This window comes from Periplaneta americana, chromosome 11, assembly GCF_040183065.1.
Source record: "Periplaneta americana isolate PAMFEO1 chromosome 11, P.americana_PAMFEO1_priV1, whole genome shotgun sequence".
In the NCBI taxonomy this organism is placed as follows: domain Eukaryota; kingdom Metazoa; phylum Arthropoda; class Insecta; order Blattodea; family Blattidae; genus Periplaneta; species Periplaneta americana.
The window spans coordinates 125,837,348-125,981,526 of NC_091127.1; the positions used below are offsets into that span (position 1 = coordinate 125,837,348).

The 144,179-nt window shown below is 35.2% G+C and overlaps 3 protein-coding genes across 4 annotated transcripts; 2 read left to right on the forward strand and 1 right to left on the reverse strand.

The window, feature by feature from the left end:
- Window positions 1–796: 796 nt before the first annotated feature.
- On the forward strand, window positions 797–62,885 carry LeuRS (Leucyl-tRNA synthetase). The gene is made up of 19 exons (XM_069840013.1): window positions 797–975; window positions 1,576–1,794; window positions 4,770–4,985; window positions 5,260–5,421; window positions 8,298–8,542; window positions 11,933–12,164; window positions 15,277–15,495; window positions 18,318–18,458; window positions 19,719–19,843; window positions 33,548–33,735; window positions 37,379–37,517; window positions 38,771–39,044; window positions 41,062–41,200; window positions 42,092–42,200; window positions 45,700–45,934; window positions 49,895–50,152; window positions 53,791–54,003; window positions 57,517–57,751; window positions 62,656–62,885. The coding sequence occupies exons 1-19, from the start codon at window positions 973–975 to the stop codon at window positions 62,859–62,861; spliced, it is 3,558 nt and encodes a 1,185-aa protein (XP_069696114.1). The 5' UTR covers window positions 797–972; the 3' UTR covers window positions 62,862–62,885.
- Window positions 62,886–69,204: 6,319 nt separating this feature from the next.
- On the reverse strand, window positions 69,205–85,842 carry Rep (Rab escort protein). Its single transcript, XM_069840017.1, has 11 exons — window positions 85,490–85,842; window positions 85,250–85,316; window positions 84,949–85,146; window positions 84,610–84,865; window positions 82,302–82,539; window positions 79,164–79,386; window positions 75,354–75,572; window positions 73,200–73,324; window positions 72,956–73,116; window positions 70,536–70,742; window positions 69,205–70,417 (listed from the first exon to the last, which is right to left on the reverse strand). The coding sequence occupies exons 1-11, from the start codon at window positions 85,536–85,538 to the stop codon at window positions 70,187–70,189; spliced, it is 1,974 nt and encodes a 657-aa protein (XP_069696118.1). The 5' UTR covers window positions 85,539–85,842; the 3' UTR covers window positions 69,205–70,186.
- Window positions 85,843–86,047: 205 nt separating this feature from the next.
- LOC138709325 (FAST kinase domain-containing protein 1, mitochondrial) lies at window positions 86,048–118,920 on the forward strand. 2 transcript variants are annotated; one of them, XM_069840015.1, is made up of 10 exons: window positions 86,343–87,352; window positions 91,494–91,780; window positions 95,081–95,448; window positions 100,827–101,315; window positions 104,178–104,417; window positions 106,980–107,130; window positions 108,712–108,835; window positions 112,754–112,867; window positions 115,427–115,499; window positions 118,619–118,920. In XM_069840015.1, exons 1-10 carry the CDS (start codon window positions 86,482–86,484, stop codon window positions 118,854–118,856), a joined length of 2,955 nt encoding a protein of 984 aa, XP_069696116.1. In that variant the 5' UTR covers window positions 86,343–86,481; the 3' UTR covers window positions 118,857–118,920. The 2 variants fall into 2 exon arrangements, with proteins under 2 accessions (XP_069696117.1, XP_069696116.1); XM_069840016.1 differs by lacking the exons at window positions 86,343–87,352; window positions 91,494–91,780 and adding an exon at window positions 86,048–86,164.
- Window positions 118,921–144,179: the final 25,259 nt, after the last annotated feature.

Genomic DNA, 144,179 nt, shown 5'->3' on the forward strand with positions numbered 1-144,179 from the left:
ATCCTCTGTATCTAACATTGTCACAAATTAAAGCGGTGCTTACTCGTACTCAAGTTTGATCCTCGAACTACAAATTGAAAACAATAATACTCTTTGGTTTATTGCGGTATTAGATAATTAGATGAGTATTCATTCCTCATTTCAGTGAATATTCAGACCTAACCTTAGTACTGTCGTACATTTTTTTTCCCCCATTTAATTTATTGTATTCCATAGATCTCACATCAGCATTGAAACTTTTAAGATGTGGAACAAGTCAAGAGTTACACAATTTCTTGGCGAGATCAGGTGAGGCCGAGGATTCGCCATAGATTACCTGACATTTCTCTTACGATTGGAGAAAATCTCGGTAAAAACCCAACTAGGTAGGCCTAATCAATCGTGAACGGGAATTTAACTCAAGCCCGCCCAGCTCCGAATCAACAGGCAGTTTAGTTAAAAACTATCGACAACTTACCTGTGTCATTTACAATAACGTGGTTTTAAAATTACTCTCCAGTATAAATTTAATTACGAGTCCTGTACTAACTAGCGCAAATGTATTTTTTTGCATTAATTTGACACACGAATTAGTAGATCTACATAGCACGCCAGACAGGTAATTGTGTAGACTGATTACAAATGTATGTAATAAATTACAATAATTTAGTAAGTGAATAAATGTGGACTATTATTAAAATACAAAGGCACAAAAATGCATCACAAACAATTTCAAACGTCAATTCCGAACATACACGTAACGTATACAATGTTGGCTAACCTGCACATATTATATGAACACGTTTTCGCCAACGAGTTTTCGCAGCCGGTTGTGGCTAATTGCATGGTGAACTATTCACGACGTGGTTTCGTGTTTAACGCGGTGAACACGTCAGCGAGGGGCTGTGTGCAGTTTGGTTCCAAGTATTACGTTTGAAAGTTTTATTTATTACATCTGTTAAATATATAACTGCAGTTAAATCGTAGAATTAAATGGTACGTAAATTTCAACGTCTATTTATGAAATACTTTAATTAGGTCGGTAGAGATCGTGGTAATGGATTCCATTATGTATTTGGGCATATGTTAAGGTAAAAATGAATAAAATAATTGATAATACAGCGATTAACTTATATGTCTTTACTCTTAGCTTTAATTTTACGTATAATATTAGAGAATCAAGAAGGTTAAAGAATTTTTCTCGAGCACATGGTTCATAAAGGTTAAAGCATGTGATGAACTTGCATCATTTTGTACCATAAGTACGGAAATAAATACGATGTGCACATTTTATTGTTATCTCACATATATAAAAGAGCTAGAACGAGAGAGGAAGCAAAACCTCGTAATGTTATAAATAAATTGTAATACTATGGTAAGGTTACATTGTATTGTCATGCTTGTATGACTCGCAGTGATGAAATACCTAACTTCACGATTGTGACTGCCAACATTTGAAATATGAACAGAGGCGGGAAGTAATAGAATGCAGTAGGCCTAATATAATTTTATGGGAGTTTCTATCATGATTTCAAACATCTGTGAGATGATGGATAGAATTCTTCTAAATCTGTTAACCTACTTCTTTTTTTCTAGACTACTGCCCTTGATAGAAAGGGTACCTTCAAAGTTGAGTACCTTCAGAAAATAGAACAAGATGTTCAAGCGAAGTGGGAAAAGGCAAAAATTTATGAAGAAGATGCTCCAATTGAACCAAAGAAGAGGCCTGACGAGAAGTTTTTGTGCACATTTCCATTTCCGTACATGAATGGCAGGCTTCATCTAGGCCACACATTTTCTATATCAAAATGTGAGGTAATGAAATGAATATTGAATATTAACAAGAATATTGTTTGAACCTGTAAATGTTTCATTTATTCATTTAATAGTTTTTTCTTAGATATACTGAAATAATATTTCCCTCGCCTCCCCCCTCCACTCCTTTTCTTTCTCCTTTTCCCTCACTCTCATTTTCTCTCTATCCTCTATTTAGGATTGCCATACATTCCGAAAAATCCTGAGAAAAAAAAAATGTTCCTCCAAAAATATATAAACATGACACATTTCTTGACCTCACGTCACTTACATATCCCCTCAACTAACCCATTGTCACATACCTCGGCCTCGTGTCACTTCACTATCCCCTCATTTAACCCATGTAACCCATAACGAAACACAAATCAGACGTCAGTCCAATGTGTGGTATGGGAAGATACCGAAGATTGGCCAAATCCTGATTTTAGAGTTCAATGTAAATAGCCAAGACAAGCACAATATTAAGATCAAAAGTGTTTTAAATAATTTGTCATACTGCGAAGTAAACTCTTTCAGGAAAGAAACCACGGCGTTTTATAATGTATGCTCTGCGTATGTTGAAAAATAGATGCCATATTTTGAAGATATAATTATTTTAAGTGGGTGACTTTTTGCCGAAATCTCTCAGTGGGAAAACACATTGAAAATTCTATCGAATTTATTTCTAATATAGGACGTCAGTTTAATGATTCTTTATTATTTGACCGGTCAGTATGCTTGTAACAATATGTGCAGGAAGAATTAAATGGGAAGGAAGTTGACGGTTACAAAAAAATTTAACAAAGTGAGTATCGTTTTTTGAATCATGCAAATATCCCGAACAGTTTTCAGAACTACTGAAATGAGCTGAATTTTATTTTTGCTCTGCTAGTCATAATGCTAACGTAGAGAAGATATTTTCTCTCATGAACACTTGGTGCTCGGTGAGCATAATAGATTAAAAGTATCATCGATTAAAGCATCTTGTTATTCCAGTATAACATGGAAAACTTCAGTTACAGCGAATTTTATGACAATATCAGGAAAAATAAGAGCCTCTTGAAATGTATAACAGAGTCAGAAAAATATGACTGGTATGCTTAATTGTGTAAAAAATAAACTCTTTCTTTATAATTGTATGCAGGCTATATCCAACACTAATCCCGAAAAGTTGTCCCGATTTCACTTGTATATGTGGAAACTCTATCTCTATTTCTCTCACACACACTCAATTTCTCTCTCTCTTCTCCTCCCCTCACCCTCTCATCCTTCCTCCCTACCTTCCTCCATCACTCCTTCCCTCTTACTATCTATCTCCCCCCTCAGTGTATTCTAAGTCTTCTTTTTTTTAAGATTTTAACTTGTTTTATTCACGTTTTAATTTATCCTTTTCAAGTTCATATATGACTGTAAGTTTATTTAACAGACTCTCGTAAGTCTTGACTTAGATCCGTTTGAAAAAAAAAAAACACACATGTAGACACTAGAGGTGTCAAATTTATTTTATCAGTTTTTGTAATTTTTCTCATAACTTGTCATTTGGCCTTAGTCCAGTTTGGAATTCACCTCGTTATAGAGGGACAGGAGCTGGCCACCCACCCCTTATTTACTGGCCTAGTTGCCTCATAAGTGGTGCCTTGCTGGTATCACTTGTAAGGTTCAAACCTGTCTTCGGACAGTTGACTAAACAACTATTGGCTTTTGCCCTTTGAAACCGAGAGGTAGAAGTAGGACATGCCAGAAATTTGAATGGATGGAGAGGTACTAATAGAACCTATCATCTTTTCCTGTACATTTCTGTTCTTCACTTTCTCATCCAATCAAACCTATTTTATGTATGACTTCAGGCTTTCTCAGCGTTGATTCGTAATGATGGATTCACTGGCTGTCAGCCGAGTTGAAGTTGTGGAATACTTCAAGCTTTCGGCTACTGACTCTGTAGCCATCGTCAGGGAACTGATGATGCTGTTGTATGAATGTCATTTATATATAAAATGGTTCAGTCAGATGATGCGGGATTGGCTAGCAGTAGGACCAATCCAGGGCTGGGAATTTTGTCTGTAGGAATATAGTATGGGAAATGACATTATGACATTACTGGGTGGCAAAGTAAATGGTCGTAAGAGAAAATGACGCATTGGAAATTGACAGAGTGATAGAGAATGCATAAGTGTAGAGGAAAATTTGATCTATACTGTCCCTCCAGCACTTCTGGCTACTTCTACTTTAATTGGAAAAATAAAAATTTAGTTTGAAATGTGAGTTTAAGAAAGAGAAATATGTTTGTATAATCGACAGTCCAAAAGACTGTTTAGAACCTCATAAGTGACATCAATAAGGCATCACTCATGAGGCAACTAAGCTAGGAGATAAGAGGATGAAATAAAATATTTCGTTGTTTGTGATAGGTCAAACCTTTCGGTTATTTAACAAGAGAACTTGAACATGCAGGAGTAGCTGATTTATTATTATTTTGAAGTCCTGTCTGCTCTTTATTTCCACATATAAGGTATCCCCGTAACATGCCATGAAGGCACTTGGGGGGGGGGCATGGAGGTAGAGCCCCATGCTTTCCATGACCTTGGCACTAGAATGAGGTGGTGTGATCAGCACCACCACACTCTGACCGCCTTTTACCCCTGGGAAAGACCCGGTACTCAATTTTATAGGAGGCTGAGTGAATCTCAGGGCCGTTCTGAAAGTTTGGCAACGAGAAAAAATCCTGTCGCCACCTGGGATCGAACCCCGGACCTTCCAGTCCATGGCCAGCTGCTGTACCAACTGAGCTACATTTCCACATATACTGCATCTTATTTGTTTGTTGTGCCCACCCTAATATTTTCTAGCTTGTTTCATTACTGTATTAAAGTCCTATTGCACCATACGAGATTTAAAAATATAAGATAGCTACAGCATGTTTTCTATTTGATACCTACAAAGTACACAAAAGTTTATAGACTTTTCGTTATGTAAATAATAGATTATGTAATTTATAGTTTGCAGTGCGATACCAGCGGCTGAAGGGAAAACGCGTACTGTTTCCTTTTGGCTTTCACTGTACAGGAATGCCCATCAAGGCATGTGCTGATAAACTTAAGAGAGAGCTGGAGGAGTTTGGGTTTCCACCCAAATTTCCTGAAACCACTACTGAAGTAGTACAAGAAGAGACTAAAGCTGATGCTGTCATCAAGGATAAAAGCAAAGGCAAAAAGGTAATGAATCTGCTAAGTGGGTAAATGCTTATTTATGTTTACTATTTATGGTATTTCCTTACAATTGCGCTACCAAAGAGAGGTAGGATGTACAGTATTTACATGTTTTTGAACATTTTATATAAATTATTATTATTATTATTATTATTATTATTATTATTATTTCTTTAAATTATACATCACGTGTATGTATATAATTGTTTAAATTTTACATTCATGTGATATTGTACATAGAATATTACACACCTTTGAAATAATTCTGTTCTCTTTTCAGAGCAAAGCAGTTGCGAAATCAGGAAGTGGCAAATATCAGTGGCAGATCATGCAGAGCCTGGGTCTCAGCGATGATGAAATAAGAAAATTTGCAGATGCCTCCCATTGGTTAGACCACTTTCCTCCGCTTGCTGTCAAAGACCTGCGCAGTATTGGACTTCATGTAAGATTTCCTACTGGACTTTGTTTCATCTCTGCATGTTCAAAAACTGCATTATATATGGGAGGGTGAAATATCTCCTCAGGGAATTCTTTTAATTGTGAAATAACGAGAAGAGTGCCCTCTTTGTTTTATACCTATCTTCAATCAGCTATGTCACACCATTTTATGTTAATGAGATTCTTTGTTTGGAAAGACACACTATTTTTTTAATTAGTGCTAAAGTTAGCTAATTTATTTTTCTGAGTGTTACTACTAAGTATTGATTTGCTCTTTTTGATGGTGATATTGTGATTATTGTAAAGCTTCAAATTACAAAGCAGTAAATATAAGATGATGTAGATCAATGTGTGTCTCGTAAGGGAGAAATTGTTCCATATATGGGAATTCCTTTGTTAGAAGCATATTATTTTATTTATTTATTTTTTTAATGTTTTATTTAACGACGCTCGCAACTGCAGAGGTTCTATCAGTGTCGCTGGATGTGCAGGAATTTTGTCCCGCAGGAGTTCTTTTACATGCCAGTAAATCTAAAATCTACTGACATGAGCCTGTCGCATTTAAGCACACTTAAATGCCATCAATCTGGCCCGGGATTGAACCTGCAACCTTGGGCATAGGTCGACATATTATTTTATGTTCCAAAGATTTAGATACATTACTAATTTACATAATTACTATTTTTTAGTTAATGTAAAAGTTAAATTATTTTTGTACAATTTTAGTAACTTTCTTAACAGTATAAATTGGCTTAAATACTACTAGATGTGAAACCAAGTGGTAAAAGAAGAGTTGGTAGGTCCAAATTACGATGGCTGGATGATGTCCAAGATGATCTTGTCAAGGCAGGAATTAGGAGATGGAGGCAGAAAGCGTTGGATAGAGAGGATTGGGCGAAGATTCTTAAGGAGGTCAAGGCTAAACTAAAAGGGCTGTAGGACCACAGATGATGATGATGATGATGATGATGATGATGATGATGATGATGATGATAAATTGGCTTCCATATTCAGTTTTCTGGATATTATTTGTTTCTATTACTTAAAGTCTTTTATTACTGGTATTTCTAAGTGTCTGATTTCGCATATTCTTCAGTAGTAAATCTCCTAATAAGATGTTGCTGCTGTTAACCAACACGATCACCAACATCACAGTCATCATTGTCATCATCATCACTGCTACCACCATGACCATCATCACATGACTACTGTGACTAGAATGACGACCATTAATACCAAAATAGCCACTCCAGCAACCAGAACCAAATTGACCACCCTGTCTCTGCCTCTGTGCCTGCTACTACCATTTTAATGAGTATAGCTTGAGAAAATGTCAATACTGTGCGTATCACCCCACAATATGCAAAATGGAGTTCTTAGATTATCTTTCATGTCTGCTCTAAAAGCATATTATTCCAAAGAAATCGAGCAATGACTAAGGTAAAAGGAAAGACACGTTAATCTTAGAATGTAGGCTTTCACGGCCGGTGTTGAAGGATGCGTATTTCCTGGGCTAGAGGGCTGTGGTCTATTGGTGTTACAACCAAACATTTCGTCCACTACTCCGGTGGACATCTTCAGTGGCCCTCAGAAGCACACACATCAAACCCTTTCTCAGACAAGTAGACACTATGACAAAACAGTCAGAACACCGAAGCCACTGGTGCAGACCGCGGCGACAGTGACAAGCAACAACAGTCCCACACCTTAAATATCGACATGTTGCCAGTCTCAATGCCAGTTCCTGATACAGCGGATCTCTCTGCACAAGTGTACAACGCCACTGAAGATGTCCACCGGAGTAATGGACGAAACGTTTGGTTGTAACACCGACAGACCACGGCCCTCTAGCCCAGGAAATACGAAAGACACGTTGTTACTATTTAGCAAACTGCGAAACTGTTTCAGAGAACATATAAGAAAGCAATACTTAATGGAAGAAAAACATTTTCACGAATCTGTTATACATGCATGCAGCCTTTGTTACAGAAACATTGTATATGTCTTCATTATGACTCTGTTTATGGTGTGCATAAACATACTGAATGCTATATAGCCTTTGTTTACATTTTCGGACAATTTTGTTTTAAGTTTATTAATGATGTATGTATATATGGAGAAAGTTACACAACGCAGAACTGCACGCATTGTATTCTTCACCAGACATAATTAGGAACATTAAATCCAGACGTTTGAGATGGGCAGGGCATGTAGCACGTATGGGCGAATCTAGAAATGCATATAGAGTGTTAGTTGGGAGACCGGAGGGAAAAAGACCTTTGGGGAGGCCGAGACGTAGATGGGAGGATAATATTAAAATGGATTTGAGGGAGGTGGGATATGATGATAGAGACTGGATTAATCTTGCACAGGATAGGGACCGATGGCGGGCTTATGTGAGGGCGGCAATGAACCTTCGGGTTCCTTAAAAGCCATTTGTAAGTAAGTAAGTAATGATATATGTATGTAAACAAACTTTCCCTAAAATAGGGGTTGCCCTGAATGACAAAGTATACCAAATACACAAGTATTAGTAAATGCGTACAATTTCAGGTGTCTTTACTGATTTAATAAAACAGGTTTTTCAGATGTTAAAATGCTTAATTGCAACTTATAATTGTGTTTTAAAAATAAGCATTTAATATAATTATTGCATAAATTTTGCTTAATTAGTCTGTTAATAGGCCTACATTTGAATGAGAATGTCTGAGATTTAATGCAGTGCTTGAATGCTGGCTGATTCTTATATGTCTTAGGTATATTATATTATCATACAATTCTCGTATTGTTTCTGTAAGTTTTAATCCATCCTTGCATGTTCTATTACTGACAACAATAATAGTATATTATATAATTTTTAATTTTATGTTATGTGGACAGGTTGACTGGCGACGTACATTTATGACAACAGACTCAAATCCATTTTTTGATCAATTTGTACGATGGCAATTCCTGCGGCTTAAAGCCAAAAACAAAGTAATGTTTGGAAAACGGTACACTGTGTTCTCGCCAAAGGACAATCAACCTTGTATGGACCATGACAGAAGCACAGGAGAGGGAGTGGGACCTCAGGAATACACCCTCATCAAGATGAGAGTCCTGGAACCTTTTCCTCCTTCACTGAGGTGTGTATGTATAGATCAAAGGGCTAAATGTTTTGGCTTTATATTTTGAAGGTCAAATGTGGTAGTCAAGCATGTTTATGGTAAAAAAAATCAGAGCTTTGATCCCCACTGGCAATTATTGTTACAGATCTTCCAGGATTTTTCCAGTTTCTTCAGGCAGACTTTCGTGAATTACTTTCTAAATAAAACGAAACGTAAACAGACTTTGCCCTCATGTCATTGCATTATATTTCTCATTTTCAGACATTCTTCTTTGTTAGCATCACTATTTTCGGGAGAATATACTTTTTTTTTGTGACACAGTAAATATGTAAAAAGTAATACAGTAAAATGCCAACCAAATAACTGGCAATACCAAAACAACGGCACTTTTGGTTGGGCGAAAAAAAAAGTTGAAATCTGCCACATTGCCACAGTCTGGGCTGTCAGTTTTGCCACATTAGGAAGTTCGCATGAACTTTCGTTTTCAGTGAATATTCGAACCTAAAATTAGTGTATTATTTGTGTTGTGTGATGTGTTGTAAAAAGGAAAATCCACACAGTTTTTATGTTTATTCAGTTATGAGCAAATGATAGAGAAATAAGCTTCACATGGCTGCAGTTTGAACATTTTGCACCATGAAATACAAACTTTTGTTTTTTATATGTACCAGTATTTGTGAATTTAAATACTATTATAGTCACAATCATGCCATGGTATGAAAGAAAAATTTCACAACCTCGAGCGGGAATCGAACTTGCCACTTCCTGTTCTCCGGTCAGGAGCTCTACCACTGAGCTATCGAGTTCGTCTCACGCCAAAAGCTTGGAATTATCCTCTCATACTGGCGACTCTGTTATAGAGTATTTAAATTCATTAATATGTCACATCAACGGATGTGTATACGTCACCAAACATCGTAAGATGAAGATTACATTTATACCAGTATTTGTTCAATTATCCAGCAAAATCTCGTATCTGGAACTAGGTTGGTCCCTTTGGATAAGAGGAATTCTACTGTAGTTGGTAGTCTGTTGAAATTTTGAGTTATACAAAAGAAAAAATAAGTTTTTCGTTTTCATTTTGCTTGTTCATTCCTCCATTTCTCTTTGTTCCTCTCTTTCTCCATGATTTCTCTTTCATTAGTTTTCTTTTCTATCCTCCCACCTTTTTTTATTTGCATTTTCTTTTAATTTTCATTTTTTTCTGTATCTTATTAATTGGATACTTTAAAGTAGAAAGGTGCAAAGTGCCAAAATCATAGAAAACGAAATTATTATGCAGAAAAGTGCAATGTACCTCGGACGATGATGTATGAAAGAGGCTACATCCACTTGTGTTTCTTAAGCGAGATATTTAGATGTTACGTTGCCAGCACCATGCAGTTTCAGCTGGTAAGCGCCCTGTTGAGCTGCATCATAGAATGCAATGGATCTTCAACAGGTCATGTTTGTGCCCAAACTTACACACAGCGAAATGTTTTACAGATGTCAGCTTTCACGTTATAACTTTGGAGTTTGTGTATGTGATACAATGCAGTCTTATATGTGTATGTGGGATGAAAGCATCGCGAGTAGAGGTCCCAATGAAATTGCCTCGTGTGTACTAAAACTGATGAATATGGATGTAACGAACAAGAAGACTCTGATAACTGTGCAGCTGAAAACAAAAATTGTGTAATGGTTTTCATGTGTCTCTTTTTAGTTGCCATTGGTTTATTTGAGCACATAGAACGTTTCCTTCTCAGCGGCCACAGTTTCTTGCAATGCGATTCTGATTTCGCTTTGATTGAAAAACGACAGAAAATGACAAAAGCCTTCATTCCTAGTGACCTGCTTAAAATCGTACAAGACTCTAAAGTTGTAAAACCATTTCAAACCGTTTCAATGCTAGAGTCATATTTCCTTAATAAGCAAGATGTTGCTGATCAACAAATTTCTATCAAGAACTTGAATATTTCTAAGGCATGTTGCATTCAGTATGATGATGTAAAGCAGGTAGTGTTTCTGTGAAATAGTCCCATGAAAATGAAGCAGTGCATACCATTAAAGTGCTTAAAAAAAATGAAAGATGTGCAGTCAGCATTGTTTCAAGTTAAAGCATAAAATAGGGAAATTACTGAAGAAAAGAAGGGGAATCTATTAGCAATGACTCCCTATCTTCCAAATGAGGAGCATAGGCAGTTCTACAGGCAGATCTGTGAGTAAAAATTGCTCCAGAATAGGAAAAAATAGGTATTGGACTTTGCACCATTCTACTGCAACTGTACCCATTACTTTACCCTTTTCACAATCTGTGTTGTATAATTAAATATGGAGAAATAATGTCTTTACATACCACTATTATTAATGAGTAAACACTGTACTATTGCTGTTTTCTATCAGTAAAAAAAACATGACACAAATATATGTACAATTATTCTTATAGCTACATTTTTTATCTTATCTCCAATGTTTCATTTTGGCACTTTGCACCCTTCTACTTTAAAGCATCCAATTCCTTTCTTTTTCCTTTCTTTTCTTGCTTATTTTCTTCTTTCTGTTCCTTCCTGTTTGTCTTCATTCCTTCCTTTCTTCCACAGATTAACACGTATATAACATAATTAAATTTAAGTTTTTAATTGTCTCTAATGAGTATGTAATGCCAACCATGAACTCAGTCTGCTACATAAAAATTGCGAACACATGTGACATAAGGAAACTTAAATTATTTTAACTTCTTTTCAGAAATATAAGAAGAATGTGGTTAAGGAAATGGAAGTGAGATAGGATTATAGGAAAAAAGAAGGCGAGTTTTAGACATTTACTTATGGCTTTTAGAGAACCTGAAGGTTCATTGTTGCCCTCACATAAGTCCGCCATTGGTCCCTGTCCTGAGCAAGATTAATCCAGTCTCTATCATCATATCCCACCTCCCTTAAATCTATTTTAATATTATTCTCCCATCTACATCTCGGCCTCCTCAAAGGCCTTTTTCCCCTCAGTCTTCCCAGCTAACACTATAAATATTCCTGGATTCACCCATATGTGCTACATGTCCTGCCCATCTCAGACGTTTGAATTTAATGTTCCTAATTATGTCAGGTGAAGAATAAAATGCATGCAGTTCTGCATTGTGAAACTTTCTCCATTCTCCTGTAACTTCATCCGTCTTAGCCCCAAATATTTTCCTAAGCATCTTATTCTCAACATACATTTTATGAAATGTAATATTGTATTTGTCTTCCAAAATAAATCTTAAAAAAAAAAAAAGTGACTTCTTACTTTTCAAAACTCAGGAATTTTAGTACTGTTCATTTCAAAATTGACTTGAAATTTCCGTTTGCATAAATTATCTCATTAGAAGTCAAAGGATGCAAACGTGTTCAAGTATGTTATAATACTTACAGTGTGTTGATTATTCTTCTGCAGCTCACTGAAAGGCCAGTCTGTCTTCCTGGTTGCTGCCACACTCCGTCCAGAAACGATGTATGGGCAGACAAACTGCTGGGTCCACCCTGACCTCAGATACATAGCTTTCAGGACGATTACTGGTAGTGGAGAGGTGTTCATATGTACAAGGCGCTCTGCACGTAACATGGCATACCAGAGTTTTACAAAAGAGGAAGGAAAACTGGACGTGGTGTTGGAACTCACAGGACAGGTAATCAGTGATTGTTCTCTGTTGGATGCACTTCTTTTTATCCTGATAATTTTATTGTTCTTAGTTGGTTGCATTCGTGTACATTCCCATAATTTTATCTGATGGACTCATTTACAAGATGGGAGCATCTGTGATAGAGGAATGTAATATACAGAAAACATGTACATTTATGAGTTAAACTTTATAATCTGAATCATTTGAGTACATACAGACATTTCTGAAGTGATAGTCTCTTTCCTTGTACATTCACAGAGTTGATAAAGAAGAAACAAAAAAAAGTTCGGATATTTGTTCCAAATTTTGTAGTCCAATGCACCACATCGCATAATGATAAAAGGCTGAAAGCATCAGTTCACATTAGTCTTTTTATGTGTGATTGTGTTACTTTTCGAGAATTGATGTTATATAAAGATTTACAGTAAAAACTTTTTATCCCAAAGTAGTTTTATTGAAAATAACTCGCTGCATATTCAGGTTCAAATCCCGATGATGGTGAATCGTATTTGTGGTGGACAAAGCCAAGCTTGATGATTTTTTTGGATGGTTTTCCTGTTTTCCTCCCTCATTTGACGTAAGTCTCCATTTCAGTATTTGTCACCATCATTGATAATAATAATAATAATAATAATAATAATAATAATAATACTGCTGCTGCTGCTGCTGCCGCCGCCGCTGCCGCCACAGTGGAATCCCTTGTATCTGGCACCCAAATAACTGGCAATTCCAAAACAGTGGAACTTTTGAATAAGATAAACAAAAATGAAAATATGAGGGGGAATCTGTAAGTAAGTTACAAAGAGAAGTAACGACCTACAGTTTTAAATGAGACATCTAAAACTATCACATCTATATAGGAGTATTATTGATGCACACAAGCCAAACAGAAACAGCCATGTAGATCACTAAGTAGGCAGCAGAAAGTGACGTCAGCCAAATGGAAGAACAGCTAATTCAGTCCCTAAAACTTCCGAAATAGCCAGTTAGCAACTAGATATGTTTGGGGCAGCACAGCTGCTCAAGTGTACCAATTTGTCTTTTAATAACCTGTGAAATTATTTTCCAATTACAACTATTTGTTTTTAGACACTGCGAAATTATTTGTTGCCAATGCAGATCAAAAACAATTTATATTCTAAATAATGTAATATCAAAGTTCATGGAGTCAACACTAAAATAAACTTTAATTACAGGTGTTCAAAAACAAACACAAATATGTTGAACTTTATCTTTTGCTTCACTGTAAACATTTTCATTGATTCTTATTAACGTAATAAGTTTCATTATTACATACTGACCTATGCAGTCCTATGACCAGGCTGATATATTTCGGTGGCGGACTGACACTGACATAAGACTCAGTAATAGTTAAGTACTTTCATATTTCGTACTATATACCCAGCCTCCTCTGATTGATGGCATCTGTTCGCAAATCGCGTACTACGTCCTGCTGCATTGCACTGTATATGTTGTGATTCACCATGGTGCCATCTGTCCAAGGGAACTATCAGACGGGTGGCCTGGTGTGCCATAGTCCACTGTGAAAGTGGAAGCTCCTATGCCTCTCTGGAATCTATGCAGCTCCCCCAGACAGATGACACCTGTTGGCAAATCATGACACTATGTGTGCTGGATCTCCTGGTCGATCTGAAATTATTGAAGATGATGCATGAAGTTGAAATTAATAAAGGAGAGTTGTCCATTGCTGTGGAGTAATGGTTAGCATGCCTGACCGTGAAAGTCCTGGTTGGGACGAGGTGACCTGGTTGAGGTTTTTCGGTGTTTTCCCTTAACTCATTAAGGGCAAATGCTGGGTAACGTTCAGTCCTGGACCCAGAACTCATTTCACTAGCATTATCACCATCTCACTCAGACGCTAGAGCAGTTGTTAAAACGTCGTAAAATAACTCGCTAAAAAATAAATAAATATAGGCGAAATGAGTCCAAGGTCCAACATGGAAGTTACCCAGCAATTCTGCTTCAATTGGTTGAGGTTGAAAACCTCGGAAAAAACGTCAACCAGTTAACTTGTCCCAACTAGGATTTGAAGCTGGGCGTGCTCGTGTCATGGTCTAGTATGTTAACTGTTATTCCACAGCAGTCAACCCCCACAATACTTAATCACAGATTTGACATACTGTATTTACTCGTATAATTTTCCCCCTCGCGTAATTTCCCCTCGCTAGATTTTTCATACATAATTTTTTTAATTATTTTTTTGCGAAATTTCCTCCTCTGATACAATGTGGATTACCTAGGCCTACAATTTTTCTGTTATAACTTTGGACACTCTTGTGAAGATTACAAATACAGCACAACGGAATTCATAGAAAATTCAAGGTCGAACCCATCACCTTCTATAAAGACTTAACGGTACCTGCAATCTCCATCACCTGCGTATCTGTTGATTTTTGGTCAGTCAGTCAGTCAGACTACGGTTAGATATCATTGTGCATAGGCTACTGTGTTATTATGTCACAGTGACAGTGTGTTAAACTCAACTATGGGGAGAAAGTTGGCAGGGATGAGTCTGAAGTCAGTCACAAGATCGGGCAATGTAACCAAGACACAGCATACAGGACGAAAAAAATCGGAAAACTTTAATAAATCTCTTAATTAATTACCAAAATTGTCACCGATTATAGTTATTTAGTACTAAAATTATTTAAGCTTATTACATTAGATTTTCAACAGTAACTATTTGTTTGATGTTATTTATGACCAGTTTACTCCTCATATTTTTATAGTCGTCACATAAGTTCCTCTCCTCAAATTTTCACTCCTAAATCTTGAAAGAAAAGAGGAGAAGTTACGCGAGTAAATGCGGTATGTCTTATAGTCTGTAGTTGTTGATGGTTTCCAATGAACATCCATATTTTTTTCCCTGCTAACCTTTTGAGGAAGGAGAGCTATTTCTCTTCTTTTCTGTTATCTAATTTATGTGATATTTCCACGTTAATTTATCATAGAAAATAATACTAAGATATTTTGCTTTGTTTGTGCTTAAAATTTTAACTCTCTCTTAACAATACCCCTCCTTTCTCTCCTTTTCCACATACTTATTGCTGTAATTGCATGACGATCCTATCACTGCCGTTTATTGCTTCTGTTGTAGGATATTCTGGGAGTTGCATTGAAGGCTCCTCTCACATCTTACAAAACGATCTATACCTTGCCCATGTTGACCATCAAGGAGGAAAAGGGCACAGGAGTGGTAACAAGTGTCCCATCAGATTCACCAGACGACTATGCAGCTCTCGTAGACCTCAAGAAAAAACAGCCTTTCAGGGAGAAGTATGGGATCCAGGATGAGATGGTCCTGCCCTTCGAGCCTGTAAGAGAAACCTCTGATTTTATCTGCATTTTGATCACAATTTCATTGGTTTGTTTACCAGAAAGAGAGAAGTTTCTCTTGTTCATTTATTCGATAATTATTACTCATTCAGGTATCAAATCTTGTGTTGCTACTGTCAAGATATATGCAGTGAGATCCTTCATGTATTGTCTTATGTAAGTTTTATTAATATCTGTAGATATTTGATCCTTCTTTTACACAGAAGTGTCCGCCAACAGTTTACTTGGAAGTATTTGTATTCTTATTTTTTTCTCTTTTAATGTGTAGTATAAAATCTTTATATTAAGAGCAAATCATAATTTGCAAAGAATACTGATATATCGATTAGGAAGAAGATATTTCAAGTAACTCAATTCAGAAGGTAGCATATGAAAAAACGTTAATAAGTAATGTAGGAATTGATTATAAATTAAAGTTAATAAATGAATAATATGATATGATTCACTTGAATAACTAGAGCATCAGTTTTTCTTGTCAGAGACATATCCAAATCCCAGTGTGTACAAAGTGGAATTTGTGGTATAGAAAAAATTATAAGGATGGATTTTTTAGAGTATATTGAATGAAGTATTATATTTTCGCGGTAATACATTATTTTTAATTAAAGAAATCTTTAGAAGTGTTCTGTTATGGCACACTTGTTTCGTATATTTGTTTAATCTCTATAATTTTTCATTGTTACTTTGTAATAACAAAATAAGCAAAGTCAGCAAAATTATTTTTTGAGATGAGTATATCTAGGGGTGTATTTCAGGTCTGGTAGGTACTATTTTTCGAGGACTGGCAGCGCCAGGGCACTTTTATGATTTTTATATACAGCTGGACATTTATTATTAATATTATTAGGTACTATAGGACTGTTTTTAAATTATATATGATATGATACATTTCATATCATCAATTACATTTATGTAAAGTGGACATCACAATTTTGTATCCAATGCCACTATTACCTATTATAGAGATCTCTCTCTCTCTTTTTTTTTTTTTTTTGTGATGCTCTTACAATAATGTAGATTCATACCTCATACTTACATTCTCTCATTACTGTATCCTTCTCATTCCCTTAAACTCATTCACTATGTACTATAATCTCTCGTTTCTGTTCCGATCTAAATTCTTTCATACTCTTCCTTTTACAGTGTAATGACTTCATTCAAAATTGACACTTCTACAATTTATTTCTTAATTTCCAGTTCGTTACTAAACCTTACTACGCCATTATCCAATATGTTCATTATTATGTCTAATGTGCATTCCATTTTCTGAGCTCACTTATTTCCTACATACTATGCTTTGCTATTCTAGCTAGTCTTCCCCACCATACTCCTCGCTTATTTTCATTATCTCTATAGTTTCACTTAAGTTCCTACTATATTCTTGTAATTTATTATTTATTTTACTTATTATATTCTTAACTATCTCTGGACCAGAAACATCCACTTCACCCTATTCTGTTATAAACTCGTCTTCCTTTTTCTTCTCTTCACTTCTCCCCATTTCAATCCTTGCACTCGCAGAAACACTTTCATTTCCCTCTTGACACTGACCTTCTTTCCCCCTAAGCTAATTAACTTCCTGAATCACTTGAATTTTTAGTCGTGACACACTAGACTACTTTACACTTGTTGCACTTAAGCTGCTCTTATCTGTTTTCTTCACATATGTTCACTTCTTATGGATTGTGGATCTCAGTATGTTCTTCATCTTGTTTTTCATTTCCTGGTTCTGTCTCGCTTTCTTGACCTCAGTTTAACTGGGCTGGTCAGTATTAATCTGTGCCAATGATCTTCAACCTTTTCCTTACTTTTATTTTATTTTCGTGTTGACCATTCTTTTTCCTCATGATTGTATTTTCATAATTTAATCTGTTTGTTTCTGGCACCTCATGTCCATTTCTTCAGATCTCGTCCTTCAAATTATATATTGTTACGACTATTAATTGGTACTCAAATTGCATTACTATCGTCAAATTTTGCGTTTATAAAAATAAATATTTTATTAATATTTAAACAATTTCATAGTGAGGTCTACTCCAAAGACCGAGCAACCTCTTTATCTGGATTCAAATCTATGTATTTTCGTCTGATATTCCATAAGTATTCCTGCGGAAATGCCGATGATGATGATGATGATGATGATGACGATGACGATGACGATGATGACGACGACGACGACGACGACAATGAAGGCAACTACTACCGAAATCCCAGAGCTAGGACACTTTTTTTGTTTGGAAATACACAACTGGGTATAATGGTAATAAAAGTTTTGCAGATGTCACTATTATCCACCTCTTGTTTCATAAGAACAGTGGATCTACAAGTACAATGTAAGGACCAAGCCAAAATCTTTGCCTGTCTGAATCAAGAAAAGCCTAAATGAACAATCGTGCTCTGTAGCAGTGGTGATGAAAATTACATTTGTAATGTCTTATTTATATATAAAAAACGGACGTCTTTCTTGGTAACAGTTTGCAGAAACTGCTGAAATTCACTAAAATTCGCGTTAAAAATATATCTGTAGATTACTTGTAATTCACATGAAAGGTGGACGCACTTCATGTCAAAACTGTAAATAATTTTTTACATTCATTGTTAAGACCCTAGATCTTGGCAAACTCTAAAATGGGAAAATAGTAATGTGGCAAGGAGGGGTGTACGTGAGTCATACAGACACATAATAATAGAGTGGAGTTAAGCTATAGGGAGCGAAAGTTTAGGAGAAGTATTGACTTTCGATTTCAGATATTGTTTCGTTCTCAATAGAACATGAAGATACATGTTTTCTACTTCCTGCAGGTTCCAATCATTGATGTGCCAGAATACGGAACTCTGACAGCAGTGACTCTTTACGATAAATTGAAAATTCAGAGTCAGAATGACAGGGATAAGTTGCAAGAAGCTAAAGATATGGCCTACTTGAAGGGATTCTATGATGGTGTAAGTATTATTATTCTAACTTTGTAAATCTAAGAAGTTGCAGTGCCATAGCCAGGAATTTAATATGGAGGAGGTCAAGTTTTGGGAATATCACTTGACAAATATTTGGCCATAACTTACATGCAAGATATTTAAAAGACAATAATAATTATTGTGTTCTTTGATTCTGAAAATGGAAACAACATGAGAATATTTGTAGTCAACAGCTTCTCATTACCATGTCACTAAGGCCCGGTTTCTTCAACCTTTGTTAAAATGCACCTAACATTTAACGTTAATTAACTGTAAGTTAAAAGTATGAATTGCTGTTAAAAATATTGCGTTTCTTCAACTTTACATTTCACATTTTAACATTCTGTTTGTTAACTCTCTGTTAGGACCAGAGATTCTGAAGTTTAACCGTAACCTATAACCAAGTATAGGCTCACTTCTGTTTTCTGAACTCTGACAGTTGCAATTCTCACTTGTTTCTGTTGTTTGATTCAGAGAGGATAGAATTATTTCTATTCTCTCAGATTTGATTTCTGCTTCTTTCTTCGTCTGTATCACAATAGCGTGGAGCGGCGTATTGGTATTGCTGTTATGAAATGGAAAACACTGCAACAAAAAGAAATCATGGGACTAATTATTTCTCTTCGTTCGAAAGAAACTTTCTGCTGGAAATTATTTCACAGTATAAACCAATTAATGAGAATAAACAAACAAACGGATCTAACTTGAAAGCAAAAAGTGAGGCTTGGCAGTAAATAGCATATACCTTTATATGAACTTTTGTTCTGTCAAATCTCAAAAATCAACCCCTCTGTTTATGTATTCATGGATATCATTTTCTAAATAATCCAGATATATAAGTTCAGCATCTAACGCACCAGCCATATTGGATAATTCTATGCTAACAGAGAGTTAAATGATTTAACTGCATGAAATTGGGCACTTAAATTAACATAGGTTTTAACAGCCTGTTAGTACTAACAGCAGTTGAAGAAATGCTTCAACTGTTAAGTTTACAGTTAAAATGGAATAACACACTGTTATAATTTAACAAAGGTTGAAGAAACCGGGCCTAAGGGTATTTAATTTTTCGTTTTATGTATGTCCCACCTCAGAAAATGAATTCATTGCTATAAGACTGAAAATCTAGCCGAGGCCTTTAACTGTCTGGAGTGTTTGGAAACTAACTAAATCATTTTAGGAAACTTTATTTTGTGATAGTTAAAATTTCTACCCTGAATTGTTTTAAGAATGTGTTGCGGTCTACAGGTCATGTTGGTTGGAGAATACAAGGGGAAAAAAGTTCAAGATGTGAAAAAAGGTCTGCAGAAACAACTAATAGATAAATCAGAAGCTGTGGTATATTACGAACCAGAGAAACAGATCATGTCCAGGTATGTATTTAAAAAAAATTGATACTGAACTTTGTTTTTTTCTGTAAAAAAAGAAGTAAAATATGTTTCAAATTTAGAGGTTTGCTCAATAAAAAGAAGTAAAATATGTTTCAAATTTAGAGGGTTGCTTAATTTTACTTTATTTCACAGTAATATTTTCACTTTCATCGTAGGACTGGCTACAGTAATTTATATATAACTACAAATATTTAAATTCTTAACATTTTCTGTCCAGTTGTGGTAATGTTACCATGGAATATGATCCCATTATGCAATGAGTTGTAGGAAATAAAAACAAAATTAGAGTGGCAGTTAATTGCTGTATAAAAACAAAGTGCATTATTGTCATGAACTCTTCACTAATCACTGGTTGTGGATTGCTACTATAAGACTACAAAATAGATGCATCTAGCTTATGATATTAAAAATGTAGTGTCTTCTAGAATGAGTACTGCAGCTCATCACTTCTTGGTCTTTGTCTTAGTTGTCTTTCATAACTGGAAATACACCAATTTAAAACTTCGTCCAAGAATATGGATAAATGCTTTGGGAAAGATCGATCTTCCAAATTACGGTAAGCTAGGTCAGATGTGAGCTTGAATCCCACTTGGGCATATTGTCTGGTTGGGGTTTTCTGAGATTTTTTCCCATCTGTAAGCCAAGTGTCAGATAGTCCCATGACATCCTCGGATTCATCTTACCAAATGTCATCTTGCTATCAATTCTGCTGATGGTAGATAACCATGTAGGTGATACACTGTTATTAAATAACCAGTTAATTAGTTGATAGCATAGCACAGTTGAAATAAATAAGTCCGGATAAGAGTATAAATATGTGCATTGTGAATAGTCTACATAAATAATGTAGAATTTTGTGAAATTGTAGATACAGATTATGAGCTTCATTTACATAAAAGTTGTGTGCAGACATAAAAATCCACACTGATAAGATTCGTACAGAAGTACATAACCATTTACTGCAGCTAATTCATAGCATTTACAATATTGTAATCTAGTCCTCGTCTGTGTGTGGAAAACAATATAAATTGATATAAGAAGGGTCTGTAACATGAATTTGTTATGTTTGTAGAAGCAGAAATTGAAAATAATGTGTCAAACTTTGTAATGGCTTTACTCCATTTAAATTATGTGTAAGAACCAATATTTCTCAACACAATAAAACAATCTGTATTTGTGGAAGGTAAATCTTAACACTTACCTTTTTAAACCAAAAATATGTTTTTTTCCTAACCCATTGAAACTCTCTGGCACTCGATAACGTAGATATTGAAATGACTCTGGGCTGAAAGTGGTAAAAGATAATATCAGTTAAAAATTATACTAACACATTGTTTTGTTGAATCTGTTCTTAAGTTTTGTGATCTCTAGTTAAGTTTGTATTGTTGATTTGTATTTGTCACAGAATATATTAGTTGCAATGATTATTGTGTTACAGTAACAAATTAAGAGATTCTGCTGAATAGAGAAGACAGTATGCTGTTAAATTTATACGCTCATCAGAAAATCTTAGGGATAAATAGTGAGGTTTTCTATCTCAGAAAAGTAAAGACAAACAGCATTCCAAAGGTACCACTCCATAAGAAATATGTTGTAGCTGTGGGGTATAGATTGTTGTTTGAATGTCCACTTCTCTCTGAACTCTTGCAGCATGCTATAATTAATATGGGGTGTAAACTGTGGATTAACTTAACGTGACAAGAAGGTTAATGGGTCTCGGCTATGAGGTTTGTTTTCATTGCAGCAAGATTTTTAAAATTCCAAATAAGCATAATATTGCTACAAGATTGCATGTAATCTTAAATTCTTGTCAGTGAATCAGATTTCTGGAGTAATAGCTCTATAATGACTATTTATACTAGATTCTGATTGCGGAATATTTCTTCATTTTATTTTTAGTCAGCTATCTTAACAAACACTATTTTAATCCTTTTTTTCCTCCAACAGATTAGTAATGACAACTTTATTTACAACTTCTTAAATATCTAAATGAATGATAATAGAAGGCGAAAATAGATTTATAGATGAACATTGAATCCTTTGTTCTTGTATCAATGTTACAAACTTTTCATGATTAATTATTCATTTACTTAAGAAAGGTGTTTTATTTTATGTATGTATGAAATATTGAATAAAGCAGAGGTGCCAACCTAAAAATATTGGGGGGAGGGACCAGGTGAGCTCGATTCTATTCATTTTCGTAGGCTTAGTTTTCATTCCCGAGCAGAGAGTCTTTGCCATCATCATTTTGTTAATAGGAAACACCCAATGAAATAAATAGATAAATACATTTTTCCATTTATTTTAATTGCTTGATAATTATTATACTACTGCAGGCCTATGTTGATATAATAAAGTATAGAAATGTTTAAAGTATAGGCATATTTGTCACAAATGAAATTAAGTTTACATTGTTATAGTGGGAGTTGAATTACATATGAGGTGAGATTGGAAAGTCTTAAGACTGGGCTTGTAATTTCAAAATGGCAGTACTTACAGGCTATTGTGATGGATCTCCTCCAAAGGTGTTTCCACTTTTGAAAGCATTCCTGAAAATTTTCTTCCTTGAGAGTTAAGAACCTTCTCTGTGTTTGCCTGGATATCTTCAATTCAGCGAAAATTTCAGGTAACGGGTAGTAATCGGCAGGAGCTATGTCGGGAATAGAGGGGTTGCAGAAGCACAGGAATTTGGCCAAAAATTCTCTGATTGAGAACGCAAAATGACCCAGTCCATTGTCGTGGTGGAGGACTCAATTCTTGTCTCGCCAGAGTGCAGGCCTTTTCTTCAGCACATTTTCGCACAAATGCTCAAGAACACTTCTATAGTATTCATGGTTGACTGTCTGCCTCCTAGAGGCATATTCATGATGCACAATACCCATAGAATCGAAAAAACCACATTTGACCAACTTTGTCACGCTTTTTTTGGTTGCGGCGAACCTGAACTCTTCCACTGCGATGATTGTGTCTTTGTTTCTAGGTCATATCCATAAACCCCATCATTCGTTATTCGTCACCTGTAATTACCCTACTTAACATATTTGGGTCATTTTCAGCTCGATTAATCAGTTTTGGAATGAATTTAGTGGATACTCTGTGCATATTCAAATCTTCAGTTAAAATTGACTGAACCACGTAGAAACTTAAATTTAACACGTTGACTGCCACTTGACGCGTATGTACGTCCCTATACGTGCTGTGAGACGTATATACGGTTCAAGCAGCAGTCAACGTGTTAATTCATCAGCCATTTCCCTATGGCCGGACCAGGAATCATCTTCGACTGATTTGTGGTCATCTTTGAATCTTGAACCAGATAAAAACATTTGACCGACTCAGACATTTATCTCTGAAAGCTGTTTTAAGAGTTCATAAGTCTCCAAAGCTGATTTCCTGGTTTTAAAATAAAATTTGACACAAATTCGTTCCGATTTTTCATCCATTTGCGAAAAATCTATAAATCTGCTGAGAATTGAAAACACATCTTCACTCACTAGGCGGCCACTTTCTACTGAACAAAAGAAATCGCGGTGATCTTTTCAGGAGTTTCGACAAAACAAGCTTTCTCTTTCACACCTGCGAACAAACCTACCCTCTCCTTTTGAGCAGTGGCAGCTCCTGCCTTAAAACTTTCCAATCACACATCTTATCTCTACCCTAAATATGAAGTAATTAGCTGCAGAGTCCATGTCAAGGAGTTGGTGTCCTTGTGATGAATGTTCAGGATTGCAAGGTGGTTTAGGCATTTCTCAGTCATTGTTGAATTTGTGTAGGTTGTCAGTCTTCTCAGATTAGAAAATGACCATTCTGCTGGATCATAATAGGAGTTGAACGAACTTCAGTAACTGGAATCATGAGTTGCGTTCAGCTGGAACAGAACTAAGGCAGCAAAAACATTGAATGCCTTGCTGACTGACAGCACTTCGGTAATGCTGTAACAAGATTCACCAATATTCGTAGCAAAATTTTTTTTTTTTTGCTGCACTTTCACTGCTCATTCAGCAAAGGAACAAGGGTGTAATTATTTGTAAACACAGCGGACATTTTGGAATCTGGTAGTTAAGCCCCTCATAGCTGCTGCCACTCATAAAAAATTAATAGCTGAGGTAGTGCTGTCCTGGCTGAACACAACCATGATCTTCATTTGTGGATTTTTCTGAAGAACATTAACCATAAATACCACACTGACAATGCTCTTATTCCTCGTTTTCAAGACGTCTAAAGGCATGTCTTGATGTAATATTACCCTTTCTTTATTAACATCATCTTTAATGGGTTCACTGAGCTTCTGAAACTCAGTTTTCGCTCTGATGAGAAATTGTTCTGCATTTATCACGTTAATGTTCGCATTATGACCAGATTCATAAAATTATGTTATTGTTTTCTAATGCCAGGCATTAGATCCACAGTCTCGTTTCCCAGGATTCCCATCCCAGCCTCGGCAGTTACGAGCATCGTTAAATAAAACATAATTTAAAATTTTCTGGTATGTATGCTACTTAGGGCTCCTGCCATGTCCTGAACTCTGTCGAAACATTGATCTCTGTGGTCAGTGACCAGTAAGTTGAAACTGCAAAGGACATCCATGGACAGAATAGTGTCTCAAACTTTGTATTTGTTGCCAAATGGAACCCAAGGAATAATTCTCTTATTTTTAAATCATCAACTACTATCCTGAAGCAGATATACACTTGCTTTCGGATGGAAAATCCAGTTTCGTCCACCATAATCTTATAGCATTTGGTTTGAACAATCTGAGAAATCAAAGAATGATGGTTCAGGATCTTCACTATCTCATTCCAAGTTTCATGGCAGTACTATTTAAATAATGTGGTCCTATTACTACTTCAAAATAGAGGAATCTTCATACCACAATAGGAAAGTTGCTTGACTTGCAAGTCCTTGGGTAACGAGAAATTTCAGAGGAGATAGTAGCTTCATCAAAGGTAACCTGTTCCCCTCTATCTCGATTTTTTTATAATTGGGAAATTGATGGAAATCATTTACATTAGTCTTCATTGATCCCAGTTTTAAGACTGCTTGTCTGTGGCATTCTGGTTTCTCATGTTATTTCAATTTTTAGTAGCTCTTTTCCAGTTTTGGAACCTGATTCAATTAAATTATTTTGTAATTTAGAATAGAACGTTATAGAATGCTTGTTTTGACAGAAAACTGCGTTTTTTAAAGAAAATTAATTGTTCATATTCCAGCCAGGGTTAATTTTCAACCAGTGGTGCTGGTAATTCCTCCACTTTCTTTTATGTATAATTTTTCTGTTGATTCTTGATCTTGGTTTCGTTTTCCTGGAGTTTGTCAACTCACAATATTGATGATGGTGATGAAGATTATAAGACAGTGAAAAGAATAATGAATAAATTATGTTGTTTATAAACAAAATTAAATTGTTCATGATTCTGTAATCCAGTTTCTTGGAGATATTACTGCAGAAATGAACCAATATTCCTAAGTATTTTTTGATGAGTGTACTTATTACGTTTTTCTTGTGCTTAAAATGTTCAGCTGTTTTTCTTTAAACAGTTTGAAGCAAGAAAAAAATTTAATGACTGCATTTGTCATATTCGGCTATTTGAAATTTGACATGTGAACCCACTTAACCCATGTCTTGCATCGTTGATCTGAATGAGGGGAAATCAATTATGCACTGTTTAGAAGAAGTATAGATTGAATTTTTTCCATTGCTCTTAATAACTAAGGAATCATCTTGAAGATTGGCTCTGTCTTCATCTTCAGGTGAAAAAGAAATGGGGTGTGAAGGATATTCTACTTGTTGGGATCATTAGGAACAGCTGAATCTGCTAGACTGACCATCAATACAGTGTGAGGTATGTAGGCAAAAGAACGAAGATCATATGAGACTTTCAGGACAGATAAAACAACGAACAAAAAAAAAGGGGAACAAAATAGATATATGGAATGAACATCAGTCTATATCAACAGTGAAATAGAGTAGGATAACGTAAGTCTCTTGAAAATATGTGTAAAAACAGGTACTTGGACCTAATTCTGCAAGATGCCATCTAGCTGTTAAAGAAGGAATCACAAAGCTAAAGAGTAGGAGAATTGGGGTAGGGGAGTTCTACTGTTTTCTGTTTAGCTCGAAGATTGAACACTTTCTCCTATAGAGGATTCCACGTATTACTCTGTGAAGAGATTTATTAAATCTACATGCTTAGACTTCAACAAACAAAATTTGATAACTCAATCCCAAGGGAAAAAATGGAACTCTCTGCATCAAAATCCACAGTTAATTCCCGATTTACCACGAAAATCGTCTGTAGGTACATTTAGATTGGCAACAGGCCATGATTGTTTGGCCAAACACCTGCATAGAATTGGAATAGGTATATCAGTCCCCTAACTGCCCATTGTGCAACTCAAACCAAGAAATGGATTCGGAACACCTCAAAATCTGTGCTTCAGTGGCTGGTCATGATAATATCTTTGAAAAATATTGGAGTGCAAGAGGTCAAATGACTTTATTGTCAAACGCCTGGCATTAGAAACAACAACTACTTTAAGAAAATAACATTGAACATGCGGAGGCTGTTCCAGCAACTATTGATAAGTATTTTTCTTGAGAACTGGGGATTAATTAGTTTCATTTAATTCATAAAACATAATTTCATTGAGAACTAGATCGATTTCATATGCTAAAATTGTGTTACACCTCTAAAATTATCATATATTTAATTTACGAATAACGGGGTAACAGCTAAATTGATGGAATAGTCTTCTGCTCTCTTTCCAAAGATCTCTGCAGAAAAACATAACAGACAAGTAGGGCTGGTACAGTTAAGACCAAGATTTCACACTGTTAAAACACGCTTATTTGAAGAAGTACACAAAATTTAACTGTGAGCAAAACAACAAAGGCATTAGGTATGTATCTTAGGTTCTTGTTTGATTATAGTGTGAAGTTAATAATAATCCTAAATTTGTATTATAAAGGTAAAGCATTCACTACATCGTATCGCACTCCCCGTACGAATCGCATGCAACGGATATTTTAAATGCAGTGCGTTCACTGCAACGGCTTCATCTCATCGCCTCATCGGATTCCCTTGTCACCTGTTTGAAACATGACGTCGTACGATATTGACATTGCTGAAAACAGAGGAGTTGAGGTTAGGTCTTTTAATTATGACTGTTAGCGAATAAGAATTTGTAATTACTTCATGTATCCTAATTGAAGAGGAAGAAACGAAAGAAATATTGGTTACATAATATATATGTAAGAAACGACTTGATTACTGTAATGGGAATGCCTCAAATTATATAATTCTTCGTAGTTTTCTACAAGCGAAATAAGTTTTCCATCTGCCATTTTGGCGCGGCACTGAATATGGCGCAACATAATAGTAACAGTTGAGCAATTAAAATTAATCGCACGCTTCGGAAAAGTTGCTCATCCGAGAAACGTGGACTGATTTGCCGAGAGCCAATGCGGGCGATACGATGTAGTTAACGCGGTTACATAACAATTACAGCAAAGATAGTCTTTTTCCGATCCGTGCAATACGATGATGTGAATGCTTACTTTAAGTGCTTCTTAACATTTAATAACAGTAAACGTGTGCTGCACATAATCTTAAGTCTGTATTAAGCACTTCTTAACCAAATAAAATAACAGTTTTATTATTATTATTATTATTATTATTATTATTATTATTATTATTATTATTATTATTATTATTATTATTATTCAAATACTTGGGATGTACTATAAGCAGTAACATGAGCTACTGTCAAGAAGTCAAAAGGAGAATAGAATAGCAATGGAGGCTTTTATTAGAAAAAGCACCTCTGGAAAAAAAAAACTAAGGAAGAGACTAGTGAAATGCTTTGTGTGGAGTGTAGCATTGTATGGGGCAGAAACATGGACATTATGACGAAGTGAAGAGAAGCGAATAGAAGCATTTGAAATGTAGATATGGAGAAGGATCGAGCGTGTGAAATGGACAAACAGAGTAAGAAATGAAGCTCTGTTGGAAAAAGTGGATGAAGAAAGAATGATGCTGAAACTGATCAGAAAGAGGAAAAGGAATTGGCTGGGTCACTGGCTGAGAAGAAAGTGGAAGGAATAGTGAATGGGAGAAGAGTTCAGGGCAGAAGAAGATATCAGATGATAGACGACATTAAGATATATGGATCATATGCGAAGACAAAGAGGAAGGCAGAAAATAGGAAAGACTGGAGAATGCTGGGTTTGCAGTGAAATACTTGCCCTTGGGCAGAACACTATGATTATTATTATTATTATTATTATTATTATTATTATTATTATTATTATTATTATTATTATTATTATTATTATTATTATTATTATTTGTAATTGCAGTAACTTTTTAGGTCCCTAAAACTGTATTTTAATGCGTACTTTCGATCATTATGGAGCCTAGTTGAAGTCTCTGAAAGTTGGTTAATGGCCTAAATATCCGAAGTCTAGTTATAATGTATATAAAATATAATGTATGTTTTTGCAGGCATCATTGTGGCATTAATAGGTCTTTTTTATCATTTCAACAGACTGAACGTACCTATCTTGTGTGATAAACTTGCCTGAACACTGTATGTATTAGTAAGAGAGTGAGATAGAGATACTATACCTCACTTGTTCTACAAACGGAAGCATCTTGTGGCAACAGTGTACTAGTCAAGACCTGTAAGACCAGTGCTTTTTTCTTAAGGTGGAATACTCTATAGTCACACAGCAAGGACATTTAATTTGGGTTGGCTGATAAGGTCATATGAGAAATTCATATGTATGGTTTCTGTGAATTTTCTGGTTTGATTTGTGAGACGGAAGTATTTTCCAGTTTATTTTCTTACTAGCCTTAAAACTCGAATCATTGGGGAGTCAGCAGATGTAACCATTTGTAACGATGCAAGTAGGATAATGTCATCCCAATTTTTCCTCCTATAGATGAAGGTAGAGTCAATCTTCGAAACGTGAATTCCTTACTAATTCCCAGCAGTGGAAAAAGTCCAATCTATACCATTTCTAAATACGTCTTGCATAATTTTGTTTAGGTTATAAGACTGGAGATAAGTGTTTGTTACTTTCAATTTACCTTCAATTGAAGCATGTCAGCATGGTATATATGTAAGACTTCATATTACTAATTGATTGTTTTAACTATGTGCCTTGTATATATTTTTAAAATGGAGTTAATGAAAACTGCAAAACTTTAGTTTACTTCTGTTTCTGTGACCTAAGTAGGTTACTATACACATTAAAATCGTCATCTAAGAATTAGGCCTTTTAACCCTTTTAGGCTGAAGTAAGCATTCATGCTATGTTTTGGTTCTTTCCAGGTATATAATAAAATTGACGGTTCATTTCAAAACGTGATCTTCATTAACTATCTATTCTTACATGTTTTTTTTTTTTTTTTTTCAATTTACTTTTTATTCCATTGTGAAGATTACTTTGAAAATGTTTTTCTTTTTTTTCCCTTGATATCTATAATTTTTTATCCAGAATTATGCATCCTACAATATTTCTAAAAAGAAAAGAATTTGATTTTTATTGTTTGAATTTTACTTAGGCCTTTTTGATTAGAATTCAAAATTCAGAGAAATATAGTAACATGGTTTTCCTGTAAAATAGTAGAAAATTTATACATGTAGAGGAGTTGAACATAGGAAGTTTCTTTGGGCAAAAAAATAAATAAATAAATAAATAAATAAATAAAAAACAAATAAAAACAATTTTATCTTTGAAAAACATGTCAGTAACATACAATGAAGCAAATTTTTGTTAAATGGAATGATGTGATTAATGTATGTTAAGTGCAAGCAGGTAAATGTGAGCTAAGATTAACTGCCTTTTATATTATTATTTTGGTACAGCATGCTTTCAGTATTGTGTGTCAGATAAATGTTTGGGAATTAAAACTGGGAGTTAATAAACTAATGTGAATTGCATAAAATAATACCGTTACAGTATGTGAGAGAAGGAAGTGTATGTAGTAATAACTCCAACAGTGATGTTGAAAGAATATCAGTGCAGTTTTAAGGGAAATTTTATATTCATGTATGTTAGCGTAAGTCTTTAAGAATACAACATAGTTTTTACTTTGTTTTACAAAGAATAGAGAAAGTATTCTGATGTTGTAAACATTTGTTTTGATCTTTTCACGGAATACATGTTGATGAAAAGTAGTTTTTTATAAGTTCTCTTTGTGTCTATGTACAATCTTCTCCTTGAGTAATGGACGTGTTTTGTTCATACATAACATGAATAAGTCAGTACGATTAATTGTGCACATGAAATGGAATTTTTTCCTGTAAATAACAATATTTGAAGCCTTTACATTAGAATTACACAGAATTATTGTGATTTATTTGAAACCAACACTAATCATTTTTTCTCCTATACTTAATGTCTCCAAAAATATTTGGTTAAAGGTAAAGTCTATATAAGTATGCCTCAGATCTCATACTTCCTTTCTTCTTAAACTACAACAAATTGTAACAAATAATTGTATGTATTAGGTAAGACTTGTATTGTGTAGAAGACATTGTTGTTTCTCTCAGAACTTTTGTTAACAAGATACAGTATGAAAATGTTACAAAGTACTCAGTCTGTTGAAGGAAGAATCGTGATGTTGATAGTTCAAACATTTTCACTGTTCTTTCTTTTTGTTTCTTTCCAATGGTGGGTACTTAGATTGTTCCTCCATTACCTCAGGTGTTTCCATCTAGCAATACACATTGTAACTATGGTTTACTTTGATGTCAGAGGCTATTCCCATAGTACACTAGGGTAGGTGGATCTGTGTTGTTCCAGTGTCACGAAGAGTAAGGAAGAAATGGTTGGAATGGGAGTACCTCATGAAAATATGGTTTTGAACACTTTTTCCACCACAAATTTCACTTGAACGTAGATTGAACCCACTTCACTGACTTTTCGGCTAATGATATGTCATTGTGCTATATATTTAATTTTAGTAACTACATTATGTTACTATAGTGTTTTTATAGGTTAGACATTTCAAATATGATACAAGATTAAGTTAAGTTTTCTTTGATCAAAAGTTAAAATAATTTTCTCCTTTTTCTTTGTACAGACTTGTTCATGAAATCTATTGCTCTAACATGCAAAGGAGAATTATACTTAAAATATCATCGCTGCACCTCCAAAATCCGATATGTGCATTTAAACAGATTTTTCAAAAGAAAGAAAAAAACATGATTACTTTTAATTCCCTTGATTTTCAAATCTACTTTCGCTGTAATTTCATCATTTTTCGTGTACTGATTGAAATTATACCGAAAGTAGCTTTGAAACTCAAGTGAATTATAAGTGATAGTGCTTTTTCTTTCTCAAAAAAAAATCTGTTTAAATGCACATATCGAATTTTGGAGGTACAGCAACGATATTTTATATTTGAGAACATAACACCTATTGTGATCAGTTTGACAGATACGGTTGTCTCAGTCTAACGTGGATTCCACTCCCCCCCCCCCCCCACTGAATGGTTCCTAACACATGAAGGTCAAACTACATGACCATGTGCTGCATGTTCTGTTCTCAGTCAGTTTGAGTTATTCAGCTGTTCTTGTAGCAAAGTGTGTGTGTATTCAGAGTGCAAATTGCAATATTTAATTGAAGAGTATGTAACAAGGCTGAGTTTAGGTTTTCTTATGTTTGTTCATATACGATTATTGCATTTATATACAGAGTCCAATTGTAAAAGTATGTAATATGGCTGAGTTTAAGTTTTCATATGTTTATATATGATTCTTACATTTGCACTGTGTCCAATTGTCAAGTTCGAAGACTATTTGCAGAAGATATGAAGGTTCCAGCTCATAAAACAATCTGTAAATAGTACAGTAGTAGCAAAAAACAACCAGACCGATCCTTGTAGCTGATTTCAGAGCCTTGTTCACTCCAGAGCATGATAGACTGGTAACTGAGACTTGTGGTTCGAATCCTGTCTTGGAAGGAAACTTTTTTTTGTTTCTTAATCAGATTTATTCCCAATACTTTTCGATTGCTGGTAAAATTCATGTTCTGGGAATAATAAGTTAAGTAGTAAAATATCTTTGCAATCGAAAAGTATTGGGAATAAATTTGAATAAGGAATAAAAAATAGTTTCCTTCCGAGGCAGGATTCGAACCACGAAAGTCTTAGTTACCAGTCTGTCGTGCTCTGGAGTGAACAAGGCTCTGAAATCAGCTACAAGGGTCGGTCCGGTTTTTTTTTTTTTTTTTTTTGGCACTACTGTACATATATTTCGGGAGACTAGAAGTTATTAGAGCTAAGAAGCACAGAAATAAAAAAGTGGTTTTAATGGAAGAAACATTAAATCATATTGGCTACAACTTAGAAAATTCCTCTAAAAAATCTGCTAGGTGACTTGCCGAACAAACTGGATTTTCTTGTTCTTTTACGCATGGAAATACAAAGACCGCACAAAAATTAGTGTATGTCATGAGCTGTGACTTTTATCTTTGAGGTTCATAGAAAGATAAAGTGTGCAGGACAAACCCACGCACCTTTGATAATCTCAAACATAATATTCATTAGGAAATTGCCTCTATTTCTCGATTGCAACTTGAACAAATGATGCAGAATATGTTAAGCAGGTGCTAGGAATGTATAGGAAAGGAATGTGGACAATTTCATCCTGTTCTTCGTTAAATTGGGTGAGAACATAACTATATTATGAGCATCAATTCAGCATGCATATGGTGTACTCTTTCTACATATGAAACCTACTTATAGGTGGACCATGTTAGACTGAAACACTAAAATTTCCAGACAAAAGATGACACTACACATATATTTCTATTGAAAAGAAATATTTTGTTATGACAGTGTAATTCATTTCAAATCACTTTAATACACATGTTAATAAGATTGCAAATGCAATAACGAAAGAAACTTTAAAATTAATACCAGTTGCAATGACATTTGAAACACTTAGCTCCACTATCAACAAACTACATAAAAAATTTCTGCAAACGTGAAGACAAATCTGAAAATTTCAGCTTCCAAATAAACATTATCGTGTAATAATAATAATAATAATAATAATAATAATAATAATAATAATAATAATGATAACAACACTAATAATAATAACACTAATAATAATAACACTAATAATAATAACACTAATAATAATAATAATAATAATAATAATAATAATACTGAAGTTCACAGATGTCATATATATGTCTGCTTTGCAGAGTTTTTAATCTGAAACTGAAACTATCGAAAATAAACTAAGTAACTGGAATAATTCCACTGAAGAAATGACTTCACCAAAATCTTAAAATGTAACTCAAAACTCTGAACATGAACAGGAAACAGAATATCGTAATTGATTTTATGAAACCTCCTATGTGACAGTACAAATCATAATTTTTTTCAGGAGGAAGAAAAAAGTAATTAAATATCAATAGGTCTACATAAGAATATTAGATATTTCGGTAGAAAACATTGGTGAATATGATGGACATTAATGACATCAGTGTAGGACTATTGATATTTAATTACTTTTTTCCTTCCTTATGTGAAATTGTTTTTGTGCTCAGAAATGGAAATAGCAAGACTGTTTCATTTGATAAATACAAGATAATTAGAGCAAAGTAAATTCTGAATCCTTTGATTGTGTAATGAACTAATGAGTTTTGTTGTTGTACTATAGGTCAGGAGATGAATGTGTAGTAGCACTGTGTGATCAGTGGTATCTCGATTATGGTGAAGAGAAGTGGAAGGCTAAGGCTGTCAAGGCTCTGGAGAACATGAATACCTACCATGACGAGGTGAAGAAGAACTTCATGGCAACTCTCAACTGGTTACATGAATATGCCTGCTCTCGAACGTATGGTCTCGGTAGGTGTTTTCTTGTTCACAGGTTGATGTTCAGATTACACTTCGATCCACTGGTAGGGTAGACCAGGGTAATTGTAAACACTTTTCACTGATTTCAAATATATTTCAACATTACACAACCCTCAGTAACAGTAGGCATGACAAAGAAACATTGTGTAATTTTTAGATCTTTCTTTTCCTTGAAAATGGGTTTAAAATAATAATGTTGACTTTTTTTTCATCTTTTAATTGCTAGTTTACATTTACCCCACCTGTTTACATTTACCCCTTTGAGAGAGGGGTAATTGTAAACACCAATTTTCGCACGGGCTATAAGACACTGAACATTTTTTGTTCTGTTTCAGAAGAAAGAGCTGTACTCCTTCCAACTCCAATTTTGGTCACTGGTACATTTCGTCCCTTTAACCTATGATATATGACGGATATAGAAACTCAGTATCTCTCCTGAACTTCACGATAATTGTAGTTACTATTTTTCACATCTGCAACAGCCCTCTCTAAATCCTCCACAGTGTAGTTGAGTGGGGTCTCTTTGATTACTGAAAAGTACGAAATGTAACCATAGTAAAACATATTTACAATTATAGTCCCGTCGCTCTAATTTCTGGCAGCCAATCGCGTTGCAAGTCGGCTACATTTAAATGTGTGCGTCTTGTGATTCACTAAGGAAGACGTTATTCATTTCTTAAGGCTCGATAAATACTTAATACAATCGCCCGCCATTTTGGCTCTTTCGTTGGCATTCACAGAAAGCACACGAGGACGTTATTTACCGCTCAATTACAGTGCGTTTGATTTATTATCATAGGAGCTACATGATAATGTTTAATGGTGTGGCAAATAGATTCCTCGTATGGTAGCTCGACAACGAAAGAACAAAAATGGCGAACGATACTACCTACCTAGACTTTATAGAGCCTTCACTTCCTAAGATGTAAGCAAAGAGGAGGAGTTATGCCAGGAATAACAGCATCGCGACTATACCTCCAAGCAATTAAAACTATGGGGCAAATGTAAACACGTCATAATTTAATGAACTGAGGTTATGGGAGATCTCAAAACCATTGTAATAAATGTTAACTACTATACATTACTCATAAAAACAACATGTTCTTAAAAAATAGTACTGTATGTTTACTTACAATGCCAAAAATGAAGGTGAAGCAAAATTATCTCTCAACTTTTTTTGTAAACTCTTACAAAACATTCGTTCACAACTAAACAGTTACTCCTATTTGGCACCAAACTGCTTTGTAGGTTAGCCAACATGTTAATTTAAATATTCCTCGAATTAAAATTTTTATATTGACAGTTTTGTATTTCTCACAGCATTTGTTTACAATTACCCTGGTCTACCCTACATCAGTAGAGAGTGAGTGAGGAGTTGTACTATTAAGTTCCAAGTTCTGTTTGCTCAGCTCTTTCGGAATATTGTGTCATATAATGTCGACAAGATCACTAAGACAGTTTTCACACTAATGTGACAAATTGGATGAAACCATTCACATGCAGCCAGTAGGATGTTAAACTTCATACCTTCATAACTGCTTATGTACAATAGTCGCTTTATATTTGTCTGAATGAGAGAATATTTTTCTCTTTTGGATTTATTTAAGGAGAAAACATCGCATTTTGAATACTTCTATTTCTTGTGAAATCATAAAACTGAAACAAAATTTGAACATGTCTAACGAGAAAGAAAATACAGTAGAACCCAAATTATGCGTCATCCTATTAACCGATTGTCGGATAATCCGACTTCTTTTTCTAACTCCTTTTCTTTTTTCTTCTTTTTTTTTTTTTCTTTTTTCCAGCAGAAAAAATATGAATGTTATGTTTCTGCGTAGTTTTTATATGTAGGGTTATTACAAGCCTTTACCCTTACAAGTATCACAGTATGTAATAGGAATGCTTTGCTGTCAGCACCACAAATAGTTAATCTACTTGTAAAATAGTCATAACCCGCTTTCAAAGAAATTATCCCAAGAACTTCCACAAACCCGTGTATTATTCTTTCTTTATCCTTAACTATTCGAGTGGCCATGTTGTATAACTTCTATGCAAACTGTCTTCTGCAATTGTCAAAAGAAAAGTATTGTGTTAATTACCCCCCTAAAAAAATACAAATAATTGAGAGGTTTGGGAAAAGTGAAACTGTACGCGATTTAATAAAAACACAAGGATAAAGTGCATAAAATGTGTAAATCTACAACATGAGACATACTATTCCTACCTTTCCGCAGACAATCATCAACCATCAACCCTCGGCCCTTAAGAGCCCGTCGTTGACAATAGAACTTTTAGTGAACTCCTAATCCACTACATAGCACGTTAAACACAAGAAACACGAAGTAAATTACGAAATTGTAGGCTAAAGTATTATGCACTTAATTTATGAAAATCTTTTATGGTAGACCTATAGATTATCCGATTTTTTCGATTAACCATTCAGTCCATCCCCTTCATTACCATGGGTAATAGAGGTTCTACTGTATGTTAGATCCTTATAACTCAAATAACATCTTAGTCCATTCCATGGGTTTGTTGGATTTACACATAACTGTTAACAAAAAAAAAAGTATAAGCACTGAGGAATTAAAGTAACTAACTAGGTCTATTACCCTATAAAGTCTTTACGGAAGATATCCGCAGAGTAATTGAATCACAGTTACTACGATGGCTCTCTTTAAAATCATGAAGGAAATGGTGATGCATCCAAATATCTTACTATAACAATATCAGACAGCTGTATATAGCAGCATTGACGTGAGTCGAAATGTCACGGAGCTGACAGGAGAGGTGTGGTATTACGATCAAAAATACAAATATTAACATAGCAGGAATCGGACTATTGTTTAAAACATGAGGTACTACTGTGGAATAATATACAAGACACTTAAGAAATGTTGAATAGTATTTAATGTAACATTATTATTTTGTATCAAAGCTGCATATTATGAGAAATATTGCATACTTCGTATTACTTTCCGTAATTAATTGTTACATATTTTTTCTCTGCTTTAGTGAGGCAAAATTAATTCTGACATTAAGAATGATTCTTTAACAGTCATAAGGAAAATTTTGTTTTGTTTTAATTTTGACTTCAGAACCTCTCTTCACTTGTGCCACTGCCACTACCATTAATACACATAATTACTTCAGATATAAGAAGAATCTCTTGTTCTGACTATAGCTTATCATCTTTGGCACAGACTGCCAGTGTTTCTTTTCTCGTACCATATAAAACAGCTTGTTTCCATTTCTTTCATTGTCCATTCTAATTAAGAAAGTTGACAATCGAGTTTTGTATTCCAAATTCTCTTTCTGAAAAGAAATATTTGTAATTTCTTTATTTCTAATTTTATCCATTGTTGTATAACCTGTGACTTTATTAAAACCCATTTTTAGTGCCTACCATATTTTTAAAAATCTCTCTCTATTTTTTTTCCCCCTCCCAGAATGAATGCTTCACATCCTTAAAGTAGCATACATACATAGCTAAAGTATTTTTTTTATTTTATCACAGATTTTAATTACTTTTATTTTATATATTTTTATTTATTTCAGTACAAATGAGAAAGAAGTAACAGGTAATTGAAAGCACTTAAAAATACCGGTAATTTACATTTCCTGTATGTTTCAGGAACAAAACTCCCATGGGATGAACAATGGTTGATCGAATCTCTGTCTGATTCAACTATTTATATGGCTTTCTATACTGTAGCCCATCTTCTACAAGGAGGAACTTTCACAGGAAGTAAAGCAAACACTCTCGGAATCAAGTAAGTGGAAACTGTACACTAAAACTATAAATGTCTAGAAGTACAACTGTGAGATTCCCCCCTCTCTCCCCTTCCAATGTCGCACATGTTGATGTATATGCCATTTGCGCCTCTGCCTGTTTTTTTGGCTATTACGATTAAGAATTCTGTTCTGAGGTTGGGGCACCCATTAGGTCGGTTCTGTTCAACCTATGTGATATAAATGGTATTATAACACACACTTTGATTAACATGTTGCAGCTCAGCTTAATGTTGACTATTATTGTAGTTCTACAATTCATCCAGTGTTCGTGGATTTGATTTATAGACTCTGTCTTTTAAACTGCTCTATAAATAAAAATCGCATGGTGTTAAGTCTGGAGATCAAACTAGCTACAACCCTATACTATTCGTAATCACCCTTTCATCAAACACATCAGCAATCACATACAATGAAGTTCGAGCTATATTGACTGTAACCCTGTCTTGCTGAAACACGCCATACATTCCTTCTATGATCGATATTGAAACAGTATTAACAAATAAAATCAAATTGGAAATTTATCCTTTGAAAATATGGAAAAATTCGAAATACCTTTCAACAACAGTAACAAATATAAATGGCACTCAGGGGGAAATTAAATGTAGAATAATTGTGGGAAATGCCTAATATTATTTTGTTAAGTTTTTGTCATCCAGTTTGCTTTGAAAAAACTGAAAGTTAGAATTTATTAAAACAGTTATATTACTGGTTGTTCAGTATTCAGTATGGTTGTGAAACTTGGACTCTCACTTCGAGAGAGGATCAGAGGTTAAGGATGTTCGAGAATAATATGCATAGGAAAATATTTGGGGCTAATAGGGATGAAGTTACAGGAGAATGGAGAAAGTTACACAATGCAGAACTGCACGCATTGTATTCTTCACCTAACATAATTAGGAACATTAAATCCAGATGTCTGAGATGGGTAGGATATGTAACATGTACGGATGAATCCAGAAATGCATAGTGTGTTAGTTGTAAGACCTGAGGAAAAAAGATCTGTCGGAAGGCCAAGACATAGATAATATTAAAATGTATTTGATGGAGGTGAGTATGATGCTACGGACTGGATTAATCTTGCTCAGGATGGGATTGATGGCGGGCTTATATGAGAGCAGCAATGAAACTCCGGATTCTCTAAAAGCCATTTGTAAGTAAATAATCATTTGACTAATGTTAATGAGTGAGGTGTTCTAGAGAGTTGTAAAATAAAGAACTGTTCAATTTACAGGGCTGAACAAATGACACCGGAAGTCTGGGATTACATATTCTATAAGACAGCCAAGTTCCCAGCAAATACGAAAATTCCGAAAGCATCTCTGGATGTGATGAAGCGAGAGTTCGAGTATTGGTATCCTGTGGATCTGCGATGTTCTGGGAAGGACCTCATACAGAACCATTTGACCTTCTTCATCTATAATCACTGTGCTTTATGGCCAGACAATGAAAGCATGTGGCCTCAAGGCATTCGTGCAAATGGTCACCTGCTTCTAAACTCTGCCAAGGTATGGAATAGGTTTAAGTGTGTTATGCATGTAACTCTATCAAATTTAGTTACCAACATGAACTTGGAATCCTTGAAATATTCTCTGTGCCCATGTGTCATAGTCATAGACACTGATTAGAAAACTAAATTTCAGGAGTAACATTACATTGATCTAGCTGAAAGTGTTAAGAGATTGAACTTGATTAAAATGGAATGGGAGGCTAATATTCAGCACTTTAATATTGCTAAGACATTACTCCAAGTTGATGATGAACATCTTCATATTAGTAAAAATTTAGTGTCCGAGATTGAAGAATGTTTACGAAATTTAGCAATCCAATATAATAACAATTCTGTTCCACAAACTCGACGTCAAATTAGAAAACATTTACACAAAAGGAAGCCTGTAGTGCTTGGGCTAGTCTTCAGCATAAAGGAAAAGGAGTATCAGTTTTCCAAGATGAACCGAAAGTAAATTTTTGGATGAGTGACAGAAAAGGATTATTGTCATCAGAATGGATCACTGCCATTAAAATGTCATGCAATACTACAGCAGTAAGATCAGTACCAGGGCTAACAACGACTTCACGACAGTGTAGAACTCCAGGATGTGAGGCGACTGAAACCCTTGGTCATGTGCTAGGATTATATCCTAAAAGAGATTTATTGCGCAATGTACGTCGTCATAGTGTTCGCTCTTATATTCCTCACATTTAAGGAAAAATAAAAATCTTGAAGTACATGGTATATCCAAGGATGGCAGTAACCGATGAGTGGATATAGTTGCTCTTAATAGACAAAAGAAGAAGGCAGTAATATTGGACCCAACTGTACGGTTCGAAAAGGATGTATCTCAAGCATTAGTGGTTGATCAAGAAAAACAAGTCATTTACCACCCATGTGTTTCTCACTTGAGTGAGAGATATGATGCAATTGATTACACATGGGAGGTGAGGGGTTTGCTTTTTGGTGCCCGTGGATCAGCGTATATACTACTGAGATTTTGAAACAATATGATATGACATCCCAAGATATTAAAAATATTTGTTTAAATATCTTAAAGAAATCCATAGGCATTTTACATAATCATTTATATAATGTTTAATCTTTTAAACTATGTACTATGATTGCTACCTATTGTATTGATTTTTCTCTCTATTCCATATATGCAGTTTTTAAATTGTTTTCCAGACCTATATGGTCACCTGTTATGACAGGCGGATTTTATTATTGTTATTACAATATGTAAGATGTAGACAAAGATTTGTATACCCAACTACTTTGACTCAATCTCCCCATCAGAGGTTGCAGATAAATTAATAATGTGAGAAAATAAAGCATGGCCTTTTATGTTAAGTAAAGCTAGGGATCTTATGTTATATCGAGTTCCTGGCATAACAATAAAACCTTACGAATTTTCTCAATTAATGTCATGCAAATTCCAAGCCAGTCATTGCAATGCCCACCTACAACTTGCGCTTTGCAGTGCAGATGGCTCTGTGGATGATCCTGATGGTGCCCTCTACTGTCTAATAGTAGAAACAGAGTAAAAATTTCCTAATGGTACTGTGGCAACATAGGGTCTCTTTCTTAATTGAGTGCTGAATCCATTGGACTACATCGGTAAATGCCTGTGATGAGTTGGCAATAACTGCTGACAAGGGAGCTGTTAAGAGTCATGTTGAAATCTTCCCTCAAACTGCGTAGAACTGCAAAGTTGCGAAATTAAAGCTTGAACAAAAGATTACCACAAAATTGAATAACCCTCGGCCACAATGTTATAATCAAATTGAAAATCAGTCATCTGCATACAGGGATATACCAGATATGTAACACACAAGTCTATGAGGAAAATCTGGTCTGTTAAGAAATGGTATGTGAGAGAAATACACGTATAATTTCTAATCAGAAATGCTGAGAAGAATATTTCAATCAAAATATAAAAATGGATCATTTTGTAGCAATACACTGCAGACAGGATACGACCTGACCTGATGAGAATTGATTATATATTCATGATTGTGTTATTTTTGCAGATGTCCAAGTCTGAGGGAAACTTCCTCACCCTAACAGAGGCTGTCGAGAAATTCAGTGCTGATGGGATGAGACTTTGCTTGGCAGACTCAGGAGATTCTATAGAAGATGCCAACTTTGTTGAAAGTATGGCAGATGCAGGTGAGTTGCTTGGGACTTGGAAGATTGCATAAAATATTATGTACAGAGTGGGCCATAAGTCACTGTACTCCTATGATTTGCATAGATATTATCATTAATGTAAATACTTGAAATACCATCTGGTTATATTTAGCATGTTATGGGTTATTTCCATTATGTACAAAATGCAACACAGAACAAGCCTCACCAAAACATATCCTGATTCCTCCAAACCACACACCACTTACAAGCAAAATGCATTAAGTCAAAAATATTCATCATCACCATCACCATTACCATGGCCTCCACGAAGTCCAGATTTGACCACATTGGACAACAGACTGTGGAGATACATCAAAAAGATGGTGGCTGCAAACATCAAAAAGATGGTGGCTGCAAATCGCTATGAAACTGATGATGAACTATGAGCAGCAGTATTACTCAAAGTGTCGATTTGAAAATGTATCTAACTCTGCAGTGATAATAATGGAGATAACACATACCTTTAGATCAATAAATGTGTAAGAGTTTAGTGACTTATGGCCCAGTCTGTAGACCTTGTTATGTGGTTAGTTATCTGCTTATTTGCAGAATTCTAGAGCTCTTCTGTTCGCCATTTTGTATCCGAGTAATAATTAATCAGGGCATTGCAGAGGAGTGGATATTTATTGATTATAGAATTAGTTTTGTTGTATAGTACATATTTTTGAGATGAATACATATTGGAGGATTAGAAGTAACAAACACAACACTGAAACGATGCTTGTCCGCAGACTTAAATTTAATTAAAAAATTAATTTTATTCTTCTTGTCACAAGAGAGAAACTTAACAATCCATTCCAGGATCCGGTAACAGTAATCATTGTCACTAACTTATGATGATGGATTCTTAATTGTTTTCTTTGTACACAGGCATTCTCCGTCTGTACACTTTCATTGAATGGGTAAAGGAAATCATGAGTGCACAGAATACACTTCGAGTGGGGCCAGCAGATACATTCAATGACAGAGTGTTCTCAAGGTAAGGAATTAACAATTGTTGAATGCAGTAACAATGTGGACGGATATTGCTTTGCAATATTTCAGGCAGTCTGTGACATGAGACTCAAAGCATGATAACCATACAATGACCGAAATTTCATGAAATTCCTTCCCCATGAGAACTAAACCAGCATTCATTCATAAAGCGACTTCAACCGTGATGTTTTAGTTCACGATGCTACTCTGCGAGACCAGTAAAAGTGGTAGTTTATTATAATTCTATTTTAAATAATCTATAGTAATGTCACAAGAGGTCTGAGATTTGCTGATAAATTTATGAGCGAAGCGAGTGGATTTATTTGGGAAATCTCAGACCACTTGTGACATTTATTAGGACTATTTCGTGAATAAAATAAAAATGTAAATAATATATCTCTAAAATTCGCTACAGAATGTTAATAATTGTGTATTTATGAATACTTAACCTATTCAGACATTGTGAAGTCGAAATAGATGAATAACGATTACTGCAATAAAGAAATTGAATGTTATTCAGTGACACCAATTGAGAAAAGCGAAATACAGGTTTAAAAATATGAATTACATATACTGCCCATCTCTTTTGTTATAACAGAAATACGTTTTCATTATCTGCTAAAATCATAATTTAATTTAAGCATTTTATACTATAATTACAAATAACCTAATGAATACATTAATCAAATGAACAATTGTTATGAAGGAGTGTTATTTTTTTAGATACAATGGACATGGAATTAGAAGATGTAGATGTGGAAGTAGGATTTCGCACATTATTTAGTACAATGGATTCATGCTCATCAATTTACATGGAAGCAGTTGGCGACACTATCTAAACAGAAGAACGATCATGCGATAAATTGATGGTGACAAATCGAGCTGCAGAAATTGTGACGTATGATTGTGATTGGTCGGAATTCAAAATTTAATTACACTTCATTGGCCGAAAATGAAATGACGTCATATAAACGAAATAATTAAAGTGAAGTATAAACATAGAGTCTTGAAAGAGTAATAATTCGTAAAAATTGCTGAAATTGGCGTAAAAATATAATCAGTAAGAGTAACAATTTGCAAAAATTGCTAATTCACGAAGAAAACTTTCTGCTTTGATTCTAAATAAATTAGCATTCATTCATAGTTTCATGATTTCTAATATAATGAACAGGATGTCTGCTGGTGACAAAAGTAATAAAGTAATAATAAGAAATTGGTAACGAATTTAAAAGATTCAAATTATTGTGGGTAGCTAAATTACGCATATTGTTCTGCTTCACTTATACTCTGTATTGCTGCTGGTTTTATATACCCTTTTTTCTAGCTTTGTAGTATTTCCTGACAGATGTTTCAGTCGTGGAAGTGAAATATAGTGTTGGCCAGGAATTCACAAAATCCTTCCACTTCTTTAAAAAAAAGTTTCTTTGTGACAGAAGTTTTTAAATTTCTCTCTCCAGTTCAATAATTCGTCCTTGTATATTTCATTATCTTGCATTATCTACACCATTTTAGTATAATTAGCTGGATTTTGAGTGGGAGGAATTGAATGTTTAGTTGCTTCAGTTGTAGGAGGTGTGGAAGGAGGAGGCTCTGAATTATTATGTTTAGTTTTCTTCCGACTTCTTTGTCTCTTTAATATATATGTCCTATGCTTTGAGGGTTGTGATATGCTGATATGTATTGCTAGACCATGCTTTCTTCTGTAATTCTTTCCACAAAACAGACAAGATATGAAATCACTATCCTGAGAATTTGTTGTTATTTTATCCTGAGTTGTGGGAGCATCACAGTGTTGTACATTTGCAGTACTTACACTTACTGTACATTGGCCTTGTTTTTGTTAACTATTATGTCGGTTTCATTGGAGCCATCATTTTGTGATATGAGAGGAGGTCGTAAATACCTTCCAAGAGATGATGGTATTCGTGTTTATTCAGTGGAAGTTGTGGGGACTGAAGACAAGATGTTTGTCATGGACATTGATTAGAGAGAAACACATATAAAACAGCGCTGATCAGAAAGAGGAAAAGGAATTGACTGGGTCACTGGTTGAGAAGAAACTGCGTTCTGAAGGATACACTGGAAGGAATGGTGAACAGGAAAACAATTCAGGGCAGAAAAAGATATCAGATGATAGACGACATTAACAAATATGGATCATATGAGGAGACAAAGAGAAAGGCAGAAAATGAGAATGCTGGGTTTGCAGTGAAACACCTGCCCTTGGGCAGAACACTATGAATGAATGAATGAATGAATGAATATAAAGCAATGAGAAATCATGAAAAAATTATGCTGCACTTCAAATTAAAATGGTAGATTGTGAACTAAGCTGAACTAACTGAATGATCAGAAGCAGAAAAGTATCAAAGATTACATCAGGGTCCACACCTGTGGAGTAACAGTCAGCACGTCTGGCCGCGAAACCAGGTGGCCCGGGTTCGAATCCCGGTCGGGGCAAGTTACCTGGTTGGGGTTTTTTCCGGGGTTTTCCCTGAACCTAATACAAGCAAATGCTGGGTAACTTTCGGTGCTGGACCCGGACTCATTTCACCGGCATTATCACCTTCATTTCATTCAGACGCTAAATAACCTAGATGTTGATACAGCATCGTAAAATAACCCAATAAAATAAAAAAAACTACATCAGGGCATAAATTATTATGTAAATAGATACTGTAAACAACAAATTTACTTTTATTTTCTACAATCTTAACTTGTAAGGGAATTTTAATCTTATGTGTAAAATGATATAGACCTACTGTGTGTATTACAGTTAAATATAGATTTAAGAGTATTTGTTCACCAAATAGACCTATATACTATATATCACATGCAAAATAATAAATTTTCATATCATCTGTTTCTTTGCATTATCTGAGTACCTCTTACTGTTCAGTAGTCCAGATAATCGAGAGTATACTGCAGTTGCTTTTACATTCGATTTCTATTCCTGCCTCTCCCCCCTCCCCCCACCACATCTGAATTGCCGTTTCAAGCCCTGTATGTGTTGGAACCCACTGTAAATGTATGTTTTCTTATATATAAAAATTATGTTTGTGTGCATATGAATATTTATGTATTGGCAAGAAACCAGACCGACCCTTGTAGCTGATTTCAGAGCCTTGTTCACTCCAGACCACGATAGACTGGTAACTAAGACTTTTGTGGTTCGAATCCTGCCTCGGAAGGAAACTTTTTTTTGTTCCTTATTCAGATTTATTCCCAATACTTTTCGATTGCTGGTAAAATTCATGTTCTGGGAATAATAAGTTAATTAAGTAGTAAAATATCACTGCAATCGAAAAGTATTGGAAATAAATTTGAATAAGGAACAAAAAAAAGTTTCCTTCCCAGGCAGGATTCGAACCACGAAGGTCTTAGTTACCAGTCTGTCGTGCTCTGGAGTGAACAAGATTCTGAAATCAGCTACAAGGGTTGGTCCGGTTTTTTTTGCCACTATTATATAATACAAAACTTTAATTATGATTTTTTACTTGAAGTGAAATCAACTTGAAGATTCGTGAGACAGATGAGCACTATCAGAAGATGTTATTCAAGGAAGCACTGCGGACGGGTTTCTTCGAACTCCAAGCCTCACGAGACAAGTACAGGGAGTTGACCCTAGTGGATGGCATGCACAGAGACTTGGTTATGAGGTTCATCGAGGTTCAGGCCCTGTTGCTTTCGCCATTCTGCCCCCATGTGGCAGAACATGTGTGGGAGTTATTGGGCAAGGTGAGCTCAACACTCGTGTTTATAAAGTAAGAGAAGTAGGATAACTATAAATTTAAGAAAAAAAAATGTTTCTTCTTATGATAGAGGATATCGTTGCTATGTGGAGTTCTGCAGCCAGATTTCTTAGTAATCTCAGTATTATCAAATGGTGCACTGATGACCAATAAACTGCAGGTTGTTTTTTTTTACAGACAAAAAATATACCTTAAATTGTCATAATTTTGAGTAGAACCTCGAAGTGATTACCCCCTTCTTAGATGCAGACCTTACATCTTGTGAAAATGTTCCAGCAACATGACTTTTTTTTTTCTCTCTCTTGATGTTGAGAATTTCTACATAAATGTTGTTGTTGTTGTTTTCTAATGCCAGGCGTTTGACAATAAAGTCATTTGACCTCTTGCACTCCAATATTTTTCAAAGATATTATCATGACCAGCCAATGAAGCTCAGATTTTGAGGTGTTCCGAATCCATTTCTTGGTTTGAGTTGCACAATGGGCAGTTAGGGGACTGATATATTCCAATTCTATGCAGATGCTTGGCCAAACAGTCATGGCCTGTTGCCAATCTAAATGCAGCTACAGACGATTTTCGTGGTAAATCGGGAATTAACTGTGGATTTTGATGCAGAGAGTTCCATTTTTTTCCCTCGGGATTGAGGTATCAAATTTTGTTTGTTGAAGTCTAAGTATGTAGATTTAATAAATCTCTTCACAGAGTAATACGTAGATTTAGTAACAGGTCTGTAAGTAGCAGTGCTGCCCTTCTTTGCTAAAGCATCCGCAGTCTTGTTTCCCAGATTCCACAATGGGATGGTATCCATTGGAATACAATTCTTTTATTGAGTGATATTAATTGAGAGAGCATTTTAGTTATTTCTGCTGTTTGAGATGAAGGTGTATGTTTAGAGACGATTGATAGAATAGCTGCTTTGGAGTCTGACAATATAACTGCATTCCTAAATTTATTGATGTGGCATAGAAGATTCCTGAGACATTCACTTATTGCAATGATTTCACCATCAAAACTTGTTGTTCCATATCCAAGAGATCTATAAAGTGAGAAGAGACAGCACGTAACACTTGCACCGGCACCTTGTTCTCTGGAGATCAAGGATCCGTCAGTGTATAAATGAAGCCAGTTTTGTGGAGGGTACCTAATATTAATTGTCTCTAAAGACAATTGTTTCAGTATTTCAGTGTTTACTTCTGATTTCAGTATTTCTTCTGTTAAATTTAGATTATATTCTATATTTAATAGAGTTAAAGGGTTTGGTTTAATTTGTAAGTTTTCTTTTAAATTCGGGATATTGATTTTCTGTTTTAATTCTTGAACAATGGATACGAAACTTTTTTGAGTTTTCAATCTACAGAGAATGCCAATTGTTTCCTGGTAATCTGATAAGTTTTTCATATTGGATCAGTGGTTTTTCTTCTATTGTCATTTTGATGCTGTTAATATTAGTGAGGAATCTCATAGAATCTATTGGCGTTGTTTTGATTCCACCAGTAATGAGTCTGAGAGCTTTGTTTTGAACATATTCTATGTCGTTTATGAAAGGTGAAGTAATTAAAATTTCTCCGCAGTATGTCAGCACTGGCTGTATAAACATTTTGTATGTAGTGTTCAAAGTATTCCTAGAGCATCCCCATTTCTTTCCTGCTAGTCTTTTTAGAAGGGAAAATCTTTTACGAGCTTTTTCAGAAATGTATTTCAAATGGTTGCTCCATGTTAACGTACTATCGAAAATAACTCCAAGATATTTGGATTCATAAGTCCTAGGAAGGTGTTGGCCATTGTATTGGATATTGAATTCTCTTTCTTGTTGTTGTCTTTTATTAATACAGAGGATTGTTTCACATATACTGTTGTCTTTCAGTTTGCCCGTAAGAATAGAAGTCACAAATTAAATCTGGAAATTGAAGTGACCACAAACCCCAATTGATCATACCAGTATCAAATGTCTTAATAATTTCGATCATTGAGAAATTTGAAGTGTAAGAAATTACATAGAGCTCAATGAAATATTCGAAATTTTTTCTGTAATTTTACTGAAGAATGGAATTGCTGTTATTGATGTATAATATTTTGCTGTCTTGTTAAGCAACATCATTCGGATTATTCTGCACACATTGGTGGTGCGAAGCTCATATTTTCACGATATTTAAGGGTACCTATTGCCACTAATTTTTAAATCATAGTTATTCTTTATATTATGGAATTTGGATGATTAGTAAAATTCTGCAATGCTTGGGAAAAGTGGCATAAGTCAGTTTCCACAAACATTTTTTATTAATTTATTGACAACTTACGGAACATCTGCTCACTTAGGAAAAGAGACGTAAGTATTTCTCTCATTACAATAATTCATACAGAAGAAAACCAAATAGACTTAAACCAGTGTGAAAACAGTTTTTTTCCTTCTCCTATAAAATTAACATTTTTGACTTGTGCCACTTTTCCCGAGCACTACAGAATTGTATGTGGTATTTTCTTAATTACATCATATCATCCATTGCTGTAGAGTAACTGTTAGCACTCCTGGCTATGAAACTTGTGGGTCCGAGTTCAAATCCTGGTTGGGACAAGTTACCTCATTGAGGTTTTTTCCAGTATTTTCCCTCAACCCAAAAAGAGCAAATGTTGGGTAACTTTCGACATTGGACTCTGGACTCATTTCGATGGCATTTTCCCTTCATCTCATTCAGATGCTAGATAACCATAACAGTTGAAAAAACGTCGTAAAAACCAATTAAAAATTCATGATATGATATATATTTATATAATTCCGAATATTACTTGCACTTTTTTGTGAAAATATTGGCTCTTCTGAAAATCGGGTGCGGGTCTTATTCATACCTTTCATATCATGGTCTCATATGTATATTGTTTCGAATTTTGTCACTAGAAATTTAGGGTGCGAGTAAGGATTTTATTATATTGTTTATTCCAAAATCCCATTAAGATTTAAAAATTAACTAATGAGTTATTCATATGTGACAATAATTGAGTTATAGATAGATAGATTTATTGATATAGTTCACAAAAGTACAAAACTTAATAATTTAACAAAAGATCTATGTACAAATGTAGTTCTACATAATAAATATACAATTTCCTAAATTAATTAATTTATCGCAAATCTCAATAATTTATTGGTTCAAACTTGCACTTACGTCTGGTTTTAGTGCATATGTGACAATAATTGAAGTAACTTAATACATATTTACACAAGTGTCAAGTAATAAATGTAACCTGTCGACCTGATTGGCAAGTTGGTATAGTGCTGGCCTTCTATGCTCAAGATTGCGGGTTCGATCACTGGCCAGGTCGATGGCATATAAGTGTGCTTAAATGCGATAGGCTCATGTCAGTAGATTTACTGGCATGTAAAAGAACTCCTGCGGGACAAAATTCCGACACATCTGGCGATGCTGATATAACCTCTGTAGTTGCGAGCATTGTTAAATAAAACATAACATTTAAATGTAACTATTAGAGACAAAAACATAAAAAATTACTGACATTTTTTTTGTCCACTGAACTTTATTCAAACATAAATATTTAAATATCGGTAAAAGTGATCATTTTATAATATAATAATTATTTATAGTCTTCATAAACTTTTCTCTCTTGCTTACATTTCTGCTATATTAACTTAACTTCAATTGCAGCATGGGAGATGAAGGGACCAAAGGGAATGCACATGATTATATCTTCGTTATATAAGATGCACCTTGATTTTAAGACCTATTTTGAGGGGAAAAAAGTCTATCTTATACATTGACAAATACCTCTTTTCTCTCTCTCTCTCTCAGTAGTATACTTGTTAACTTTGTTGCTGATAACTAAAAGAAACTGTTCCATTATTGATAATACCAACGAAATTTTTTATTTCCCATATATCGTGTATATTTGGAATTGTTATTGCTTACTATATTCCAACCATTTGATTTTTCAGAAAGGCAGTATCATTCATGAACGATGGCCTGTAGCTGGACCTGTTGACGAAGTTCTTGTTAAGTCGTCTGTGTATCTCATGGAAGCTGCTCATTCCTTTAGAATATTCCTAAAGAACCATATCCAGCCAAGGAAACCTGGTAAAGGAAATGCAAATGTCCCACCGCCAGAAAAACCGAACCAAGCAACTATCTGGATTGCAAAGACTTTCCCGCCGTGGCAGTCCACAGTACTGACAACAATGAAACAACTCCTTGATGTAAGATTTGTATTAAAAATCAGTGTCTATAAGATTGCAAATCATGTTACCATCTTATAAATTGCCACATGGTGAATCATGTGGAGATGATGTTGCAACAAAGAGAATCATAATTATAATTAAGAAGAGAATGGTATAATGATGGCTAGAGGATTATGAGTGCCCCTGAGAACCTGCCTAATACTGTCTTTGCCGGCATAGCTCAGTCACATAAAGATAAATTTTTGGTCCTACAGAATATATCTGTTACGGTAACAACGACTATATCATAATAATCATAGCTCAGTCAGCTAAAGTACTTGCCTGCCAATCTGGAGTTGCACTCGAGAGTGGGTTCGATTCCCACTTGTGCTGATTACCTGGTTGGGTCTTTTCTGAGGTTCTTCTCAACCATAAGGTGAACGTCAGGTAATCTGTGGCAAATCCTCGGCCTCATCTCGCCAAATACCATCTCGCTATCTCCAATTCCATCGACACTAAATAACCTAGTAGTTATACAGCATCGTTAAATAACCAATTAAAAAACCACTGTCTTTGTCCACCAAAATTTCCATTTGTATTTGTTAGGACTTATGAGGTGGTTGCTATTCGTGTTATTTCTCTTGTTTATTGGTATGTTAAGTTCTGGGCTGTTCTTGATTGCTCCTGCTACTATTCTTAATGTTTTATTCTGTGTAGTTTATAGATTATATAAAGTTTTGGAAGGTGATGTGATTATAGCTTCTCTTTCATGTTGTTATATTGGTTTGATTAAATGTTGTATGTTTTAGTAAGAGTTTCCATTAAGCTTCCCCACTTAATGATGGATGGGTGGAGCGGAGAAAAATTCTCTCCGACACCGGGACCCGAACCTGGGTTGTCAGCTCTATGTGCTGATGCTTTATCCACTAAGCCACACCGGATTCCAGTCCTGATGCCGGAAACCCTCATGCACTATGTGACAGAAGTGTGACAGTGGCACAATGTCCAACACACTTTGTGCAGAGGTGCACTCATTACGAGTGAAAGTGGCCAGGATCCGATGGAATGAGCGCAGTCTTAAATCACTATCATATTATAGCGATGTACCAAAGTACATATGATGATATGGAGTGGAGAAAAATTCTCTCCAGCATGGAGACCCGAACCCAGGTTTTCAGCTCTACATGCTGACACTTTATCCACTGAGCCACACCAGATTCCAGTCCTGATGCCGGATTGAATCCTCTCAGTTCCACTCGTAATGAGTGCACCTCTGCACAAAGTGTGTTGGACATTGTGCCACTGTCACACTTCTGTGACATGGTACATGAGGGTTGGCTCCACTCATCCTTCATCATATAACACAGAATTCCTGCACGGAAATATTATATGTACTTCAGTACATCACAATAATATTCTCACTTAATCCCTGCCAGTCACTTAAGTATGCTCGTGCTTTCGCTCACGGTTGCTCCAGTTTAGCTTATTATGTAGTAGTATGTCTAGATACTTAATTTATTTTATATTTTTACTATCTGACCTTCCAAGGCTTACCCATAGACACAGAGTAACGCACAATTTAATGGTTGTACATGAATGGGGACTCTCCTGTATTGTTGAGTTATTTACTTCAAATATAAGTTCTTCTGGGCTGTGTTGAAAGGACCATCTTGGAGAGGTTTATTGCCATGTTATTTTCTTCTGTTCATGATTTCAGTTCTTGTAATGCTGTTGTGATTGTTCAATTAATTGGAGGTAATTTTTCTTCTCGTTTTTCTCTGAAGTCCAGAAAAAAAGATAATTGGCGTACATTACCAACTTTAATTTTGGGATCGTTTATAAATCTGAGTGCCTAGCCATTGATATATGTTAAATAGAACAGTGCTTAATACTACGCCTTGTGGCAGCCCTATATTTGTTTGTTTGTAGCTGAATAATTTGCTATTGTAATCACACTGTGATTAATCTTGTGTTCTAGTAAAATAAATGTGTTATCCACTGTAAACATATGACCTCTGATGCCTGCTTGTAATTTTTGTACGAGTTTCCTTCTTCAACTTTGTCATAAGCATTTTTAAAGTCAGTGAATATCACTAATGTGCTTTCTCTTTTATTAAATGACTGTTTGATAGATTGTATGAGCTTTACTAGTTTATGTGCTGTGGAATGATTTGGTCGAAATCCATCCTGTCCTGGCGTGAGGATGTTATGTTTTTCAAGAAACCAGGAAAGTCTGTTCATCACCATTTTTTTCATTATTCAGATTAGTACGGGTAATGATGTTAGTGAGATTGGATGATAGTTCTCTATGCTGTGGTTTTTTGCTATAGTCGCGACGCTGTTATTCCTGGCATGACTCCTCCTCTTTGCTCACATCTTAGGAAGTGAAGGCTCTATAAAGTCTAGGTAGGTAGTATCATTCGCCATTTTTGTTCTTTCATTCCCGAGCTACCATACGAGGAATCTACTTGCCACACCGTTAAACATTATCATGTCATAGCTCCTATGATAATAAATCAAATGCACTGTAATTCAGCAAATAATTGAGTGGCAAATAACGTCTTCGTGTGCTTTCTGCAAACGCAAACGAAAGAGCCAAAATGGCGGGCGATTATATTAAGTATTTATCGAGCCTTAAGAAATGAATAACTCCTTCATCAGCGAATCACAAGACGCACACATTTAAATGTAGCCGATCTGCAATGCGATTGGCTGCCGGAAATTAGAGCGACAGGACTATAGGCTTTCGTATTGGGAGGTGGGGGAGATTTTCTTATTTAGTCCAGATGTTATTGTAAATGTTTAGCAAGAAATGTTTTGCCTTCAGTCCTAAGTGTAATGTGAATTCTGGGAATATCTTATCTTGTCCTGCTTGTTTATTTCTTTTCAAATTATTTATTGTTTCATTCGATTCATGTTTAAATTCTGAGGAAAACAGGTTGTGGTCTAATGTTTGTCTTCTGTGAATTTGTTTCTGTCAGGGATTTTTTTCGCCTTTCTGTCTTCCTTTTTTAGATTTTTTTTACCGAATATGTTGAGGAAAAATATGTACAGAATACAGAAACCTTTTCCTTGTGTTATTTTCTTTCCTTGATGTAGTATGCAAAGTCATTATAACAAACATCGGTATAAGGAAATATTCAGTATTACGAAATTTTTTTTCTATCCCCTTTTTCCCCATATTATAATTTAACGTTAAAATATTCCAATTTAACGAATTTAGTGTTTATAGAAAAAAATCAGTATACCATAACGAAATAAATATTTCGCTCCCTTGCTGAAAAAATATACTTTTTTTAGCGGAAGATATTTTAAATACAGGGTACAATTCGTTAACAAGTAGGGACATATTTTATGAGGCACATTCTTGCATGAAAACACTCCTGGCTTTTACTGTTCAACCATTAGTTCATATTGAAACATTTTTTCATGCATTGTTATTACATGTACAGACCCAGAAACAAAATTTGCGCCACCTGAATTTTCCATGTTCCAGTTATAACATACTGCGCATGCTTAGTAAGCACCAAGCAACTGTAGTGCGTTATAACTGGAACATGGAAAATTCAGGTGGTCCAAATTTTGTTTCTGGGTCTGTACAAACAACAAATATATTTTTAATAATTTTTATTTAGCTTAAAGTAATTGCTACATACATATTGTTTCTCTTATTGCAGAAGAATTGTTCCCTGCCAGACAATAAAATAATATCTGCAGAATTGAGTAAGAAACCTGAACTCAAGAAATACATGAAACGTGTGATGCCATTTGTACAGGCAACTCGTGAAAAGATTGATTTGGTTGGAGTTGAAGCCCTTAATCTCACTTTGGACTTCGATGAAATGGATGTCCTATCAAAAAATATTGTCTACTTGGAAAACACACTGGATGTAAGTATATTTTTTTATTAAATGTGATTTGTAGTGTCTTAGATACCGTCATCATCTAGAAGTTCCAGATTTTATTAGTCTGGCAGTGTGGAATGCTGTGCATCGTTCTCATTGCTTCGTTTTCCCACCTTTTTCGTCCTTTGGTCTCAGAAATAGTCCCGATTTACCACGAAAATCGTCTGTAGCTGCATTTAGATTGGCAACAGGCCATGATTGTTTGGCCAAACACCTGCATAGAATTGGAATATATCAGTCCCCTAACTGTCCATTGTGCAACTCAAACCAAGAAATGGATTCGGAACACCTCAAAATCTGTGCTTCAGTGGCTGGTCATGATAATATCTTTGAAAAATATTGGAGTGCAAGAAGTCAAATGACTTTATTGTCAAACGCCTGACATTAGAAAACAACAACAACATAGTCCCATATAAATGACGCTATTTTTTCCTGGTTCCATCTGCTTTCTCCTTGTCATTTGGCACTGCTTCAAACTGGTGGTCTTTAAAAAACTCCCCGATTTGTGAGCCAATGAACATGCCTGCTTTTATGTTTTCTAAACTGAACCTGGGGGATTTTTCACTTACGAATGCAGAACCCTTCACATCTGAAGCTTTTACGACATTTTTCATAAGCCCAATTTCACATGTAGTGGTGGGAACAAAATTTTGCTTGGCTGTATCAAAGGTTTATGCACAACATTTTTCATTGCAGGCATTAATGATTGTCTTTGGGACCAACTATTTCTAGTGATGAGGGTTCCCTGGCGCAGCTATCTCACTCACACAGGAAACAACAATTATTGCTTTAAAATCTCCACAAACTTCCCACTGATACTACTTATAATCTACCCTATCAGGATATTTTTCACATTTGGATACCTCATAAACTGATGATGATGATGATGATAATAGTAATAATGGATGTAACAGCCACCCAACTGCTGGCCTCAAGTGTACGTGCCTCGGCAGAGGTTAACGATCATTCATCCAACATGGGGGTATCATGTGATTAGCATGATTATTCCCCTAGCCATTACAGCTGGTTTTCTGAATCAGATTTCGCTCAGAACTGCACGCATTGTATTCTTCACCTGACATAATTAGGAACATTAAATCGAGACGTTTGAGATGGGCAGGGCATGTAGCACGTATTAGTGAATCCAGAAATGCATATAGAGTGTTAATTGGGTAACCGGAGGGAAAAAGACCTTTGGGGAGGCCGAGACGTAGATGGGAGGACAATATTAAAATGGATTTGAGGGAGGTGGGATATGATGACAGAGACTGGATTAATCTTGCACAGACCGATGGCAGGCCTATGTGAGGGCGGCAATGAACCTGCAGGTTCCTTAAATGTCATTTGTAAGTAAGTTGTAGCTTTCCAAATTCATCAATCATCAGAATGCTGGGTGAGTACTGGTTCCATACACTGACTGAAATTTCAGAGAAAATTCATTCCCCAGGACTCGAGCCAGCATGCTTTTTGTATTGCAAGACCAGGCATGACTCCTTAGTCCGTAATGCTACAGCACAGGAACATATTGACAATGAACTCTTATTCTGAAGTGACTGTACTCTGCAATTGGCTGCTGACAGAACTTTATTAAACACCAGTCAGCTGCTGTTGCTCCAATAAGCTAGTTGACTCGCATCCAAGCTTTTCATATAACAGTTCCACATGTTAAAATTGCTAGCGCTGGCTATAAGGATACAGTAAAACCTCGATAAGACGCGCCTGCTTATTATGCTATCCCGTGTAATACGCTTTTTTTGTCCGGTCCCTGCATATTTCATATATAACGCCTTTATAAAATACCCCATTTGTTGCGCTCAAGTCCTGCATAATACTCTGTTTTTGTAGAATATTTTCTGTGTAATTTTCAGCAATGAAACATCTTGGTCACTGAACTCACTGGTGCCATTAACCTGAAAAGTATTGGTATTCGACCCTTTACCTGCGCATTTAAACCTTCATACTTCATACTTTAGTATACCCCACCTTCTTGTTACACTCTCTTATTCGACTCCTTACCTACGTGCTTAAAGCCTACATACAGTTACAATACCTCACCCTCTTGCTAACCCTCTCTCTTAAACAGCATTCTTCACTCGGCCATAATAAAATTCTGGAAATTTTTGCTGGTCAGTTTGTTGTCCTTTTGTGTATTGAAATGTCTGTGAATGTGATTACAATGAGTGTTAAACGAAAAGCGCTTTCTGTGTCGGAAAAATTGGAAATCTTACGAAAGTACGATGAGAACAGTACTCTTACTCAGAAACAACTCTCTGAATCATCAATATTAAGAATGATAATAAAAAATCGCGACTCAATCACTACAGCTCTGACGTCGTTGGGAGGATATAATAGCAGGAAACTGATGTGTGGTAAACATGAGGACTTGGAGAACACGCACACAGCAAACAACTATAAATGATTTTTTTTTTCCGATAGAATTAAGTACAGTACATATTGTAAATGTCTTTGATGTACAGTACAGTAATTACATAATGGAGTAATACTATATTACCTTTCATGAATCATGTATTTCAACAAAGAAAAATGCTAATAGATACTGTATTTAAGTCAAAATTAGTATACTCGTCTAATACGCGGTGCCAGTTAATACACGGTTTACACCCGGTCCCTTGAACAGCGTCTTATCGGGGTTTTACTGTAGTTTGAATCACAGTAATTTGATGTCTTCCTCCACTTTCCATGTATTCCGGTTTTGGTAGCAGCCAAGTTATTCCCAGCATTAAGTATGACATAAAAGGAAGGACTGAAGGAACAAACACCAAGTTTCTTCTTAATTAATTAAATAAAAAACTTGTTACATGTTGACAGATTATATTAAAAAATAAATGAATGTACGATTTGAAAGCTTAAGATTAAAGCTTCATTTTTTTTTTCTTTTTATGCCAGTATTTAAACCATTCAAGAAATATAAATTTTGAGTTCATTTTTTAAAATTCCATTAAGTCGAGTACTAAATGAAAAAAGAATGGTATTCAATCATATGAGTTATTTTAATGTGAATTATGCAATTATAAATTTACATTATATTTTTTAAAATTGTTAACGTTTTCGCCATACTGAATGTTTTTTTAATATTGACATCAACAATCTATACTTTGATATTACGTAAAAATCTTCACTACAATATTAATGCAATGTATTTTTCCACAAGATATCTCTAATTATCAATGTCTGAAGATGCCATACTGAATGGCGAAAACGTTAACAATTTAAAAATATATAATGTAAATTTATAATTGGATAATTTACATTAAAATAAGTCATTTGATTGAATATCATTCTTTTTGAATCAATAAATATAAGCTTGTATGCAAAATTTGACACTTTTCGTTGTAAAGGTTTCTTCACATTTATATAGAATGTATGTATCATGTAACTTCATTTTTATAGGAGAAAAGTTGGAATCCTGCTTGTTGATGATCAGAATTACAGTTCTAGTGTTTGTATTGAATATTGTCTATTCACTGTTGACTGCAGGTTGAAAGTATTTATCTGAAGTACTCCGACTCAGGAGAGGCTACAGAGAAGATCCGAGAAGACTGTTGTCCAGGAATCCCCTATGTTATTTTCTTCACCCGTTCAAGTGTACCTCTAACTCTGATCAATCCTCAGCCACAGAGTGGACATTTCTCACATACTCTCGGTGTTGGAGACGGTGATAATGTTGCCAGATTGGCTGCTCAGATTGTCAGAACAGACAGACGTATCAAAGGTAAGTCCATATTTGTAGTACAAAAGCCTATCTCACCTCAGGAGAGTCAGAGTGAAGTGTGTTCGAGATTATTTCCATAATAACTCTTGGTATTTGCTGTGAAGGAAGTTCTTGATAAATCAGAATGCAATTTCAAGTGATTTATTTATTCTTATTTGCATTAATATTGAACTACTACATAAAGTAAACATATGGCGGTGTGCATCAACCTCTGCTAAAAATGTAGTAGTCATGAGTTATGAAACCACGGTTATAACAGACAACTAATGCTGAGTTCTTGGTAATAAAAGCCACTAACACTCTTGCTGTCTAATATTTCTTACACATAGTGGATTTAGAGGAAAGAACTGAACTTTGTTGAAGATTATTTTCTTCCATTTCTTCCTGAAGACTGCACAATGGACAAAGTGATGAAATAATTCCAATTTTGTTAAAGTGTTTTGACAGTGACTAATGGAAAGGATGCACATTGCACATTTTCTTGGATACTCAGGAATTATATACACATATATATACATATATATTAACGACCTGGTACCACAAGAGCTGGAAAAGCATGACACTAAAACAGCACTCTTTGCTGATGATTTGGTTATTTGGACGTCACATAAAACCAACGCAGTAGAGAAACTTCAAAATTCCATCCAGTCATCGTTAGTGGCACTTGAAACCTGGTGTTCAAATAATATAATGTCAGTGAACACAGAAAAAACAAACTTTCAACTCTTCTCATTAAGAAAGAAACCAGTGAAAATAAATCTAAACTATAGAGATGATAAGTTACAAAGAACTGAAAATGCAAAATACCTGGGTATACATTTCGACAATAAGCTCACATGGAGAAATCACATTAAACAGATCAGCACAAAGGCAACAAATCGTTTTAAATTACTAGCTCAAGGAGTACACTCAACACAACCTACAACACATACATAAAGCCTATCTTAACGTACTGTGGTGAAGCACTAATAACCTCATCAACCACAAATAAACAGATATTAGAACGCACTCAAAACCAAGCTTTACGTCTCATCACTGGTGCAATCAAAACTACTCCATTTGAAGCCATGCAAATAATCACATCTAATAAACCAGTTGTAACGGATCTTGAAACACAAGCCCTTTTAACCTATGAAAAATTAAGAAGGCTTCCAAATTGGGATAAATGGAGTAAATACAAAGATTCTAAATTTACATTGAGAACCCAAAATGGATACATACAAGAGGTAGAAAAACTTAAGCAAATTCTAGAAATACCAAGTGAAAAGGAAAACTTGATGTCTCGATATAATCCACTTAATAACTTCAAAGTAGATTGCTGCCTTGATCTTGATGAAGTCTTCAACAAAAAAGATATAAATCCAGAAATAGCAAAAGCCATTGCCCTACTAACAATTAATAGAAAATATCCACAAAAGGACTGGTTGTACATTTACACTGATGGATCTCTCATGGATCAAAATGAAGGAGCTGGAGCAGGAGCTACTTGCCAATACTTTTCTCTTTATAAAAATGTTGGCAAGTACACAACAAATTTTGATGGCGAAGTTGAAGCCATTTATACATCACTTCAAAATGTATTTGTTTGGCTAAACCAGTGCAAAAACATAGTCATCCTGTCTGACTCCAAAGCTGCAATCCAGTCCATCAGCTCAACTACATCCCCTAAAATGGAAAAAGTAAAAGAAATTCATTGCATAGTAAAACAAATTCAAATTCTAAATAAAAAAGTGGTCTTCCAATGGATCCTGGCCCACTGCGGACTGAACGGTAACCAGAAAGCAGATATGTTAGCAAAGAAAGGAACTTATGTCAACTTAAAAACAAATTTCAAGTTCCCATATGAATCAATAAAGCAAGTCATAAAAAAGAATAAGTTACAGCGAACAGGCAAAACATCAAAATTCAAAATGGAAAGAATCATTCAAAGATCCAAAACTCATTCCTGATCTAAGCTACCTCGAAAATCTGCCGTGGCCATGTTTAGATTGATTACTGGTCATGATTGCCTCAGTAAACACCTCCATCGTATTGGAGTACTGAATTCACCTAAATGCTTACTGTGCACCAGAGAAGAGGACATGGAGATGGAGCACCTGGCTAATTGTGAAACTCTTAGGACATTTGTGGACCTTCCATCAAAATATTGGGAAGCAAGAAGGATGATGACTTCATTGTTAAATCCAGAGCATTAGATACACACCTATTTTCTTGTACATTGAGACAGTTCTACCTTCTATTACTTGAAATTTCGTGGAAATGGTATGATATAGTGCTGTCGATCAAATTATTTAATCGATTAACAATTTGAATTTAATAGATTAATCGAGCTTTGATCAATTTGAAAAAAGTTGTACTTTACTATATAATTATTATTAAATTTAATTTGTGTTTTGTGATAAGCATAAATATAAAATGTTGTATATACTGTAACGTTATGTTACAAAACAATACTATTTTAGTTATTTACTAACATATTTATTATACTAACATATTATTATGTAGGCTTATAAATTATAATTAATTGTCAATTTCTACGGGGATTTTTGAGACAAACACAAATAAAAAAGTATGAAAACTCACCTAGTTAATACTGCTTCATCCATGATTTTAAATATGTAAGTGCATTCACATGCTCCGAATTAAGTGCTGCTCTACGTTTAGTAACAATGTTTCCTGCATCACTAAACACGAAAAAAAAAAAAAAAAAGATCGTTCAGTTTAAATCCAAACATTTCACCGAGTTTACCTCTCAAATTCTCATATGACATGATGGAGTTTTCACTTTTCACAGACCACAGCAATCTGATTTTTTTCTTTAGCAAACTAAACACAAGCTTCATCTACAAACTCAGTAAAGTGCAGCGGTCACAACAGCAGACTGGCCCCTATTGTAATCAGATTACAAAATTTTAGGAAGAGAAGAAGATAGGTACAAATACTCTCTCACTTGCACACAGTAGAGCCATGGCTAAGGGATGAGGGGGGGCGAATCCCGGAAAAGTATATATTTCATATACTTTGGGATGACTAAATAAATGATTGATTAATGCCCGGTTTCTGGTACGCCTCAGTTAACTCTCAACTGCTCTTATTAATTTAACTGCACTGATAACTTTCTTGAGTTTCCAGAAAGTTAAATGTAGATTTATCAGCACTTGTAATTAACAGTTAAGATAACTTCAAGTTCAGTATCTATTGTCGTCCATAGATGTCACCACTAGTATTTTGTTAGTGATTTTTAAGTTATTTATATTACTTTTGTTTGCAGAAGTTTTCAGTAGTAATATGGCTGATAGGTACACAGTGAACTCTGTAACTAGTAGGTTCAAGGCTTTTTAATTAAAGAACTGCGTGATAAACAATAGTGTACGTGTACACTTCCATCTCAATTGTAATGTGATTAAAAAAGCAATAATTGTTCGTATTTGGCATGGTCATTGAGGTAAATAATACTAGTGGAGAGAGGACTAGATATAACTTCTACTACAAAACTGCAACCGTAGTTAGCTGTGGTGGCTACGGCAGCCATATTGATACTTACTTACAAATGGCTTTTAAGGAACCTGCAGGTTCATTGCTGCCCTCACATAAGCCTGCCATTGGTCCTTATCCTGTGCAAGATTAATCCAGTCTCTATCATCATATCCCACCTCCCTCAAATCCATTTTAATATTATCCACCCATCTACACATGCAAAAATATTTTACATTCGTCCATATGAATGCTTTCATATATTAAAATTGACTTTACAGAGCCCAAAATACCATTGGCATTGGTAGAGCACTCAAGAATAAAATATTCCTTGACTGACGTCATAGAATCTGAAGGTGACGAAAATTAAACTTGAGATATTCGAAATAAGTCTTTACAAACACACATTATTATCCTAATATGTCATAGAAAGTAGGACATTAATGTAAGTTACGTAAATAAAACGCCAAATTTTTTAAACTATAGGTACCGATAATGTAGTAAATTAATATATTGTGATCTGTATTATTATTTAATATCAGTTGTTGTAGTTTACAAAACAGAAATGCAGTAGCGCCACATGTCGGTTTTGTTTGAATCAGTACTAACAGCCAAATAACTACAGGCCGAGGCACAGTTACCAGTTGAAGCACAGATAACTGTAAAGATGATAATAACTGTTTCGGAAACTCATTTTAAATATAACAGCACATTAAATCATAGATAACTCTGTATGTACAGGTAACTGTGTTATCTAGGAACCGGGAATGAGACTGTAACAGGCCACGAGAGCTAAAATGAGAAAGAATGATGATTATATCATCATCATCATCATTAAAGAAAAGCAAAGTTGAAATTTTGTAAGGAAAGTGAGTATGAGACGAGCAAAATTAAGAAAATTGTTTAATAATGAACTTCTGTCTTGCCACCATCATCTTCATCATTATCGTCGTCGTCGTCACCAGAACATATTTATATCAACCGGGAATGAGACTGTAACAGGCCACGAGAGCTAAAACGAGAAAGAATAATGATGATGATATTATTATTATTATTATTATCATCATCATCATCATCATCATCATCATCATCATCATCATTATTATTAAAGAAAAGCAAAGTTGAAATTTTGTAAGGAAAGTGAGTATGAGACGAGCAACATAAAAATTAAGAAAATTGTTTAATAATGAACTTCTGTCTTGCCACCATCATCTTCATCATTATCGTCGTCGTTGTCACCGGAACATATTTATATCAGCATTGCAGAGATATTGATTTTCTTTGAGAATTTAAGGAGGGAAATAAACATGTAAGTTCTGTAAAATAACTGATACTTGTTCAAGCAATAAGAAGTTCCATTTCAGTTTCATTAATATTGATCATTCATATATGTCAGCTTCTTATTTGTGTTGTCCATTCACGTGTTCCAGATCCAAACAGTATTCAGTTATGGAGGTATGAGGATCCAGACCTCGGCCCAAGGAGGATGCCAGTGTTCAACAACCCAACACAAGGAGCTGTGCGCATAGAGGACAGTGCAGTCTTCCATGCAGACGTGGAGAACAAGAAGATCGAAATAGCAGTAAATGGTACCAAGTATCCACTTGGCTCTCAGATTATTTATATTGTTGATTAATAAATTAATTTCAACAACTACAAAGTTGTTCAGTTCTTGGAACATCCTTAACAAGAGCATGTGTTCATAGAAGACATAGCTAGCTTATGAGATGATTGATAAATGCAGTGGAAGCTGTGTCATTTCAGTTTTTATTTATTTTCTACCTAGGTTTTATTTATAATGACTTTAACTGCGAGGTCAAATCGGTTGAGACAGAAAAGACCAAGGAAGGCCACTCAAAAGATGGATGGACCATAAAAATCAATATAGGCTATTAGTCTAACCCGAAAAGGCAAAGAAAAAGATGGAAGTAGAATTATATTGTTAAACTTACATCGCCAAAATGTCGTTATTCTTCCCATTTCCATTTCTTTATCATATCATTTTCTGTGTTGAGTATCATATCTCGCAGCATTGTGGTTACTTTATTTCATCCGGATCAGTATTACCAATAGTGTTTTCATTCACTATTATTATTGCTATTCTTCTTACTGAGAATCAACTCTCTTGATGAACTTCGTGAGATTGATTACAGTGAAAAGATGACAACAAACCTGAGTCCGAATCACGTCTGAACTTTGCCTAAGTTTACGCTTTGTTCGAGAATAAAAACTTTCTTCTAAACACATACTAATAAGAGATTGTTTTGAAATTTTTCAGCAGAAAACTCTCATAAGGGAGTGTCTTTTGGAAAAAAAAAAAAAGTGAAAACAAATAGATACTGTAATAGCATTTCCTGTGTTCAGATGTTCTATGGAGAAATTATTTAATTTTTAGTATGTTTTTTATGCATTCTAATATTTCCCTGCAATTATCATTTTTTCGCATGTATGAAACCAGAAAAACTACTGATGTAAAGAACGGTTTAACAGTTTATGACTGAGATTAATATCTTCAGAGGAAGTATTATCATTAAATTCATAGTGCATACTCTGTTATTGAATTTGGAAGCATTATTCAGTTTCCGTCGCATATATATTTAGAAAAAATGTCAAATTCCATGTTTTGATTGTGATAAGCTTATTCCCCTCATTTTTTTTAGCATCATCACAGTTTTAATTTGATGCTTATTGTAATGAGTTTAAATGTTTCAAATTTTGTTTTCAATTTATCTGAATCTCAGAAATTTTTTCATTAGAATTTTAATACAGAAATAAAACACATTTATTATACCATATTATCAGGGCTCAAGAAATTCATTCTCCAACATGTGTAAGTTACAGGTTATACAAAACAAGATTTTCTAATAGTATTTAAAATAAACTTCTTGTGAGTTGTGGATTCAGTTTATATTTCTGGAGTTCTGCCTATTGCTACAATGAATTGAAGAAACACACAAAACAAGTTTTTGCCTTTCTTCACATCAGTTCACAAATTACATTGTTGTATAAATTGTTACAGTATTTTCATTGGTACTTAAGAACATTAGAAGAGACTAAGTCCTTAACCAATAAATATGCATTAACAATTAGTAGTTTCTCACTTGTGTTTTCTGTTCCCACATACCTCACAAGTTCGTCAGTAAAAACATATTTCAGTCATCTTCATTTCCTTTCATACAGAGGAGGGGTCCAAAGGCTAGCACTGCAGCCTCTAGTGGGCTTATTGTGCCTTACTACCCCTATATTGAAGTCCGAATGGTCGCACATTTATAAATATGGTAACTCAGCTGTGAGTGGTGTGGTGCCATCTACCAAACACCGTTCACAACTTAAGGTTCCAGTACAATCCCACTAGAATGTCTTTCCATTTCCCCCCTTCCTAAAATCATAGTACTACTATTCAGAATGATGCCGTCAGTATGTCAGTTATGATACATCGCTCTGCACCATTTTGGGCGAATACTGTTGAAATAATGATAGTGAATATTGAAATAAGAGTGATGGTGAAATAATGGAGGAAAGTAGGAGAATCCTCAGGAATCTTGGCTTCGTCTGCCACAAATAAGATTGCCGACAGTGGAATTCGAATCCAGATCTGCAGTTGTAAGCCAGTGATCTGGCAAATGGGCTACCAAAGTAGCAACTCATCTTCATTACTAAGGTAAGTACAATTTATACGTGCTGTAGTCTTATTAACAACATAGAAGTCTAAAAACAAGCAAAACCTAAACTTCAAGTATGCTGTTTGCATTTAGAATAGAGTAGAACTACGAGGTGCGTTTGAAAAGTTTGTGGCCTGACACATAGATGGCATTGAAAAATGTGTCAACAATGCTGCCATTGTTAGCAGCCATTTTACATTAGTTCAAACACGAAAAAAATAATAATTTTCTGTTAATTATATTTTGAAGTTAGTGTGCCGAACAGATCGGTAGAAAAAAATATCGAGCTTTGTGCTATCATTAAATATTTCCTAAAAAAAAAAAAAAAAAAGGGAACAAGTCCAACAGAAATTAAAGCAGACATGCATACTACACTGGGGGAATCTGTCGGCATTTTCCAATGTGAAAAATGGGCGGCACTATTTAAACATAGTCAAGAGAGTATGGGAAATGACCCCCGTAGTGGATGTTTAGTAACAGCAACAAGTGAATCAATCGTATAAAAAATCCACAATATGGTATTGAATGACTGTAGACTGAGTGTGTGGAAAATTAGCAAGGTTCTGTGTATCTCAACTGAATGGATGTGCCAGATCTTAGTCAATGTCTTGGAAATGTCTAAGGTCTCCACAAGGTGGTTTCCACATTTGTTAGCACTGAAACAAAAGCACGTCTGATGTCAAATTTCGAGTGATTGGCTGGCTTGATTCGAGAAAAATACACTCAAAAGCAAACATTCTGATGGGGGCAGATAAAAAAGTTAAATTTTTTTTCTTCCACCATGTTAATAATGTCAAAAGAAGTCCTTATTCACCATATTAATAATATCACAAGAAGTGCTTATACAAATTTTGGGCACTCTACTGCAATTACGAGGCCGTCCAGAAAGTGATTTTCCCTGAGGCCGTTTATAGAAAAAAAGCACAATTGCATGAAAATATTTATTGAAAGAGATACAGCAATTGTTGCGCTATTTGTCAACATATCCCCCACTGGAATTGAGACATTTGTCATACCCTGGATCACTTTTTGTGTTGTAGAAGTCAACCGCCTCAGATCGAAACCAGCGTTTGACTGCGTCTGCACCTCTCTCTGTTGATCCCATGATATGAGAAATGTCTCAGTTCTGATGGAAAATATGTTGAAAAATAGCTCAACAATTGCTCTGTTTCAATAAATTTGTCCAATGAAACTGTGTTTTTTTTCTGTTAACAGCCCCTGGCGAACTTATTTTTTACGGCCCTCATAATTGTGGTCAAGTGGCCAAAATTTGTACAAGCACTTCTTTTGACATTATTAACATGGTGGAAGAAAAAAAATTAACTTTTTATCTGCCCCCATCAGAACATTTGCTTGTCAGTTTTTTAGGATTGTTTGTGACCACTGATAAAACTGGAACTACTACCACTTACCAGAGAGAAAACAGTGGATGAAACAGTGAAAGCATAGCAATTCTCCGCCTCCAAAGAAAGCAAAAGCTGTTCAGTCATCTGGGAAAGTCATGGTGTTTGTGTTCTGGGATTCATGATTGACTATCTAGCAAAGAGGAGAATAATAACCAGAGTATGTTATTCAAACCAGAAGAGGCCATGTATGGCCAAGAAGAAAGTGTTTCATTACGACAGTGCACCTGCTTACATGTCTGCAATTGTGGTTGCTAACTACATGCACTACCATTCAAATTGTTGCCACATCCTCCTACTCACCAGATCTCGTACCGTCAGACTTCTTTCTTTTCCCAAAGCTCAAAAGTCTGGGAAGAAATTTTCGTTAAATGAAAAGATTATCGCAACAGCAGAAGGCTTTTCTTTGCAGATCTCGAGGAATCTGTGTACAAGGTATATTAGCACTGATGGACCAAGTGTGTGAATCTCAGAGGGGATTATGTTGATAAAAAAAAAAAAAGATTGTTTCAGAATAATTCTAGTTTAATTTCTATGTCAGGCTATGAACTTTTCAAACGACCCTCATAGAGGCAGGTTGGATTAGCCCTCTGAACTTGAACCCTAATAGGTTTTTTGTGTCTGTCTCTTTAACACCCCAAAAAAACGGAAATAATTAAAAACGTAGAAACTTTGGTTAGTTTCTTAATTTACTTAGTGGTTTTTTGTAGTGTTCTCTGCTCCAGATTTATAACGCCAAATAATATTGATACTGTTTGAGACTATAATTGAGGTTAGGAAATGCTGTTGCAACATATAAAATTTCAGAAGATCACTTTATTATACTTTTGTATATTATATAGAAATTTGAGTCTTGTGCTGGGTGCAAATATTTCCCCATACTGACTCTACATTCAAATACAATGATGGTTTTATCTTGCCGTCTTGGGAATGGAGACATGTTGCAGTATTTAAATAGTGTTAACTTATTCGTTATTTCATTATTTGATTTTTTTTTTAATCAAGCTGGGAGATATTTTGTTGTACACAGCATGAAGTGTGTTCGTATTTAGTTAATTGTGTGTTATCTTATGATCCTATTATGTGTCTGAGAACATTTAATCAAAGTTACATGATTTAAAATATACAATTCTAACACCTTACTGCATTGCACAAGTTGTCGTTATTTTGTTTATAAACTTAACATTAATTTTTTTTTCTTCAAAATATCAAATTATGGTTGGTTAATAATGTTTCCAGATAAGATGACTAGATATTCTTGTATGCTGACAATCCAGCAGTGTGGAGAATTCCATTTGAGATGGAAGCATCTACAAGTTGGAATGACAGGTGAGGATGATGAGTAGAGTTGAATTTTTGCATAAATGGGAAATGAATAAATTTTGCCCCTGGACTCCTCTCCTTCAGGAACATGTTCTTGAGCCATCAGCGTAGCTCAGTCGGCTAAGACACTTGTCTACTGATCTGGAGTTGCACTTGGGTGCGAGTTAGATTCCCTCTTGAGCTGATTACCTGGTTGGGTTATTTCCGAGGTTTTCCCCAACTGTAAGGCAAATGTCAGTTAATCTATGGCGAATCCTCGGCATCTCGTTATCACCAATACCATCGACGCTAAATAACCTCATAGTTGATATAGTGTCGTTAAATAACTAATTAAAAAAACACTATTCTTTTTTATATTCACATATGTACACATACCTAATATTCTAGACATCGAGGTTGATGTTTTCGCACATTTTCAAAGGTACCTGCTGTTTCAATGCACTGTTGCACTCAGGCGTGAATCATGCTCGTTGCTTAGGAGAGTTGCTCGTGGCTGTTCTTTATGCGGTGTGAAGCATCCAAAATATGGTCGATTAGCGCCTCTCTCGTTTCCACCTTCCTTTGCTATACCAAGTCTTTCATCCAACCCCATAAATACTCTTTGATATGGTACCCTTCTGTTCAGAAAGCATCGTTCATATTCAGAGACAGCATGCAAGGAACTTCCATCGCACAAGCCATAAACATACACAATATTGGCGTATTCTGTAATCTAAAATTTATAAGGCATCTTGAAAAATGCTTCCGATAACTGTACCTGTATAACTACTGTGAACTGATAAGTGATACTGTATTTGTGTTATGTGCTGGTTCTATGTCATTACATCAAAGGCAGGCGATTGAACATTTGTAATGCCCCACCACCCAGTTTGTGAGATGAACTTCTCTTATCTACATCGCTCACAATGCAGATTCCAATGTTACGTCATTCGTTGCGATTGGTGACCTTGTCTCACATGTCACGTCAGCAGCATATGGTAACATCTGATTCACATTGGGGCGAGACGTTTTACCAAAAAAAAATGCATCTAGCTCCGCTATCGTTCGAAAACGGACCTATGTTCATATGAACTTTTTCACTCAAAATGGCCTAAGATATCGTATCCTAAATTTTTCACTTTTCCTCGTGAATCACCCTATATAAAATACTACTCCTATTTCATATAATGGGGAAGTAAAATAACAAAATTTTCTCGGTAGTCATTACATCTCAACAAGCTAAATTTCTCTGAATTCTGGTTTGCAGATTTATGTACAGCGCACACACACACCATTTGCAGAAAGGTTATAGTGTCTTTCATTTATGCAAGACGCCCAGGCTCAAATCTCGGTAAATGCGTGTGGAACTTTTGATGGACTTTCGCAAAGTACTCCATTTTCCCTGTCATTCCATTATTTCTCCATTACTCAAAATCGATCCACATCCTTGCACTGTGGGTAATATCGAAGATGGTCACACGATCTGAAAGTAGCATTATTATCAATATAGTATTGTGGGAGAGGAGGATGTTGGGATGGAAGTATGCTGGTTTACCTCTTTCAGTTATCCATTATTTACGTAGAAGAAATTTCACATTTTTGACAAGCCACAAACAATGCAATTAAAGACATTTATTGCGATTTGCATACAAAATAGTGTCGAGATCCTCAAAACATGTTGTAAACATTCCAGAACATCGTCTCATTCACTTTTTTTGAACATCACAGTGACTGGAAATTTCGTTTCATGGGCACTAGCATAATAAGGCAGCACTTCCAAACATGGTGACCAATTAGAATTAAGTACAATACTAAGGGATACATCTTAAAAAATATCTTTGATACAGCATAGTTCTCGAAACAAAGTACTGCACAATCCAACAGACAATTAGCAATATCTTGGAATGTTTTGCACCTCCTGCTTTTGACAATTAAATATTTTATATAAGAAGACATTAATGATCTCGTCTACATACTAACAAAGAATGCAACATTGCATCAAGCACGAAACTATATCATGTGAACAGTATTCTGCCCTGGAAATGAAGCTACATAACACTTTGAACGCTTGTTTCCTGAGTTCTAAGCAACAGATCAGGACCTTTAATGTCTATCTCAGTTTTGTCTTTAATAATGAAAACACTTCCATTGAGGAGGACATGACTAGTACGTATGATGACCCAAAACATGCAAAGCTTTTTATTATGCAAAGCATTTCTTTTCCTGACATATAGAAAGAAAGCTTGGTAAATAAATGTAGCTTCTTCAAAGAAAAAATATATCTCTCACAATTCTGCCCTATAACCACTCTCCTGATAATCTGTTACATTGCTTTTATTTCAAAGAAATGCAAATTATTGAAAAGACCAAACGCATTATGGGTAATGACCTAGCTCTTCGAGAGAAAACTCCCTGCCCATATTCAATTACAACCCCAACTTAGAATATCTTAGACCCTCCTGGGCAATCACTCTTCTTCTACCTGCACAGCCTGTCTTTGTGGTTAAATGGCCGCTATCATAACACAGAGAGAAATTATCATGGAATATTAAATAACTTTGCTTTTAACAGACATGCTTGTAATGTGCAATTTCTTATTCAGCTGCTGCTCCTTCGCTGTTTCCTTGGTCACCTGCGTCTTCTTCTCCATTGCCTGCTTCAGTCTTATTCTCGTCATCTTCTCCTTCTGCATCAGGTTTGCCAGTATCGCCCTCAAATGTGGGACCCGGAGTGCCTTCCTCTCCTTCCAAAACAATCTCTTCTGGATCAGGGGCACGAGGGAGGAATTCACTATCTGGGTACATCTTGGTAAATATTTCTTTTGCCTGAGGATATAAATAATTTTGTAAGTGACTTCTCAAAAAAAATGAGGACATATTTATCTTTAGTTTCACAAAGCCAGAAACTATTTTCTCGTCCTCTGTTATGAAAGATTTAACTTACCTGCTTGACTGCAAATTCGAAGTCCAGATCCAGGTCCGGTCCAGAGCAAAGGAAAACATTGGCTGGCACATTGGCAGTAAGGTCACATTCTGATGTCTCAGGACAGTTGAAGAAAAGTGACCATAGCACTTGCGGTTTCAGGGCACTTACTGAATCATTCTTCTCCTTCCTTTCTTCTTCTTCTCCTTCCTCTCCACCTTCACCATCCTAATAACACGAATCATTCATAAAGATATTAAATTTACAACTTTTTCGTTCAGTTACTCCATCTAGTCAAACAGTGCATCTACAGACATGGACAAATTATTAGACTAAAAGGTCTTTCTTGCAAACATAATATAATTCGTCATATCAACTGCCAGTATAATTCACAGAGTCTCTATTGTTGTAAGTATGATTGTTTACATCTTCTGGTATATTTTGTCTGGCTGTGTAGGTACCACTGGTGTTTTAATTATATACTGCAGAAAATATTCAACAGTCTGTTCTCCCATGGCCTGCAAGAAGACTGGACATGAACGAAATTGAAAATCTGTGATCTATACTGAAGAAGAAAGTGAACAAAAAGAGGCTTACAACAAAACATGGACTCATTTGAGTATTGTCTAATATATGGCTAAATGATGCTGATATTCAAAGAAAGTGCCAAACTTTGGTTTCCAGCATCCCTGACAAAATCAACGTGTTAATAAAGAATAAGGGAATGTTCACAAAATATGAGTAACCTCCAGACTCAATTTTCTGTTCATTATTTCTGTGTAAAATACATTTTTGTTAATTATTTCTACCGATAAATACAGCTTTGTTGCACATATAATTATTTTAGTCTAATAATTTGTCCACGTCTGTATGTGCCACCACCATAAAAACATTCGTATTTGTTTCGATAGAATGAGTGATGTTGAAGTGCTTTGTGTGACATTGCATAGAGCAGAAACATAGACATTATGACGAAGTGACTAGAAGCATTTGAAATGTGGATATGAAGAATGGAGCATGTGAAATGAATAGATAGAATAAGAAATGAAGCTGTGTTGGAAAGAGTGTATGAAGAAAGAATAATGCTGAAACTGATCAGGAAGAGAAAAAGGAATAATTGGTTCAGTCACTGGCTGAGAAGAAATTGCCTGCTGAAGGATGCGCTGGAAGGAATGGTGACTGGGAGAAGAGTCTGGGGCAGAAGGTATCAGATGATAGACGACATTAAGATAATATGTATGGATCATATGCGGAGACTAAGAGGAAGACAGAAAATAAGAAAGATTGGAGAATGTTGTGTTTGCAGTGAAAGATCTGTCAGTTAGTGGAACATTATATATAGGCTATGTGTAATAAAAATTTTGCGGATAATTTTCGATATTTCGCGGAAGTTTGTGTATTAATTACCACGGTTTATCAAGAAAGCAATTGTAATATTAAAACCAGTTACCATATACAAATAGCTATATCACGTAATTTTGTGGAAAATTTATTATCTGCATCTATTTAAACTATATAATTTACAGATAAAGACAGGTATTTTTTTAAATTATAAAAATGTATTTTGTGTGCAAAAATGGAAAAGTTTAACTTTATATTTGTTTATGAAATGATTTCATTGATGTGTACTTTTGAATGAGTGTTCAAGAAAAACCTATAAACAGAAATATAAATGTTACATGGCATTCTTTGGAAGGGAAGTAAAGTGTCTCGTGTTTTTTTTATTTAAATATGGGAAATGCCTGTTATTATTCGGTTGAGAAGCTTTTATCATCCAATCTGCTGTAAAAAAATCTGAAAGTTAGAATTTATAAAACAGTTATATTACCGGTTGTTCTTTATGGTTGTGAAACTTGGACTCTCACTTTGAGAGAGGAACATAGGTTAAGGGTGTTTGAGAATAAGATGCTTAGGAAAATATTTGGGGCTAAGAGAGATGAAGTTACAGGAGAATGGAGAAAGTTACACAACTGCACACATTGTATTCTTCACCTGACATAATTAGGAACATTAAATCCAGGTGTTTGAGATGGGCAGGGCATGTAGCATGTATGGGCAAATCCAGAAATGCATATAGTGTGTTAGTTGGGAGGCCAGAGGGAAAAAGACCTTTCGGGAGGCCGAGATAATATTAAAATGGATTTGAGGGAGGTGGGCTATTATGATAGAGACTGGATTAATCTTGCTCAGGATAGGGACCAATGGCGGGCTTATGTGAGGGCGGCAATGAACCTCTGGGTTCCTTAAAAGCCAGTAAGTATGTAAGTAATGTATGGAAGAACTGTATTCGTAAGTAGAGAGAGCTGCAAATGAAATTGCCCACTTTTCAGCATCACTTAAAAAATTGATCTTTCAAACCTGTGATATTACTATAGTCTCCGATATTAATGTCAAGAAAACAGAAATCAGATCTTAGCATTGTATTGAATCTACTGTACTACCTGAGAATGTTTCTTTGGTGACGCAGTCTGTGTAGACTGGGTGTCGGTGTCAATGCGGGTGACAGTACCATCTGAGAATTCCATGTGAAGAAGGTTCTCTACCACGGCTTGCAGATCTTCCCGAGCAGTCTTCTGTTGCTTGCACGTCATATGCACAACATCTGTAACCATTCTGTTATTACACGCCACTCCCCACAGTTGGGTTTGTATAAAAATGTTTGGATAACACTAATATTCTACTTACACATCCCAGGGGGACATGCATTGGTTGAGGGACCCACTTCAATCACAGTCACAGGCTCACTAACTCCATCTACTGGAGGAAACTGAAGCAAGGTCAGCGACTCTTTGTCAGCTGGCAGAATGGATCTGAGGTCGAGAGATACCAACATATTTTAAAATTCCAACATTCGGTAGTATAGCAAGAAATCCAAAGAAAATGTGATTTGAACAAAAAATGTATGTACTTTATATGTTGGTTATGATCTTAAATCACTCGTAGAATTACACCTCTTTACACAAGTTATCCACAGGAAAAAGAATTAAAATCAATACATATCTGCTAGATGTGAGCAAGATTGTACAATATACAGTAAAACCTCGATAAGACGCACCCGTTTATTACACTATCCCATGTAATACATTTTTTTGTCTGGTCCCTGCACATTTCATATATAACGCCTTTATAAAATATCCCGTTTGTTGCGCTCAAGTCCTGCATAATATGCTATTTTTGTGAAATATTTTCGATGTAATTTTCAGCAATGTACTGTAAAGGTAAGCATTCACTACATCGTATCACCCTCATCGGACGAATTGCACGGATCAGAAAATGATAATCTTTATTGTAATTGTTATGTAACCGCGTTCAATACATTGTATCACATGCATTGGCTCTCGGCAAATCCGTCCACGTTTCTCGGATGAGCAACTTTTCCGATGTGTGCGATCATGGCCTTCTTTAATAAATCAATTTTAATTGCTCAACTGTGACTATTATGTTATGCCATGTTCAGTGTCGCCCAAAATGGCAGACGGAAAACTTATTTCGCTTGTAGAAAATTGCGAAGAATTATATAATTTGAAGCATTTCCATTACAGTAATCAAGCCGTTTCTTACATATATATTATGTAACCAATGTCTCTTTCGTTTCTTCCTCTTCAATTAAGACACATGAATCAATTATAAATTCTTATTCGCTAACACTCATAATTCATAGACCTAACCTCAAACTCCTCTGTTTTCAGCAATGTCAATATCGTACGTCGTCATGTTTTAAACAGCTGATAGGGAATCTGGTGAGGCAATGAGGTAGAGCTGTTACAGTGAACGCACTGCACTTAAAATATCTGTTGCTTGTGATTCGTACGAGGAGTGCGATACGATGTAGTGAACGCTTACCTTAATAGCAATGAAACATTTTGGCCACTGAACTCACTAGTGCCAGTAAGCTGAAAAATACTGGTATTCGACCCTTTACCTGCGCACTTAAACCTTCATACTGTAAATACTCTACCCTCTTGTTACGCTCTCTTATTTGACTCTTTACCTGCATGTTTAAAGCCTATACAGTTACAATCCACCCTCTTGCTAACCCTCTCTCTCAAACAACATTCCTCACTCGGCCATAATAAAATTCTGGAAATTTTTGCTGGTCAGTTTGCTGTCCTTTAATGTACTGAAGTGTCTGTGAGTGTGATTACAATGAGTGTTAAACAAAAAAAAAAAAACCGTTTTCCATGTCGGAAAATTTGGAAATCTTACGGAAGTATGATGAAAACAGCACTCTTAATCAGAAACAACTCTCTGCTTCATTAGGAATCCCATCATTGACATTAAGGACGATAATAAAAAATCGCAACTCAATCACTGCAGCTGCAATGTCGGGAGGATGTAAGCGCAGGAAAGTTAAGTGTGGTAAACATGAGGACTTGTCCATATTGTAAATGTCTTTGATGTACAGTACAGTAATTAGATAATGGAATAATACTGTATTACCTTTCATGAATCATGTATTTCAATAAAGAAAAATATAAGTCAAAATTAGTATATCCGCCTAATATGTGGTCTTGGTTAATACGCTGTCCCTTGAACAGCATCTTATCAAGGTTTTTCTGCAATATAATTATAGTTAAAGTTTTAGTACTTTTAATATTAATTTCATGGTGCAGTAATACTGAAGAGGAAAAGTTAATTCAGCATTCACAGAAAATGTCAATTTTCTTCACTGTTTCCATAGTAGGATCGTGAGTAATTTACTAGCTATGCACAGAAATACAATTAAAGGTTGTGTAATAGTAACAGTTCCTAGGTGAAGAGATAAGACATAGCTTGTTTCTTATATTTTCAAGTAGTCCATCCATACTATGCGAACCTTGTTCACAGATTGTACTGTACCTGTCTGTAATAAAAATACCACGAGAGAGACCCCCTGGTGGAGCTGTCTGGAGGAAATCTGGTGGAGCATAGCCAACACCCAGCACCAGATGTTCTGTCTCCAGTCTCTGTCCCCCAGAAACAATTCCTTGGCAAGTTGTCTTAGAATCTGCTTCACTCACAATCAGAGCCTCAGCTGCACGTTTTAGATGGTACAGGCCTCCGAATACTGCACACAGTCTGCAGCACAGTAACAGGTTTAACACTCAGATAAATTGCTAATTCATTAATTGCAAAAGAAGCAATACAATTTCGCTTAATGCCACTCTTAACTCCAGTGGTTTTTCAGCATCAGTTAAATTACGTAATGGTAAACTGTGATATGTGGCTAATGGTGCAACCTGAAAAGTAGCAGCTACTGAACCAGCTGCTCTGCTACTTTTTCATTCTGCATGCAGCTTAAATGTAGCGACATGTGAACAGCATTTTTGATATTGGTTTTGTTGAAACTTCTGCAGCGGTTGGCAACAGTGTTGCCACTCAAATGTGCCAATAATATTTTATATCGTTTGCATTATATTTTAGTGTTTGATGCGATGAAAGTAAATTATTTATAACAGTTGCTAAATGTACAACGCAGACAGAGTATATGCGTTGAGGACATAATTCATTTCTTAATTTTCTGTAGCATAGTTTCACATAGGAGAACTGCCAACATTCTTTACGAGAATCGTGCAATTGGTATAATAGTCGTTTTTTTTCTAATAGCTTTATAATAAAAATGTTAATTTTTTTCATACTAGTTAGGACAGAAAAAAAAATAGAATCTATTTGAACTAAGAGTGATTATGGAATTTGCAAATGTGATTCTCATAACAAAAAATAAAAGGCACTTGACTTCAGCAGAAATTGCTGGTTTATTTGTTTATTCCCAGAAAAATACAATGCAAAGAAATTGTAAATTAACAAAATTCTAGCACTCCCCTGAAAGAGTGTGTTCTCGTGCTCTAGGGAGGATTCGATACATAATAAAATTACATGAATAAATTACAATAAAGTAACATCTAAAAATTAATAATTATTCATAACAAATAGCTTAAATACATTCTTAAATTCAAACTGTTGGAGGTAAATAGATGTGGGTATTTCTTTATTGTTATAAATTCGAGGGCTGATATTAGTACTATGTTTGAAAGCAGTGCCCACCAAACACTTGAATTCAAACAAATGTATTGTATCCATGCCTCTGGTTTTGTGTTTGTGAGTATATGCTCGGAAATGAGTTATTTTATGTATAAAATTTAATAATGCATTGATATAAATTTGATGTATTTTCAAGACTTTGAATTCTAAAAACAATTTTTCGGTATGATAATCAATAGCTTTTTTTTTTCTTTAGACATATTTTAATTATTCTTCTCTGTAATAAATCTAGTGGATTAAGGTTAGTTTTATAAGTACTAGTCCATCCTAATATTCCATATTGGATTATAGACTGAAATAAGGCAAAGTAAACTGTACGTAGTACATCTGTTGGTAAGTAATTTCGTAATTGAACAAAGTAATATATACAAATCAAGCTTTCGAGTATAACTCCCTGTAAAGTTGATTTGAATAATTTCGAAGGAAAAATTGTTCCAGGGCCGGGTATCGAACCCGGAACCTTTGGTTAAATGTACCAATGCTCTACCAACTGAACTACCCAGGAACTCTACCCGACACCAATCCAATTTTTCCCTCTATATCCACAGACCTCAAAGTGGGCTGACAACCGTCAAGCAACCAACACTCTTAATTAAGTCACACAGAGTTAGTGTGCACTCAATGCAAATTTCAGAAGATGATGCTCATAATAAATTGCACTCTTCAAAACCAATACAATAAAGAAAGGTTAGAAAATAGTAATCTTCCGAACACTCACAAAAATTCTTATAACATATTTATGCCCTCCCTCGTAGTTCTCAAATGAGACTGTTGAACTTCACATTGTTCTGTATTTTTATACTTTCTTTGGTCCAGCATCTTCCGCTTTTTGTAGTTTAGCAGACTGTTCTCCTTTTTATAATTAAAACAGGTGATAAGTAAGCTGTCCCATGAGTTTAATAACCTTAGTAAATGCACTTAATTATAATAAAATCTGTAAACTTGAAAATGTAATTGCTACACAAATTCAATGTATTATCAAATTTGTTTTTTACTTATTCAATTTCATTATTTTATAGCAATTTGACTGTGGCAACATTTCTGGAATTTACTCAACATCAATGTGGAAACTTACTCCAAATATTTTAGAACTTCTTACTGATGCTGTCTCTAGGAATAAATATATTTATGTGCATTCGCCAAAGAAGGATTTGCAAATACAAAATGGGCCCCAATAAAGTAAGCTGCAATTTCTGATTGAATAACAGCAGCAATGTCTGCTTCCAATATGTCTGATTCTAACTGTATAATTGTAACTGGTGTACTGGTACTGTACTATTAAAATTACTTGGTTATAGTATATGTTGTGTATTTATTAGTATAATGTAATTTATTTTATTTAACTATACAATAGAGTCCTGATTATCCAGGCTTCGATTAACCGACCTTCCGTGTTATCTGGATTGCATTTTTTTTTAATCTACATTAGTGTACGCATATATAATACTGAACAATAACGAAATTTTTTAAAGTAAATTATATACTGTAATTACTGTATTATGAATAAAATACTTGTTTATTATGTACATGTGAATAACATCTGTCTGCATTACTGGGTGTGTTCTTTGTCGCTTTAAGATTACAGGATCAAAAACCACATAGCGCTTTCACCTTCCATATTATTCGTATTTTTTCTTATCAGAATTGCTCTTGGCCCATATAGTCCGGATAATTGGGACTTTACTGTATATGAATTTCCATTATGATGATTGGTGATGGTATTTATATCAATGTGTTGTTGCTGTTATCTAATACCAGATAGTTGGCAATGAATCCATTCCTCTTTCAGTCCAAAAAGTACATTATTTTAGCCAGCAGGAAGGAGTGATCCAATTTTATATCAATACTTATTCTGATGCTTCAAATATATGTTACTCATATGAGGAGCATAGTATCAAAGTTAGACAACTCCATTTTTTGCGATTTCGAGATATTGGTTGTTTCTCATAGAATTTTGTGTGCTGAATGCGATTCTGGAACTGTTTAGGTTCAAAAACGGACAGAACAGAGCGAAAATAGCACTTAATTGTGCGCTTTAGAATCAAAATGTAGACAATTCCACTGATGTAAATGAACAAATTTTGGAACTGTTATCACAATTTGAGAGTATGGTTTATTCCGTAGGAGCAAGCAGTCCAAAATAATTCTTTTCTGTAAAATAATATGTTATCAAATGAAGATCACACTGGAAGAACAAGGCGAGTCAATTTCGTAATTTTTTTAAAATTTGACTTTGAATATATCAGCAAGCTTTGGCTATAAGTAGCTAAGATTTCCTACAAATAATCTTACATTCAAGAATATGTGTTATAGACTGAAAGATGGCTTAATTATGAAGTTCTAAATATACCTCTTGTAAAAATTTTACTAAATTGATTAACTCGTTCTTTCCATATAGTTTTCAAAAGCTATTTCAGATTTAATTAAATGCCATTTCAGTAATACGTTTTTTCTTCAGACACTCATAAAAATGTATTAATTAAGTTTTACTGTGTATATATAAAATTCCTGTAAATATTATGAAAAACAGACCTTTTTTAGGAGATATGAAAATCTTCTAATCATTTTCCAATATTCTATTGCATGAACTATTCATTTATTTAACATCCCATACTGACTAAACAGTACCTGCAGAAGCACTGAGGTATTTCTCCACTGCCGTACATAGGCCACAAGAAAGGAGTGTTCCCATAGCGTCCTAGGCTGTTGAGGAACCTCTGGGTACGGGCCACACCCTCCATGCAAGGAGTGGCATCTGTAGCCATAGCAATGGCAAACAGCACATAATGCAACAGGTTTGGTGTTAGCTTCTTCGATTTCAGATACTCTATAAATGGCTTGTCTTCATAACCTGTGACAACAGAGTATAACATAATTAATAAATTTTATGAATTACTGTACAGTACATTAAAATCGATTTAATGGAGAGAGAAAGCAATGGTGGTTTACTTAAGAAGTGGTTTTAATTTGACTTCTTTCATTGTAGATAAAATATTATAAAGAACATATCAAAGGTAAACTCAATCATCGTTTTGGCTTTTCTATAGCACGTGGCACTGAAACTTCCAACTTGCATTTTTCTAAGTTCTACAGTATGGGAATCTGTGACAGGTTAGGTTAGTTTAGGCTTTTGATATGCTTTGCATACACCAAGTGAAATGAAATATGTACTTCACGTTCATTTTGAAGTGTTCTACCTCTTTATTTCATGTATTAAATAAAGAGAAAGAGTTACTGTTTTCCCGATGAATAAGTTGGATGATGTAATAGGCCTATATGACGTCATCCATGTCCGCACTATGGTTAACAAGAAAGACAGGCAACTGTCCGATGTCACATTCTTAATCATAACATGGCCAACATTGAAGTTTATATATAAATGTACGTTTAACATGAGTTTAATATAGTAATTCCTTTGTTTTTTAGGACTTTGAACATGTATTTATATTAGGTGATTGTCAAGATGGCCATGACTAGACCATGATAACCACGTGATTCCAATTCTTGCTGAAAACGTCCGCACATTACATTGCAAATATGAAAAACTGTTTTAATAAAATTGTGGCAATTTAACTTACCTCAATAAGATTAATAGAATACTAATGGGAGTAGTGTAGTAAATCGATTTAATATAGGTATAGTAACACAATTGATAGTAGATAAGTGTAGTAACATCATCCTTCGGATATTTATCATATTAGTTCCTTGTACAATAATAGCTTAATTAATCAGTGATCTAACTTATTTGCCATATTAACTGTAATAAGGTTAACAGCAAACTAATGAACTCAGTTATATTATACAATAATAAAGTCATATGTTCAATACCTTTGAGAGTATTTGATGTTAATTGTACTTTTGAGGGTTTGTTCATCAACAAATTCATAGTGTAATGGCTATGATAGTGGTTCACTAAATGAAAGATCCTAGGATCGAATCCCGGCATATTTAAAGGTAAGTCAGGTATTCCAGTTAATATTAGAATAACCTAAGTAAAGAGAGAAGTATAGGAAAATATGTGAGGAAGAGAGAACAGTGAAATAGTTTAAGGTGGGAGAAAGAAAAGCTATGGTAGCGGGAGTGTTGGAGGCAATAGCCCCCGATTAAATTCATATTTTGAAGTATTGCCATCGTGCATGACGTCATATATCGTGTCATCGATCTCCTATCGGTCTGGAAAAACAGCGATTGATTTTTTGATTTTACAAAATAATCACTTTTAGGTTACCTACACCGATCAATTCTTTCCAATTTTTAGCTATTTTCTAATATGTTTTGAAGTCAATTGACGTCCTATATGAATTCTTTACATTCCATGTCAAAATTAGATCATTTTTCAGCCTTATACCTTATGTCACGTACTATAGAAAACCCATAGTTTTTATTGGAAAAGAAAGAGTAGGAATAAAAAACTTTTATTAATTGTTCGATACACTCTTTTAACACATACTCACTGGATAACTTTATGATATCATTACCGTGTTAACTTTTGCAATATACCTGACTGACTATTTTCGAAGTGGTATCCTTCATTGTCCAAAGCCTAGTGAAGGTCCTGCACCGTCTTCTGGTTTCCTGTTGTGGTGAGGTATGTTCATGATTATGTCGAAAAGGGTGTGTGTTTTGAAATTCAGTTGGGTGTTCAGAATGTGATGTACGTGTGTTTTTGTATGTTCATAAATTTCATATTGTTCTAGGCTGTTACGTTTCTGGTTTTTTGGTTGGATGTGTATTATTTTCATGTCAGTGTCTATGTAGCTGTAGTTATCACAAACTCCAATCACAACTACAGCAACATAGACATTAACATTAACAGATAAATTGCAAAAGTTAACACAGTAAAGACATCAAAGTTATTCAAAAAACTTTTTGTGACACAGAAAATGTTTCATATACTGATCCTTTTGAATGTTGAAGAAATAAGATAATAATAATAACCCGTGGCACTATTGCCCGTGAAGGACCTAGACCAACCAGCTGGCGCTGGCCTCACGCACACATGCCGAAGCAGAGGTGGACGATCATCCAACCAGAATGGAGGTATCGTGTGGTTAGCATGATGATCCCCCCCAGCCGTTATAGCTGGCTTTCGCAACCGGATTTCGCTACCTATCGTAACTTCCCAAGTGATGCTGGGTGGGCACCGGTCCCATGCACTGGCCTAAATTTCATGAAAAAATTTCTTCCCCCATGAGGACTGGAACTAACGCGCATTTCGTAATGTGAGTCCTAGGCAGGATGCCTTAGACCACGACACCACGGCGCGGGACAAAGAAATAAGATTTCATTAGTAATTTTTAATCTGTTAGATACGATGTATGAACACAAAACTAGTTACTCATGCAAAGTGAATGGACATGAGCAGAATTACATATAAAATGAAGAAATATGTATGTAAACGAAAACAAAGCACAAAAGACGACAAAAACACATGGGAAACAAGTTTTAACTTCTAAGAATTTTCTCCCCCCCCCCTTTTCTAGGAGATGTAACTCTCTATGACATGCTAAACCATGAAAAAGATGACGATGGATGTGTTTTGGATAAATATATGAAGGAACGGATGGATATGTAGACAGGTGGGTGATGATATTATGATGACAGGAATATTCAGAGTCTACACAACGGTAAGATGGTAATGAAACATTGGTAGACGCCTAAATAATTAGAGAAAATCTTTTTATAGTTGCTTCATTACAAAACTCAAGAGACCTGCTCGAAAATCAAACCTCAGTTTTTTAGTGAGAAGCTGTCAGCTTGCATTACCTTCGAAGTCTTTGGAACTGTTCTCATACTCCATGCACATGGTGAGCAGCTTCATCAGCATGCGCTTCTCGACCACGGTGACGTGATGTGTAGCAAAGACGTCAGCTCGTGAGCAAGGCACCGGCTCCAGACGCCCATCTAGCCAGGTGAGCACGCGGGTCACACTGCGGAACTCCGCATAACGGGCGATGTTGGAGGAGATTAGCAGCTCCACCAGAGAGCCACGAGCAAACAGAAGCTGCAGTAAGGATACCAACAGCTGACTGTCAAAGTATAGGCCTATACTCGTATATGATGCTGGTTTCATATATGGAAGGTGCAAAATTTTACTCCTGCAGTTGGTTGGAAGCAGAGGTTCATGGTATTATTTATTGGTTTCAGATAAATCTTATAGGATAGCGACTTAAAATAACTCACAATCCTTCCTTTTAAATCTTTCTCATCATATAATGACGTTCTCATTTTATCACTGATTCTAAATAAGTAACATAATTAATACAAGAATAATATTCATGCACTAAGTTTCCCAACAAATCTGCTTACATTTGCGAATTTTATACTAAAAGTTGTTCCAATTCTCTCTCTATAGATGTTAATTACTATTGCCCTGGTCTGAAATCTTGCGCATTGATGATAATATAGCAAATATTCATGTATTACAGAAGTAATCTAACAAAGAGGTGAAAACAGTTATCTGCTAAAGGCAGACACACAGTTTATTAGGAAGTGAAATTTATGGCAAGCTGCTGTAAATGTATAGAAATTGTATGTCAGTTCATACATCGAAATCGCATATTTTGGCTGGGTAAACCTTGACCTTCCATTGTAGAGCCGTGAATTTAACCATACCAAGTGGATCATCCTCCTCCTCTTCCTCCCCCCACTATTACCACCTCTTACTCCTCCCCCCACCAGTCTGTATTAAAAGACTTGAAAGATGGTAGCTTTTGGTGAATTGAAACAATACAATATTAATGTTTGTCGTCCAGTCAAAGCCATACATCTGCTGCTTTACTACACAGTACAAATTATGGTCCATGTCTATATAATTCGATAATAAAATTTCATCCAGAATTGACTACTTTAAGCAATGAAATTTTCAGATCCAGAATTAAAAAATTTATATGACAGACTTCCCTGTATTTATATTATGTACCATGTATTGTAAAACAAGTTTATTTCTATCCTAAGTATATTTTTTCTATCTTATCTTGGTTACTATATCAACATGACCTGTACTAATTATACTACTAATAATAATTTAATATTAATCCACCAATCTCGACATCGTCTCTTTTTTCACTCAGTTATTACTAGTATTATTATTTACTAATTTTATTATCATATTTATGTGACCTTTTTTCTTAAGTATTTTGTCTACAAAGTATGTATATCTATGTAACGGAACTGTCCCCGAACACGAGCTTTGCTCTTTCGGGGTATTTTAATGTAACGTTTTTATTTATATGTTATTATTAAATAAATAAATAAAATTCATAAACGCTGGAAGTTAGGTTTTAAAATGTTGGTGCAGAAGTAGTGATAAATTCCTGAACATTGAAAGTGATTATGCAGCGAAGTAGGTCATGGATCGATTTTTCACATAAATATTTCATTACACTTTAAGACACAGGTAAAAGCAGGCAGTCATAGTCATAACCGGCAGATTATATGTTTAATTTATAGGTCTAATATGTAGGCTCTATATCAAACAGTCAAAGGCTTCAAGGTAACAAGCATTCCATGAAGAAATGAAGGAAAAGTTATTTTCTTGTGCAAATGGAAAACATTTAGGGTGTCTTCTGTGTTCCAAAATTCTAATTGTGAATTTTCGGAGAAATACACATTATTATTTGTGTAATAAGGTTGCATAATTAGAGACGACAAAGATTCTAAAATCGCATAAATCAGGGATCATATTTTAAGTGCATTAACCAAACATACAATAAATAGGCCTAAATGTATATCGACACAAAGCGTTACTTATATTAAAACCTATGTAGTTATCTAATTAATCAAGCTACTTCTTATTTTAGGACCCCCCCCCCCACTTTCCAGGATTACATTATACATTTTTAAGTTTATTACGAGTATCTATCACTCTGCACAAAACAATGTGCTCAATTTCTTCTCTATGCCCCACCAATGGAATGTGTATCATATTATTTGTAGGTACCTATTATTTGTGCAACAGCTTTGCCGATCCCTGAATTAGACCACAATTAATACATATTATATTACATATGGTATTGCTGTAGTCATACAACAAAAATACTAGAAAAAATTGGTTTACAGCTAAAAATATCACCTTTGGTGCCAAGTCCAGATTGAATTTACGGTACTCCTTCTTTACTTTAGCCTGGCTCCACTGCTTTGTCGGGGCGGAGGTAACCACATCCTTTCCATCACCAGCATCAGGTTTTTCTTCTGCTTCATTCTTTTCAGTTTCATCATCCTCTGCTTTTTTTGCATCATCTACGTCACCACCTCCTTTTCCTTGTTCTTCACCATCAGTCTGAGTGATCTTAGAAACCGACTGTCCTTCTTCTGATTCTGCAAGTTCCCTGCAATGCATACAGATAGAATGTAATTATTGTGAATATATATATAGGAAAATATGCATTAAACGCATGAATATGTAACTTACTCCACAATATACCACTTTTCTTCAATGTTAAATACAGTTGAAAACTGATTGCCAGCTTTAATTAATTTTTCTACTTCTTTCGTGCTAGCAGTAACTTCGCCTTCTTGTGAGCTCTTTGCTGGATTACGACAGTCTTCCATCCACTTTTGCAGGCCTTCAAAATTAAACGATGCCCACAGGCCTCCATAATATTCGTTGCTAAATGAAAGAAATAAAATATAAACAATTCGATCATACGTATGCCTACTGAAATATCTCAAGACAGCAATTTATTGTTAACATCTGAAAATCAATCATTTACCTATCAAGGTGCAATACTTTCTTGCCTATTCTACTAGCAGCTGCAGCCACAATAGATTCAGTCATTCCTGAAAAAAAGAAAGTAATAAATTTACAGCAAAATTTAAATTATATTTGCAATACTACATAACAGTATTGAAACGTTAGGGATTAGGGCTGGTCCAAGTTACGTATTTGTACTGCAGAAGATGGGGCCAAACCATTATGTTGTTCCTTTGTATTATTTAATAAATACTGTTACCTGTTCCAACGACGATAACGTCGTATTCGGTTGGTAAATCGTCTTCCATACTGTATTTATGTATAAAATGTACAAAGTTAGCTGATATATTATATTATCAAAGCCGCGTTCTAATTTTTTGACGTTAGCCCATTATTGACAGCCGACATCCAATGGTTGTCAGCCTAAATGCGGTATTGCCAACAATGACCTTTATATTATTTCACAAATTCCAATTTCGGAATAATTGAAATGCACAATTTACAATATGTAGGTTTAATAAATACAAAAATGCGATCTTCCGTTCCACAAATATTAATTATTTTAGGCTGGTGGTTTATGTATACGCTGTTTCAAGTAAAAAAAAATCACTTGCAAGTTGGAGGAAAATTTACTCTATGCACTCTACGACTATACGTAAGAAGAATTGGGGAGTGGTGAAATAGTAGTTCAGAACACTGAAGGCAGACGTAGATGGCAGAAGACACCAGTAGAAGTACTGCCACCTAACAAGTATTAGTACAACTTCTTACTCGTGGTCCAAAGATGGCCGGAAAGAGGTGGTGTATGTAAATGGGCGGAAGTTACAAATGTTATAAAATTATCGCACACCAAGGATGAAACAGTATGGGATGGAATTTTAATTTAAATATGTGACTTACGTATCTATGCAGAAACAAATGGAGAGGATTTTATGTATGTATGCATCGCAATATAAAGTAAACGAATAGAGATATACAATATGTAAACATTGATATTGAAATGTTCATACAGCGACTTAACCATGCTGTGTTAATCTTTCGAACATACATAACCTATTTATTTGAAAACGCAATTGTATATTTTAATTTGTACGTTTGCAGTAAAAAGAATATGAAGACAGTTTCTTGCCCATTGCTGTTAAATAACTTAATACAGCACATGAAATTAATTTCATTACTATATCTCAATCGATTTGGTGCTGTAATGCTGTGCTGTGTAATGTAGTTTCATGTGACATTCACGTTAATATAATGAAATGCAACATCATGGCACCTTGGTACACTATTGTACGATTAACGGCTTTCCGAGGAGTCTTTTTACCATATTTATCACGAAAGTTAATGTCGTCAAAGGTTTCAAGCCTGTATCCAAGGTTGGCTTGTAATAGTCAAGGAACTTTGACTAGAATTCCTTTCTTAAGGCAGATTTTGATCCCATCTGGCAAGAGAATCACATACGTAATTCAGATGAAATGTATACATGAAGGAGCCGGTAGCGAAAGTGACAGTGAATTAGAAGATGCACCAGAGGAAATACTTGATCTGTATAACGATCCCGAAACTTTTTCTTACAGACAACTGCTCTATCCTAATTCAGAACACCCTCTTATTAAACAGTTAAACGATTCTACATCTGTTCAGGATGTTTTCGATTTTATAAGGGAACATAAATGTGATTTAGGTGGTCAGGTAGTAAGCCAGGCAGTGCTTGTTTTGTGGGACCTTCAGAAGATATTCTACAAAGTGAAGGTTATGGATTATTATCAGAATTCCGTAGTTGGTTCTTTGTTAGATCCATATGACATTCTTAACAATTATATAAGTGAAGTGAGCAGACACCCAGACTTTGAACATTTGTTGCAAATGGTGGATGAATGGAACGAAGACATGTCAGCAGATGCAATGACGGCTTCGTTGCTGTATCTTAATAAGATGGGCGTAAGCCAGACCCATCCAGTTCTACAGAATCTGGTGGCGCGTTGCGAGTCCATGCTGGAAGACTGCGGGCAAAGGTTTCCTCTCACAGCAATGTCTCGTTTTGCCGTTGCAGTTCATAGCAGAAGAGGTCTCTGGCCTGTCTTGATTTCCAACAAGATGTTGCCATGTGTGCTGGCCAGAATCGGTACGTGCAGCAATTATAGAAACAGTTAAAAATAATTCTATATCGACATTCTGTTCGTTTCCATTGATTTGAAAAGAAGTTTTTTGTCGAGTTCATTTAAGTTCAATCGAATAGCCTATGTGGGTTTGATGGGGTATGGAATTTAAATCTGTGTTCTTTTTCGCAAACACTAAGTCTTTCTTTCCTAATTTCTTTTGTGAATTTTAATACCGAGCTTTCTTAAAAATATTTATCTCATAATCATACTAAGCCTGTGTCATCAAATTCGGCAATTTGATTATTGTATGACGTTTTTAACTTAATACATTCCCAGAAAATAAACACGAGGTTAAAAATAAAAATTAATATAATTTTAAAGCAAACTGGTATGATGTGGCTTACACTTGTTCAAAGAGAAACATTTGTGGAATAGAGGGCTAATGGGCCTGACATTCATTTATGTCATTTTTGCGCGAACACTTGTCACTAATGTCTTTTTGTCAAACCTTATCTCGGACAGTATGCCCTGCGATGTGTGAACCTGAAAGACATTACAAACTTCGTCTGATTTCATATGAAAAATTAATCGCATGATCTGTTTTAAAATCTTAAGGCAGTTAAATTATGAAGGGGTGGGAGTAGAGGACAGGGAATATTTTTTATAACAAGGTGGATTAAACATGACAGGCCTCCTTCTACAGAACAAACATCAGCATATATCGAACTTCACCATATTGACACACTTGAACCAAACATTGTGCCTGTAATACACGATGCTAACGAATAGTGGGACTGCTTGTTACTGTCTCCTCATTAAACCCTACATAACCTTGTCACTGATAGTGGGGCTAATTTTCATTAATTTATGTTCTTATCAAACCTTACCTAACCTTATCACTGACAGTAGAGTTACTTGTCATTAATCTGTCTTATATCCTACATAATCTTGTCACTGACAGTGGGGCTACTTGTTATTATCCTCTCTTCTCATTAAACCCTACCTAACCTTGTCACTGATAGTGGGGATATTTAAGCTATCACAAAAGATGAGAAAGAGGAGCCACAAGTGAATGGCAGGCCCATTTGTGTCACACTTCGTTGTCTATAAAATATGTAATGTGTAAAATAATGTGTGACATATTTATAAGTCATTTACTAAATCATGTTAGAATAAAACAGAGTATAACTACAGATAGCTTAAGTTAATCTTGAATATTTCATTCCCAATGGAGCCAGTATTTCTATTTCCCATACATCAAAAGGGCTGAATTAAGTAAACAGCCCTTGAACCATCATCAACATTTAGAAGACCACAGTTTCATTTTTTGTATTCCATAGATCTTACACCAGCAATGTACTGTAGCTTTGAAATGTGGAACAAGTAAAAAATTACACGTACGTAATGTACAGGTATCTAAGTAGGCCTAGATTAATAATGTAGCCTAATACATTTAGTAAGATATACGGAAATTGTTAAACTATTATCTGGAAGAAAAATAAATAAAAATGTACGGTAAATATATATTTGGAAAATGAACAAGCAGGTTTCAGAGTTGGAAGGTCAACTGTTGATCATATTTTCTGTATTAGACTGATTATTCAGAAAAAAGTTGCACGAAATTAAACTTCGTTATTATTATTTATACATTTAGAGAAGGCATGTGATAGTGTGCCATTAAAAATTATGGAAAGTTCTAGATCAGCGGTTTCCATGAGGCTCTGCGAATGATTCTCACAGGCTCCATCCATGGCAATTATGAAGATGACAGAAATTGCTGATTCCTTCTAGCCTCTAGCGGGAAAAATGCAAAGTACTTTCTCAGAAAGTAGTTTGCATTCATTTTGCTAAATGAAGGTAGCAATAATAGATCTACTCATCACTGAAACTATCAGTGCTCAGTCAAAGGGGGATAACAACAGCTGCAACCTTACTTTCGAAGATAGTGCAAATTCCTTGGAATTGAGTTCGGAATATGCTGCACATGATCCTGATTCATAGTGTACGATGCCTAGTGTAGAGGTACCGAAAGAAAGTAAAAAATAAAAATATTATATTTCATAATAGACATGGAATTCACTGGGTTTGCTGATGGACGTCCACAATATGTGATATGTAACAAAGTTTTGCCCAATAGTTCTACATTTCCTGCCAAGCTTAGACGACATTTCGAAACTTATCCTGACTTCACAAATAAAACTGCAGACTACTTCAAAAGAAAAAGTGACGAACTCCATGCAGTTCAAACAAAATTTTTATCTCATTTAAAGACAAATAACGAGAAAGCACTGGAAACATCATACTTGGTTAGTCACGACTTGGCTCTTGCTGGTGAACCTCACACTCTTCCTGAAATTCTTATAAAAACACTATTAGCGAAGATAGTGAAGTACATGGTGGACGAAAAAACTGCAAACTTGATCTTCATTGTGTCCTTATCAAATAACACTGTTCGTAATCGAATCAAGGATCTATCAAATGATGTTAAAAGTACCATAATTTCCTGTATCAGTGAAATGAAATTTTTGCTACAACTTGACGAATCCATGGATGTTGCCGGATTAGCTGTGTTAATGACGTCTGTGCTGTTCTTTTCATGAAGATACTTTGTTCTGCAAGCCATTGCCATCTTCTACAAGCGATACTGATGTCTTCTTCATTGAAAACTCGATACCGTGGGACAATTGTATTGACATGTGCACAGATGGCGCAAAGGCCATGATAGGTCCTGTGCTGACGCTGTTACAAGGATCAAGAAAGTTTAAAAAAACTGCACAAGTAGTCATGTGTACTACACCAACATGCTCTCGCTTACTTACTTACTTACTTACAAATGGCTTTTAAGGAACCTGCAGGTTCATTGCTGCCCTCACATAACTCCGCTATCTGTTCCTATCCTGTGCAAGATTAATCCAATTTCTATCATCAAATCCCACCTCCCTCAAATCTATTTTAATATTATCCTCTTATTGTATGGATTCGTAACAAGCTTTTTTTTATGGTGATGGGTTGTTAGCCCTTCACCCAACCCCCAAGCTGGAGACACGCTCTCGCAATGAAAAAAATGCCAGCATTATTAAAGCAGGTACTAGACAACACCGTCAAAATTATCAACTTTGTTAAGACACGACCTTTGCAATGTAAGCTACTCAAAATCCTGTGTGAAGATATGGAAAGTAATAGACAAGTCATTGTTATTAAACACAGAAGTGCATTGGCTGTCGCGTGGTAAATCGTTGTCCCATTTACTTGAACTTCGAATGGACACGTTCTTGCGTATTTTCTAATGATAAGATCACATTTCCATTTCAGTGACCTTGTTAATAATGTTTATGCTCGACCATGCCGAAATGTAGTAATTATACACCTGGTAGCAGTCCTTTAATGCATGTCATTGAAGTACAGGTGTTCAGCCAATGACAACTCAGCTTTGTACCGTTATAAAACCGCAAGTATCGATTATTCTCGGATATGCAATCGAAAAAGAATTAGCGAAAAGTCACGGAGGCTGGAAATCCAATACTGTCACAGAAGGTTATGTTCTGTTACTATAATAATTAGCGTTAATTGTAAATAATATTCAAATAAATTCAATTTGTCATCTCGTTTTTGAATGTCGAATTCAATAATCAAGGTTATATCAAGTTTAACGGGATTACATCAAGGTCAATGACATTATTGTTCCTCGGAAAAAATCAATACTTTCGCGTCTGCGCACATCTCACAATTCACGACCTAGAACAAGGTCACTTCCGATCTTGTCAGATACAAATAAAATGTATATATCTGAATAATTTCAAGTTATAAATATGGTCGAGCATAAAAAGTCGTATGAAACTTGCCTATAATGATAATTAAGATGCTCGTATGAATATTATGAAACTCGTGCTCATTTCATAAATATCCATACTTGCGTCTTAATTACTATCATTATAGGCTCGTTGCATAATGTACTATTTTAGAAGATCTTTCAGTCATTCCATATTATGTCTCATACCCACATAGGATAACCGGTTATATGAATTGTTTACTCCAAATGACTTAAAAATTTGATCATTGGTCTTAAAACTTACCTGTAATATTATTATTTGCATCTAACGGGAACTAAACACTGTTTTGATACTTTAATGTTTAATTCAGTGACATTATAACTTAAATTTTCAGAGTCTTGTGATAATGTTGAAGACTTCCGATTACTGACAATTTGCCTTATCAACATCTGTCAGTTGGTAACTGGCTCTCTTTTGACCATTTACAAGCGAAAGGCAGAGGAACTAGCAGATAAGGGGAAGATCACAGCACATGATGCTAGAGTCATCTCAAAAGCTGTGAGATTTCTAAACTACCCACACTGGTCTTACTACAATGGTGCAACAATACGGAAGCTTCTACTGATTATGAAGGGAAATGTTAGTTCAGTGGCTCCAAAGGACCTCATCTCTTTGCATAAGGTGATTGACATTAACATTGACATTAGATAAAGAAGATTTCAATCTGTCACATGTATTTGCATAGGAGGCCTACATGGTAGCATCACAGTTAAGGCATTGCACAGGAAGGTCGCGGGTTCGATTCCCGATGGTGTCATGGATTTTATTCATCAATCTAATCCTGGTCGCACTATGACTTCAGGGTTCATTCATCCTCTAGGCTAACAGAAATGAATACCAAAAAAGGTATTTCCTTGCATATAAAGGCAGCAAGCACATATGATTGACATATCCCTATTGTGAACACCGATTGTTTACCTTAACTTTTGCTGCCCTATAGATCTCTATGACCTGTCATAGTAATAACTTTACTTTTATGTGTGTTTGATATTATTTGTGAAACTGAGCAATGTAATGTTATTTTGTAAAATTTGTTATAATAATAGGAAATAAACTTACCTCAACAATTTTTTATTGCTTGAGTGATGATTAAAACTATGAACAGTAGCACGTGTATGTAAAGTATACAATTTTGATATTGTACAGGAAGTTAAATAGGTGTGCCAATTTGACTTTTCCTAATACAAAACCTTGTACACAGACTATCAACATCAACTACGTATAAAGTCAATAAAAATAAATCAAAATTTTGTTTTCAGTTGTTGTAATATAATTTTTTTATTACAGAATCAATTAACTTAGTAGAAATTATATAATAGTATATTATTTTTTTTTTAAGATTCTGTCCACTTTTTCATGGAATGGCCCCACAGTTATATCACTTGTGCACTATATATCTTTTTTTTGTAATTTCTATGGCTCTGATTCCTTTCCTTTGAGCACCATTATTTCTGTTGTCTCTGTTGAGATTCCTGATTTATATGTATCAGTACTGGTGGTTTCAACTTATGAAGATAAAACTGGAATGAATTTTGTTGGCTTACAAATACCGTTTGATTGTCTCTGTATAAAATTACATTTATGAATTGATTCTTGCCAGTTTCAGTTTTTAAAAGGGGCTATATATTGTTTTATTTTGTTTAATATATCATCTAATCCACTGTTTTCTATTGTATTTATATTTCATGAAGTTATAAATTAAAAACAAAATTATAGTTGATTGCTAATATTGATTGATTGCACCGCCCTTGGTAACGCAGTTGGTATAGTGCTGGCCTTCTATGCTCGAGGTTACGGGTTCGATCCTGACCGAGATCAATGGCATTTCAGAGTGTTTAAATGCGACAGGCTCATGTCAGTAGATTTACTGGCATGTAAAAGAACTCCTGCAGGACAAAAATTCCGGCACACCGGCGACGCTGATATAAGCTCTGCAGCTGTGAGTGTCGTTAAATAAACCATATATATATATATATATATATATTTTTTTTTTTATTGATTGATCAATGAAAATGTTGGGTTGATATACAAGGATGATTACTAACAATTTAATTTTTGCGTGAGCGAGGCTGCAAGTTATGAGCATTGTGTAGTGGTTTTGTGTGTCATAAATGTACGAAAGAGACTCCTACTTTACTTCTTTTCTAGAGGAAACCATGCTAACGATTTTTATCATTCTTAAAAAATCATTGTCTTCATCTGGATTTGAACTCGAAAACTTCTGCAGGCATGGTAACTTTTTTCAACCACTAGACAAAAGTTGTAATCAAAGATAAAATTATGGAATAAGTAAAAAAAATTAAAATAATTTAGGCTGTGATATTTCATAACATTTTGAAGGCAAAATACAGGGTGGACCACTCGAATGTACCTAATTTCAATTGTATGTGACTGGTGAACAGTTGAAGATAGAACCTTACGGTAACGTTTATATGAAAGGAAAGCTCAACAAGTTTCGAATTCTGTCGGTAGATGGTGCGCAGACACGGTTTCTTTTCATAGATTGTATCCATTGTCAAAATGGCGACACCGCAGATGAAAGCGCAAACTGTGTTATGGTATGCAGAGTTTAAATCAATTGTTAGAGTTCAAAGGGAATATCAGTGAATGTTTAACCATGATGCCCCAACTGCTAAAAGCATTAAGAAGTGGCACGATACATTTTTAGCTACAGAAGCATGGTGGTGGTCGTAGAACATCCGACGAAATGGTTGAAAATGTTCAATCCGCTTATGAGCGAAGCCCACGGAAATCATTAAGAATAGCTTCGCGAGAACTTCAAGTACCAAAATCAACATTGCAATTTATTGTCCACTGTCAGTGGGCATCGTGCGGCGAGTGGTACCTCACAAAGTCATCCGGATTCTGTCCGCTGATCATGGTGTTTGTCACAGCAGCAGGTCATTGGACCATTTTTCTTCGCCGAGAAAACTGTGTGTGTTACCATATATTTTGACGTGCTGAAGCAGTTCTTCTTTCCTCAAATTGAACACCAGCATGATGGCGCTCCTCCACACTGGTTCAATGATGTTCGTATGACTTTAGACAACGTGTTCCCTGGGCGTTGGATTGGTAGGGGAGGACTGATCGCTTGGCCCCCGACATCTCCGGATTTAACATCGCTCGATTTCTTTCTCTGGGATTACGTCAAAGATAAAGTGTATGCCACCCCAGTCAGAGACCTTCGTGATCTTCGGGAGCGCATCATAGAGGCTATTGAGAGAATTCCAGAAAACATGCTCCAACGTGCTTGGCAAGAAATCGTTCATCGCCTCGATGTCGTCACAGTGATAGCTGGAGCTCATGTAGAGATATGGTGATGTGCATATCGAAACTTGTTGAGTTTTCCTTTCATATAAACGTTACTGTAGGTTTCTATCTTCAACCGTTCACCAGTCACATACAATTGAAATTAGGTACATTCGAGTGGTCCACCCTGTGCATAGAAACAGATTTCATAAAGTTGTATAAAACTTCGTAAATAATAACTTTATTGTAGAATAAGTAGATTAGCTATTGCGATATCACTGCTTTAAGAAACAGGCTCACACTGAAAAACAGAAAAGCAAACTAACTTGAAAATGTTGAAAACCAAGGAATGAAATTTTACACATGTTCAGGGTTATTATAGAAACTCTAAAGCAGGAGTAAAAGTTTCCTATTTACAGTATAATCACCACAAGTTTTACAACTATGTGATAACGAAAATGACAGATCTAATCTGGCTCCACTAGCGTTTTTTTTTTTTTATTATTTACACATGTCAAAGTATGTTACATTAACATGAGAAAGGGATATAATACTAAATTACATTTTAGTATGGAAATGTATGATTTTCCACAATAAAAATGGCGAACACCTGTTTATGTTTTGTAAATTGTCATTAGTAATAAGCATTGTGTAATTGGACTTTTTCAACAGATATTTCAGAGTCAGCTGGAACCTGCTGACATGGCAGAGGAAATGCATGATGCTGCCAGTCAGTACTTGGCGCAAGTGGAAGATGAACGAATTGCCTCTAACCCAACAGTGTTCCAAGTGACAACAGACTTGTTGGCATGTATGGTCTCCTTCTCATCTCCTACACAGAAGCTGGTGTTAGAGAAGCTAGCTCAGCACCACGTGGTTGGATCCAGTTCGTCCTCCCTGCCCACACTCTTCAAGATTCTTCGACATCTGAAGACCTCCAACGTACAGCTCTGTGACAAATTCTGGTCCAGGACGCTGAGGCATATGGAGGAAATTCCCACAGAACGGGAGGACTACAAACTCTTTAGAGTTAGCCATAGGTTAGTTGACTCTTTTGCAATATTTGAGACATCCAGAAAATATGCTGATATATTTAAGTGCTGATTAATATATCTACTCAACTCAATATGCCATGTGGTTCTTCATAAAGTTAATTATATCCATTCACAGAAAGAACAAAAATGAAATGATGTAACTAGCTATAGAGATGATGAAGGATGGATAGAACAGAGAAAAATTCTTTCCGACACTGGAACTCGAACCCGGTTTTCAGCTCTATGTGCTGACGCTTTATCCACTAAGCCACACCGGATTTCAGTTCCGATGCCAGATCGAATCCCCTCAGTTTAAGTTCTATCTCTCAGTTTTCCCTTTGTTGGCCTACCCTCATGTACTGTGTCACAAAATATGTGAGAGTGGCACAATGTCCAATGCACTATGTACAGAGATGCACTCATTACGAGTGACTAAGTGGCTGGGATCCGCCGTCTTGAATCACTAAGTGATTACTTACGCATATCATAGTATTATGATGTACCGAAGTACATACAGGCTATTCCATCTCAAATCGACCGAAATATAGAGAAAATTGACCTTGCAATTTTTAAATACAATGAAACTTTTTCTGTCCGTTGACAAACTGTGATACAATGCTTTGTGCAAAGTTTGAGGCATCAGAATTTCATAGTGTTTAAATGAAAAATATTTAAATTTATCGTATTTTCATAAAATCAGCAACTTTAAACTGTTGTGGCTCCGAAACCCTTTCACCCAATGATCAAAATCATGGTTTATTTTGATGCTGAGAAATTATAGTTTACATTGACATGTAAACAGTTTTTCTTACTTTTTATGGAAATGGAGAAATTTAGATTTTTCTTCATTAAGACACCTTTGCCCACGAAAAAATATTTTTAAAATATATGGTTAGATTCCGCATTGAAAGTGCAAATTAACACACATTTTTTTTACTGGTGCACCGTTGATAAGAAAGTATTGAAAATATCAAATAAAGAAAATAAATAGTACTCGCGTGAACCAGTGGCGGCTGATTGGTTGAGGCAAGTGAGGCCGGGCCTCAGTCACTTGGCTTAACTGAAATCAAATTTTGTGTTTTCATATAATGTATTAATTATTTGAAAGAAGGCATATATCGTTGTAGAAGCATTTGAAAACTTTGATGTATATAGACCTGTTTTTCAGTAAAATTTGTTCCTGAGGCCGGGATCGCTCGTGCCGGGTCTGGCTTGTGATGTATATAGACCTGTTTTGCAGTAAAATTTGTTCCTGAGGCCAGAATCGTTCGTGCTGGGTCTCGCTTAATGCATTTCATGTCCTTTCGCGGGCTTTGAGTTTGCGCTTAAAACGTTGTAGCTGAGGCACATTTCGGCTGGCCTGGTCAGATTTCACTCGTCCCATCCATGGGCCGGCCTCAAGGGTAGAGTGGGGTGGGAATAGCAGTGGTGACTTGTCTTCCTAACTAGGCCATAAATAACAAAATTCCAGCTCTTTGGCAGGCAGAGACCCACACCATTCTCTCCCCTTATGTCTCAGTTTATGACATACAAGCGAGGGTGTACAGTAGTGAATGTGGGCTAATGTTATTATGTATTTCGGGAAAATATAAACAGAAACAAATGAGAGAAATAATGCTGGTGCAGTTAATTCATTGTTAGAGTGTCCTTTTTTGAGAAGAAATAATACTGAAAGAAAGGAAGTTTTAAATAAAAAGAGAGACTACCGAGATACCTACGACATCGCTGATAATTTTTCTCACACATAATCATAAAACGCGAGTTTCTATAGCATCCTGGCATGGGCAACATAAATGGTTATGTGGTAATGTGATGCAAAATAAACTTCTCTTGGCCTTGTTTGTTGCTGTCAAAGAAAAAAAATAAAAAGAAAAGAAAGAAAGGGGAATTTCAACACATATGGCTTGCTTCATCACACTGAAACAATCACTGAAACTCAGAGCATAACAGCTTATTTGGTGAGTGAAATTATTATTTTTCATTGATAATAATAAGAATAGACTAATAATAATAATAATAATAATAATAATAATAATAATAATAATAATAATAATAATAATAATAATAAAGTAATAATGATATTAGTAATATAATAACAATAATAATTAACAGGGAACGGATTTATATGGACTAAAAATATATGAAATATGTAAATATATATGTAGTTATTTTTACCAAAATATGGAATTAAATATGGATTTTTACCAAAATATGGAATTAAATATGGACTTAAAATTATAAAAAAATGACTATGTACGTTAAATATTGGTACATTTTAATCAAACTAAACAAAAAATATAATGGACGTACCTTATCTTCCAATGTAGTTTCAACAAAACACAATTTTTATTGTCTGTTACCATAACAATAGGTTACAAACATTTCTTTCAAGTGCTGAAAAGTGAATCTTCTTCTATTGTCTCTGAGGATAGATTTATACTGACTAAAAGAGCGTTCGACGTCACAAGAAGTAACTGGTACATAATTCAATTTCACAATGTCTGCTGGGGATAAGTCCAAGTTAATCTTCACTGTTGATTCACCACTCATCACAGCAACAACCTTTTGTAGTTCTTCATATCCAGGGTTTTTTGAAAGTACAGTGTCCACCTTAGCTCTTACTGCATCTGCAACTTTACCTCTACCACGATTCAGTTGTTCCACAGTACTATTTATAATTTCAAAACTTTCAGATAGTGAAAGGTGCCTATTTTGGAGACTTTTGAGCGTTTTTATGATGCATGAAAATGTATGCTGAATGTGAGCTAAGTCATTCTTCACACTTATGTCACAGGTAACTGTTTTCGCAGTATCAATTGAGACTGCATCTTCAGAGTCCAATGCAAGGAGAACATTGTTAATAGAGTCTATATGTTCGGCATAATATTCAACTGCTTCTAGCCATGTACCCCATCTAGTTAAAATTGGCTTTGGTGGCAATGGAATTTCAGGGTACATTTCTTTCAACACGTTAACTCTACTGGGAGCTTTGAGAAATACTTTTTTCACTGATGAAATCAACAAATCTACTTTAGGGAAATTGTCTCTGACCACTTCTGCCACACGATGAAATGCATGCGCCACACAAGTAAAATGAGTCAATTTAGGATATACAACAGATAATGCTTGTCCAGCTTTGACCATATAAGGGGCAGCATCGCTAATAAAGAATAACACATTATCGTACATAATACCCTTTGGCCACAGGATACCCATAGCTTCGTTGAACAGTTTAACTATAGTTTTGTTATTGCACTTTTCTAGAACATCACAATGTAAAAGAATTCGTTCAGAATATTGTTCACTTAACAAACCGATAACTACATTACCAACAAGTCTACCTTCTTTGTCGGGAGTCTCATCAATGGAAACCCAAATTGAACTATCTTTAATTTCATCTCTTATCTTCTGTATTGTCTCATCGTAGATGGATGGAGCATACGTCTTCCTAAGTGTTGACTCATCCGGGATTGTATGTTGAGTATATTTTTCAAGGAATTCCCTGAAGACCTTATTCTTTAGTTTGTAGAGAGGAATATCAGCAGAGATGAGAGAACGGCACAGGTCGATGTTAAACTCAGATCTTACATTCGATGTTGTTGGTTGTGTTAAAAACAATTGTCTCTGCTTGGAATTTAGTTGTTTGTTGGCCTGATGTTTACTAGTTGTAATGTGTTGTTGCACCAGGAACTTTTGTGTAGATGATACTGCACACTGACACAAATTACAAAATAATATTTTATTGTCAGTTGATAAACCATCTTCTTTAAATTCTGAAATGTAACTTGTTAGTTTTGATTTTAAATTGACTGAATGACGTACTTTTGGCATATTTACCGTCTTTATAGTATGATTTACAAAACTGAACCTATGTGTACTCTGACTGGCATTTAACTGTTGAGCTGCACAACTGAAGTCTGTTAAAAATTTTAAATTAAATTAATACAGTTTTGTAACTTACTTTCCCATTGTTGATAGGACTGCTAATTTTCAAATAACTCTGATGTTAAAGGGATTACTGAACATGTGTTTAAATCTCTATTGTTGAAATGTATTTTTAAAAGTTAATGGAATTTTGTTTTGTTTTATTGTTAAACCTAATATAATATGGACTGTTTTATATGAAATATGGAAAATATATGGAAATTAACGAAAATATGTACTAAACTCTAAAATATGGAAAAATATGGAAAATAAAAGTAGGATTTTTCAACCCTACACATTGTGAAACATAAAGATAATGCAAAATATAAATTATATTAGCTTTATGAGTAAATATGTATTTACATATAAATCCTTTCCCTGATAATTAATATCATAAACAAACATTTCCTATCGGAGGCAATTAAACTAGTTGCATCTGGCCTCACCGAGGATTTCGATCACCGGCCGCTACTGGCGTGAACTAACCAGCTGACTGTAGGTAGTCGAGACAAGCAAGGCCAGGAGACAAACACGTGATGTATCGTCTAGCAGTCATGGCTGGGCTAGCTTTATCACAAGTTTTCATAAACACAGGAGTAAAATGATGCCCAATGCTCGCTTATCTTCAGCTCTCGGCCAGTGTGTGGGGTACTGTGCCGTTCAAGTCTAGGCGTGTGAAAATAATATATTTAATACCCTCGAAACTTATTGCCGAGCCACTAAGCAAACAATGCCGAATCCCTCTTAATAATGCAAGGTTTTTTCTCAATATTTTTTACATTTTTACAAATGGGCAAAAAGCCTAAAAGTAAGTAAAATCAGATTATCTGTCTCTCTGTATAGAATAAAAATAAGTATTTCTTCTTATCATAACCTACTAAATGTCAGCTTCAAAATGAGCTCTCGTTCAATGTTCTGCAGTGAATGGTTCCAGAGTTCTGAGCTCTGAAAGAGGCTTGTTTTTATAAAATACGCTAAATTTGTCGCTCAATAGTACGAAAACCGTTTGACTTTCGACAATATATTTTTGAAAATTCACTCTCCTCAGCACCTTGTATAAATAGGGAAAAAATTAGAGTATTAAAAAATGCGAGGTTTTTTACTGATCGATTTCATATGGAATAGACCATTATGATATTTCCTTGCGAATTCTAGCTGTACAAAAGGGGAATGTACTGTCAACCTAATAGTACAAATGAAAAAGGTCACTCAGATTACAAACATCTTGGAGGGAACACGTCATTATGTTACTTTGTACAATAATTACTTTAGTTTTACAATTAGTAATGTTTCCTATTTGTCAATTGACTTCTGTGTTACACAATCTTTATAAGGAAATCTTAATTTATACAGAAAGGTATTGAATTTTTTTTATGCTTTTTATTTATTTATCTTCTGTTGGTAGTGGTTTGCTTAATATGTCGGTATATGGTCTATCTCATGCCATTTCCTTTGCAAAGGTACATGCACTTCAACAACAATCTTGGTGGAACCTACCGTCACTATGAACTGGAGAAGCAGATGATAGAGTGGCTGTGGAATGAAGTGAAGACTGGTAGTGCTGGTGTCATGCCCTCCAAGTTCGCACGGGCTGCTGCATTTATACTAGCGTATGGTAACATCGGGCAGGGAAAAACAGCTGTTGCTGAGTCCACCCTCACACAGATGATGCACAAGTTGATGGACATGGCCCCTCAGTTCAGCAAGTTAGACTGCATGTATATTTCGAGAGGGCTACAGATTGGCGCTGTACTGGGATACCAAAAACGAGCTATGACCTCACAATTTCTAGATGTGTTCAGGAACATTGATACAGTTATGAACAATTGTACACTGGAGTACTTGAAGGACAAGGAGATAGCGTTACCAGACCTGAACAGGATGATCAAGGCTTACATCTGCCGGAGAGGAATGCATGGAACAGAGTTGTTTGAACGCTTAATGCAGAGGTGAGGTCAATTTGGTTGTACTGCTGATTAGTTTATTTTTATTGTTTATCGTATATGTACGATTATCCCATGCATATTTTTTCCGGAATTTAATAAAGAAAAACTGGGGTGCGCGCATTATTTGAAATAAGGTTGATACCTCTTTGCCTCAAACACTAGGATGCGCGCATTATTTAAAATAAGGTTGGTACCTCTTTGCCTCAAACACTAGGATGCGCGCATTATTTTAAATAAGGTTGGTACCTCTTTGTCTCAAACACTAGGATGCGCGCATTATTTGAAATAAGGTTGGTACCTCTGCCTCAAACACTAGGATGCTCACATTATTTGAAATAAGGTTGGTACCTCTTTGCCTCAAACGCTAGGATGCTCGCATTATTTGAAATAGGGTTGGTACCACTTTGCCTCAAATAATAAGATGCACGCATTATTTGAAGTAAGGTTGGTACCTCTTTGCCTCAAACTTATTTCAACAATGATTCTTCCGCTAGTGAACGATGAAAGTGATGCTGAATAGAGGTAATTGAGTATGTAATTATTGAATTTAATATTTTATTGCACATATTAACATTAAATTTATAAAAATTGTAATTCACATTTTTTTTGTAGAGTCCCGGATGCTTCTACAGCAGCATGTGAATATTATCATATGTTTCTTAAAACAAATTGATATTTTATTTAGTTTTGTAGTACATCATTATGTATGATTAATTTCTTGCAAGTAAACGCAAATTACAGCCAATTTTTCTCCCCCTCTCCTAAAATTAAAGTGTGTGGATTATTCGATGGCGTGGAGTATTCGCATATATATATATATACAGTAGTAATAACATTCAGAGTGGTTGAGTAGTTACCATGTTCGCTTTCAAATTTGGAATTTGAAGGTTAAAGCTAGACAAGGAAAATATACTTTTGAAAGTTAAAATATCCTTAGCAAATTACAGCTGGAATTCCAGTGTCATACAGCTATAATATGTGAAAACTCTGTTCCCGATTGAGAGGACTCCAGGAAAGATTTTCAGGTAATTTCTTACCCATAATCAAAATTGAAATCTACAAGTTGTTATTCTCGCTTATCATCCTATCATTGGAGGTAATGCAGTTCGTCTTTGAGGTGGTCCCATCTAAAAAATAGGCCGTCTTCTCTCGTTAAATGTTGTCATATATTAAGTAGTAGATCCAAGATTTACGAATTCATGCTAGGCTGAAGAAGTAAAAAAAATTTTTAGCGTGTCTTCCTTCAAAGAGGAAGTAAGCTGGCAGCTCCAAGAGATATATTTTACAGCAGGGACGGATCGTCTTTAGGGGCTAAGCCCCACCGAAATTCATAACATTATGTAGACTAACTTGTTTTTATATTATTGTAAAAGGTCTATGTATTTCAAAGTCTTCAAATAAAATATTGTTTTGCAATGGACTGGAGTAGAACAAGTTTGTATGATGTACTGTACATGGGCTGGATCTCCCAAGCCTTCCTAGAGCCACTTGACACTTTGCATCAGAATTGATGTCCCATGTTAAAATTTACAGGGATTGTCACATGTTCAAACAGTCCGAAAATGAATGCCTCACATGGCAATGACTTGACACAGTAACAACATTTTTATGGAATGGGCATAGGAATCGAGTGGCTTCTAGAGCCTGAAAGGGGGTCGGAATTCAGGAGTTTTGCCAGTTTTCTCTTTTCTATTGAAGAGAAGAAAGTGATTTGTTCTGCAAAATAGTCAATCCGTCAATTATGTTTAGATAGTGTGTTGTAGGTCGTGAAATGAATAATGTTAAAGATACCATTATATTCATTAACACCTATCATTTTTTGTTTCTAAAACATGCACGCAAATACAGAATTAAACAAAAATTTAAACTTTTACTTTACTTAAACAGGAACTTTCCTCTCTTTGCTTTTGGGTTGCAAAAATTCTTATCCATTCATTTATTGCCATACTCGATGTAAGTATGTTATCTCTCATTTAACTCTGCAAGTACAGAATTCCCCAAGTATATTCACAGAAACTAATAATTTATATTTAATATCTCACACACCTTCATCTCAAACAGCAGAAATAACTAAAATGCTCTCTCAATTAATATCACTCAATAAAAGAATTGTATTCCAATGGATACCATCACATTGTGGAATCCTGGGAAACGAGAATGTGGATGCTTTAGCAAAGAAAGGCAGCACTGTTACTTACAGACCTGTTACTAAATCTATGTATTTACTCTGTGAGAAGATTTATTAAATCTACATACTTAGACTTCAACAAACAAAATTTGATAACACAATCTCAAGGGAAAAATGGAACGCTCTGCATCATAATCCACAGTTAATTCCCGATTTAGCACGAAAATCGTGTGTAGTTGCATTTAGATTGGCAACAGGCCATGATTGTTTGGCCAAACACCTGCATAGAATTGGAATATATCAGTCCCCTAACTGCCCACTGTGCAACTCAAACCAAGAAATGGATTTGGAACACCTCAAAATCTGTGCTTCAGTGGCTGGCCATGATAATATTTTTGAAAAATATTGGAGTTCAAGAGGTCAAATGACTTTATTATCAAACTCCTGGCATTAGAAAACAACAACACCAACATATTTAAGACTGACGATTCATGATTTTTCACTCACTCAGAAAGATGTTTCACTTTTTTTTTTACTCGAGACTGTCCTGTTTTTATCCCCACCAAATAGAACACACATGATTCTACTATACCACCAAAATATGGCATTTCATGTTTGAAGCTTTAAGTTATTAATTTAAATGAATGGAAAGTTATTGTGGAGATTTATGTCAGTTTTATTTCTGTAATTTGATATAATTGCATGTGAAGAATATGTACTAATGGTTAGAATTTCAGGTATGAGAACTTCAGTGGTGAATTGTGCTCAAGGCAGTTGCGCGACATAGCAAACAATTTGCTGTCTACAAACTGTTTGGTGCCCAGCATACTAGACCAATTGGTAAACTATGTCTTAGAGAATGGCAACCATATTCTGGGAGACACGATGGTAAAGCTATTGTACGTGTGCTATTCTCTGGGCTACATGCCAACTCAGGCTGAGAAATTCTTTCCTGTTGCATCTAGTATTATTTCAAGGTACGTGTTTGGCATTATTAAACAGTGCCTTACAATTTCTGTATTAAACAATGCATTTTAACTAAGTAAACAGTTTAGAATCTTATTATCTTATTCAGTTTTGTGTGTATAATTGTAGTGTTTTTTGTAACGCAGTTTTACTCATGGTTGAGTCACAGTCTAGTATATACAGTCACGAAGCTTGAGTTGTGAGGGTGCTAGGAACAATAGACTGTGCCAGTATTATTTCGCATTGTCTGTAATGAGGCGATAGTAGTGATCCTAGTGGTTAGCAACTATCTATGGATGCATATTTACCACGTATTGAGCTTCGTGACTGTCTATACTAGACTGTGGTTGAGTGTTAGAGAAGGCCGTATGGCTTTAACTATGCCAGATTAAATAAACCATTATTATTATTATTATTATTATTATTATTATTATTATTATTATTATTATTATTATTATTATTATTTAGAATCAATAGAGTAATGATAATACGATCATTCTCTATGAACATTCACCACCATTGACCACTGCCAATCAAAGTTAATATGATAGGAGAAACTAACGTACTCGACAAAAGTCTGTCACACAATCTCTGTTGAAAACAAATCATATGGCATTCATTGGGAATCAAACTCAGTCTCTTTGTAGGAAACTGCAGTGACCAGGAACAATGACAACCTTCAAGTTAAGGCTGGTTCACAATAAACCGGAAACGAGAACTGAAAAATTGTTAAAATCTATATAGTAATTGAATAGGTATGTCCGTCAAATTGCTTATCGAAATCACAATACTATAATTAGCAAAATATTACAACCTTTACAGTGTTAAACGTTTTCGGCATAAACTGCCATCTTCAAAACACATAACAATACAAGACTATGAATACTTCATATGGAAACATCATGGCTAAGATACATGTTGATTATATATTAAAATTTTTAAAACTAGATTTGTATGACATGGACATATAAAATGAATGCTGAATGATAAAATAAAAATTACATTTTATATATATATATATATATATATACATATACAGAGTGTCCCATTTATCTTGTGGACCTATTATAACTTTTTTGTTTGGATAGGTATTGGAATTTTTGTTTTTGAGAGTTATGTTAGAACGAGGGGCTAACATGAGTGTAGAGATTTGGTGCATGTAAGTACATTATGGTACAAGATACACGTGACGTCATCAATTTTTCAAATAGCACTACATACTTTAATCATGTTACATTGATTACACACATTAAGACGAGTACAAAAATGTATCACAATGTCACTTTCCCAATCAATAACAACAAAATGCAAAATGAATGCCATCAGAATGTGCCATTTGTTGTGGTGCCCTATTCATCTTGTGCATTAACTTACACAAAACGAAAGACGATTGACGTCCGTACACGTTGTGTGTTGTGTGTTTGCTGTCTTAACATGTAAACAAACCACAACAACTGTCGACACCACAATACACCTACAGTGGCCAGCACGTTCTCCGGACCTGTCGCCACTCGACTTCTTCCTGTGGGGAACTGTAAAGGACAGTGGGTACCAGAACATTCCGACAACACCAAATGACATGCAGCAACACATTCGACAGGCTTGTGTGTCCATTCAGCCAGAAACATGCCGGGCAGTCATACAGTCTTCCGGGGAACCTCTTCAAATGTGCATTAATGTGAATGGTCACCATTTGGAACATCTTCTGTGACTCTCAAAGCATAACATCATATTGGAAGTACGTTTTTGTTTCGTTTTGTTATTGTTATAGATTAGCAAGGTGACATTGTGATACATTTTTGAACTCATCTTAATGTGTGTAATCAATGTAACATGATTAAAGTATGTAGTACTATTTGAAAAATTGATGATGTCGCGTGTATCTTGTACCATAATGTAGTTGCATGCACCAAATCTCCACACTCATGTTAGCCCCTCGTTCTAACATAACGCTCAAAAACAAGAATTCCAATACTTATCCAAAAAAAAAAGAAGTTATAACAGTAGGTGCACAAGATAAATGGGACACTCTATGTATATATATTACCTTCCTACAGAAGTTAGCACACAGTGTGATTGTCAGTCAGGTCGTTAAAATTGAAAATAATATATTTGTATAAGAAATGAACTAATGAATTTAATATTGTACTAGAAATAAATTTTTTAAATATAAATGGTTTGATAGTAGTTGCTTAAACTATTATAAAAACTTACGTGATGTGGAGGTTAAGAGGAACCCTGTGTTGATTGAGTGCTACAACGAAACTCACAATTGCTCTGTGTTTACAGTTTGTTATCTGTTATCTAGACATATGTCATTTGTTTTGTGGAGGGGGTAAGGTGTAATGTTAGTAGGGTGAATTGGAACTTTTGATGTGGTAATTTGTTTATATAAATTGTATAGTGGGTTTGTTATATTAGCAATTTGTTTATTTAAAAGTTGGGTTCCTTGATTGTAGACTTTTGCGATAAAATATTTTTCAGCAGTGCTTACTATGGTGGTATTGTTTAAGGTTAAATAGTTAAAACCTTGCTTGTTAGATTGAGTTATGTATGTGTTTGTCTGTTTATAGGGATAAAGAACGATTGCAGGGGCTAGTGCTTCTGAATGCAGCCATTGCGCTGTGTTTCTTTCATCAACTACCAGAAGATCTGGTTCATTTTATATTTACCGTTTCATTCCTTGAGAGACTTGATGAAGAAGTTCTTAACTGTTATGCCAAGGTAATTGTTGCATCTCAACACAAACAGAACAGCAGCATTATATTGATATTACTAGTGTTACCAGAAGTATAATAAAAGTATTAATTAATTCAACATCTTTGTACTTATGTTGTCAGTCATTCTAGATATACCGAAAATGTTATTGTTACATTCTGTCTTTTAGTTATTTATTGTGGTCTTCTGGGATGGTTAATTCTAGTTGTGCCTAAGTGCTTCTGTAGCTGTCTATGCCCTCTGTTGGGAAGAAGAAGTTACCATCAGTCAGGCCAGAGTGTTGAATTTGCATACTTTAATCTAACTTATAGATAAAGAAAACATTTGAGTTCTTTAGGCAGTTTTATTAAGGTGATTTTCACTTTATACTTTGTACTGAAATATCTACGGCATATATACAAACCACGAAATTTCTTCCCATGCTCCGATATATTGCATTTTGTTCCCCTTCCTCTTGCTACAGAGCCCTGCAAATATATTTGAAGTCTCCATCGAAACCTTTCCTGGCACAGTCTCCAAATAAAGCACCAGAATAACCATTCATTCATTCATTTATTCATACTTTTCTGCCCAAGGACACATTTCACTGCAAACCCAGCATTCTTCAATCTTTCCTATTTTTTGCCTTCCTCTTACTCTCCGCATATGATCCATATGTCTTAATGTCGTTTATCATCTGATATCTTCTTCTGCCACTAACTTTTCTCCCATTCACCATTCCTTGCAGTGCATCCTTTAGTAAGCAGTTTCTTCTCAGTCAATTCCTTTTTCTGTTCCTGATTAGTTTCAGCATTATTCTTTCTTCATCCACTCTTTCCAACACAGCTTCATTCTGTCTGTCCATTTCACTTGCTCCATTCTTCTCCATATTCAAATTTCTAGTAGCTTCTCTTCACTTCATCGTAATGTCCGTGTTTCTTCCCCATACAATACCACACTAGTGTCTTCCTGAGATCTTTTTCCAGAAGTCTGCAGAAGATGCTCCTTTTCCTATTAAAAGTTTCCTTTGCCATTGCTATCCTCCTTTTGACTTCCTGTCAGCAGCTCATGTTACTCCTTATAGTACATCTAAAGTATTTGATGTGTCCACTTGCTTTACTGCTTCTTTTAGAATTCGCATGTTTGCTTTCTGTATTTTTCTTCTGATAACCATGGTCTTCTTCGTCTTGTTTGCATTTGTCTTCATCCCATACTGCTCACAGCCATCATGCAGTTCCAATAGCGTATCTCTTAGTATCATCTCCTCTTCTACTAACAATGCAATAACAATAATGGCTTGTAATTTAGATTTGGCCGTGATTCCTTTACATGCTGTTCATCTCCCTTGATCAAGTTTGAATGCTGCTTTACTTTCACTTTGCAGTACTGTTTTGTTACATAGTCTGCTGGTCACCTTTTCCCTCAGAATCAAATATTCTGCTTGTTGCAAAGAGACCACTGACATTCTACCTCATTCCTTATCAGAGAAAGGCCTCGAGAGAGTTGGTAGGTGGGTTTGAAAAGTGTATTAACTCATAAAATTTGTTTTCGATATTGTTACGATATCTCCTAACCTTCATAACTGTCACTCTTGTATTATTTCTGCAGGCATCATACCCCACACGCATTCGGCATGCTATGATGCAGGTGAACCGTGCAGTATGTCTGGATTATCCTGAAGCTGATGTGCCTTGGTTTCATGAGAAATACTGCGAGCAGATTACATCATTAGGTAAAGCACATTAAACTGTTATCATGAACAAATTGAAGTGAGAGACGACTTTTTATAGGAGTAAATGGAAATGTGCAGAGTCCTAAAAATAAGTACAGTGAAACCTTTGCGATCACTTCATTTAAACAGCCACCTAGCCAAAAGGCCAATTTTGTCTGGAACCAATTGGATTTTCCATAAAATCAACACAAATTCTCTCTTTATTTAGCGGTCACCTCATGTGCCAGCCAACAGCTGGGATCTATTTGGATTGGAACCTGACTATAACAGTCACTGTCCAACAAAAATATCTTTTTTCGACGGTTAGAGGACAGGAAGCAATATCATGAGGACAATAGCTAAGTGTACAACAGTACACCCTCCATATCTAGGGGTTAGTTGGTTGCTGTTTTATGACTCCTTTGTCACTTTCCACTCCGACCCTGCACAGCTATAAATTCTTACTCGTTTTTAAAGGATTGAAACACGGACTTTTTCTATCGAAAATGTCACAGTATGTTTTTAGGTGAATAGTTAACCATTCGAATTTTTTTATTTTTTTCTCCTCTTTCTATCTCTCTCTATTTGGCCCAGCTTTTACGAATTTTTCTTCTTTTCATTCGGTTGATTCAGAGGAAATGTGAAGTTAGTTTGAGAGAGAAATCATATCTAACAAATCTAGAGTGGTGTTAAGTTTAGAGGTGAGACGAAAAATGATTGAAGAAAGTGAGAAGGGAACATCTGCGAGAAAAATTGCAGAAATATTCAAATGTGGGAGGACACAAATAAACGGTATAATTAAGAATAAAGATGGAATATTAAAAGAATGAGAGAAAAATATGTGTGGTGTCCAAAAAAGAAAGAGAGTTTCTGTATTTAGTAATGTGAATGATTTCGTTTACGAATGATTCAAGTGTGCGAGGGCGAAGAAATTGTCAGTAAGTGGGGCTATGATTCAAGAGAAAGCTCTTGAAATTGCAATTTTGTTGCTAGTAATGGGTGGTTAGAGTGCTTTAGAAAACGGCGTAACATTGTATTTCGTTCTGTGTCTGGTCAAGGAGGTGACATTGCAACCAATGTTATTGAAGAATGGAAAAAATAGACTGCCTTCAATTCTTGCGGAATATGAACTCAGAGACATTTACAATGTTGACGAAACAGGTTTTTTTCAGGGCCCTCCCTAACAAAACTTTAAGTTTTAAGAAAAAAAGAGTGTAAAGGAGGGGAAGTTGGCAAAAGACAAAATAACCTTGCTCTTTTGTTGTAATGCTGCAGGAGAAAAAGAACCACTCTTAATGATAGGGAAATCATTGAAATCGAGATGTTTGAAAAATGTTGACATGGGCTTATTGGGGGTGAAGTGGACTGCCAACAATAAAGCTTGGATGACATCATCATTGTTTGAGAATTAGCTATGCGATTTCAATTCCAAGATTACACGACAAAATCGAAATGTGATCCGTGAAATTGGTGTTTCTTCCCCCAAATATGACATCACACCTCCAGCTCCTTGATCATTTAAACTGAGGTACTGCAAGCGAGTTTTGAAAAGGCTAGTTGCAAGAATGGAAGAGGCTGACATTAATATGCACGATTGTTGTACGCGCACAGTACTAAAAAGTCAATGAAATTCAGTATTTTCATGCTGATTCATAAGAAACCACAACCTTAATCAAACAGCCACCTGATAAAATGGCCATTTTACAGAGTAACTTCAAATGGCCTCTTTAGATAGGTTTCACTGTAGCTAAATTCCTTCACAATCCTCAACTTGGAGGAACAGATTAGAGATATTGCAGGTTTAAGTTAAAAGATAAAAATAAGAGAGAAGTTCAGTGCCATGCAGTGCCTGCTGCCTTAGTATAGGCTCTCCTTTTAGAGATAACTTAATGTCACTACTTCCTGCCAGTATTTTATAATCAGCTTTAGAAGGATATTATGTTTTATGGTCATTAAATCATTCTAGCAGATTTCGACAACGAGCATGGAACTAATAAATAAATAACACAAAATTTTAAAGGATCATAACTTGTTTACTTGAAGGAAAACTCCGTTCTTTCTTGTAGTTTCTTCTTCTCTATTGACATCAGGGCTAAGTTGTCCAGTCTTTCTTATCCTTGAGTCAATTGTTTAAGGACAAATATCTTTCGACCGATGCTGCGTATGAACAAAACAAGTGGTCAACTCGTACTGTTCAGAGAATGCTGTGTAGAGCTGCTTAAATTTTAGATGTGTAGCCAGTTCATGAGGGTATTTACCACTAATAATTTTTTTTCATATTAATTTATATGAAAATTTAGAAATTATCCCGTCTCCTTTTTCTTATGTTTGAATTTCAAATCTGGGAGTTCTGGCGTAGGCTTCCCCGTAGTTAAAATTTCGCTTTTTTCATTGAAAGATCGACAATCAAACGACTTTTTCAGGATTTTCTTTATTATGCACTTATTTTAAGTCATTATATTACACATACGCTTCAATTTACACTTACTTATCAACCATAAAACACTATTTGCTTTATTATTGAGTATCAGTACTCTTGGAATTAGAAATCACTGCCAAAAACGCACCTGCTTAGTGCCTACTAGACTGACATAACAAGCCAAATAGTTGCATACCGAGAGCAAACACGCATGCGCCAGAAGCCAAGGAGACAAGATAGAAGATGAGAACACTTGTTGCGACGTTGGAATGTGGTGCACAGAGAACTGGCTGGCTGTACAGCAGAGCCTGTTGTGATGCTGCTGACGAAACAGCGTGAAGTTAGACTACATTGAAAAAATAGATAATTTATGTAAAAAAAAGATTTATTAGCTTCTGAAGCTAGTACTTACTTACTTACTTACTTACTTACTGGCTTTTAAGGAACCCGTAGGTTCATTGCCGCCCTCACATAAGCCCGCCATTGGTCCCTATTCTGAGCAAGATTAATCCAGTCTCTACCATCATATCCTACCTCCCTCAAATCCATTTTAATATTATCTTCCCATCTATGTCTCGGCCTCTCCAAAGGTCTTTTTCCCTCCGGCCTCCCAACTAACACTCTATATGCATTTCTGAAGGTAGTAATACCTTTAAATACAATTTATTGTTAATATTAAAATAGCCTGGGTAGGCACAGCATACCTAGCCTACCCTGAATGCACGCCACTGAAGAAGGTTAATAGTCCACACCTGTGGAGTAACGGTTAGCGCGTCTGGCCGCGAAACAAGGTGCCCCGGGTTCGAATCCCAGTCGGGGGAAGTTACCTGGTTGAGGTTTTTTCCGGGGTTTTCCCTCAACCCAATTTGAGCAAATGCTGGGTAACTTTCAGTGCTGGACCCTAGACTCATTTCACTGGCATTATCACCTTCATCTCATTCAGACGCTAAATAACCTAAGATGTTGATACAATGTCGTAAAATAACTTAATTTTTTTTTTAAATAAGTTTAATATTTATTATTTATATAAATATTAAGGTACAGGAATACCAAGTAGAGTAGAGAAGGCATTTAGAAAGAAAGAGGGGGAAAAGGAATTCCGAAAACATTATTTAACCACTAAAATAGTCAGCTAAACTTGGCTATAATAATTCTAAAATAACAACAAAGTTTAGGAATTAAAATTTTAATGACTTTCCGATGACTTTGGGATAATTTTGAAAATAATAGGCCTAATATTTAATATATTTGGTTGGAACAAGTTCAAATGAGTGGTGGTGGTCCAAAGACAGTTTATCTTTTTTGAGTTTTTAATTTCTCTAACAAGGCAAAAATAAATAAATAAGTAAATAACATCGTGTACATACAGTGACTTGTCTTAAAATTTCTTTCTTGAGATTTCATTAGGAACTGTCACTATGATAGAACTTCAAACAAAGATAAACAGTCTGGTAAACTTAAGTTGTTTTGTCTTAATGAATGTGATAGTCATCTTGTTACATTTCTTTGTGTTTTCACAGAATCTCCTAGACAGAGTTCTTTTCGTGATGATGTGTATCATAGTTTGGTCTCTGTAATAGGAGCAGAGAACTTAGTCCAGACGAATAAATATTCACCATATTTCTATAGAATAGGTAAGTTATTGAATTGAAAGATATTGTACATTATTATTTATATAGACAAATGTTTTCTTGAGAGAATGAGTTAATCGGTATAAGGAGAGGATACACTTTTGGAGTCACCAATAATTTTGGTGAAACTGTTTCTGAAGGAATTTAATAAATGTAGAATATGTAGGAATATAGGAAGGCCATATTACACACACTCAAAGGTTGCCGAGTTATTGGTACTGAAAGTTGAGATCTGCTGCTTATTAAGTTGTACTTTCTTCCCTTTTCTGTCAGTTAACTCCACTAACTTAAAGCTTGAGTGCTGAACTATAGTCCCTCGCTCTAATTTCCGGTAGCCAATCGCATTGCAGGTCAGCTACATTTAAACGTGTGCGTCTTGTGATTTGCTGATGAAGACGTTATTCATTTCTTAAGACTCGATAAATACTTAATATAATCGCCCGCCATTTTGGCTCTTTCGTTGGCATTCGCAGAAAGCACATGAAGAAGTTAATTGCCGCTCAATTATTTGCTGAATTACAGTGCGTTTAATTTATTATCATAGAAGCTACGACATGATAATGTTTAACAGTGTGGCAAATAGATTCCTCGTCTGGTAGCTCGGCAATGAAAGAACAAAAATGGCGAATGTTACTACCTACCTAGACTTTATAGAGCCTTCACTTCCTAAGACGTAAGCAAAGGGGAGGAGTCACGCTGGGAATAACAGTGTCACGACTATAGTACTTGAGAGGTCCAGAGTTTGAGGCCCATTCAGTTTATCCTATCTTCCCCTCCCCCATAAGGGTTATTTATGAACGTGTATCACATATGTTTAAAATAATAAAGTTAAAGTTAATACAGTGCGTTATCACAGTCTAGTATATACAGTCTTGAAGCTCAATAGGTAGTAAATATGCATCCCTAGATAGTTGCTAACCATTAGGATCGCTAATATCGCCTCATTACAGACAATGCGAAATAGTACCGGCACAGTCTATTGTTCCTAGCACCTTCACAACTCAAGCTTCGTGACTGTATATACTAGACTGTGGCATTACTGTGAATGATACTGTTGCACATTATTCACTTCAGAAATTGTCTAACTTTCACTATTGGTGAGCAGTCATCTCTACAAGGTGAAGATTTATGTTGAAATAAAGTAAAATATAGTCGCTCTGTATTAATACATACTTCGTATATGGACAGAAAAAAAAACATGTGACTGTTGTATGTTCGAAGTGTCAAATGTCATGTCTCTTCCCTTAATGGGACAGAAACGTGCTTTTATCTGCAAACTCAGATTAAAGATTATATTGAGATATTATAGCTTACTATAATGTGCTTCTTTAAGGAAAGAGCAGTACTGGTACCTTTAGTTCTTTATTATTTTAAAACATACGAAAAACACGTCCATAAATATTTTAAAGAGATTATTTTGAATTTAACAGTAACATGACAGAAAAGAAAGAAAAGAATGGGCTCTAAGTTCGGAGGATTAGTTGACAAGAATGGGAAAATAATTAAATACAATTTATGTGAACTGAAGAATCATGGGTAAATTGGTAAATTTCTGTTTTAATTTTTAAAATATGTTAACAAACAGCAATTGTCATCATGACGTTTATTAATAAAACATCTTTGCGAAAACATTATAGCAGAAGAATACATATCACGTTTGAGTTGCGAGCTAGCTAATTCTCTCACAAAACAAGTCGCATATTTTGTCATCTTCGTACAAGACAAAGTTGGAACATAATTTGGTATGGTTATGTTAAAATTATAAGCAATTTTTGTATCTACATTTTTTAATGTCGGATAAGTGGTAATGAAAAACATGTTAGCAGTGTCATAACAGTGATAATATTCACTTTTTTGGTTTTTAACGTCATTATAGTAGAGCTGCTTAGTTTCTGGCGTGCCTCCGCCTACCGTACAGTCATTAGAGGCTGATGCCACATGCTTGTATGGTTGCGAATTTCCTTGGAATGTGGATCCTGCTTGTTGATTCTGTAAGAGTAAATGTGGCAATGCTGCAACTCCAACAGCATAACGTCACCAGTAGCAAATCTCACGCAAGCATTAATTCAGCTGACTCGCAGCGCTTACTAATTGAGTTTTGGAAACTATGGCGACTCCAAAATAGTAAGAAATGTTGATATGGTTTGTTAAAAATACATTTTACATATATATTTTATACCAGTATTCTATTTCATACAGAAATATCAGAACAACTGGACGAGCCATTTGTGTCGTATGAGATCTCATAAAATCCGAAAATCACTACCAAACCCCATAGAAAAAGATCTCTGTGACATCCCAAAAGGCACTGGAGAGAAAATTCCTCTTTATTATGAGATTGTAACAGGCTACATGGCCTAAAACTGGATGATGATGATGATGATGATGATGATTATGATGATGATATATTTACAATGTGGATATGTGGTAAAGAAAAGCATATTATTTATGTCACACTAGTGATCATGTAGCACTTTTTAGATTTTTATAGTATTAAAGAGTTCGTGTTTCACAGTAGCCTACTTTGAAAACAGAAGTTTTTATTGAAATCGTCTTTCTCAGATTTTCAGGTGCTGTTGAATAAGAACGAAAAGCCTGTTACATTGAGACATCAAACAGATTCAAATGTTACCAAGTAAGTGGTTCTGTTTCATTTACGTAACTCACTTGTTTTTTATTACAATTTTTGTAAGCCTTTTCTCTTAGTGGAGGAAATTCTTTTCGTGCTTATCAGTCAGTGAATGTACTTAAAAATAATATTTGATCCTTCTGTATTTTTCCACGTAATTTGGAAAGTTTTAAAACTCTAAAAAAAAAATTTAGGAGAATTAAAGATGTGCTGTGAATTGTAAAATAGCTCAAGGAATAAGGGTGTATTTCAAGATAGAATTTTTGTGAGTTAGGTATGTTGGAAAATGTTACTGTACATTGTTGTTCAGTCAAAGAATATTATGCACGTTTATTGAAACTCAGATTCAGGTAAGTGTTAATTGTATTAGTGATCGTGTAGTGTTGATAATAACACTTTGCATGTCTCTGAAATCATTTTCGTCTTCATCATTATTCTCATAATTTTCTTCTTTTCTTTCTCCTTTCAGTCTCTTCTGTGTTTCCATTTCCTTGTTATTTTTCTTCCTACAAAGTATGTCCAATCTCAGACACAAAGACTGGACCATATTTTATTCGAGTCATGTAGTAGTACACTACGTAAATAACTGTTACACTAATGCAGTGGTTCCCAAAGTATAAAGAGCTGAGAAAATTGCGAAATGACTTACAAAATAAAACAAAAATGCCGTATTAACAAACAATTGTGTTGTGTTTAGAAATATCTTCTTCTTCCTCGTGTTTTAGGATAAATCCTGTATTTTCCAACTTTGCTGTCTTAATCTGATGTTTGTGTCCAACTTTCCTTCTACCATTTAGGGGGTCGTCCCAAAGATCTTGGGGTGTCCAACTTTCCTTTCATTGCGATTTTCGGGAGTCGGTCTTCTGTCATCCTTAACACATTGTCCTGCCATCCTTTTCTTCTAGTCTTAATCCATTTTATCACATCCTGCACTCCACATTTTTCCCTAATCTCATCGTTCGTCTGTCATATAACGTAATGCCAGCAATACTTCGTAATATCCTCATTTCTATTGTCATCATTTTTGCAGTTTTTTTTTGTTTCTGCTCGAGTTTCCGTTGCATATGTTAATATCGGCCTTAAACACGTTTTATATAGTCTGATCTTGCTTTCTATGTTCATGTATTTATTTTTCCAAATTACGTATTTAAATATCCTGATATTATATTTTCTTTAATATTCTGTTCTCTCACTTCTTTCTCCAAATTTTTATTGCTTGTTATTTTTGTTCCTAAGTAACTGAAACTCATTACTTGTTCTATGGGTTTATCATATACTGCAAGTTTACATCTGAGTGGTTGCCTTGAGATAGTCTGTGATTTTGTTTTATTTTCTGATATCACCATATTAAATCGTTCTGCTGTTATTTGAAATTTATATAGCAATCTCTGTAGGTTGTCTTCGTTTTCTGCTAAAAGGATCACATCATCAGCATAACATATTATTTTAATGTCTTTATTCCCTAATCTGTAGCCCCTAGTTCCTGCTTTAGTTTAGAAATATAAACATAAAACAACGTTGAGTGTAACATTTAAAAAAATATATTTGAGTAGTCATAAAAGTAAAAAAAAAAAAATAATAGATGTGATAAATGACTCTGTTTTTAAAAAGTACCTTCTCAAATCTGAACTGTATTTTTGCGTATTATATTCGATGGCATATTATATTCGCACACAAACACCCAGACTCAAATTAATGCTCTATTTAGGCTCCGAAATATGATGGAAATGACCATTGCACGTTCGTGTTTTCTCGTCTGTTGCACACTTTTCATTCGTAATTTCAGTTTCCATTTTGACAACAATACTAATGTAGTTTTTTTAACTATGATAATGATACTTTTTTCTTTCATTGTGAGATTTTATGTACCGGTATATAACTTTTAACAATAGCGCGTCTTTAAATAAACCAAAAGAATTTACTAATGATCACTAATGAAATAACATTAGTCATTGCCAATCAGTGTTCTGATATCGACCCAGACCTGTTGACCAGAAGTTCTAGGTCTGATACAAGTGAGGAAGAACTTGATATGTAGCTAGAGATAAGGATGTCTTTATAACCTGACTTGATATTATAATTTTAATCTTGAGTGGTTTTTAAGACAGTTGCGTATCATTGCATATCATACTCGCCAGTAAATGTATTATTTTCATCAGTGTTTGTATTTCTTTTTTGTATTTATATGTGCTATCTGGTAAGATGGAAGAGAAGGCCTTATGGCCTTAATCCTGTCAGATTAAATAAATAAATAAATTTTTCTGGATTCTAAGATAAAAAGTTGGGGGTGCATATTATATTCAATGGCGTATTATATTCGAGTAAATACGCTATTTCATTACATGTATCCATTAGATGTCTCCTTCGATATAATTTAATTTCTGTATTTTTATCGAATTGTGTATTGTTTATGTTATTTCACGTGAAAAAGTTCATTGAATCACCTGGTATATTCACTTGGGGTGCTATTCATAGACATTTCGCTAGTCCACGCTACGAGCATGCTAAACTAGCTCCAGCTATCGACTGGTTACTTGTACAGAATTCATATCATATCGCTAACACTGGTTTATGTATACGAAAAACGTTAGTTCGCTGATCATCCACTGGAAGCCCGCGCTAAGAATGTCTATGAATATGGCCCTTGGCTTCTAACAAATAGAAGAGACTAAATACAAAATGAATTATGCCTGTTGAGCAATTTTGGTTTTATGCTATTTCTGTCTCCAGAGCATAATTGCTTCGTCTTACATTGTTACAAGTATAATCTAACAAATGTAAGTACCAGGGAGTTTCCCTTGAGGACAAAGGCAGCAGACATATAGAACTGACATTCCTACTGACATTCGATTGTCTACAAATGTGAGAGCCTTAATCATCCAGGGCCTTGTGGACCTCCATAACCTGTATAGTGGGGATAACTTTTCCTTCTAATACAATAAGTATTTTATAATTTTTTTCAGTCTAAAACTTATCTTGTGTTTAATAATGGACTAGAGAACCATTGTATAATAATCAAACAAATATGGAAAAACTAGTCATCTGCGTAAATTACATGCCTTGTACAAATGTTCTTGAAGGTTAGTTCTTATTACCTAGGTGACAGGGTTGTGAACTTTCTCCAGGTTGGCTGTTCTTCTATGGGACAAGACTGCATACACGAATGGTGTGATCCAGCTGTGTGGTGAACAACAGTTGAAGCAACGACATCTAGAAATGCTGGGTTACCGAGTAATTGGAATCAACTCCTCTGTATGGAACTCTATGTACATGGCTGAACAAAAGACAAAGACTGACTATTTGAAGGAACAAATATGGCCTTCCTCAACAGACTCTGTTCTACACCATCAAAAGAAATCTTGATGTCGGAACATATTAGTATACTAGTCATTTATAATCTCAAGAATAAAGTATTTGTTATATTTAAGACACGTCTTGTCTTTGGGCTTGTTTTTTGGGGAATGATAACTCATGTACGAGGGGGATCCAGGAAATAACGACCGTTTTGTTGTAATAATTAAAAAAAAAATATTCATTTGAAAAAACAAAGTCTGTTACATAACTGAAGCTTCCTTTACTTCTCTACATAATCACCACCTACATTTAAACATTTGTCGTATCTGTTCACTAGCTTTAGAATTCCCATGTTATACTCCTCTGCCACCAGTTCATTAAGCCAGGTGTTCACTGTCTTCTTCAACTCTTCATCACTTCCAAAACGCGTATCACCCAGAAAGTCTTTCAGCTTAGTGAAAAGGTGAAAATCGCTAGGAGCAAGGTCTGGACTATAGGGCGGATGATCAAAGATTTCCCAACCGAATTGATCCAGCAATTTTCGAGTTGAAGCAGCAGTGTGCGGGCGGGTGTTGTCGTGAAGAAGCACTACTCCTCTCAAAAGCATTCCTCGCCTCTTGTTTTGGATGGCTCGCCATAGTTTTCGTAAAGTCTCACAATAACAATTTGCATGATCGTAGTGCCTTTTGGCATGAAATCCAGCAAAAGAACACCTTTGCGATCCCAAAAGACAGTAGCCATGACTTTTTGTGTTGAGAGAGTCTGTTTGAATTTTCTCGGTTTCTTGGGTGATGAGGGATGATGCCACTGACGTGATTGGCGCTTGGTCTCTGGGGTGTTGTGAGACACCCAGGTCTCATCACCAGTCACAATTTGATCCATCTGTGTGATATCGCATCAAGAATGTCAATGCTGAGGCCATTCTCTGAGTTTTCTGTTGGTCACTGAGTTGCCGTGGAACCCATCGTGCACAGATTTTGTGGTAGCCAAGATGTTGCGACACAATTTCACCAAGCAAAGAACGAGAAATGTCAGGAAAGGCAATATGCAATTCGTCGAGTGATGTGCGCCTGTCTTGCAAGATTCTGTCGTTCACTTTAGTCTTCAAGTCTTCTGTGATGAGTGATGGGCGTCCGGGTCAAGTTTCATCGTGGACATTTGTTTGCCCATTGTTGAACATTTTGCACCATTTTCTCACATTTCTTTCATTCATTACAGTATCACCATACACTTCTTTCAATTGCCGGTAAATTTCTGCAGGTTTCAAATGTCGGGCATTCAAAAATCGAATCACACTCCTCACCTCACAGTTGGTGGGATTATCAATCACGTCGTTCATTTTGAAGTAACACAAAATGCACAATGGCGACTTGTTGCAACCAGTACTCACAACATTATGAGAACACGTGTTAAGGAAGCCAGTTGACCTTCAAACAAGGAAGGGGAGTCAGCTGCGCGGCGGGTATGCGCGAACGGTCGTTATTTCCTGGATCCCCCTCGTATGTCTCTTGTAACGTACATAATTATATACATGAACCAATACTACTAGGTTCAAAAAGTTCCCGGAATTTTACTACCATTTTTCGTATTAATATATAACAAGGGATATTATTAATTTGTTTTGTTGGTAACATTCATGATGTCATTTCCTTAAAGTTTGTTGATAATGGCGATTGTTGGTTTTGAGTTGTAGGCAATTGTTTATCATAGTGTTTTGTTTGTTCGTCGCATTTTGTAATTATGTCCACAGAGCAACGTACAAACATGAAGTTCTGTGTTTTGTTACACAAAACTCCTGCAGAGACATTAAGATTGTTGGAAGAAGCATATGGCGAAGCAGCAATGAAAAAACTCAAGTGTATGCCTGGCATAAACGCTTTTCTGGTGGCCGCGATAGCATCAAAGATGACGTACGCAGCGGCCGACCAACAACTGCAACAAATGAAGCAATCGCTCAGCGTGTGCTTAATGTTGCGAGGGACGACCGACGTAAAACCATAAAAGAGATAGTAGCAGAGGTCGGAATATCAGTCGGAAGTGTATACAATGTTCTTCACAAGCATCTCAACATGCATTACGTGTCTCAGAAGTTAGTTCCGAAAATGTTGTCGGCAGAACAGAAAAAAACAAGAATGACTCTTGCTGGGGACATGATCAGTATGGCTGATGAAGATGGTGATTTCTTAAACAAAATTATTGCTGGTGATGAAACTTGGTGCTACTTGTACGACCCAGTCCCTAAACGACAGTCATCTGAGTGGAAATCGAAAACATCCCCTCGGAAGAAGAAATTTCCTAGGGACACTTCCAAAGGCAAAGTTATGTTGGAAGTTTTCTTCAGGGTCTCATCCACCATGAGTTCATTCCAGAAGGTCGTACTGTAACGAAAGAATTGTACGTAGAAATCCTCCGTCGCCTCCGGGACGCAGTGAGAAGGAAACGTCCAGAGAAGGAAACTGGTTCCTTATGCATGACAATGCACCTGCTCATCGCGCAATTATTGTAAAGAATTTTCTTGCCAGGCACAACATAACTGCTTTGGATCACCCACCATACTCTCCTGATCTCTCACCACCTGATTACTTTCTGTTTCCCCGTCTGAAAAGTCATCTGAAAGGACGGAGATTCAATGCTGAAGAGGTTATCGCAAACGCGACGAGAGCACTAAGACGGGTTTCACAAAATGGCTTCCAGGCCTGCTTGCAGGAACTCTACACGCGTTGGCAAAAGTGTGTTGTTGCGGAAGGCAACTATTTTGAAGGGAATGCTGTAGAATAGTGTTTAAGGTACGTTGTTTCTATGGTACTAGCAAATTCCGGGAACTTTTTGAACCTAGTATGTATAATGAAACTTGCGATGTGTATAATAGCAATCAAGGATACCTAATATCAGTATGTGAAGGAGAATCATAAGAATTTATCAAAATCAACCATAATAATAATACTAATAATAATAATAATAATAATAATAATACTAATCTTCTTCTTCTTCTTCCCTTCAAGTACTAGGCCAAATGGCCTGTTGCGCTCTCACAGTTGAATTTTCAATCCAGCGCTTCTTTGGACGACCGAGAGATCTCTTCCCGTTTGGACGATAGTGGAGCATGACTTTTGGGATTCTAGCTCTATGCATGCGATGCAGAATAATAATAATAGTTGCTGGTGCTGCTGCTGCCCGAAGTTTTAGATTTTAACCTATTTTCTTTTCCTTGTTCAGTAATTAGAAAATTTCAACATACTTTTGCATTTCACGCCCACTGGATCCGAATCTCTGAATCCTATTAAACCTAAAAAGGATTAAATCGGACTTAAAGATCTAAAAAGGGCTAAATGAACCTTTCGGAAACACAATTATGCAAATTACTAAATTTTCCTAAATTCATGTAGTAATCAAATGTCTCAAATTCACGCAAAAGTTTGTCTGTGTGGCGCAGTCGGTTGAGTGCTAGCCTTCTGTGCCCGAGGTTGCGGGTTTGATCCTCGCCCAGGTCGATGGCATTTAAGTGTGCCTACTTAAATGCCACAGGCTCATGTCAGTAGATTTACTGGCATATGAAAGAACTCCTGTGGGACAAAATTCCGGCATACTGGCAGCACTGATATAACCTCAGCAGTTGCAAGCGTTCGTGAAATAAAACAATTTACAATTTTTCACAAAAAAAGTACAGAATTAATCAGTTTTAATTTTTAAGAAAAGCCACGATGATCTTCTAGTGGCTAGAGCACTGGATTTATAATCCTGTGGACCTATGTTCGATCTCCAGTTTAGCTCCAATTTATAACTTGTGTGGCAAGTCCATGGTCTATGGGAGCTCTGGTTCCCGTGTGGCATCCAAACGAATTTCCATCATCACATCTCATTGCAGATGCAGTGTAGACCAGCCTCCTATGCCGCACCCTGGGCAATTTGATTTACACAACTGGTTTCATATGGCTGAATAACGAACAGTCAAGTATCTGCCATTAAAAAGAAACTTTTAAGAAATTCCTTTAACTTATATACAAAATAAATTTATTTGGGTGCCATATCAGTATTATTCATATCAAACAACAGAGAACTGAACATGTGCACAGTTGATTCTTACAATATAATGCTTCTGCTTGTAGAAAGAATTGTGCTGCTTTTAGAATAAGAATGATGGTGGGCTATTCCATATGAAATCGATCAGTAAAATACCTCTCATTTTTTTTATACCCTAATTTTTTCCCTATTTATACAAGGTGCTGAGGAGAGTGCATTTGCAAAAATATACTAGTCGAAAGTCAAACGGTTTTCGTATTGTTGAGTGACAAATTTAGCGTATTTTAGCCTCTTTCAGCGCTCAGAACTCTGGAACAATTTTACTGCAGAACATTGAACGAGAGCTCATTTTGAAGCTGACATTTGGTAGGTTATGATAAGAAGTAATCCTTATTTTTATTGTATACAGAGAGAGAGATAGTCTGATTTTACTTACTTTTAGACATTTTGCCCATTTGTAAAAATGTAAAAAAATATTGAGAAAAAACCTTGCATTATTAAGAGGGATTCGGCATTGTTTGCTTAGTGTCATGGCAATAAGTTTCGAGGGTATTAAATAAATTATTTTCATACGCCTGGACTTGAATGGCGCAATACCGCTCGCACTGGCCAAGAGATGAAGATAAGCGAGCATTGGGCGTCATTTTACTCCTGTGTTTATGAAAACCTGTGATAAAGCTAGCCCAGCTGTGCGCTACTAGACGAAACATCACGTGTTTGTCTCCTGGCCTTGCTTCCCTCGGCTAGATCCCTCCTCACAATCAGCTGGTTAGCTCACGCGCATACTATTTATTTTCTTTATTTGATATTTTCAATACTTTCTTATCAACGGTGCACCAGTAAAAAAATGTGTGTTAATTTGTACTTTCAATGCGGAATCTAACCATATATTTTTTAAATATTTTTTCGTGGGCAAAGGCGTCTTAATGAAGAAAAATCTAAATTTCTCCATTTCCATAAAAAGTAAGAAAAACTGTTTACATGTCAATATAAACTTTAACTTTTCAGTATCAAAGTAAACCATGATTTTGATCATTGGGTGAAAGGGTTTCGGAGCCACAACAGTTTAAAGTTGCTAATTTTATGAAAATACGATAAATTTAAATATTTTAAATTTAAACACTATGAAGTTATGATGCCTCAAACTTTGCACAAAGCATTGTATCACAGTTGTCTAAGGACAGAAAAAGTTTCATTGTATTTAAAAATTGCAAGGTCAATTTTCTCTATATTTCGGTCGATTTGAGCTGGAATAGCCCTGGTAGTTCTTAAGCTTGCCCTTGTCTGCGTGCATGCCTGCAGCCTTACCACCAAAATTAAAAAAATTTCAAGGTGAAACCTTAACCCTTAGAACCCGGAATACTTATGCCACTATTGCACGCAAATGACTAACTCAACCAGGGGTTTGTATATCTGCATAATCGGGTAAATTCGTGTTGGGTTCATTAGCCGAACAGTTTAAGGTGCACAAGATATGTTTGACCAGCATATCGTGCCTAAGATTGCAGGTTCATGTCCCGGCCATTTCAGTCCATTGAACCTGTGATAAAGTATGGGGAGGGCCCATGTAAAACAATCGGTGTAATGGTATGCATGGAAACTGACGGGATTTCAGTTGACTGCAGTTGAAGTGATTTTGCTCCTTTTTTTAAGAAAAAAAAACATTACAAAAAAATTTTTTTTATTGTTTTAATCAAGTGTAATCACAGTCTACTATATACAGTCGCGAAGCTTGAGGTGATTTTTTGCAAATCTCGCGATAAAGCGCTCCAAGTGGTTAGCAACTAGAAACAATAGGCTGTCCACGGTCGACTTTGGACTGTGTCGTATTTCCATCGAGTGCTAGCCCATTGCGTATTTCACATTGATGCTTGTGAAATGTTCGTTATTGGTTGTAATGGAAATGTTAATGGCTAAAATACAATAATTGGAATAATAATATTTTAGTAGAGACGTAGAAAAATTAAGTTTGTTTTAATGAAATGTATTGATCACGTTTTATTTCCAATTCTGGTGTGATTATTATTGCTTAACCTCATCCCACTTTGTTAACTACGTAAGCCTACACTACAAGTACCGGTACACGTAAGTTACTTCATTAATTCATACTTCCATTATTATTGTTGTAAAGGGAAATGAAAATTAATATTTATTGGTTTCATAGTTAATTATCGCCATAATCTTGAATGAGTGAAGCGATTATAGTAAATTTCAGTTCGTTTGCACAAACAAAAATGATATTAACCTATTTCTTGCAGGTATCTTCGAGTTTATGGTGGAATTTAATATACTTCATTAAAATAATAAATTAACTTTATGCATTTAATATTTTAGTAATGGAAGGAAGGTGTTAATTTTTCCAAAAGAACACAACGAAAGTGTAACATATTTTGTCGTCTACTAGGAGAGAGATCTGCGATGATGAGTCGATTGTAGCGATCCTAGTGGTGGGCAACTACCCATGTTTGCATTTTTACTACATATTGACCTTCGTGACTGTATATAGTAGACTGTGGTGCAATGTTCTTGTAATGTAAAATTAAAGTATATCAACGTATTTTATATATAACATACCATTTATAACATTATATCACGTCATGACCATAATACTAGATGGCCACTATAATGGACACATGGCTCCTAAAAGTTAATGCAGACTTAACTGTAACATGGAATCTTTTTCATTATTGCATAAATGTTTAACTTATTTCGCAGCAGGGAGAAAAATATCAAATAAACGAAATTGTCAACACCTAGTTCAGTTATATTATCATAGCCTGTTAGTGAAGATGTATGCTGTATTCTGTTCATTGTTTAAAGCAGTATTGCGTTGCTTATAGTAAAAATTTCGATATGCCAAAAGGGAAATCTTCGCAAACTAATATGATTCGAGGAAGAGACTAATTTTACTTTTAATGAACCCGCAGGTTCATTGCTACCCTCGCATAAGCCCGCCATCGGTCTCTATCCTGTGCAAGATTAATCCAGTCTCTATCATCATATCCCACCTCAACCATAAAGCTTGTTGTGCAATTCCACATGCACACAGACTTACATGTATAAATATTTATTAATTACGAACGAATTTAAATATTTACATACTGTATATGGAGATTTCTTATTTTTAGTAAATTAAGATCAGTTTTATAATATTCATTTTTGCTTCTTTTCATTAGATAAGCCATGACAAAAAGACGAATTTCCTTCAGCAAAAGATTCTGCAGCTCACATTAAAAGTATCTCAAGGAAACAAAACAAGCAACGGGTAGTACAGTGGACAAATTTAATCCTCGTTTGAATGAGGTTGTAATGCCGGAAAATGTGCCCTGAAAAATACTATGGATCTGTAATTTAAGTGCTCCCTTGGGGACAACAGTAGGTAAGATTCAAGTAGCCTATGCCATGAGAGTCGACGTTGTGCAGAAATTGAATCATCAGCAGGAACAACATTGTAAGTTACTGTATATATTTATCAATTGGCTGTAATGTTGTGTGTAATATTCTCTTGTTATACCCATTGTCTTATAACAGTCTATCCATTTCAAGAAGTGGAAATTTTCAACTCAAAAGTTCGCTATCCTGGTATAATGTGGTAGGTGTTAGTATTAGTAGTATTTATTTAGTATTTATTTATTTAACCTGGTAGAGATAAGGCCGTCAGGCCTTCTCTGCCCCTCTACCAGGAGATTCCAACTACAATATCAACAATAAAATTACAATTAGTATTAAATTTACAATTACAATTACAAATAATATTACAGTTAGTATTAAATTTACAATTACAATAAAATCAAAGTACGAAAAGATTACCTGAATAATTAAAGCTAGATAATTTATCATAGAGGTGGTAGGCGAGCACGTTCATTTGTCATAGTTTGCGCAAAAAGAGGTTAATGGAGAGCAAAGAAAGAAAAATAATAGTTGCAAATTGAAAGAGCATTGTAAGAAAGAAATGTAGTAGTGCTGCAAAATAATTCAGAAGATTAATGAATATTGTTGTTGTTGTTTTCTAATGCCAGACGTTTGATGATAAAGTCATTTGACCTCTTGAACTCCAATATTTTTCAAAGATATTGTCATGGTCAGCCACTGAAACACAGATTTTGAAGTGTTTCGAATTCATTTCTTGGTTTGAGTTGCACAATGGGCAGTTAGGGGATTGATATATTCCAATTCTATGCAGGTGCTTGGCCAAAGAGTCATGGCCTGTTGCCAATCTAAATGCAGCTGCAATCGATTTGCGTGGTAAATCGGGAATTAATTGTGGATTATGACGCAGATGCAGAAAGTTCCATTTTTTCCCTTGAGGTTGTGTTATCAATTTTGTTTGTTGAAGTCTAAGTATGTAGATTTAATAAATCTTTCAACAGAGTAATACATAGATTTAGTAACAGGTCTGTAAGTAACAGTGCTGCCCTTCTTTGCTAAAGCATCCGCATTCTCGTGAGTATTATTAATTGAGAGACCATTGTAGTTATTTATGCTGTTTGAGATGAAGGTGTGTGTCTAGAAGCTATTGATAGAATAGTTGCTTTGGAATCTGACAATATAACTGCATTCTTAAATTTATTGATTTGGCATAGAAGATTCTTGAGACTTTCACTTATTGCAATGATTTCTCCGTCAAAACTTGTTACATATCCAAGAGATCTGTAAAGTGAGAAGAGACAGCACATAACACCTGCACTTGCACTTTGTTCCCTGGAGATCAAGGATCTGTCTGCGTATAAATGAAGCCAGTTTTGTGGAGGGTACCTAATATTAATTGTCTCTAAAGACAATTGTTTCATTATTTCAGTGTTTACTTCTGATTCCAGTATTTCTTCTGTTAAGTTTAGATTATACTCTATATTAAATAGAGTTTGGTTTAATTTGTAAGTTTTCTTTTAAATTCGGGATGTTGATTTTCTGTTCTAATTCTTGAACCATGGATATGAAACTTTTTTGAGTTTTTAATCTACAGAGAAGACTGTATGAATGCCAATTGTTTCCTGGTAATCTTATAAGTTTTTCATATTGGATCAGTGCTTTTTCTTCTATTGTCATTTTGATGCTGTTAATATTAGTGAGGAATCTCATAGAGTCTATTGGAGTTGTTTTAATTCCACCAGTAATGAGCCTGGGAGCTTGGTTTTGAACATATTCTATTTCGTTTATGAAAGGTGAAGTAATTAAAATTTCTCCGCAGTATGCCAGCACTGGCTGTATAAACATTTTGTATGTAGTGTTCAAAGTATTTCTAGAGCATCCCCATTTCTTTCCTTCTAGTCTTTTCAGAAGAGAGAATCTTTTACGAGCTTTTTCAGGAATATATTTCAATATGTTAATGAATGTTAATAAAACAATAACATTGCCTTTAATGGAGAATGCATTGTTGTACATTGAAATTAATTGTTTAGCAAAATAGTTAATTTTTTTTTCAATTAATTGCACATTAACACTGTAAACAATTAAATTTGCATATGGCAAAAAATACATTATTTAATGCAGGCCTGCACAAGGTTTGCACTCTCCGAATCGGCTCACAGCTCGTGAGTGGAAGCAGATATTGGCTGCGCTCTGTATAAGGGTGGTCTGGAAGAAGGGGTGATCTCGTACAAAATGTACACAAAAGGAAGTTCTAGTACGAGTGTTTATGAAATGAATTCCCATTCAGTGTTTACAAAACTATCTTGGATTATTATTAATTAATAAAGAAATATTTATTTTACAGAAATAATATAAATTCTATAGCTATTTAAATATACAATATCATTTTATTATATTTTTATTTATCAGTACATCAAAACAAGGTTTTATGCTGTTGGCAGCTGAAAGGAACAGTACTGATCGTAATGGAACATCAGTTACAGATGTTCGATGCCTGTCTTTATTAAAGTTGATTATAAAAAAAGTTGTTCACAAATATAAATGTTGAGCCAAACATAGCAACCAGCTTGTGTAGTCGTGGATATTATTGCTAAGGTTTAGTCTTGTAACACTCAACCAGGCTAGTAGTATTATTCAGACGGTTTTTTTAGTCCTTAGGTCACATTGAAGATCAATAAGTTCGAACTGTAAATCTTAAATGTTATGTTTTATTTAATGACGCTCGCAACTGCCAAGGTTATATCAGCATCGCTGGTGTGCCGGAATTTTGTCCTGCAGGAGTTCTTTTACATGCCAGTAAATCTACTGACACGAGCCTGTCGCATTTAAGCACACTTAAATGCCATTGACCTGCTCTGGACTCGAATCCGCAACCTCGGGCGTAGAAAGCCAACCAACTGTGCCAACCAGGCCGACCTGTAAATCGTATGACACTGTTTCAACTGGTGTTGAAGGAATTTATTATACCTTTAAATTCTTTCCAATTAAGACAAGAGCTTGTAACCTAGAATTAAATTCATTTTGATTTTCAGTTAATATTTGCACATAATCGTTTAACATGGCTTCATCACGAGCAGTTTCTATCGTTGGAAAGTGAGCCATATTACCTTCCCGAAACTGAATTACAAAATTTGTAAGTTTACGACTGAAATCCCGTAATTTATTCAACATATCAACAATGAGCTGGCCTTTTCCTTGAAGAGAGATATTTAAATTATTGAAGATTAATAAATTCCAACGTACCCTACCTCATGTAATAATGCAACTTTCAACTCCTGAACCTTTTTACTGCGATCTTCACCAACAAAACCATCGTATCTGTATGTGTGGACTAGTAATGACACATTATATTATGTTTTCCTCTTTCTTTCAAACTTTTGTGGGAAATAAGGCACTGAGTATTGACGCCAGCTGCTGTGCTGTCCTATGCAATATTGAAAGAATTTGCTTGATGATCAATTTTCCGTCTTTTAGATTCGTCCATTATGTAGCCGTAGATAGACGAAGTGAAATAGCTACTGATAATACACATTACACTAGATAGCTTCGGGGACTGTCCTCTACCTATAGTAGGCTTACGTCATCCCGACGTACCTTTCCGGTGAGCTGTTAGACGGCTCACCTCCTCCGAAGGAGCGGCCGTGCTCACTGAGCGCCATTTGTGCAGGCCTGTTCTAATGTATCTTTATGCCTTAATTTCGAAAGTGAAATTCATTTTGTGATATCACCGAAAGTTTTGGAGAAAATCAATTATGAGCAGTTTGTTCAGTGCGATGAACCACATATTTTGTACATGTTGCAGATAGCTGTATGTTCTTGATGCAGTGAACCAGGTGTTATGCACATGTTGCAAATATCTGTACCGAACATCGTATCTATTCCATATCTGCTTTTATGGCATTTGAGAGTATAGGAGGGATGCTCAACCATATTAGACCTAAGATCACGTTCATGAAATTAGTTGAGTTAAAGAGGAATGACGTCAATTGGTAACATAATGAACCCATCTTCACATAAAAGTACAATTGCAAACTGTATTAAATTTAAGCACACTAATAATACAAATGTAATGTTAATACTAAAAGTTACAAACTGTTTTAACACAGAGAAAATAATGTGATGTATAGTCCGACCATGGAATCTGTGCCCCCATAAGATATGCGAACTGAACCTTAATTCCTTTTCAGCCTCGGGAATTCATTTCTCTCCCTGTATTCCTATTTCTCTCTTTTCTATCCCTCTCTCTTTCTCTCCCCCACTACTCACAATTTTGAGCCTTCTTACGGGACAGTTTATTTGCACTTGCAGTCCAGTATTGTCAACTCAACATGAATACTGTAGCACGGAGTGGTGAAAGAAATATTATTAAGCAAGTAATAGCATTTTGCATAAGTCAGTCAGCGTCATTAGACCTACTTAAATTAAATTATGAATAAGTAATAATTAACTTTACATTATTATAAGCAATATTCAAGAGACATGACACTGACGGAAGTTTGGCAACATCCCTATTCGGCAAGGTTCGTGGTCTGCTGTTTGACGTAGTGGGAGAGAAACGGGTGGAATGGGGTGAGTAGAGGCGTCAACTTTTCCAAGAACGACGACAACGCTGAAGGGGCATAGATCCGATGGTCTGACAATAGTTGCATTACACATTTATAAGCTGGTGAATACTTTGTCAGGGCCAAACTAGCACAGTCTGAAAGGTAAGAATCAATTAGTTTGTTTCTGCACTAGATTGCACAAAGTTTAATACCGTACAGAAAATGCCACTTGCAAAAATGTTAGTGTATTCACTAAACTTCACTTACACGAACACTCACCTAGTACATGCAAATCACAGAAACCTGCAGAAAAGTATATTCTATTATCCATGTGCTAAAAAGGATAAATGTTCATCGTCCCTCTTGCTTAAAAAAAGTCCCTTGTGCAGACCCTTGTATTTCCCTATTTTGACTATGCTGACATTTTACTGACTGACCTTTCCAGCGACAACAAAACGAAACTTCAACGTGCTCATAATTTGTGTGTACGTTTTGTAATCAATGTTCGTAAATATGATCACATTACCCCATCCCTGGAAGCAATAGGTTGGCTTAAACTAGATAAGAAAAGAAATTTACATTCACTTCTCCTTCTCTTCGAAATCTTGAACTCTTCTATTCCTTCGTACCTGTCGTCTCGCTTCACTTACCTTTCTTCCCACCATAATCTGAACACACGCTCTCGCCATGAAACAATACTAACAATACCATCCCATCGCATCTCCTCATACTCATCCTCTTTCACAATAGCCCTGCCAAGACTCTGGAATTCGTTACCTGCTAGCATCAGGGACTGTCGAAATAAAATTCAATTCAAACGCAAACTTACTAGGCACTTGGTCAGTAATTGAGACTCGTTCAGACATGGTTTCTTGTAAATAGTTCTCTTAATCTATCACAAAATATTTCAATATCCGGTAATTTCATCACTATAAAATTTTGTTATTGTAGGTTTAATTTGCAATTTAGTAAATACAAAAATATTCTTTGTTCTTAACTTCTATGATAAAATGTCTAGCTTTCATTAATCAGGTATTCTTGTCGTACTTTAATTTTTATTGTAATTGTAATTGTAAATTTAATATTAATTGTAATCTTATTGTTCATGTTATAGTTGTAATCCCCTGGTAGAGAGGCAGAGAAGGCCTGACAGCCTTATCTCTATCAGGTTAAATAAATAAATACTAAATACTAAAAGATATAACTCTTCACAGATACACATCATGCATAACGTGGCTCGCAGTATGTGGAACCCGAATCACGTTAAGTGAAGTGGGTAGGCATTAGACACACATACAGTATTGAAAAGAAAAATTTCCAAGATTAACCTTTAAACACCGGAGGACTTATACCAATTTTGCATGCAAATTTGTGACTCAACCACTAGTTCGTAAACCTGTATAATCACTTCATCAGGTAAAGTCATGTTGGGTTCATTAGCCGAGCAGTTTAAGGCGCACAAGATATGTCTGGCCAGCATATGATGCCTGAGATTGCAGGTTCGTGTCCCAGCCACTGCAGTCAATTTAGCCTGTGGTAAAGGATGGGGAGGGCCCATGTAAAACAATCTGTGTAATGGCACGCATGGAAGCTGATGGGGTTTCAGTTGGCTGCAGTTGAACTGATTTTGCTCTTTTTATTAAAAAAAAAAACATTACAATATTTAAAAAAAAAAAAATTATTTTAAATTAGTTGAATTAAGTCTAATTTTACATAAAATTTAATAATACCAACGTACTTTATAAAAATAACACACACTATTAATAATACTAACTTGGCTAATGAGGATATGCTAAAGGTATAACATTTTTGAGGGGAGTAATTTTACTGTCATTTCAACATTCTGTAGCCTTGCGTTATTATGAAGCAAAACCATTTTTTTAAGAGCCTTTTCTTTGAGTGCATCCTTCAGACCTCATTTAAAGGTATAGTAATGTTTCCCTTTGCTGCACAGTAATTCATCTAACGTGAATAAGAGAAACTGCAAATTTTCGTAACATTATTGATACAAATCTTTTTGGCTGAAGTTTATACTAATAATGTAGTAATGTAGTCATTGTCCTCCTCATTCAAGTACACGTGTACTAGGGGTTGGTTAAATATTTATGTAAACATAGCTCAGGGGTAAATAGACACAATGCTGATAAGTCAATATTCTAGCTTTCATGCACTTCTCTGATAACCTCGAGTGTTATATGACTTTTATGTATATAGCTACACACCGCATTGCATTGCAACACGTGACGTTGTGCTCCCAATTTGCTGACTAGTTGCAGAACTATAAAGTATCCGTGGGATCATACTATTCAATTTAGTTTGCGTGTTCAAATGCATATCGTTGTTCTAGAAGTTTAGTGTTTCTATTTCCCTCATCATGCTATTTTATAGGAATGAACAGTGTCATGTGATGTAGTACATACTTGGATCTAAAAATAAATTTCCCCCTTTCGGCGTTCATCTCACATATTCGAGAATTTTCCCCCAAACCTACCAATAGATTAACAGACACCGGGAATTTAGGCACTATGAATCATTAAAATAGGCAGGCAAAAAGGCATAATAAATATCTGAAATACGCAATAAAAGGCAATTACAAAAACCTTGTACTTTCCACAAAGAGATTTCGGCAGCAAGAAAAGCTTTACATAAGTCGAATGCAAATTGAGATTTTCGACTCGATGTCGCAAATACTGTTGGAAGCAAAGAAATCTTCTTCCCAGTAGCCTTTGAAAGTGTATTTTTGTGTTTGGTTGTACTGATATGTTGCGATATGAAATATTTAGCTAGCTACTACAACGTCACAATGAAAACTGAAAGAAAAATAACGTTAGACCCGCACTCATTGTTGCCTTGTCAAATAAACACAAGCGATAATTCTGCAGTGCTTGGGAAAAGTGACATAAGTCAGTTTTCACAAACCTTTTTTGATAATTTATTGACAACTTACACTGGTTTATGTCGATTTGATTTTTTTTTTTTCTGTATGAATTATTGTAATGGGAGGGATACCTATGTATTTTTTTCCAAGCGAACAGATGTTCCGTAAGTTGTCAATAAATTATCAAAAAAGGTTTGTGGAAACTGACTTGTGTCGCTTTTCCCGAGCACTACAGAATTAAAACGCTTATTGTTATGCATTTTTGCACGGCTGCACTCATTGTTGCAAAGAGAATATGAACTGACTGAAAGACAATAATATACATTCGGTGAAGTCACATTCATTGTAGCCGTTATAGAAATAAATAAAAATATACCTGTAGGCAATTTTTAATAATAAATTAATAAATAATAGTTAACAATCAAATAAAGGCAAAAAAAAAAAGCATTTATTTTGTAAATCAGGCATTTATATTTAAAAAGACAGAAAAGGGCAACATAAAACTATGACGCTTCAATCACAAAGGTATAATTCGTACAGATTTACTTTCAAAATGAAGATAAATTTAACACATTTGAAAAGGCATTCTGTCAAAGTTCCGGTAGATAACAGCATAGCTGTATAAATTGAACTCACATCTCTCGTGTAATAGTACATTATGCAACGAGCCTATAATGATAGTAATTAAGACGCACGTATGGATATTCATACGAGCGTCTTAATTACCATTATAGGCAAGTTTCATACGACTTTTTATGCTCGACCATATTTCTAACTTGAATTATTCAGATGTATACATTTTATTTGTATCTGACAAGATCGGAAGTGACCTTGTTCTAGGTCGTGAATTGTGAGATGTGCGCAGACGCGAAAGTATTGATTTTTTTCCGAGGAACAATAATGTCATTGACCTTGATGTAATCCCGTTAAACTTGATATAACCTTGATTATTGAATTCGACATTGAAAAACGAGATGACAAATTGAATTTATTTTAATATTATTTACAATTAACGCTAATTATTATAGTAACAGAACATAACCTTCTGCGACAGTATTGGATTTCCAGCCTCCGTGACTTTTCGCTAATTCTCTTTCGATTGCATATCCGAGAATAATCGATACTTGCGGTTTTATAACGGTACAAAACTGACTTGTTATTGGCTGAACACCTGTAAGCTGAGTTGTCATTGGCTGAACACCTGTACTTTAATGAGTAGGTGTACTTTAATGACATTCATTAAAGGACTGCTACCAGGTGTATAATTACTACATTTCGGCATGGTCGAGCATAAATAAATTAAAATATACCTGTAGGCAATTTTTAATAATAAATTAATAAATAATAGTTAATAATCAAATAAAGGCAAAAAGCATTTATTCTGTAAATTAGGCATTTATATTAAAAAGGGCAGAGATGGGCAACATAAAACTGTGACATTTCAATCACAAAGGTATAATTCGTACAGATTTACTTTCAAAATGAAGATAAATTTAATACATTTAAAAAGGCATTCTGCCAAAGTTCCGGTCTCTGATTATTAATTATCTGACATGCTTAGGGACTTGACGTCGAGATCGCCGATATATGGGAAAGGGGGATGTTAGTGTTGTAATGTGTTAGCTTCATCATCAGCCACTGACATAGCGCGTTTGCGTACTGATTCAAGGACGTGTCCGGACGTAGGTTCGAAACTTGCATGGGCTGATTACGTATTAGGTTTTCTCAACTGTGAGGTGAATGTCAGATAATCTCGCAGTTTATATAGCGTCGTTAAATAACCAACTAAACTCATCACTGTCATGAGTATTATTAATTTTTCATAGTCATTTATCACTTCGGGGGAAGAAGTTTACTCATGTATTATTGTGGAGTTTTCTTCGCCTAGTAATTTATCGTATTGTTGACGCCAGTGAGTGATACTGTAGCTTTAGGCTTATACGAGGGTTGTAAATAAAGTAGTGGCAACATAGACAGTAAGAATATACTGTATTATTGAACTAACATGGAAAATAAATTTATATCGCAGTTATAAATGCTCACGCCTCTACAGAAGAGAAAGACGACTATATAAAAGATAGCTTCTATGAAGAATTGGAACACACTTTGGATCAGTTATCTAGATATCACATGAAAATTTTATTGAAGGATTTCAATGCTGAAGTAGGACGGGAGGATATTTTTAAACAGCCTATTGGAAAAAAGAGCCTACACGTAACTAGTAGGCCCTAATGATAATGGTGTTAGGTAGTCAACTTTGCCACATCAAAAAATTTAATTGTCAAAAGTTCAACATTCCTCCATAAGGATATACATAATATATTTGGACTTCTCCAGATGGATTGACACACAACCAGATAGATCACATCTTGATAGGAAATGCCTGTTATTATTCGGTTGAGAAGCTTTTGTCATCCAGTCTGCTCTCAAAAAAGCTGAAAGTTAGAATTTATAAAACAGTTACGGTATATTACCGGTTGTTCTATATGGTTGGAAAACTTGTATTCTCACTTTGAGGGAGGAACAGAGGTTAAGGGTGTTTGAAAATAAGATGCTTAGGAAAATATTTGGGGCTAAGAGGGATGAAGTTACAGGAGAATGGAGAAAGTTACACAACGCAGAATGCACGCATTGTATTCTTCACCTGACAATTGGGAACATTAAATCCAGACGTTTGAGATGGGCAGGGCATTTAGCACGTATGGGAGAATCCAGAAATGTGTATATAGAGTGTTAGTTGGGAGGCCGGAGAGGAAAAGACCTGTGGTGAGGCCGGGACGTAGATGGGAGGATAATATTAAAATGGATTTGAGGGAGGTGGGATATGATTGTAGAGACTGGATTAATCTTGCTCAGGATAGGGACCGATGACGGGCTTATGTGAGGGCGGCAGTGAACCTCCGAGTTCCTTAAAAGCCATAAGTAAGTATTACGCCTATATTCGTCTTCCCCATTTTGGCCTTTCGTTATATATATTGCACAGTAACTAAAAGACAACCTTTTTCGATAAAATGATGAAAAATTACGCCCGCCGCCTTTGCTCTGTGGATAGCGTATGCTTTTTCGATTTAAGCGGCCCGTGGTTCGATTCTTATCGTGGGATTTGTCCCTTGTCTGTGTTGTCTCAGCTGTGGTCCTGTTTCGTGCTGACCACACGACCAGAGAGGCCAGTCTGTGAAGCGTTAGTCCAGAGTTATTTTCCTTCCCCTACACCGCATTGGACTGTAAGTCTGTATGAAAGTAGGAAATAAAACTTGACAAAGAAATAAGAATGAAAACTTAATTTCCTGCAGTCATTTTTCATTTAGTCTGTCCATTCTTTAACATGAAGATATTTATTGAAATTGTCGGAATGTATTCTTACAAAGTCATAGTAGTGTAAATTTTTGTATGTAACAAAGACAGTTGAGATGTTATTACACACTAAAAAAATAACATTGATTCAGATTTTACGGTGGCATAAAATAATGTGATTATTATGTACGTGGTTTTATTATGAATGGTAAAGTAAATGAGAACGCAAGATCGACCAATATGTTGTTGTTAATTATTGCGGAATGCGACGGTTCAAGGTCACAGTATTTAAAAACGCGTTTTTTTTATTTCAAAGGAATAATTAATTACCATGCCAGGCAAAACTTGTGTAATGCACGAGTAGCGTACATAAATTTTTCTCATTCTTAAATCATGCTTCTTTACTTCTATTTATGAGTATATTGATAATTATGACATCAATAGCCTATATCAGTAATAGCTGGGCATACATAAATAACGTAGCACACTTCTATGAAAACAGCCTTGCTGAGTAACGACACTACAGAGAAGAGAAAACAATATAGGCCTAGTATAAAACATTTTGCAAGCATAATATACATGATGTATCAAAAGTTAAGATAAATCGTTATGGAGGCGATAGAATACCTGATTTGCTACAAAATATGTTCATTTTGTTTTCGAATTCGTCCCCGTTTTCGAATTGCACGATGATAGGCTTTCCTATGAATATCATACTCGATGGCTCCATTTGGTATTTTATTTCCCTAAATAATCATGGTAAGTACTTGAGTAAGCATAACTACTTTGGTATATCATTAAAGCCTATCGTACCAGATGTTGCAAATGTTTCACACAGTCTATTCTCGGTTTACAAGTTTTACAGTCCCTGCTGTTGTAGCTCCGCTGAAACTGTGTGGATCTTTGCTCCTAGACCATCTTTATTTGGTATCTCAGAATTGTAGACACGTTCCTTCACGAAGTCCCATAAGTAGATGTTCAGCCGTGTCAAGTCTGGAGACCGCTTCGGCCAATAAACTGGGCAATCCTAATCGTAAGTTGGGAAAACCGAATGTAGGCTGTAAAAATATAGTATATTAATAACAACAGAGCATACTTAGCGAAATAAAGCGACAAATGGATTCATAGGGTACGGTATCACAATCAAAGGAACGTTCATCATCGTGCAACTCGAAAATGAGGACGAATTAAAAAAAAATGATAACACTTTTTGCAGAAAATCAGGTCCTCTATCACCTCCATAATGATTGACCTTACTTTTTTTTTATATACACTCTGTATAGCTACACCATTTCTTGCTCTGTCCGCTACTCTATGTTACATTATTCTTTTTAAGTGCCGTCAGTTTATATTCTTTAAACTTTAAAATTATGTCTGAAGAAATCTTTGGTTAATTTCTTCGAAAATCATTTTCACTTCCTGAGGTCAGTAGCTCAATTCTCTCTAAGAGATCAGGAATGGTTTGCAAATGCAGATTATAATTTAAATGAAAAGATAGAAACAATAGGCCTATTAAATTGACTTCAGCATAATATAACGGGTGTGTAAAAAGATGCAAGAAATATTATTTATTTGAATTTTATTTTTGTTTAAACCACAGGCACAGTAGGCCTACCACGTGTCAGTGGTAGTACGTTGTCTCTTGAAGGTCACAATCAGCCGGGAATGCTTATTACCAGGGAAAGGAAGTTCATGTCCTAAAAACGTGAAGAATATGTATGCATTTATGCCGTAAAAATAGATAAATATGCTACAAAATATGCATTATCAGTCTGAGATTATTTTAACAGAATAATAAGGTATAGGTAACTTACGTTTAGTCTATGGATTTAGAAGTGCTTGCCTCATTGCTGAATGCTCCATTTATGCTGTTACAGTTCACGACTAAGCAGTGACGTATGTTTTCTGTTGTCATTCTTCGCCTGTTGTCTCGCAGCATAGCTTTGTGGCGCGAAAAACTTCGTTCTACGCCACAAGAAGTAAGACGAGCTTGCACAAAAGCTGTGAGCTGTTCTACAGAAAATGTTGTTGGTTTTTGGGGTGTTTTTCCTTCTAGAATATCTTGAATTTCTTTAAGTTGACTATTACACTCTTACTACGTCATACTACTTTTGACCAATAAAACGGTACGAAAGGACGTATTTCAACCAATCATGGCTGCTTACCGCACAATTTTATCGCGTCCCTAGCATTTGTTTAATTTTACCGCGTCCCTAGCATTTGTTTCTTTGTTTGCCAACATTTGAAACTGCGCTGGTCTGGACGTCAAAAATATATATAAAATTACAAACCACTCCAGTCGATGCACAGCAGTTTCAAATATGACTCGCATTGGCATTCAAGAATAAGAATTAATAAAAATCACTGATCATACCTATGCATCTTCTGAAATCCGATTTACAAATAAATGAAGAGCACCATTCGGAAATCCTGAATAAGTTGAATACACCATGTAGACCTAAATCAACGAGTTCCACTTCTATTATGCACACGTCCAATATAACATCAATTGAACCACCAACCACATTCAAATTTGAAAATTGTACATTCAATAATTATTCCTTTTAAAATTATTCATTCGGAAATCCTGAATAAGTTGAATACACCATGTAGACCTAAATCAACGAGTTCCACTTCTATTATGCACACGTCCAATATAACATCAATTGAACCACCAACCACATTCAAATTTGAAAATTGTACATTCAATAATTATTCCTTTTAAAATTATTCATTCGGAAATCCTGAATAAGTTGAATACACCATGTAGACCTAAATCAACGAGTTCCACTTCTATTATGCACACGTCCAATATAACATCAATTGAACCACCAACCACATTCAAATTTGAAAATTGTACATTCAATAATTATTCCTTTTAAAATTATTCATTCGGAAATTCTGAATAAGTTGAATACACCATGTAGACCTAAATCAACGAGTTCCACTTCTATTATGCACACGTCCAATATAACATCAATTGAACCACCAACCACATTCAAATTTGAAAATTGTACATTCAATAATTATTCCTTTTAAAATTATTCATTCGGAAATCCTGAATAAGTTGAATACACCATGTAGACCTAAATCAACGAGTTCCACTTCTATTACGCACACGCCCAATATAACATCAATTGAACCACCAACCACATTCAAATTTGAAAATTGTACATTCAATAATTATTCCTTTTAAAATTATTCATTCGGAAATCCTGAATAAGTTGAATACACCATGTAGACCTAAATCAACGAGTTCCACTTCTATAATGCACACGTCCAATATAACATCAATTGAACCACCAACCACATTCAAATTTGAAAATTGTACATTCAATAATTATTCCTTTTAAAATTATTCATTCGGAAATTCTGAATAAGTTGAATACACCATGTAGACCTAAATCAACGAGTTCCACTTCTATTATGCACACGTCCAATATAACATCAATTGAACCACCAACCACATTCAAATTTGAAAATTGTACATTCAATAATTATTCCTTTTAAAATTATTCATTCGGAAATCCTGAATAAGTTGAATACACCATGTAGACCTAAATCAACGAGTTCCACTTCTATTATGCACACGTCCAATATAACATCAATTGAACCACCAACCACATTCAAATTTGAAAATTGTACATTCAATAATTATTCCTTTTAAAATTATTCATTCGGAAATCCTGAATAAGTTGAATACACCATGTAGACCTAAATCAACGAGTTCCACTTCTATTATGCACACGTCCAATATAACATCAATTGAACCACCAACCACATTCAAATTTGAAAATTGTACATTCAATAATTATTCCTTTTAAAATTATTCATTCGGAAATTCTGAATAAGTTGAATACACCATGTAGGCCTAAATCAACGAGTTCCACTTCTATTACGCACACGCCCAATATAACATCAATTGAACCACCAACCACATTCAAATTTGAAAATTGTACATTCAATAATTATTCCTTTTAAAATTATTCATTCGGAAATTCTGAATAAGTTGAATACACCATGTAGGCCTAAATCAACGAGTTCCACTTCTATTACGCACACGCCCAATATAACATCAATTGAACCACCAACCACATTCAAATTTGAAAATTGTACATTCAATAATTATTCCTTTTAAAATTATTCATTCGGAAATTCTGAATAAGTTGAATACACCATGTAGGCCTAAATCAACGAGTTCCACTTCTATTATGCACACGTCCAATATAACATCAATTGAACCACCAACCACATTCAAATTTGAAAATTGTACATTCAATAATTATTCCTTTTAAAATTATTCATTCGGAAATTCTGAATAAGTTGAATACACCATGTAGACCTAAATCAACGAGTTCCACTTCTATTACGCACACGCCCAATATAACATCAATTGAACCACCAACCACATTCAAATTTGAAAATTGTACATTCAATAATTATTCCTTTTAAAATTATTCATTCGGAAATTCTGAATAAGTTGAATACACCATGTAGACCTAAATCAACGAGTTCCACTTCTATTATGCACACGTCCAATATAACATCAATTGAACCACCAACCACATTCAAATTTGAAAATTGTACATTCAATAATTATTCCTTTTAAAATTATTCATTCGGAAATTCTGAATAAGTTGAATACACCATGTAGGCCTAAATCAACGAGTTCCACTTCTATTACGCACACGCCCAATATAACATCAATTGAACCACCAACCACATTCAAATTTGAAAATTGTACATTCAATAATTATTCCTTTTAAAATTATTCATTCGGAAATTCTGAATAAGTTGAATACACCATGTAGGCCTAAATCAACGAGTTCCACTTCTATTATGCACACGTCCAATATAACATCAATTGAACCACCAACCACATTCAAATTTGAAAATTGTACATTCAATAATTATTCCTTTTAAAATTATTCATTCGGAAATTCTGAATAAGTTGAATACACCATGTAGACCTAAATCAACGAGTTCCACTTCTATTATGCACACGTCCAATATAACATCAATTGAACCACCAACCACATTCAAATTTGAAAATTGTACATTCAATAATTATTCCTTTTAAAATTATTCATTCGGAAATTCTGAATAAGTTGAATACACCATGTAGACCTAAATCAACGAGTTCCACTTCTATTATGCACACGTCCAATATAACATCAATTGAACCACCAACCACATTCAAATTTGAAAATTGTACATTCAATAATTATTCCTTTTAAAATTATTCATTCGGAAATCCTGAATAAGTTGAATACACCATGTAGACCTAAATCAACGAGTTCCACTTCTATTACGCACACGCCCAATATAACATCAATTGAACCACCAACCACATTCAAATTTGAAAATTGTACATTCAATAATTATTCCTTTTAAAATTATTCATTCGGAAATCCTGAATAAGTTGAATACACCATGTAGACCTAAATCAACGAGTTCCACTTCTATAATGCACACGTCCAATATAACATCAATTGAACCACCAACCACATTCAAATTTGAAAATTGTACATTCAATAATTATTCCTTTTAAAATTATTCATTCGGAAATTCTGAATAAGTTGAATACACCATGTAGACCTAAATCAACGAGTTCCACTTCTATTATGCACACGTCCAATATAACATCAATTGAACCACCAACCACATTCAAATTTGAAAATTGTACATTCAATAATTATTCCTTTTAAAATTATTCATTCGGAAATCCTGAATAAGTTGAATACACCATGTAGACCTAAATCAACGAGTTCCACTTCTATTATGCACACGTCCAATATAACATCAATTGAACCACCAACCACATTCAAATTTGAAAATTGTACATTCAATAATTATTCCTTTTAAAATTATTCATTCGGAAATCCTGAATAAGTTGAATACACCATGTAGACCTAAATCAACGAGTTCCACTTCTATTATGCACACGTCCAATATAACATCAATTGAACCACCAACCACATTCAAATTTGAAAATTGTACATTCAATAATTATTCCTTTTAAAATTATTCATTCGGAAATTCTGAATAAGTTGAATACACCATGTAGGCCTAAATCAACGAGTTCCACTTCTATTACGCACACGCCCAATATAACATCAATTGAACCACCAACCACATTCAAATTTGAAAATTGTACATTCAATAATTATTCCTTTTAAAATTATTCATTCGGAAATTCTGAATAAGTTGAATACACCATGTAGGCCTAAATCAACGAGTTCCACTTCTATTACGCACACGCCCAATATAACATCAATTGAACCACCAACCACATTCAAATTTGAAAATTGTACATTCAATAATTATTCCTTTTAAAATTATTCATTCGGAAATTCTGAATAAGTTGAATACACCATGTAGGCCTAAATCAACGAGTTCCACTTCTATTATGCACACGTCCAATATAACATCAATTGAACCACCAACCACATTCAAATTTGAAAATTGTACATTCAATAATTATTCCTTTTAAAATTATTCATTCGGAAATTCTGAATAAGTTGAATACACCATGTAGACCTAAATCAACGAGTTCCACTTCTATTACGCACACGCCCAATATAACATCAATTGAACCACCAACCACATTCAAATTTGAAAATTGTACATTCAATAATTATTCCTTTTAAAATTATTCATTCGGAAATTCTGAATAAGTTGAATACACCATGTAGGCCTAAATCAACGAGTTCCACTTCTATTACGCACACGCCCAATATAACATCAATTGAACCACCAACCACATTCAAATTTGAAAATTGTACATTCAATAATTATTCCTTTTAAAATTATTCATTCAGAAATTCTGAATAAGTTGAATACACCATGTAGGCCTAAATCAACGAGTTCCACTTCTATTACGCACACGCCCAATGTAACATCAATTGAACCACCAACCACATTCAAATTTGAAAATTGTACATTCAATAATTATTCCTTTTAAAATTATTCATGTTTATTTTTTATGTCATCGTCGTTAATTAAAACTTTTGTAACACTGTATATTAGTTAGGTTATGTTATAGCTTCTGCTCAGAGAGGATAAAAAGAACTTCTGCTATATGATATTCTGGATAGTCACGTATCAGAGATTGTTTAATATTAAGATTTATTGAATAGTAATCATTACAGTGTCTGTATAAAGACACTACTGCCAGCTAGCATGCATCTAGCGTAATATTTGTAATGTTGAGATGGTACAATAATACATTTGAAGACAGTTGTATTTTCGTAACTCAATTAATATTTTATTGTATTGGAGTATTTC

What these genes read in the sequence shown, in the direction of transcription:
- Rep (XM_069840017.1), bottom strand. Translation starts at nt 85,538, where the DNA reads ATGGAAGACGATTTACCAACCGAATACGACGTTATCGTCGTTGGAACA. An exon ending in CAGTTCCAAAGACTTCGAAG is followed by an intron (nt 79,387 to 82,301) that starts GTAATGCAAGCT and finishes CTGTTGTCACAG; the next exon opens with GTTATGAAGACAAGCCATTT. An exon ending in TCGAATTTGCAGTCAAGCAG is followed by an intron (nt 70,418 to 70,535) that starts GTAAGTTAAATC and finishes TTATATCCTCAG; the next exon opens with GCAAAAGAAATATTTACCAA.
- LeuRS (XM_069840013.1), top strand. An exon ending in TGCTTCTAAACTCTGCCAAG is followed by an intron (nt 39,045 to 41,061) that starts GTATGGAATAGG and finishes TTATTTTTGCAG; the next exon opens with ATGTCCAAGTCTGAGGGAAA. An exon ending in CAATGAAACAACTCCTTGAT is followed by an intron (nt 50,153 to 53,790) that starts GTAAGATTTGTA and finishes CTCTTATTGCAG; the next exon opens with AAGAATTGTTCCCTGCCAGA.
- LOC138709325 (XM_069840015.1), top strand. Translation starts at nt 86,482, where the DNA reads ATGAAATGCAACATCATGGCACCTTGGTACACTATTGTACGATTAACG. An exon ending in ATGTGTGCTGGCCAGAATCG is followed by an intron (nt 87,353 to 91,493) that starts GTACGTGCAGCA and finishes TTAAATTTTCAG; the next exon opens with AGTCTTGTGATAATGTTGAA. An exon ending in CTCTTTAGAGTTAGCCATAG is followed by an intron (nt 95,449 to 100,826) that starts GTTAGTTGACTC and finishes TCCTTTGCAAAG; the next exon opens with GTACATGCACTTCAACAACA.